This window comes from Polyodon spathula, chromosome 12 (assembly GCF_017654505.1).
Source record: "Polyodon spathula isolate WHYD16114869_AA chromosome 12, ASM1765450v1, whole genome shotgun sequence".
Taxonomy (NCBI): domain Eukaryota; kingdom Metazoa; phylum Chordata; class Actinopteri; order Acipenseriformes; family Polyodontidae; genus Polyodon; species Polyodon spathula.
The window spans coordinates 20,775,479-20,919,657 of NC_054545.1; the positions used below are offsets into that span (position 1 = coordinate 20,775,479).

A 144,179-nucleotide genomic window follows, 5' to 3' on the forward strand; every position below is an offset into this window, starting at 1 on the left:
AACCCAAAATAACGTATTATAATCAGTTCTAACACAAAAACTATTACAAAATTCCTTACACTACCTCCTCTGACCCTGATTCATGTGTCAGTTCACCCTGACTGGCAGATCTCATCCATAGCATTGACCCTGTGTAGGGGAATAATTGCATAGAACCATTCCTGTACCTGTTTGTTGCTGCCCTGTACTACATTTATTCACAGAGTTATATGTTTTAAAATATTTTGAGTTTGTGATCTATTAAGTTTATAAAAATGTATAAGTAAATGTATTAAACTGCAGCTGGGAACCAAACTGTGGGTGGTAGGACAAAAGGAACATGACATTCCGCCTAAACTTTTATTGCATTACCCCTTTTCCTGTTGACTTCTCACTACCTTGTAAAAAGCTGTTCCCCCTTTTTCTGTAAAGGTATAAAAACTGTATGCTAACTGTGTTTTAGAACACTGCTTTGGTTTCCTAGCACTGATGTGCTGAGCTGTTCTCGTTTGCGCAAACTAATAAAGCTTTATATCTCTGAACACCTGGTACAGTTGGCTCTTTTAGTTGCGGACCTGAAAAGTTCCACGACACCTGACTAGCAGATCTCATGTAGGTTCTGAAAATCAAACAGCTAACAATGTGTATGAGGCTCTTTCAGTCTGTAAATGTTAATAAAATTAGTACTAATATTAGTAGTAGTCATAGTAGTTAGAGTATCATTTGTTATGTCATTATTATTGTTTTTGTATCCTTATACCATAGTTTACCAGAGTGTAATACATTATAGTGAAAGCAAGGTAAAGCACAGATATGCGATAAAGCAAATAAAAAAAAATTAACTTTGGCAAGTCATATTCTAACCACAGGGAAAACTGCAGAATTACTGAGCAAATATACTGCAGTAAAATTAAGTGTACTATTATTAATATTAACAGTAATAATCTTGGATACATGCATTTCAAATCACAAATCACCAATATAATGTTTTTCTTTTGTTTCTTACATTGAATTGAATCTTGCTCTGTCTGACATGACCAGGTTGGAAATGTGCATCCATTTGGAACAGTCCAGTGTGATTTATTAACCAATAGCACATCAGATAATTGTTTTGAATAACCAAAAACAGCTGGCACGCTGTTTGTTCAAACGTTAGTTTCAGAATCGATGCATTAGGAAGATGTGTACAAAAGAGACTCATCACAACAGGTTCAGGAAGCAAGATTGTGTGTCTGCGAGAAGCCTGAAGGTACAGTATGCTGTTTTAAAGAAATGAAAACACGTTTGTACTTCATAGCAAGTCAAAGTGTAGACAGCTTTTCCTGGCAAAGATATAGCTGTGCTTGAAACAACATTTCTACAATATTGTTGTCAATATTCTGTGATATATTTCTAAAAATAAATAAGCATGATTTGTAGTTAGAAATTGCATCTATAAAAGCATCACTGATCTTTTACAGAAGATGGGAACTATATGGTTGTTAAGGGATTTTCCAAGGGACGTTTAGCAGCATAAAATTAAAAACATATTGGTACTGTATTTATAGAACAAACCAGAGGGGTTTCACTGATTCACTGTGTAAGGCAGCTGTGATCAATTTCATTTTTGTTCATCGTTTAATAGAGGCTTAAAAAGTAAGCCCTGTCATTAACACCTGCTGTTTTTACTGAACTAGTTTTCTTTATCTTAGTATTTTAACATCATTTCAATGGAAAAGCTATTCTTTTACTGAATTGTAATTGTAATGTGTAAGGAAAACTAAAGACTCCTTACAAGACCCTAAGTAAATGTCTGTTTGGTTGCAATTTCCCTTTCTGAAAAAAATGTCAATTTGTAGTAAAGAGCTTTGAGAGTCTAGCACATCACATTAAAGTGATGAAGGACAGACTCTGTGTTGTATTGTGTAATTTACAATCAGCAGGTGTGTTTGCTAGCTATATAGGGATTTAGCTCACATTACTGGCATGCTGATCAAGGTTTACAGCATGCTGTCACTGATTTAATAAAAGTTTAAGATTAGCCCATTGTCTTTGATCTTTGATTACGTGTTGTGGGAGGACCTCAGAATCCCAACATTACACATGTAAAGCAACATCTTTTTAATGTGCATAAATGTGTGTGTGTGTGTCATATATATATATATATATATATATATATATATATATATATATATATATATATATATATATATATATATATATATATATATAGTATATTTCATATAAAGTGTGACAGTCCATGTCAGGTATACTATGACAAACATGTACTTGAATATGGACTGCCCAGAAAGAGTTGTTTCAGTGCACTGATGTGGGGCAGGTCTAATGATATTAAAGAGGTGTTTCAGTGTCCCTCATTATGTGTTACCTTACACAAAATATTATTGTGATTTTCTTTAAATAAATTAAATAAGTGTAATGGTGGTGACTTTGCGAAAAATATATTTAATACTGAAGTCCTGGCTGTCCGTTATTAAGCAGAGAAAACTGGTTTTGGAAATCAGTGAAATGCATTTAGATTAGAATCCATGATTTGTTTGTTTTATTATGTCATCATCACCAGGAACTACTGTCATTTTATAAGAAACATTTTTATTAAAATTAATGAAACAAAAATTAGGGTTTCCATAGATAATATAGTTTGACAGGCCCACCACTTTGCACTGCATTCAGCACGGCTAGTAAATGGATTGTGGTCATCTGTTTCCTGGGGGTTTTAAATGTTTCCTTGGTTAAGAGTTTAGTTAACCTCACAGAGACTGTTTCATGCTGAGCTCTGTGGTGTTACCCCAGGTGTGCCTGAGTGCTTGTTTCACTTCTGTTTTTCTCCCATATCAGAATTACACACATTAACGGAAACCAGCTAAGCGTCTGAGCTCTCGCCAAACTTTATTCAAAGTGCAAAATATTATTTTTACAATGTTTTTAATTTGTAGACAAAGGTCTGTCTGTATATATTGGCTGATCTTCTGCATTGCTATGGTCTTCCACTTGAACTCATTTTCAATCTGTCACCATTGTTATAATAGAAAATGCATTCAGAATGAGCTAGGACATGTCATTCAATTGGAGAGCACATGAGTTTGCAGCTCCTATTTGAAAGTGTTGCTTGTGTTTTTAAAAGACTGTTCATCATAAACAAAGCAATGGCAATTCTAAAAGCCTGTCAGTAACATACATCCCTGCCATGGCTGTGAATTCAAAATAATCAGCATGAAGAAAAAGCAGATGATCTTAACCTAGACCAACAGTATGTACAGACTAGTCTACAAGTCTGGCCCTATACCATGAACTCATTGTGCTTCACAAAGTCCAATGAAACCTGCTGAATAATGTTATGGTAATATATTGAATTACACACCGCTTTATAGTAGAGGTCCCTTTTATCTGTTTAACTTTCTAAACTGTGAAAGATTTACATTTAAATTATAACATGATGATAATACTGAAGGCCACTTCCGGTGACTTTTACAATACGTCGTTATAGCAAAACATCAGACTAATGACTAAATTATCTAAGATTATGGATTTAATATATAAAAAATATAATATATATATAAATATATATCTATCTATATATATATTAATCTATTATATTATATAATATATATTTTGGGATGATATAATCACGGTTCGTGCACCTTCACTCACTCACGGTTCGTTGCCCCTTTAAAATCGGACCCAGCACACCGAAATGGAATTTCAAAGTGCTGACGCGCTATTTTAATACACAAAATAAACACCTAGCTCTTTTTGAGCACTAACTAAACACAGAGTGGATTCTAACTACTTAACCGGACAGGTAAGCTGCTTACCGGTTTGCAAAACAGGTTCAAACACACAAACAAAAAGGCTTAACACACTACCTTTTTAATACGACTGAACCACACTGTCAGGTTTCTTCCCACAGCAGATCCCCGAGTAGACCCCCTGTCCCCTGCCATTCAGTCTGAGACCCTTCACACAAACTGCTGTACGCTGGAGGCTTTGTGATGTGAACACGAGCCCCGGGTTTGAACCCAGGTCTCCAGAGATGTAAATGGCTTGTTTCTTAGCTGATCATTTCTCAGGATGTCTTATTGAATGTATCTAGGAAGCCCTCTAATGATGTTCTTCTGTACTTTCTAGATGGATCGCATCGACTGTAGCCCGCTGGACCCAGATTTAGGTCTCTGTACACAGATCATGAATTTTGTAGAGCTTCCTTCGAGTAAGTGGACATTTTAAAAGAGCAATAACCAAACTTATTAAACCCATTCTCTTGTTTTTCTGATTATCTTACTTTACAACCCAGCAGTTTAAAAGCTGAGGTGACTTCACCATTCTAACATGTATGTCCATCAGGGCTGTGAATGAAAATGAGATTTATCAGTATGATGAGAATTACATGACTTAGAGCAACAGTATGTACATAATAATAGAGAATAACACATGGGCATTGGGTAAGAGGTATTTAAGACCTAGATGTCACTAGGTGTTGTACTACGCTAAGGTATAGTAAAATGAGTGATTTACAGTACGTAATTGTTCTTACGATACAGTTCAATGTTTAAGTGTGACATACTGGCAGGTGGGTGTACAGAAAGAGAGACACCTCCGTATACACAATTGCTAATTCATTATGCTCAGTAATGTTAATACCAAGCTCCATCACAATTTAAAAAGCCGAATATAAGATGTATGTAAAAATGTAAGTGTGGCACAAAGATGGACAGACAGACAGACACCCCATATAGCCCCAGAATGTAATACTATCAACAATATATTGCAGCCGAGTAATGTTTGTCAAACTTCATCACAATTGCACAAACATTTTATGTTGATATCAGAAAATGAGGTGTGAGATAAATACTACACTATCCCTGATAAGATATGAAAAAAGGGAAGCAGGTGCAATCATGGAAATCGTGTGATTGAATGTGGGGCACAAGGGAATGGACGAGCAGTGGAGCACAAGGGCATGGACGAGCAGTGGGGCACAAGGGAATGGACGAGCAGTGGAGCACAAGGGCATGGACGAGCAGTGGGGCACAAGGGAATGGACGAGCAGTGGAGCACAAGGGCATGGACGAGCAGTGGGGCACAAGGGAATGGACGAGCAGTGGGGCACAAAGGCTTGTGCTGTTAGCTTAGAGAATGCTTAAAGAGGCATGAGCAGCTCACTGAGGCCCAAATTTATAAAGGGGAAAAACCAACTGTAAAAAGCCACGTAATGTGCGTGTTCAATACTGTGGAGCATTACACATCTCTCACAATAAATAGCGGGTTTGAGTCAACCCCGCATGTGTAGGCTACACATTCCAAAAGAAAATTAATGGCACACAAAGACCTCAGCCTGGTACTAGCCATAGTGATGAGGATGCTCAGAAACGAAAACTGAAATTTACCAATATGGAAGTGGAGATTTTGATACATGCAGTATTTGTAACACATGAAGATGTGTTACAAGCGTGAAATACATCACCAGGACAAATTAATAAAATATAGAATGTGCGGTGGCATCTTAATAAACAAACGTACCACTTCAGAGTTTGTAGTAGGTTGCTTATACATTACGAAGTTATCGTCCAGTTACTGTGCTTCGCTTCTTATTTCATACAGAATAATTCCAGGCATATAGACTTCTCAAACTTCAGAAACAATACATTTTATTTAATTACTTCCATGGCAGTCAAGAGGGTGGATAATCCTTCCATTGTTGTACAGCAATATGTTCAGCACCAATAACTCCATACATCTTCATACGAACAGTCTTCAGTTTAACTAGGACTTATATCTTATATAATAAGTCTTATGCAGTTACAACTCTCCTATTTCCTATGTTTGTCTGTATTTCTTACTCTATGTATGACTTTAAAGCATATCTGTATCGTATATATGGTCAAAAAACGGTAATTGCTCTAAATACAGACTAACTGCGTCATCTGTCCCACTGTCTTTTTTTTTATCACTTTCTTTCCAACTTGAATTTAACAATACTGCCTGAACCAGTATTGTTAAATACCAGAATGCCATATTACAAAAATACATTCTGTAGGCATTACTAAAATAACAACATTACTGGGGAGTTAATTCCAGAACCTCACGATTCTCTGTGTAAAAAAATGCCTCCTATTTTCTGTTCTGAATGCCCCTTTGTCTAATCTCCATTTGTGACCCCTGGTCCTTGTTTCTTTTTTCAGGCTGAAAAAGTCCCTTGGGTCGACACTGTCAATACTTTTTAGAGTGACCAGAACTGAACACAGTATTCAAGATGAGGTCTTACTAATGCATTGTACAGTTTTAACATTACTTCCCTTGATTTAAATTCAACACTTTTCACAATGTAGCCGAGCATCTTGTTGGCCTTTTTTATAGCTTCTCCACATTGTCTAGATGAAGGCATTTCTGAGTCAACAAAAACTCCTAGGTCTTTTTCATAGATTCCTTCTCCAATTTCAGTATCTCCCATATGATATTTATAATGTACATTTTTATTTCCTGTGTGCAGTACCTTACACTTTTCTTCATTAAATGTCATTTGCCATGTGTCTGCCCAGTTCTGAATCTTGTCTAGATCATTTTGAATGACCTTTGCTGCTGCAACAGTGTTTGCCACTCCTCCTACTTTTGTGTCGTCTGCAAATTTAACAAGTTTGCTTACTATACCAGAATCTAAATCATTAATGTAGATTAGGAATAGCAGAGGACCTAATACTGATCCCTGTGGTACTCCACTGGTTACCACAGTTCTCAGGTTTCTCCTTTTAATCAGTACTTTCTGTTTTCTACATGTTAACCACTCCCTAATCCATGTACATGTGTTTCCTTTAATCCCGACTGCATTCAGTTTGAAAATTAATCTTTTGTGCGCGACTTTGTCAAAAGCTTTCTGGAAATCTAAATAAACCATGTCATATGCTTTGCAATTATCCATTATTGATGTTGCATCCTCAAAAAAATCAAGCAAGTTAGTTAGACACAATCTCCCTTTCCTAAAACCATGTTGACTGTCTCCCAGGAGGACCCTGTTACCATATAGGTAATTTTCCATTTTGGATCTTATTATAGTTTCCATAAGTTTGCATATAATAGAAGTCAGGCTTACTGGTCTGTAGTTACCTGGTTGAGTTTTGTTTCCCTTTTTGTGGATCGGTATTACGTTTGCAATTTTCCAGTCTGTCGGTACCCCCCCTGTGTCAAGAGACTGCTGCATGATCTTGGTTAGCGGTTTGTAAATAACTTCTTTCATTTCTTTGAGTACTATTGGGAGGATCTCATCTGGCCCAGGGGATTTGTTTATTTTAAGAGCTCCTAGTCCCTTTAACACGTCTGCCTCAGTTATGCTAAAGTTATTTAAAACTGGATAGGAACTGGATGACGTGGGGCATGTTGTCCGTATCTTCCTTTGTAAAAACTTGTGAAAAGTAATCATTTAATATATTTGCCTTTTTTTTTTCTTCCTCTACGATTTTGCCATTTGTATCTCTTAAACATTTAACCTCCTCTTTGAATGTTCTCTTGCTGTTGTAATATTGGAAAAACATTTTGGAATTGGTTTTATCCCCCTTAGCAATGTTCATTTCTATTTCTCTCTTGGCCTTTCTAACTTCCTTTTTGACTTGCGTTTGCAGTTCGGTGTACTCTTTCTGTGTACTTTCTTTTTGGTCTCTTTTTAATGCTCTGTAAAGTGCCTTTTTCGCTGAATTTTTTTTTTAAACTGATATACTGAGGTACAAGAATAAAAGCATAGTTGTAGATCACCATGTGGTTCTTGAATGAAGAATAGGTGTGTTTTATTGTTAATAAATGCCTTCTGTAACAAAATAGCATCAGGAATGAGACTCAAAGGCTTGGAAACTACAGTTTAAGCATTGGCTGCACATGTTTAATAAACAAAAATAAACAAACAAGTACAAACAAACAGACACAGTGGCCAAAATAAAATGTTTAAACAAAACACTACTGTACACCGATGTCAGGCTGGACATTTGCCTTCCCTTCACTGCACTACACATCACAGCTCAGCTCAGCTCAGCTCAGTACAGCTCAGGTCAGCACAGCTCAGCACAGCTCAGCCCAGCTCAGATAAAATTTTTATATATTAGTTGTGTATTGTAAATGTTTTTAATTCTTCATTTGCTTTTATGTCTGCTTTATATGTCTATCTGCCAATTCTCTCTCTCCATATCCATATTTCTTTTTCTATTTTATTTTTCCTTCTTATACGATTAGCTGATGATCGGTCATATTCTCTTCTGTAATCATATTCTCTTCTGTTCCATTTTCTGTAGTTGTGTTTGTGCAGGGACTGCCAATGAAAATTTAGCTCATAGCTAAATCTGGGTGTAATGCATCTTGTGACATGTCATAAATGTTAAAATTTGTACGTTGTCCCTGCCAAATAAATACATAAAGAATTCAATATTCATGCATTCAGCACAGAGGGCTGCTTTAATCTACTATTGCTTGAAATGTCAGTTGTCTCACTATAGTAAATATCATTGTTTGCTGTTTTTTTTACACACATAATAATGGGTATGAAATATAATATCTAAAGTATAACAATGGAGGTGCCATACATGTTGGTTTAATCTAGGCCCTAGTGTCCAATGCCTGACAAAAGAAGCTATGGAAATAAAGATTGCGTCTTATCCATGTCACGCTCGGAATCCATTTGAAATCCTTGCATGTTTTGAAAATTCCACACACTCTATGATACTTGTATTGTCATTTTCTTCTAGCACAGGAACCGAAAATCACAATTATTGAGCAGCCAAGGCAGGTACGTAGATCCAGTTCTGTACTACTTCTTTATCTATTCAAGTTCATGTCACGCAGCTATAGAGGTTGTACCTTGCATGAATCACCTACATTGTTGTGTTTAATCTTTGTTTCTGAACCCTGTTGAGCTCATTTGGGCTCAGTGGTGCAATCCACCAGTGTCTGCCTCTGCCTCAGGTCCTGGCAACAAGAATGCAGCCAGTACCACTGTTCACACCTTTCATTCACACTAAAGCTAACAAGAACCAAATAAACAATTTATAACTAGAAACATCCAGGAATGTTAATATTACTGAACAATTAATATACTGCTGACACTGGTGACTCCAAAAAGTAATTTGCTAAGAACTACTGATTTACTTTCTATTAGAAGTAATACAGATTACGTTTATATTTATTATTATTCTAAAACACACCACAGTGTACTTATTGCTAGGGCTCTATTTCTTTCACAGCTTTACACACTCTAAAAATAGGTATTCAAGATATTTATTACGCTGCGTGTTCCTAAATGTTTAACTGATCACCTGAAAAACAGGAAATGCTACATTGTATTTTTAAACATTCTATTTTCATCATCAGTGAAATATCAAACAAAATAAAAACACAAATACAGGTAAAAATAACAACACATGAAGTCCTCTTCTTGTACTGGAGATAGCAACATTTAGAAGAAATATTTCCTATATTTGATGCAGGTGATGTGTTTTTTGTTTAAGACATTTTAAAGAAATGGTGCAGCTCTATGCAATGTGTGTTCAATCATTTACCAGAAACAAACTAAACTGGCTGCCAGGTTCCTCAATGTAGTGTAACAAGGAGTGCATCTTTTGGTCCTGAAAAGTAATGAGATTACTTGTCAATATTACATTTTAAAAGTAGTACTGCAATAAGTAACTCAAAGTAATGTGATTCCAAGTACCGCTGTATAATTCCATGTGGAGTGCGACGTTCTTCCTATCTTCTAGAGGGGTTTCCGTTTCCGGTACAGCTGTGAAGGCCCAACTCACGGAGGAATACAAGGAGAGTGCAGCGAGAGGAACAGAAAGACGCACCCTACCATCAAGGTATTCAGCACCAGCAAGGGTTTCACTGACAAAATAAAAACACACACCCTGCCATCAAGGTAATCAACACCAGGAAGTGTCTCACTAACAAATGCAGTGATATCCATACTGCAAGACCAAGGCACTCCTATGTAGAGAGGGCTTGAGGTTGTAATGCAGTGACACTGCAAGTCCAAGGCATTCCCTGCATGTAGATAGGGCTTGAGGCTGTAATGTAGTGAGATCCACATTGCAAGACCAAGGCATTCCCTGTATGTAGAGAGGACTTGAGCATGTCCAGCAGCTCCAGTACTTGTTACATCTTGGAGTTCCCTCCTAGTGGTGCCCTGGTTCAAATATGCATTTTTAAACTGGAACCATGTGACTGATCTACAACTGATCTTAACAAAGCTCTTTTATATGATTAATAATATTTTCATATCTGTGCCTCATCAATAACCAAATATACCATTTTTTCTACCACTGAGTTAAAGTAAATGTACTCTCTTTAACCAAAAATGGCTTCTGTATATTTAAAGTCTGCTCCTATTTGAATTCTTTTTCAAATGAACCAGTTGTTTTAACATATTTCTTCATAAATGCTATTGCTTCTGTTTCAAATCTTTCTTGTTCATGAATGCCAATGCTTCTGTTTCAACATTTTTCTTCTTCATGAATATTATAGCTTCTTATTCACATTTCTTCTTCATGAATACCATTGCTTCCATTTAACATCTTTCTTCTTCTTGGATACGATTGTTTCTGTTAACATCTTTCTTCTTAATGAATATCATTGCTTTTGTTTCATTATCTTCCTACCATTGCTTCTGTCTCATATCTTTTCTCTTCATGAATACCATTGCTTCTGTTTTAACATCTTTCTTCTGAATGAGTACCATTGCTTTTGTTTTAACAAATTTCTTCTTCATGAATACAATTGCTTCTTTTTCACATATTTCTTCTTCATGAATACCACTACTTCTGTTTCGCATCTTTCTTCTTCATGAATACCATTGCTTCTGTTTCACATATTTCATCTTCATGAATACCACTGCTTCTGTTTCGCATCTTTCTTCTTCATGAATACCATTGCTTCTGTTTCACATATTTCATCTTCATGAATACCACTGCTTCTGTTTCGCATCTTTCTTCTTCATGAATACCACTGCTTCTGTTTCACATATTTCATCTTCATGAATACCACTGCTTCTGTTTCGCATCTTTCTTCTTCATGAATACCATTGCTTCTGTTTCAACATCTTCCTTCTTTCTGAATACCAGTGCTTCTTAACATTGCTTCTGTTTCACGCAATTCTTATTCAGGAATACCACTGCTTCTGTCTTAACATCTTTCTTTGTCATGCATACCATTGCTTATGATTCACATCTCTCTCTTCATCGATACTATTGCTTGTGTTTCACATCTCTCTCTTCATCGATACTATTGCTTCTGTTTCACATCTTTGTCTTCATGAATACCATTGCTTCTGTTTCACATCTTTGTCTTCATGAATACCATTGCTTCTGTTTCACATCTTTGTCTTCATGAATACCATTGCTTCTCAACATCTTTCTTCTTAATGAATACCATTGCTTCTGTTACAATTTTTACCTTTCTTTTTTAATGCAATTACTTCTGTTTCACATCTTCACGAATACAATTGCTTCTTTTTTAACATCTTTACCTTCATGATTACCATTGTTTCTGTTCCACATCTTCTTAATGAATACCATTGCTTCTCTTTTAACATCTTTCTTCTTCATGAATAACAATGCTTCTTTTTAAAGATACTATTCATGCATACCATTGCTTCTGATTCAGATCTTTCTTCTTCATGAATACAATTACTTCTGTTTTAAAATCTTTCCTCATGACTAACAATGCTTCCATTTTAACATCTTTACCGTTCTTTATGAATACCATTGCTTCTGTTTCACATTTTTCTTCTTCCTGAATACCATTGCTTCTGTTTCACGTCTTTCTTCATCATGAATACCACTGCTTCTGTTTCACATGTTCTTCATGATTACCATTGCTTCTGTTTCAATATCTTCTTCATGAATACCATTAGTTCTGATCTCATCTTTTGTCTTCCTGAATTCCATTGTTTCTGTTTCACATCTTTCTTCTTTATGAATTCCATTGCTTTTGTTTTCACATCCTCTTAATGGATACCATTGATTCTTTCTTAACATCTTCTTCGTGAATATAACTGCTTTTGTTTCAACATCTTTCTTCTTCATGAATACCATTGCTTTTGTTTCACACCTTTCTTCAGGAATACCATTGCTTTTGTTTTAACATCTATCTTCATGAGTACCATTAGTTATTTTCTCATCTTTCATCTTCATGAATAACATTGCTTCTGTGTCACATCCTTATTCATGGATAACATTGCTTTTGTTTTATATCTTCTTCATGAATAATGTCCTTCTGTTTTAACATCTTTCTTCTTTATGAATACCATTGCTTCTATTTCACAGCTTTATTCTTTATGAATACCATGGATTCCGTTTCACATCTTCCTCCTTCATGAATATCATTGCTTCTGTTTCACATTTTTCTTCTTCATGAATACCACTGCTTCTGTTTCACATTTCTTCTTCATGGATACCAGTGCTTTTGTTTTACCATCTTTAACGTTCTTCATGGATAACGTTGCTTCTGTTGCAATGTCTTTCTTCATCAATACCACTGCTTCTTTTTCATGATGATTAAGCCCAGTTTGTAAGGTTTTGAGTGTCGCCGGAATGGATTTTTTTCATTATGCCATTTTTTGGTAAGAATCGTAATTAATTCTAAATACACTCCTAAAATGTTAATTGTAGCCTACTATGATTTTTTCAATAAATGAACAGCAACACAGTCATTCAGCAAACTGGACAGCTGCATAAGAATGGCCAAAATTACAGTTAACAGAACTGTTTGTCCTGCCTCAGCTAACTTATGATTGGACTGCTGCAGAGAAAATACAGGTCTTTGATTGGTTGATCGCATCACCTGTCTGATTTTAGGAAAATGTTAACTGCAGCTGCCCACCCCTCACCTGTAATGCACAAATGTGCGTACTGAGGCTGGTAAAGGATCCTTTTCTTATTATGCCCCATGGTCCTGGAATGAGTTCCAATCTAAACTAAAGCTGCAGACCCAGATATCTTTATTGCAATTTAAGAGTAAACTACATGATTTCATGACTGTTGTAATTGTTTTAAATAGTTGTCTACTTTTGTGTTTTTTGATTATTGTTTTAAATGTGTATTTGTTCTTGTTGTCCGATTGACTTGTTGCTACCTGCTTGGCTAGGTCTCACTCATAAAAGAGGTTTTAATCTCAATGTGACTACAAGGATGATAAATAAATTAGGTATTGACTGTTGATCTACAAAAAATCTTAAAAAAATAAAATAAAAAGATATTGCATAGTCAGCAACCAGTTTAATATATTAAACTGTACTAATATATTTGTGCACAGTTTTTGCAAAGGCTTTGTTGGGCACACAAGCTGTCATCTTATATATCATAGATTATAAAACGATGACTCGTGTGTCTAGAAAAAAAAGGTTTTCTGAATAAGGTGTCTAGAAGGGACAGATTAATTTGGAATACCCTGCTTACAAGGCATGGAATAGCTATTAAAATTTCCCACTATTCCGAATACAACTGGAATCCTGATAGAACAGAACAACTGGAACAGGTACCCGGATAGCAATATGGGTGCAAAAAACCTTGCATTATCTCCTCACTGTTTGCGCTGGTACTGGGGAATTTAATATGTTTCTCAGCACGTCGCAGCAACGTGGTTATCCCAGTAGCCAGGATACACATACAGCCAGACACTACCAATTGCTCAGATATGGCATGACTGTGTAGGTTTGTTCCAGGTCATCATGCAGCATGTGCCATAGATGAGTCGAAACCATACCTGGACACGATTTGCTCAATTTGCTGGGTGTGCCTTGTATCGTTCACATCCACATGTTGTCGGACACGCTGCATGCTACCCACGTTTCCCATTGTTGCCTGTTTGTAGTCGGTGCTGGAATGGTAGTGTACGCAGTCCTTTTACAGAATTTGCACATCACAAACCTGGTTTTGTTCTTGGCACATACCTTCGAATATACCAGGATCACGCATATTATCGGCCACTCCCCCTTATTGCGCGATGCATACATTTTATTTCTGCACAGTGCAGAATGGATTGTGATGCGCAAAAGAACGTTTTGAATATGGCAAATTGGCACAATTTCGGCACAACAACCATTTGCAACCCTCTGCGTGGTGTGCAAACAGTTTGAAGGTCGGGCCCCACCCAAATGGGCTTTTCTTGAATGCCACAACTTGGGCCTTAAGATACTTTTTTCACTTGTTTTTAATTATCTAGAATCCGCAAGTGTTTCCAAACTATCTTAGAAATATTAGGCAAAAGTTTAGAGTAAGTCAGTAGTAATGGGACTCTTGACCTATTTTTATCTCTATTTTTATAATCTAGCATCTAGTGCTTTTTTGACAAGCTTCTAAAGTTTCTTTACGAAGGACATTTGGGTAAAAGGATTTTACATCCATGCAAAAAAAAATGATATTCCGTGGAAGATTATGCTATATATACTGTATATATAATTTTAAAAAGTAAAACTGCTGTGTACCACAAGGTGTAAAATCAAAAAGAAAAAAGGTAATGTAGGCACACAAATGTGAATAATTGTTTTAAAAAATAGTTGAAGGACTTGAATTGATCTTTTTTGGTGGTTGAGTTTTAACATTTGTGTTTTGTTTCTGTAGGTGTTTAATTATACTGGACCTGCTAAAATTGTCGTCCAGTGTGTCACTACAGATGAGCCTCCATTGCTTCATGTGCACAGTGTCGTAGGCAAGCAGTGTACAAATGGGATATGTGAAGTCTACATCAACTCTAATGATATGATTGCGAGGTAAAAAAAAAAGTTAAATGTACTGTTCAAAAAGGGCAAAAAGCAATTTGTGGAAATATAATAAGAAACCAAGAGCTGTCAAGATTTTCAATGAAAACCCTGTCTGTAAAGCGATTGTAGCTAACTAAAGAATTCCAGACTTTTCCAACCATTCAACTGTAGTCAAGCGCAAAGTAGGGGTCTTACGCTGATGTGAGTATCATTAACTCATCAACCACGTGGAGGAGATTCATACAAAATCTTCCTGTTCATAAATTCTCTTATCATCTTGTATGCTGTATATTGGCAGCCACAAAAAAAAACCTTGTTATGAAATGATCTTTCCTTTTAAATCTTACTTCTTGGTTTGTTTTGAAGCTTTCCCAACTTGGGAATTTTGCACGTTCCAAGACGAAGTGTTGCTGAAATTTTAGAAGAGCGGATGGTTCAAGGATGGAGGAAAGAAAACTCTGAGGGATTCCAACTGAAAGAACTGACAGGCAAGCTGGCACAAGGTCCACTGACTGAAAGAATTATATGAGATTCTCAAGATTCTCTCTTGAACATAAAAGTTAGACAGATGCAAAAAAATCCAATATAACTACATAGATATAGTAATTTTTTAAGCATAACATGCACATTTCCACACATTTTATAAGAATTGCTGCATGTGAGGTATCAAAGCTGGATGTCAAGCATGTGTAATGCATGCTATTTTTTATTATTAACTTTCTTGTCTGTTGTGAAGCTTTTCAGCATAATCAACTAAATAAATTCCTATGTATTTTTAAACTAGATGAAGAAAGAGAACACATTCACAAAGCCGCAGAGCAGCGTGCCAAAGTCATTGACCTGGCAGTGGTGCGCCTGATGTTCACAGCTTACCTACCTGATAACAACGGCACCTTCACACTCAGACTGCCGCCTGCACTGTCGGGACCCATCTATGACAGTAGTAAGTACAGCCATAAGAGAGCAGTGCTGGGGACAAGTTATCCGTTACAGTTTACTTGCCGTTACAGGTACAAATACCTGTAGTTGCTTCTCAGGCAGTTTTTTGGTTTTCTTTTGGTCAGACTGCAGCTCGAAACATTTTTTGAAGATCAAGCTATTGAACCTGCTGGTTCTCTCCTCTGAAGTCATTTTCTAGTAAGATGATTTGAAAAGTGCGTTCAGATGATGTGCAGTTATTTTAGCCTTTTCACTTTCCTCTGTGAATATGGCATCTAACTGTTGCATAATGGCAGTGGAAATACATTCAACATTTCCATGTTTCAACTCGGTGAACCCAAAAAAACGCTCAACAACACGTCCAGTTTTGGGAACAATGTACTTAAAAAACTAGTACAGTTTGGGAATTATTTTAATGTCACTGGTTTCATCCACTTGAACAGCAACATAATCAGTCTGTTTCAGTTCTTTCAATATATTTTCCCTGCAAACCTCTAACATGCAGCCTAGAAGTTCATTTTGAACAGTCTTTGAGTTGCCTTTAAAGACTGTGGCGATCTTCAAGTGTGTTTCTATGGCCTGGTCAGTCTTTGAAACAAAATCTACCAGTCCAAGAAACACACCAGGATTAGATGATGATGATAAAGATGATGATGACGATGTTTCATCATGACCTCGTAGGGCCAATTCAAAAGCTCCACAGAATATGCACTCAATGATGCGTGTTAGTATGTGTCGGTTTTTAGACACTTCATTGTGCTTCTTTATGGTGTTTTGGTAAGCACTGATTAGTGTCTTAGCAAAAAGGAGACAAGGAAAGCAAAACAGTGCAGTGTGGCTTGCACTTGCACAACCCCATGGCCTTGGCTTATACCAGGGCTTGTTAAATTTTCAGGTGTATGCTCATCCTGTGTCACTGTTCACCTGCACTCATTTGGGTCTGCTGGGTCCCAACCTTTTGAGAGTTTCTGCACTTCCTCCAGTGTAGCAATGTTATTTGCCAACAGAAATTCTATTGTATTTATGTCTGCTTAGAATATTAAAACCTTAAATGGAAGTCCTAATTAAGGCCAATGAATGAAAAAAAAAATGTAATCAACAAGTAGATTTAAAAAATGTATTTTCAGGAAATGGTAGATAATTAAGAAGAAGAAATAAGCCTGACTGGGATTGACAGGATTTGATATTTATTTATTAACCGATTTTCTTAAATAGCCAGTAGTGGCAGAAAAGACTGATCTAATATATAAATACGTCTAGAAAAAAATTTAAATAAAGAAAAAAGACCTGACTCGGATCGACAGGATTTTGTATTTATTAACTGATTTACTCAAACAGGCAGAAGTGGCAGAGAAGACTGATCTAATATATAAAAAAGTCTAGAAAAATAAAGAAAAAAGACGTGACACAGAGCAACAGGATTAAAAAATACATAAAATATTATAAAAATAAAATATATACTGTACGCTATATTTAATAACTGATTATCCTAAACAGGTAGTGGTCGGTACTCGAAAAATTAACAACAAAACTGCCAAACGTGGCAAGAAGCGCTGCTTAAGAGAAGCAGCCTCAGGAGAAAACGGGATACATGGCGCGAAATAAAGTCAAATTAAAACTATGAAAACAACAATATATGTGGAATGTGAAATTAAATGTGAAAATAAAGATAGATGAAGATAGACAAGAATAATTCAACTTTAGATACTTTTAGAATAATTAGAATAGTAATATGGAAACTACGTGTTCTATCGTTTTGCAAAGCAACACTCTGCAAGACTGAGAGATAAAGTTTTGAGCAGTTCGTATTTAGCCTCGGTTATCTTGTGTTATCTTATCTGTGCTCCATCCAGACCTTTTTAAACCAATCATAACCAGTCCTGGCTGACGGCTGGTTGCTACAACGCATGTACACAGTGGGTTTAGCTGTTCGCATTTCTGAGCGAACACAGCCCATCTTCAGTCTATTAAACAGATGGGATGAGCTGCATTGTTGATGTACCAGTGTCATGTGAGTGGGGGAAATGAAATTCACGTCACCCAGATGATGGGAAGCGCAATTCATTTACTAAAATGCTGGCGGTTCAGTGAACATGCGAACACTGTTAACCAACCGCCACTGCTGCAAAGACTGATTTTATAAGAAAGAAAGAGCTTGACAACAAGCATTTTGCTTGATATGTAGAAACAGGCAACTACGAGAGGGTGTCAAACAAGCTGTGAATGGGCTGGGAGGCTGAAAATCAGATTGTTCTCAATTTTATTGCAACTGAGGTACCGTTCAGTCGAGCGAAAATTGTAAAGGTGTACTCGAGCTGAAACCTCCAGATAGAAGGGGTACAGTTTCAAAAAAAGGTTGAAAACCTCTGACCTACGTATAAACTATCAGGAATAGATAAGGAAAATGTCGACTAATACAATACAATAAGATTTATTTGAAGTTGTTGAAGGTCACTGGTCTCTTAATCCCAGAAGGTCTGATAAACCCCTACGCATGACTATATATTGATAGAAATTACATAAGCAAATGAGAAGTCGGGGGTTTTGGGGGGTTTTTTTTGGAATACCATGTACCTTCTCAAAAGTGTTTTAATATTATCCTTTAATAAAGGAAAACGACTTTAATTTGCATGTGTCTATTTCACTGCAATACAGTTTCTTCTTTGGAATAAGATACTTTTTAACATTTACATTTTATTTCTGTTTCTTCATAAAAAAATAATGTTTTCTGTGGAGAGTAAAAATACATTAACTATGATTCATGTACTAAGGGTTACTCTTAAATTAATTCACGATCCAGTTTATGGTAAATTGTGCATGCATGACAAAAACTAGGCTGAATTCGAAAATGCAAAGCGGCCCAGAATTTGGGATGTTATTAGAGTGGCCGGAAATTTAGGACATTATATGAAAATTTGAGACATAAATGAAAACAGGGTCGGTCTATATATAAAACTATCATTACATTTAATGTATCCTGTAACAAAACTGCAATATATATATACACACACACACACACACACACACACACACACACACACACACACACACACACACAGTGGCTTGCAAAAGTATTCAGACCCCTGACCAATTCTCTCATGTTACTGAATTACAAATGGTACATTGAAATTTAGTTCTGTTCGATATTTTATTTTAAAATGCTTAAACTCAGAATCAATTATCGTAAGGTGACTTTGGTTTTATGTTGGGAAGTATTTTTAAGAGAAATAAAAAACTGAAATATCTTGCTTGCATACGTATTCAACCCCTGTGCTGTGGAAGCTCCCAGTTTGCACTGATGAAAGAAATTGTCCTAACGAGGACACAATTACCTTACCATTGGCCTCCACCTGTGAACCATTAAAGTTGCTGTCACATTTTCTGGATAAAAACCCCACTGTTGAAGGATCATTGGTAAGGCTGTGAATCTGAAGGAAAATGAAGACCAAAGAGCATTCTACAGAAGTTAGATGTCAAGTAATACAAATGCATAGATTAGGGAAAAGGGTACAAAATAATATCCAAGTGTTTGGATATCCCAGTGAGCACAGTTGATCAATAATCAGGAAGTGGAAGCTGCATCACACTACCCAGGTACTGCCAAGAAAAGACCGTCCCTCAAAACTCACGCTCAAACAAGGAGACTTATGAGAGAAGCCACAGGGAGGCCAACAATCACTTTGAAGGACCTACAGAGTTCAGTGGCTGGGAGTGGAGTAATGGTGCACCAGTCAACCATATCAAGAGCTCTGCATAACACTGGCCTGTATGGGAGAGTGGCAAGAAAGAAGCCGTTACTCAAAAAGTACCATCTGAAAGCACGTCTGGAGTTTGCCAGAAAGCATGAGAGTGACCCAGCTGCGATGTGGGAAAAGGTTTTGTGGTCAGATGAGACCAAGATAGAGCTTTTTGGTCAAAACTCAAAGCGGTATGTGTGGCGCAAACCTAAAACTGCCCATGCCTCAAGACACACCATTCCTACAGTGAAGTATGGTGGTGGCAGCATCATGCTGTAGGGATGCTTCTCATCATCAGGGACTGGGCATCTTGTTACAGTTGAAGGAAGAATGGATGGAGCAAAATACAGAAAAATACTGCAAGAGAATCTGCTTCAGTCCGCTAAAAAACTGAAGCTTGGGAGGAAATTTACCTTTCAGCAGGACAATGATCCCAAGCACAAGGACAAAGCAACATTGGAGTGGCTCAAGAAAAAAAAGGTGAATGTCCTACAGTGGTCAAAATCACTCCGACACTGTGTGCAAAGCTGGTACATACTTACCCCAAAAGACTTAAAGCTGTTATTGCAGTGAAAGGTGGCTCTAGCAAATATTAATGTGTGGGGGTTGAATACTTATGCAAGCAAGATATTTCAGTTTTTTATTTTTCTTAAAAATATTTCCCAACATAAACACAATGTCACCTTACAATAATTGAATTTGAGTTTAAGTGTTTTAAAATAAAATATCGAACAGAACGAAATTTCAATGTACCATTTGTAATTCTGTAATATGAGAGAATTGGTCAAGGGTCTGAATACTTTTGCATACGTGTGTGTGTGTGTGTGTGTGTGTGTGTGTGTGTGTGTATATATATATTTATTTATTTATTTGAAAGAAAAAAGTACACCACTACAGAAAGCCAATTCGTATATTCGTGCATAACATGATAATTCATATAAAGTTATAACCCATAGTTTGTTATATTAGTACAGCAAAATATCACATTATATTTTAATGGAAAGGTTGTGGAAAGCAGATCTCTCTCTCTCTCTCTGATCACAATGTTAAAAATGCCTGCAAGCTTTCTCACTTGTGTGACGACAGACATGAACCAATCAAAATGCTAGACTGTTATGCGGTTCCTTTCCAAAAATCGCTAGTGTCATACCTCGAGATCTGGCAACCCTGGTCAGCTGAGCAAGCCAGCTGTGGATCAGGGAAGCGGAACGGTGTAATTCATTGGCCCGCTCCTTTACAGAGTACAGTTTTATTTTTCTTAAATATATGTTCAGCCATGGATGTTGGACAAAAGAGTTAAAAAAAAGTGACAAATACAGATGCAGTCACTTTACAGTGTTTTGCATCATGCGTGTGCATGGTAACCATTCATTTTCCAGTTTCAAACATGAGTTTACCTACCATAAACCTGGTTCCCTGAAAGAGAAGATGGCCACCAAAACATCGTTATGGGATATACGCCTGCCTATTGGTAGGTGTCACTGAGCTCTTTCTATAAAAGCTGCCAATAGGCCCCTTCCCCTCGGTGACCCCCTCGGTCCCGCATACTGAGGGTACATAACCGTCACGCAGGGGAGCCTCGCCCTCTTTTTGCAACGAAACCATGATGTCGACCGATGCAACCTAGTGGTTGGTGGCCATCTTCTCTTTCAGGGAAGCAGGTTTACGGTAGGTAAACTAACGTTTCCTTTCAATTTGAAGATGGCCACCAAAACATCATTATGAGAAAACGAGTACCAGACCATCGCGAGGGAGAGAAGAATGGCAGCATATGAGAGACACCAAGCCCTGCCTGACCAAGGTCAATGGTGTAAGCGTGCAACCTCAAGGACCCTAGTGCGCACAGAGGGCAATGAGGGGTCTATCACATTCAGGTGATAGAACCTGGAAAAAGTATTCGGGGTAGCCCAGCTAGCCGCATCACAGATTTCAGCCATGGAGGCACCTCTGAAGAGGCCCATGACGTAGCCACACCTCTCGTGGAATGTGCGGCTACCCGCCCAGGTGGGGGTAAGCCAGCACCATCATACGCAGTCGAGACTGTGTCCGCAATCCAATGCGACAGTCACTGCGAAAGGGGCTGTCCCAGGGTCCATGTCCCGTGGCAGACAAAGAGCTGGTCAGATTGACACAGCGCTCTCGTCCTATCCACATAAGAAGAACAAGAAGATAAGAACATAAGAAAGTTTACAAACGAGAGGAGGCCATTCGGCCCATCTTGCTCGTTTGGTTGTTAGTAGCTTATTGATCCCAAAATCTCATCAAGCAGCTTCTTGAAGGATCCCAGGGTGTCAGCTTCAACAACATTACTGGGGAGTTGATTCCAGACCCTCACAATTCTCTGTGTAAAAAAGTGTCTCCTATTTTCTGTTCTGAATGCCCCTTTTTCTAAACTCCATTTGTGACCCCTGGTCCTTGTTTCTTTTTTCAGGCTGAAAAAGTCCCTTGGGTCGACACTGTCAATACCTTTTAGAATTTTGAATGCTTGAATTAGGTCGCCACGTAGTCTTCTTTGTTCAAGACTGAACAGATTCAATTCTTTTAGCCTGTCTGCATATGACATGCCTTTTAAGCCAGGAATAATTCTGGTTGCTCTTCTTTGCACTCTTTCTAGAGCAGCAATATCTTTTTTATAGCGAGGTGACCAGAACTGCACACAATATTCAAGATGAGGTCTTACTAGTGCATTGTACAGTTTTAACATTACTTCCCTTGATTTAAATTCAACACTTTTCACAATGTATCCGAGCATCTTGTTAGCCTTTTTTATAGCTTCCCCACATTGCCTAGATGAAGACATTTCTGAGTCAACAAAAACTCCTAGGTCTTTTTCATAGGTTCCTTCTCCAATTTCAGTATCTCCCATATGATATTTATAATGTACATTTTTATTTCCTGCGTGCAGTACCTTACACTTTTCTCTATTAAATGTCATTTGCCATGTGTCTGCCCAGTTCTGAATCTTGTCTAGATCATTTTGAATGACCTTTGCTGCTGCAACAGTGTTTGCCACTCCTCCTACTTTTGTGTCGTCTGCAAATTTAACAAGTTTGCTTACTATACCAGAATCTAAATCATTAATGTAGATTAGGAATAGCAGAGGACCTAATACTGATCCCTGTGGTACACCGCTGGTTACCACACTCCATTCTGAGGTTTTTCCTCTAATCAGTACTTTCTGTTTTCTACATGTTAACCACTCCCTAATCCATGTACATGCGTTTCCTTGAATCCCAACTGCGTTCAGTTTGAGAATTAATCTTTTGTGCGGGACTTTGTCAAAAGCTTTCTGGAAATCTAAATAAACCATGTCATATGCTTTGCAATTATCCATTATCGATGTTGCATCCTCAAAAAAATCAAGCAAGTTAGTTAGGCACGATCTCCCTTTCCTAAAACCATGTTGACTGTCTCCCAGGACCCTGTTACCATATAGGTAATTTTCCATTTTGGATCTTATTATAGTTTCCATAAGTTTGCATATAATAGAAGTCAGGCTTACTGGTCTGTAGTTACCTGGTTGAGTTTTTTGTTTCCCTTTTTGTGGATCGGTATTACGTTTGCAATTTTCCAGTCTGTCGGTACCACCCCTGTGTCAAGAGACTGCTGCATGATCTTGGTTAGCGGTTTGTAAATTACTTCTTTCATTTCTTTGAGTACTACTGGGAGGATCTCATCCGGCCCAGGGGATTTGTTTATTTTAAGAGCTCCTAGTCCCTTTAACACTTCTGCCTCAGTTATGCTAAAGTTATTTAAAACTGGATAGGAACTGGATGACATGTGGGGCATGTTGTCAGTATCTTCCTTTGTAAAAACTTGTGAAAAGTAATCATTTAACATATTTGCTATTTTTTTTTCTTCTTCTACGATTTTGCCATTTGTATCTCTTAAACATTTAATCTCCTCTTTGAATGTTCTCTTGCTGTTGTAATATTGGAAAAACATTTTGGAATTGGTTTTAGCTCCCTTAGCAATGTTCATTTCTATTTCTCTCTTGGCCTTTCTAACTTCCTTTTTGACTTGCGTTTGCAGTTCCGTGCACTCTTTCTGCGTACTTTCTTTTTGGTCCTTTTTAATGCTCTGTAAAGTGCCTTTTTTCGCTGAATATTTTTTTTAATTGATCTATTAAACCATTTTGGCAATTTAGTTTTACATTTAGATTTGTCTACTTTAGGGATGTAATTGTTTTGCGCCTCTAGTACTACATTTTTGAAGATCAACCATCCTTCTTCTGTGGGTGTTTTCTCTATTTTACTCCAATCTACTTCTGTTAGTCTCCGTTTCATGCCTTCATAGTTTGCTTTTCTAAAATTGTAAACCTTAACTTTAGTCTTAATATCTTAATGCCCGAGAAAGTTCAACTTCCTATCCTTCTCCGAAGCAAACAGTGGAGGATGAAAGGACTCCAGTTTCACAGACTGATTCATGTGGAAGGCTGAAACCACCTTGGGGACAAAAGCAGAGTTTGCACGCAGAGACACTCTGCTATCATCATCCCAAATACGAATGCAGGAGCTATGTACAGACAGCGCCTGCAGCTCACTAATCCGCTTTCCGGAGGTGATAGCCAAGAGGAAGGCTGGCTTCATGGACAGGTGCTTCAACTCGATGGAGTATATACACTCAAACGGGGCCTGCTTGAGAGCCTCCAGTACAATCTCAAGGTTCCATTCGTGGAGAGTAGCCCATCTAGGAGGGTGAAACCGCCGAGTGCCTGGGAGAAACTGGGTAGCCAGGAAATGCACTCCTGGGGACACAGAGTCAACAGGGGCATGGCAAGCAGAAATAGCTGCTAGGTAAACTTTCAGTGTGGGAGATGATCTACCAACCTCAAACAGATCTTGCAGAAACTGCAAGATGACAGCCATGGGACAGGAGATTGGATCATGACAGTTAGTATGGCACCAATCTTTAAAATATTTCCACTTATAGGCGTACAGTGAGCTAGTGGAATGCACCCTAGCATTCTGCAGAGTACCCACAACTGCATCTGACAGACCTACGGCTGACCAGCAGTCCTTTACAGGGGCCTGGACTTCGGCTCCAGTGCCAAAGTGTGCCTCTCGGCGAAGCGGGATCTCCCGGGGCAGGCTATTCAATAGCTGGCACAGGGTTGAGAACCAGATTCTCCTGGGCCACCTGGGAGCCACTAGGAGAACTGATGCCTTCTCTGACCGGACCTTTTCGAGAAAGGCCGGAAGTAATGGCAGCGGCAGGAACGCGTAAAGGAGCGCTCTGGGCCATACGCAGCAGTGGAGGGAGTACCACAGGGGGCAATGTGTCGTCTCCGCCGAAGCGAGAAGATCGACCTGCGCCTTTCCGAACCATTCCCAAATGCGCTCCACTACCTGAGGGTGGAGCCGCCACTCCGACAGATGCAGACCCTTCCTCGAGAGGAGGTCCGCCACCATTGGGCCCAAATCAAAAGCCTGAAGGCAAGGCGATGTAACCCCAGGGACCGAAGGCCACACTGGTGGTTGACATACGCCACCACTGATGTGTTGTCCGTGCGGATCACCACATATCTGTTCCACACCATGGGTAGGAAGTGCTGGAGGGCAAGAAACACAGCCTTCAGCTCCAGCATATTGATATGCAGGAACGTCCAACGGCCCGACCAGGGTCTGCTGACGCCCCAACCCGAGTCGTCCGTCGTTACCACCCTGCAGTTGTAAACCACTCCCATTCGCACTCCTTGGTGCAGGTGAGAGGGAATCCTCCACCAGCGCAGGGCCACCGTACACGAGAGGCACACTATCAGCCGACGGTGCCTGTCGTGTTTGGGATGTAACCGGAATACATTGAGCCATGTTTGTAACAGGCACATGCACAATAAACACAGCTCGATGGCTGATACCACTGCTGCCATCAGACCCAGTAGTTGCTGGCACAAAACAGGGAGAGGTGGTGCTGTAGAGCTGCTACTTTGTCGTCCGACAGGTATGCGCACATCGTAGTGGAGTCCAGCCGGAGACTCACATATGCTATGCACTGCACCGGCGTCAGTCAACTCTTGGCATCGTTGATGGTGAGGCCCAGCCTCAGTAGATGCTCTGTCACTAGTGCAGTGTGGGCCACCTCTCCCTCCTGCGACTGGGAACAGATCAACCAGTCATCAAGGTAATTCATCACTCTGATTCCTTGCAGCCGCAAGGGGGCAGGGATAGCGTCTACACACTTTTGAAAATGTACGGGGAGCTAGGGAGAGGCCAGACGGCAGCACGGAAAACTCGTATGCGTTCCCCTGAAAGGCGAAGCGGAGGAATTTCCTGTGCTGTGGACGAATGGGAACGTGAAAATATGCGTCCCGTAAGTCCACCGTGGTGAACCAGTTGTCCTGTCAGACAGACGGGAGTTTGTGCGGGACCCTGCTTGGGCAGCTAGTTGTCTTTGTATACTGTGTGTTATTGTAAAATAATATTACCGTCTCCACTGGATTACCTGTTAGCTTAGTCAGCCACGAACATTGCCGGATTTAAAGATTTAATTTGTATTGTTTTCAATGGCATAGCTGTCCTCGGTGGTCGGAATGTGTAATTGCATGTACCCAGTGGTGAAAATGTGTCATTACAATGAAAAAATTGACAAAACTGGCATGTCATCCATATTGATTGTCTCATGGTGGCCATATTGTTTCATAAAGCAACTTTTCCAGAATAAAGTTTTTAGAAGAAAGTATACCCAAAATCAAGTCAATCGGCCAAAGGGTTGTCGTTTAATTGTTTTACGCTAAATCCAATATGGAAGCCACACCATGTGACCTAAAAAAAAATCTTTAATGAGAATTAATCTTGGACATGAGTGGACTATGGAAAAAAAATTTCACAGCTGTACTGTTTATCGTTCATGAAAAGAAGACTTTTGAAAATGGTCCAAAATTGAGTAATTCCAAAATGGCTGCCACACTGTGTGACCAAAAACTAAGGCCCAGCGTCCCATAGTCCTCTACATTCATGCCAAGTTTCATGAGTTTTGGTGAAGCGGTTCAAAAGTTATAGGCATTTGTAACTTTTTGGAGATGGAAGAAAAAATAATAATAATAATAATAATAATAATAATAATAATAATAATAATAATAATTCACATGATTTCAGGATGAATTCAGCAGTTCCTGTAGGTTCCCTCTGCTGGGTAGTGCATTTCAAAGCGAAGACTCAACCATGAGCACCAAGGCGTTTTCAAAAGAACTCCGGGACAAAGTTGTTGAAAGGCACAGATCAGAGGATGGGTATAAAAAAAATATCAAAGGCCTTGAATATCCCTTGGAGCATGGTCAAGACAATTATTAAGAAGTGGAAAGTGTATGGCATCACCTAAGACCCTGCCTAGATTAGGCTGTCCCTCCAAACTAGATCACCAAGCACTGATCAGAGAGGCTACCAAGAGGCCAATGGCAACTTTGCAAAAGCTACAGGCTTTGATGGCCAAGACTGGTCAAAGTGTGCATGTGACAACAATATCCGAAACACTCCTTGAATCCCATTTGAAGTTTGCAAGAAAAACGACTCCGGACATTCTGTAGCCATGTGGCAAAAAATGTTGTGGTCTGTAGAAACTAAAATGGAACTTTTTGGCCTAAACCCAAAGAACCATCCCTACTATGAAGCATGGTAGTGGCAGCATCATGTTATGGGGATGTTTCTCATCGGCAGGGACTGGGGCACTTGTCAGGATAGAAGGGAAAATGAATGGAGCAAAGTACAGAGAAGTCTGTGAGGAAAACCTGCTGCCCTCTGCAAGAAAGCTGAAACTGGGACGGAAGTTCACCTTTCAGCATGACAATGACCCAAAGCACACAGCCAAAGCTATACTGGAGTGGCTAAGGAACAAAAAGGTAAATGTCCTTGAGTGGCCCAGTCTGAGCCCGACCTAAATCCAATCGAAAATGTGTGGCGTGACTTGAAGATTGCTGTCCGTCAACACCCCCCAAGGAAATTGACAGAGCTTGAACAGTTTGGTCACATATTGCTAGGTGTACAAAGTTGGTAGAGATCTATCCCAACAGACTCACAGCTGTAATTGCTGCCAAAGGTGCTTCCACCAAGTATTAACTCAGGGGATGGAGACTTATCTAATTATGATATTTCAGTTTTGTATTTTTAATATATAATTTTTTTCTCAACAAAAACTTTTTTTCCCCTTAACAGTGTGGAGTATGGCGTGTAGATAAGTGGGGGAAAAAAAAAACTATTTTAAATGCATGAAATTCTGAGGCACTGTAGCAGGGGGAGATCTGTGCTGACTCTGCTGGTGTGTTCACGGTGCTGCAGGAAGAGGGCGGCAGTCGTCCAACAACCGCCTATGAGATATGGCAGTGACACGAGGAGGTGGGAAAGTGGGTGTGTGGATTTTCCCCCTCTCTGAATGGCTGAGAGGCGGGTCTTGGGGAGATTGTTAGCCCTATAAGTTAACGCTCTGTTGTTTCTTCAGGTCTGCCCTTTTAAATGCGCCGAGAGTGCGGAAGCGCTGGTCCACGACCGAGAACCAGTTGGAGAGACAGTGAGGGTGGGGAACCCTTGGGCAGACCCCTGAATAGTATAGCTGAGCAGGCTAGTTAGTCAGCAGTGTAGGACGATCATCTGGGTCGCACGTGCAGCGGCGACCGGGATATCGCTACAAAGTGCAGCACCTTTTCTTTGTAGTTTTGTTACTGTTTTATTTTTCCTTTTTCTCTTCGCCTTCTATTCTTGAATTATTGGGCCATGGGCTGGCTGAACCCGGACGTGGTCACCAAAGCCAGGTTGGTGAAGCTGATCATGGTGGAGCGGTTTCTGGAGTGTCTGGCTATGGGTATGGGTCCAGCGACAGGCACCAGATACTCTGGATCGGGTGGTCGAACTAGCCGAGCAGTACCAGGTAGCGGAGCCAACGCCTGTGAAACTGCCAGGGAGGAGTGCAGCTACTGGATTGTCCCCTCAACTGGCCCCAGAGAGGGCAAAGGGACTGGGGGAAGGGGTAGTCCAGGATTTGGTCGGGGGGTGTCGGCGGGAGCTCTCGGCCCGGGAACTGGGGCAGGGTGGGGATAGCCACGGGCTGCTGCAATGTCAGACCGGGGTCTTGCGTGGACGCCTTATCGGCATTTTTTATGTCTCCAGTGTTTCCCCCTCTTTCCAAAACTTTGGGGAGAGAAACCAGCCCACCGAGGTGTTGGACGTGCAGGGAGGCAGGCCACCTCGCCCGGGACTGTCCCGTGATGGAGTGTGACCTCAGCCGACCAGGTAGGCACGTTCAATTACCTCAGTCACTTCAGCACACAGGTTTTGTTATTCCTGTGACAGTGGATGGTAAAAAAAAACCCAGGCTCTCCTGGATTCAGGGTGTGGTCAGTCTCTAGTACAGGAGAGCCTAATTTCACCGGGGCATAAACGTATATTGGGACGGGTGCATATTAAATGGATTCATGGGGATGTCCTCTCCTATCCCAAGATCAATGTGTGCATGACTATTGGCCAGCAGGTGACATAGGTGCAGGTAGGATTATGTCCTCAATTGCCGGTACCAGTAGTTCTGGGACGGGACTGTGAGCAGTTTAAAGATTGGTTGGCTGCCCTGACAGCCTCGTCCTCTTTATTGGCAAAGAAAGAGGAAGTAATTGGAGAGATTTTTCCCTTTCGCAATCCAGAATTGGGGGGGGAGGTCGCGGAGCCAGCGCATTGGTCTGGCTCTGCTGCCTCTGCTCGGGATCGACATGACCCCGAGTTGGAACCCATAGGAGCTGATTTCTTAGCTCGCTCCCGTGACTTCCGACTCAAGCAAGGGCATGACGATGTGTTGGGCAGGCTTTTTGACCAAGCAGCGGTGGTTTTAATTGTCGGGTGGTCGAGCCCAGACGCGCTGTCACGTACCCCCACTTCGAAATTGATTGAGACCTGCTGTACCGTGTTGATGAATTACCCCAGACCGGTGAAGTGCGTCATCAGTTGTTCATTCCTCAGCCCTTTAAGGAGGATTTGTTGCCGCTGGCTCACGCTATTCCCCTGTCTGGTAATTTGGGAAGGGATAAAACTCAAGCAAGGCTTGTGTCACTGTTCTTCTGGCTGGGGCTGGATGGCAATATCGAACGGTTTTGTGAGCGGTGTGGGGAATGTCAAAAGGCCAGCCCTAGAGCCATTCCACCAGCCCCACTGGTGCCTTTGCTCCTAGTGGAAGCTTCGTTTGAGGGTATTGGGATGGACATAGTTGGGCCAAGAGAGGAGCGTGGCAGGATACACCCACCTACTTGTCATTCTGGATTACGCTATGCGTTATCCAGAGGCTATTTCCCTCCGATCTATGTCCACTAAGTCTGTTGCCAACGAGCTTGTAAAGGTTTTTTCCTGGGTTGGGATTCCCAAGGAGATACTAACCGATAAAGGCACCAATTTTATGTCCCGGCTAATCCTCAGAACATGTAAGCTTTTGGGAATTAAGACCATTAGGACCTCGGTGTTTCATCCTCAGACTGACGGTCTGGTGGAACGCTTTAATAAGACCCTTGAGCATGTTGCACAGGTTTATTCGTAGTGATGTGCGTTACTGGGACCAGCTGATTCCTCCCCTTCTCTTTGCAATCAGAGAGGTACCCCAAGCTTCCACAGGGTTTTCACCATTCGAGCTACTGTATGGGCAGAGAACCTGGGGTGTGCTCGATCTGGTCAGAGAGATGTGGGAGGAGCAGCAGGACAATTCAACCAATACCATCCGGTATGTGTTGGACCTGCGCAAGCGTCTTGAGTCTGTTGGGAAATGGGCGCATGACAATTTGCAGCAGGCACAGCACAGACAGGAGACACAATATAACAGAGGAGCCCGGTTGCGCACATTTCAGCCGGGAGGATAAGGTACTTCTATTATTACTCAGTTCTGAGTCGAAACTCTTGGCTAAGTGGCAAGGACCCTTTGAGATTACACGCCAGGTTGGGAAGGTGGACTATGAGATCTGCCAGCTGGAGCGACAGAGAAGGAAACACATTTATCACATCAACCTGTTGAAGCCTTGGTTGCAACCAGAGGCATTGTTAGTGGCGCATGTAGATGACGTCATGGACCTGGGACCTGATCTTTCTCTGTTGGCAAGAAAAGGATCGGTACAGATTGCTGAGAATCTGACACCAATGCAGAAATGTCAGGCTCACGGTCTGGTGGCGGAGTTTCCTGATGTGTTCTCTTCCGTCCCAGGGCAGACTCGAGTAGCCCATCATCACATTGATATTGAGCCGGGGGCGCTAGTTCGCCAGAGGCCGTACCGTATACCTGAGCGTAAAAGACACGTAATAAAAGCAGAAATTGATGAAATGCTGACACTGGGGGTAATAGAAGAGTCCCAAAGTGACTGGAACAGTCCGATCATTTTAGTCGATAAGCCAGAGGGGTCAACTCGATTTTGCATTGATTTTAGACGAATCAATGAGAAATCGAAATTTGATGCTTATCCGATGCCCCGGGTAGATGAGTTGCTGGAGCATCTAGGCACAGCTCGTTTTATGATGACACTGGATTTAACGAAGGGGTACTGGCAGATACCCCTGATTCCGGAATCTAAAGAGAGGATGGCGTTTTCGACTCCCTGCGGGTTGTACCAATTTAGGACCATGCCCTTTGGGTTGCACTGAGCACCCGCCACTTTCCAGCGGATGATGGATCGCATCTTGCGGCCCCATCAGCAGTACGCCGCTGCTTACATAGATGACGTGGTTATCCACAGTGAGGATTGGCTGAGTCATCTGTGTAAGGTGGCGGCGGTGCTGCAATCCTTGCGGGAGGCGGGGCTCACTGCTAACCCAAAGAAGTGTGCCATTGGGAAGAGTGAGTCAGAGTATTTGGGGTATCGAGTAGGGGGCAGCCAGATCAGGTTTCTAAGGTGAAAGCCTTGGCTCACTGGCCGGTTCCTACAACCAAAACCCAGGTGTGCTCTTTCTTGGGACTAGCGGGCTATTATAGAAAGTTCATCCCAAACTTCGCTATGCTTGCTGCTCCCTTGACAGGCCTCACCGGGAAAGCTGCCCCAAATACGGTTCAGTGGATGGAGTCGTGCCAGAGGGCTTTTCTAGCCTTGAAGCTGTGTAGTAAGCCAGTACTATGCAGCCCGGATTTTGGTAAGAGGTTCACACTGCAGACGGATGCATCAGAGACAGGTCTCGGGGCAGTGTTGTCTCGGGAGGTTCGGGGAAGCGAGCAACCAGTCCTGTACATCAGCAGGAAGCTCTTTCCCCGCGAGAAAAATTATAGCACCATCGAGAAGGAGTGTCTCGCAGTAAAATGGGCAGTCGAGTCACTCCAGTACTACCTCCTGGGGCGACACTCCACCCTGGTTACAGATCATGCCCCCTTAGCATGGCTTCACCAGATGAAAGATAGCAACGCCAGAATCACATGGTGGTACTTGTCCTTGCAGCCCTATGCTTTCAGGGTAGTCCACCAAGCAGGGAAGCTGCATCAAAACGCAGACTTTTTCTCTCGGGAAGGCATGGGGGTGTAGGATTTTCGAATGAACCGGTGGTGTCATTCTGAGGGGAAGGATATGTAGCAGGGGGAGATCTGTGCTGACTGCCGGCGTGTTCACGGTGCTGCAGGAAGAGGGCGGCATTCGTCCAACAACCACCTGCGAGTCATGGCAGTGACACGGGGAGGTGGGAAAGTGGGTGTGTGGACTTTCCCCCTCTCTGAATGGCTGAGAGGTGGGTCTTGGGGAGATTGTTAGCCCTATAAGTTAACACTCTGTTGTTTCCTCAGGTCTGCCCTTTTAAACGCGCCAAGAGTGCAGAAGCTCTGGTCCACGACAGAGAACCAGTCGGAGAGAAAGAAACTGAGTTTCAGAGCGAGACAGTGAGGGCGGGGAACTCTTGGGCAGACCCCTGAATAGTATAGCTGAGCAGGCTAGTTAGCCGGCAGCATAGGACGGTGATCCGGGTCGCACGGGCATCGTTGCAAAGTGCAGAACCTTTTCTTTGTAGTTTGTTACTGTTTTATTTTTCCTTTTTCTTTTCGCCTTCTATTCTTGAATTATTGTTTGAAGCACCTGCGAGTGCGCTTGCACCCTGAACTGTTTTACCATTATTTGGTATTCCCATGGTTCTGTTTACTATAGTTGGTAAAGCAGACCACGGACCAACAGCGCCCTCTGCGGGCCACAAGAAATCATTACATAAAAATAAAACTGGGCACCTGTGGGTTTTTTCAAGTTCACCTGTTTGTCTCCTGAGTCAGTGAATTACCCACTACCCTTCCACAAGCACTGACGCAACAAAATGTGAAAAAAGTTCAAGGGGGTGTAGACTTTCTATATGCACTGTGTGTGTGTGTGTGTGTGTGTGTGTGTGTGTGTGTGTGTGTATATATATATATATATATATATATATATATATATATGTTTCTATAAATAAAAGGTCCTCCAGGAAGCTTGTTATGTGTTTTTTTTTTTTTTCTTAATTCTGTATTTAACTAAAGAGGCTCCCAACGCTTCTGATCTGAAAATTCTGAGAATGGACCGGATGTCTGGCTCAGCTGCTGGGGGAGAGGAGATGTATCTGCTCTGTGACAAAGTACAGAAAGGTAAGAGACCAGCCTTCAGGGCTGGTGTGTGTGTGTGTGTGTGTGTGTGGTGTGTGTGTGTGTGTGTGTGTGTGTGTGTGTGTGTGTGTGTGTGTGTGTGTGTGTGTGTGTGTGTGTGTGTGTGTGTGTGTGTGTGTGTGTGTGTGTGTGTGTGTGTGTGTGTGTGTGTGTGTGTGTGTATACAGTAATCTGCGGTGGTTACATTCTTGAAAACCCCCGCGGTTGGCAAAACCGTGGTTGGTAAATACTAGAGCTTATGGGAAATAGAGGGTTAGGTTCTCCACAGCCGCAGTTACACTTATCAAAGCCTATCTAACTTGTATTTTCCTTCACTAAGCACAAATGAAAAACACAGTAACATAAAAACAATGCAAATACTATAACATACTGGGTAATGTAACATGTAAAAAGTTATAAAATTATAACACAATAAAAAGTAATGTTTTATTTACCTTGAAAGCCAGGGTGTTGTTGACTGATGACAATTATGTTAAGTTAACATGGAGCAACGAGACCACATGCGCATGCTTCTATGACTAGTACATGAGACAAAGCGAGAGATGATGCTTCTCTGAAAAAATACATGCATTTGGAGCAATACAAATTACGTATTTCTATTAAGTATTATAATGACATCACAAATGTCTATAGTGTGTCATTAAAGGTGTAATTGCTATATGAAGAATGTATTGTAGCGATCCGTGCATTTGTGTTTATGTACTGTATTCCTTGCTGTCTGTTTGTGTTTGCATACTGTGTGTTATTCCTTCCCCACTGTATTCTGCCATTTCTCCAGTTCTGTTGACAATTCAGCGCTTGTCTTCTTTCTATTCCTTAAGGATATTATCTTTAAATATTGCTCATCGTTGTTAAACACATTTTTGGGTCTTCCAGGCCAGGGTTTGTCAATTACAGATTGTTTCTCTGTACTTGTTGATTATGCTTTGGATGCCACACCTTTTCCTTTTTGCAAGTCAAGGTAGTTGTAATAGTAGTAAACATCATGCATCAGAGTAGAAAAACGCAACATGTCTAACACTTTTGCACAGCAGTGTATATATACAGACCAGCTCTCAGCTTGTGGTGGCAGCCCCAGCTCCCCTTGATATATAGAGATACAGAGCAGTTCTCTAGTTTTATAGCCCCCTTAGTTACAAGCATGTTACTGGCATGCTTGTTTTAAGATGAGCCAAAAGGCACGCGGCAAACTACAAAACTATTAACCACCACCCCCGCCCCTTTCAAATGATTAACCACCGCCCCCGCCACTTTCAAATGAAGTGAGTGAAAACATGCAGCTCTATGCAGCCTGTACTAAGACTCGACTCAATCATTCAATTGGAGTCTCAGTACAACTGCACGTGAATTAATAAAGTGCAATTCCCCGTGCTCACATATTACTTTTTTACTTGCACGTGAAGCGCTGTGCAATCCTCGTGCCTAAATACAAATATACATTTTAAACACTCGTGTTACACACACCCGTTTATATCCTGTGTACCAATGACTATACACCAACATTTAACACACCACATGCAACATTTAACAGAAAATATACACAGGGTGGGCACTTTGTCACATAGGGATATGGTTTTTTAACCATATCCATGCCAAACAATAACAAAAAATATATATTTCCATCAGCTATGCCCCAGAGGACCCCTCGCTGTGCCCCACACTCTCTGTAGTTGTCTTCAGTATCTTATCATGTTACTGCAGTGTAAACCTACCTATTATTCTCTTCCCTTTTCCTTAGATGACATCCAAGTGAGATTCTATGAGGAAGATGAGAATGGCTCACTCTGGGAAGCATTTGGAAAGTTTGGACCTGCAGACGTCCATAGACAGGTAATGAAGCTCAAGGAATTCTTGAGAGGTTACTGGTTATACAGCGGCACCAACTCAGACTCTTATCATCCGTTACAGACTCCATTATTAATGAGGATATCTGGTGTGCTTATTAAAGTGTGTAATATAGTTCCCAGTAAAGTACAAATTGAACGCTTGGGGGCCCCTCAGAGATTTGTACTGGCCAATGAAAATAGGCAGTCAGGAAGTGGAAGCATCTGGTTCTTCTTGCTCTCATAAGAACATAAGAAAGTTTACAAACACGAGGAAGCCATTCGGTCCATCTTGCTCGTTTAGTTGTTAGTAGCTTATTGATCCCAGAATCTCATCAAGCAGCTTCTTGAAGGATCCCAGGGTGTCAGCTTCAACAACATTACTGGGGAGTTGATTCCAGACCCTCACAATTCTCTAATCCTCCATTTGTGACCCCTGGTCCTTGTTTCTTTTTTCAGGTCAAAAAAGTCCCTTGGGTCAACATTGTCAATACCTTTTAGAATTTTAAATGCTTGAATTAGGTCGCCGCATAGTCTTCTTTGTTCAATTCTTTCAGCCTGTTTGCACATGACATGCCTTTTAAGCCCGGAATAATTCTGGTCGCTCTTCTTTACACTCTTTCTAGAGCAGCAATATCTTTTTTATAGCGAGGTGACCAGAACTGAACACAATATTCAAGATAAAAACACACAGTAAATGAAGACAGATCCTATGAAGCTTGGAAAATTTGTGAACGAAGGACTGCAATTGAAATGTGTCACCTACCTAGTTTATTTATTTTTTATTTCTTTATTTCTTTATTTATTTATTTATTTATTTTTGCTTGTTTTTTTTAATTGGCATCTGTAATAACCTATTTTGGCTAAACCTTTCTCAAGCCAAGCTTGTGTATAAAAAAATCTGACAGCTCGCCTGGCCAAGCAGTCTAAAGCACTGTGGTCAAGTCTCAGACACATCTGAATACACAGCTCTGAATTCCAGTGGTGTGTGATGACATCTGTCCTTTCCAGATGTAGAACTTAGCAAAAAGGGACCAGCCATGTAAAGATGTAATAGCTACAAAAGCGGCCGAGTTATATAGAAGAAAGGGCAAGCCCTGTAAAGATGTAAAATGTATTATTCATGTTGCTGCTAGTGCCTAGAGGACCAAGTTTACCCCAGTTGTGTCTTGTTTAACTTTTAAATGCCATCTTTACAGAGCCGACCCTTTCTTGGATATAACTGGGCATCTTTGTAGATATTGCATCTTTATGTGACTGGTGCCTTTATGCTAACTGGCCATTTTTGTACCTGTAAAATATTTAAACCTGGACATTTTTGCTACCTATAAAATATATATATATATATATATATATATATATATATATATATATATATATATATATATATATATATATATATATATATATTATACACACACACACACAGTTCACACATACTATTTATAGGTATGTGTTTGGGTAAAATGAACATTTTTGTTTTATTCTATAAACTACTGACAACATTTCTCCCAAATTCCAAATAAAAATATTGTCATTTAGAGCATTTATTTGCAGAAAATGACAACTGGTCAAAATAACAAAAAAAGATGCAGTGTTGTCAGACCTCAAATAATGCAAAGAAAATAAGTTCAGATTCATTTTTAAACACAATACTAATGTTTTAACTTAGGAAGAGTTCAGAAATCTATATTTGGTGGAATAACCCTGATTTTCAAGCACAGCTTTCATGCGTCTTGGCATGCTCTCCACCAGTCTTTCACACCGATGTTGGGTGACTTTATGCCACTCCTGGAGCAAAAATTCAAGCAGCTCGGCTTTGTTTGATGGCTTGTGATCATCCACCTTCTTCTTGATCACATTCCAGAGGTTTTCAATGGGGTTCAGGTCTGGAGATTGGGCTGGCCATGACAGGGTCTTGATCTGGTGGTCCTCCATCCACACCTTGATTGACCTGGCTGTGTGGCATGGAGCATTGTCCTGCTGGAAAAACCAATCCTCAGAGTTGGGGAACATTGTCTGAGCAGAAGGAAGCAAGTTTTCTTCCAGGACAACCTTGTACTTGGCTTGATTCATGCCAAAGCTGCCCGATTCCAGCCTTGCTGAAGCACCCCCAGATCATCACCGATCCTCCACCACATTTCACAGTGCGTGCAAGACACTGTGGCTTATAGACCTCTCCAGGTCTCCGTCTAACCATTAGATGACCAGGTGTTGGGCAAAGCTGAAAATTGGACTCATCTGGGGATGCTTCAGCAAGGCTGGAATCGGGCAGATTTATCTTTGTGCAGGGCATGTGAATCAATGTTACATATGTATATATGTTACACGAGATGCTCTTTCCATGGTGGCCCATAGGGGTGCTGTTTTCCATCATTCAGATCCAATAGGATTCTATGCGATTTCCAGAACCTTTTTTTAACTGCTGTTCATGTTGGATGGCATGTCTGTTTTTCAAAGAGTGAGAAGCACCTTATTGTATGTTACAGATAAAGGAGATAATTGAGACAGTATACATATTGTATTACTTTACATTTCAATGTCTAAAAGAATGGCTTGCAAACAGAGATTTCAGTTGAAATGCCACAGTCTATAAGCATGGCTTGCAAACAGAGATTTCTGTAACCTAGTGTAGCACCAGATATTGGGGTAGATGTACGGATACAGAAGTGGGTGCAAAGCCCCCATAATGCTGCTGTAAATCGTGTTTAGCAGCCGTAAGTAAAAATCTTCGTATGTAAAGAATGGTGGTCACCCAGCATTCTGCACCCGCTATCAAAATTTGCACTTTGCCATCATTAATCCATTAAAATTATATTGAAATGCATTCAAATGCAGAAAAGGGCATGGAATTGGGCAGGATCTGGATACTAAGCGGGGTCAAACATTATAATGTGATGTAAACTTTACACCTCTTCTTACAAGGTGCAAACCATTGTAGAAGTGAGTAACTAAGCACTGTATAAGCACAACTGCAGAGACTTGTCATTGGCTTCAGGGTGGCTGCTGTGGTACACTTCCTGATGCGGCAACACTTGGCTGTTGTTGAGGAGAGGCAGGAACACGTAGGGAGGAGAAGGGCAAGAAAAAGACCTTGCATATTTAATCCCAGGGTCACTTTATTTGGGATACCGGAGGATGCAGTGCTAAAGCGTTATCGTCTCACTCCACAGGTCATCCTTGTCCTCAGAGCTGAATTGAGGGATGAGCTAAACCCCAGCATCAATCTAGAGACCACTAACCCTGCACATTTGAAAGTGCTGTGTTCTGCACAACTTAGCCTCTGGTTCCTTTCAAACCACAGCTGGAATGTCTGGAGGGATAGCCCAATCCACCTGTTCCAGAGTGCTAGGCACATTTCTGGATGTCATGCTAAAAAAAGCATAGATTTTCACATAACTGATGTTGGCTGAGGCTTTTCCAAACATCATTTCATGCTGAGTGACCTTAGCCGTAAGTACTCTCAGCTCCTCAGAAAATGTTTCTTTACTTTTCTGTGCCCCAAGAGGACTTTGCTGCCCTTCCTGACATTTTTTTTTTGGTTTGTATTCTCGTGCTCCATAAATGTCATACAGCAACTACTGCTCTCTGTACTGCTAACTCTGCAAGTGCGGCCGCTAACTAGACAGATACGCTCATTGAGACCCTCACTGTCATAACTGCAGATCGTTATTTGTGCATACAGCTTACATAGGGCACAGTGCAAAATAATTGCCTGGCCACAATGCAGTTTTTATTTTGCATCTGCAATTATTTGCAATGTGCCAATACTTACCCCCCGTCATGTTTTAAAATGAAAATCACTTTGCTATAGCAAGTGTTTCATTCAAAGCTACACTGATACCTAGATAATGGCGGAGCACATTGGAGCTGTTTTCTAGCTGCAATCACTTTAAAGGACTGTTGTCCAAGGCTTTCAGATCCATTATCATGTTTTAGCAAAAGCAATATAACCACTGCCCCCTTCTGTAGAAGAAACAGATCTTTTTATTCTGGTATCTTACTAAGCCACTCTCACACACAAATGCCGCTACTGAGTCGTCTTGGAGATGTTAAAAATTATTTAAAATACTCATTCACACTGCACAAAAATGCTTAATCTATGCTGGTATATAATACCATCATAACCCTTCTACACAGCCAGAAGAATCCAGCGAGTACAACTTTCAAACGTGTCAGTCAACAGATCGTTTTCATGGCAACGGTGATTCGCCCATAAATTACAGCATCAGGCACCATCCTTTCTATTTGTGAATTCACCTCCTCGTCAGCCCGTAAAGTTAACAATTCCTTAACTTATTCATGACTATAATTACTACCTGGTTCTTGAACAACCATCCTATTTAAAAAAAAATTAAAGCGTGTAACAAAAAATACCCAACACGTCCGGTATACAGTCACGTGGGATACTGACTTTCAATCCACGCCCACTGTTTCGCTTCAGTGCCGGCATAGCCTTTCACACAGGAGTTAAAGACGGTTAAGTGCAGTTTCTGAACTACCTCGCGACATCATTAAAATATTTTGGCTCTGTGACGGTACAGGCAATTCACACTGACCAAAATGCTGCATCAGTGCCGTTTCTGAGCCGTCATAACTCGCCTGTGTGAAAGGGGTTAGATGTTCTATCATTGGAGTGAGCTCAAGCTCACTCCAATGATAGAACTACAAAATCAGACCATAATGACTTTAAACAAAAGTACCAGCACGCAGCAATTAATTTATAGCGCTGTATTTGAAAACAGAAAACATGAGAAGAACCAAGACCTTATCAGACTAGTAGAAGTTGTAATAAAGTTAACAAAGGTAATAAGATAAGGCATTATTTTCAATGACTGGTGAGCATTCTTTAAAAACATGACTAGGACACCACGGATTCGAATGTCAGAGAGACAGTTAACAGTGGGGCAATTTACAAGCAAAAACTGAAAAGCGTGACAACAGATCTCTCGCGCTTTTATGGTCATGACGGCTCTGCTTCCACGTTTACATGAGAGTTTATTTTAGGGAGAGAATTTAGTCGTATAAATACAAACGACCTCATTAATAATAAAATAATGGGAAGGTTTATTTAAATATCAACAAACGCGCTGAAAAGAGATGCTGCGCAATAAAGGATATCGTTCAAATAATGCATAGGGGGGTTACATGAGGTTTTACGCGCTAGGCAGAGATGAATAGAAGATTACCCCTCATCTGTCTAGAATGCAAAGGGATTGCGGTTAAAACGTTTCATGCTGCCAAGAAGAAGAAAATAATAATATAGATTTCCGTGTTTTACAGTTGCAGCATATTTTAGTTTAGAAAAGTAAATGCTGACTGGGGCAATTAATGGGGCTGGTATTTCACAGGACGTCTAGGAGGATGAGGATTCCAGCAAATGGTTCGATGTCACTGCCACTGGCCGGTCACCCATTAACCGGTGCATTTCCTGCCAGAACCGAAACTGGGACCTCGAGCTTTGACCGGATGACTGCAGTCGTTGTCTCTCCTGCATTTACAGACATTTCAGTTTCTTGAATTTGTCTCGTACCTGCAGGAGCGTTCTGTTTATTCAAAGTTCAGCGAGAGCACCGGTAATACTGGTGAAAATGGTGGCATTTCTTTGGCGAAGTCGATCCAGTTCATCTATAACCCCCAGGTCCGCAATAATTTGGAGGAGGGACCGAGTTTCCTTATCCTCCAGAGGACCTGGTGTTGCGTGCTGTCAGAAGGGAAGCCGACCGACCACCCGACCCCGACCCGCCGCCGAGCCCCGAGTTCGAACTTTCCGAGTCCCCGCCGAGGACCCCGCGAGTATCCCCCGAGTACCCGAGTCCCCACCCCCCGACCGCCGAACCGACCCGCGAGTAGTCCCCCCCCGAGTCCGACGAGTCCGACGAGTTCCGGCCGACCCGCCCGAGTCCCCGACCCCGAGTTCAGAGCTTTCCCCCGCCCACCGACCCCCCGCCGAGCCGACGCCCGAGTCCGACGCCCCGAGCCACCACCGCCCACGAGTTCCCCCGCCGGTTCCCCCCGCCCGAAGGCCGAGCCCCCCCGAGTCGCAAGAGACCGACCCTGGACCCGCCGAAAGAGACGAGTCACCGACGAGGGTCCCCGCCCCCCCCCACACGAACCGAGTGCCCACGCCCCCCCCCAACGCGGTAAAAAAAAAAAAAAAAAAAAAAAAAAAAAAAAAAAAAAAAAAAAAAAAACACTACATTTTCGTTTGTTAAAAAACAAAAAAAAAAAAAAAAAAAAAAAAAAAAAAAAAAAAAAAAAAAAAAAAAAAAAAAAAAAAAAAAAGTACATTATTCGTAGTGTTATAATAATAATGCTGGTAATAATGATCTAGTAGTTCTCATGCATCGTTCATAATTAGGTCTAGGAGTTTGTTTTACTGACACGTCACGGTCCATGCGTTCAAAAATTTTCACTGACTCTTTGACCAGAGGGAGAATAAAGCCACGGGAATAAAAAAAAAAAAAAAAATGAAATAACTGTCTTTAATAAAAGCATATTGCAGCGCCTGGTGCGCACAGGTTCAGCAAAGAAGCACGAGACAAGCAAATGGAAATTTAATTGTGTTGCTTTTTTATTTGCTCTGCAACGGTGACTAACTAACAGCAGCATAAACGAAGCGCTGAACTAAGCAGAGAACATCAGCAAAAATCGAGGACAGGAGAAAGTCACGAAATCTGTGACACCCGCAACCAACGTGACTAACGTGAGCACCACCAGGACATGCGGATTGATAATAATGGATAATGATTTGTATTAGTAAGATTGAGATAATCTTGTGCTACAGAGGAGGACAACAGAGTGGAAAGAACTTTCCCTGAGAAGTGTGTTCTTTTATATAGGGGAAGTGGAGGCGGTATCGTGGTATTTCATGAAAGTCTACCGTGAAGTACTTTACACGACTGTCGAGTTTGTTGCTATGGGACTAATTAGGCCAATTAGCATGCACTTTACCGTGCTTTACCAAAGTGTAATGACACTTAAGTAGCACACTTTTTTTGCCGTGCACTTTTGGAACGAGCACAATCATGCGTCATTTGTGCGTGACACGTTATGAATGCACTATAGTAGCGCAATTAAAACTTGCATGTAAAGCCCGCCATTGTTTCCCCTCCACTGTGTTTTCTTTTCCCAGTATGCCATAGTGTTTAAAACACCAAAGTATTACAACAATTCCATCAAGAACCCAGTGTCTGTGCTTGTGCAACTGCGCCGGAGATCAGATGGAGAAACGAGTGACCCCAAACCTTTCATTTACTACCCACCGAAACGAGGTCAGTAAGAGTCAATAATACTGTGACCCTCATGTAGCTACATTTTTGTTTTTATGTTATGACATGAAGCGTTAGTAACTGGATCTTTAGTGACTGCAACTACATTCCATTGCTAAGCATACTGCGCATCATTTAAAACAAACTCCGTTTCCAAAACACTGATAATATTAACAAAATACCAAATATTTTAAGATGGAAGTACATTTTGATCTCAATTTTGACTAAGATGAGGACATTTGAATTAAGGAGTTTGAAAGATCCTTTGGGTGTGAAGAAGGCACTTCTCTACACCCAGCTCACCTGTCGAAGGGAGGAGATCGGTACTGCCTGCTGTGTAATGCCTTGTAAAAAGGTATAGGTCACTGTACAGGGCAGCTGCAGTACAATTATATTTATAGGAAATGTAAACATTTGTAGCATAAACTACATATGTCATACAAACAAGACATATTTCTGTGATGGGCAGCGAGTGTCAGAAATATGGCATTTTTATAATATATCCTCTGTATGTTTGTTATTTGGTGGCTTGATTGTGTACCTTTCTGTGTTTTATCCTGATCACTAACAACCAGTTTAGTAGATTTGCAATGTGTGTGTGTGTGGGGGAGGGGGGGGGGGGGGGGGGGGAGGGGGGGGGGGGGGGGGGGGGGGGGGGGGGGGGGGGGGTGGGGGGGGGGGGGGGGGGGGGGGGGGGGGGGTCAAATTTCAGCAGCTCTATGTAAATATACTGTGCTCCTGGCACAGTCCATTCACAGAGACACTGCTCTCACAATCCATTCACAGAGACACTGCTCTGACAGTCTATTCACATATATACTGCTCTCGCAGTCCATTCACAGACACGCTGCTCTCACAGTCCATTCACATACAGTACTATGCAAAAGTTTTAGACAGGTGTGAAAACATGCTGTAAAGTAAGAATGCTTTCAAAAACAGACGTAATAGATTATATTTATCAATTAACAAAATGCAAAGTGAGTGAACAGAAGAAAAATCTAAATCAAATCCATATTTGGTGTGACCACCCTTTGCCTTCAAAACAGCATCAATTCTTTTAGGTACACTTGCACAAAGTCAGGGATTTTGTAGGCATATAGTCAGGTATATGATTAAACAATTATACCAAACAGGTGCTAATGATCATCAATTCAATATGTAGGTTGAAACAACATCATTAACTGAAACAGAAACAGCTGTGTAGGAGGAATAAAACTGGGTGAGGAACAGCCAAACTCAGTTTACTGTCAAAAGTCATACACCATGGCAAGACTGAGCACAGCAACAAGACACAAGGTAGTTATACTGCATCAGCAAGGTCTCTCCCAGGCAGAAATTTCAAGGCAGACAGGGGTTTCCAGATGTGCTGTCCAAGCTCTTTTGAAGAAGCACAAAGAAACAGGCAACGTTGAGGAATGTAGACGCAGTGGTCAGCCAAGGAAACTTACTGCAGCAGATGAAAGACACATCATGCTTACTTCCCTTCGCAATTGGAAGATGTCCAGCAATGCCATCAGCTCAGAATTGGCAGAAAACAGTGGGACCCTGGTATACCCATCTACTGTCTGGAGAAGTCTGGTCAGAAGTGGCCTTCATGGAAGACTTGCGGCCAAAAAGCCGTACCTCGAACGTGGAAACAAGGCCAAGCGACTCAACTGTGCATGAAAACACAGGAACTGGGGTGCAGAAAAATGGTAGCAGGTGCTTTGGACTGATGAGTCAAAATTTGAAATATTTGGCTGTAGCAGAAGGCAGTTTGTTTGCCGAAGGGCTGGAGAGCGGTACACGAATGAATGTCTGCAGGCAACAGTGAAGCATGGTGGAGGTTCTTTGCAAGTTTGGGGCTGCATTTCTGCAAATCGAGTTGGGGATTTGGTCAGAATTAATGGTCTCCTCAATGCTGAATAGTACAGGTAGATACTTATCCATCATGCAGTACCATCAGGGAGGCATCTGATTGGCCCCAAATTTATTCTGCAGCATGACAATGACCCCAAACATACAGCGAAAGTCATTAAGAACTATCTTCAGCATAAAGAAGAACAAGGAGTCCTGGAAGTGATGGTATGGCCCCCACAGAGCCCTGATCTCAACATCGTCGAGTCTGTCAGGAATTACATGAAGAGAGAGAAGCAACTGAGGCTGCCTAAATCCACAGAACAACTGTGGTTAGTTCTCCGAGATGTTTGGGCCAACCTACCTGCCGAGTTCCTTCAAAAACTGTGTGCAAGTGTACCTAGAAGAATTGATGCTGTTTTGAAGGCAAAGGGTGGTCACACCAAATATTGATTTGATGTAGATTTTTCTTCTGTTCACTCACTTTGCATTTTGTTAATTGATAAATAGAATCTATTAACATGTCTATTTTTGAAAGCATTCTTACTTTACAGCATTTTTTCACACATGCCTAAAACTTTTGCACAGTACTGTATATACTGCTCTCACATTCCATTCACAGAGACACTGCTCTCACAGTCCATTCACAGAGACACTGCTCTGCTCACAGTCCATTCACATATATACTACTCTGTGACAAGGATGTGCAAAGGGGTGCAATAATACAATGTCCAGAGGTTTTGCTCCCAAAACTGTCCGTGTTTTATTAAATTTTCACAAACAAAAATAAATAAACTCTCAAAAATAAACCAGGTCTCCCCTATACTAGCAATATGGGGGAAGGGGAAGGTATACTGGCAATATGGGAGGAGGGGAAGGTATACTAGCAATATGGGAGGAGGGGAAGGTATACTAGCAATATGGGGGAAGGGGAAGGTATACTAGCAATATGGGGGAAGGGGAAGGTATACTAGCAATATGGGAGGAGGGGAAGGCATAGGGGAAGCAAAAACACAGCAGGTTTCAGTCCCAAACAAAAATAAATTAATCAAAATAAAACATTCCACGATTCCTCCATGCACGAAACTGTTCTCTCAGTGCATGTGTTTGTGAGGATCAGGTAGCTCTTGGTGTTGTTCTGTGCGTTGCCATGCAGTGGTGTGGTGCTTCCGTTTGCTTACTGCAAACACTACAAAACAAAACGCAGGATCCAGCTGCTTAGTAAGTCATTCACAGTACATTCACAGAGATACTGCTCTCCTGGCATGGTCCATTCACAGATCAGGGAATATGTTTTGACTGTTTACTGTACAAGCCTAATGAAGTTGCCTATCTAGCTTGATCTGTTAGTTTCTTTCTGTGTTTGGTACTACTGACAATTTTGAGTGTTTTTCGTCTTGGCTGGAGACTGTTTCTGCTCATCGCACTACAGCAGACCCTACTGGCCAGGTGCCTGGTGAGCTCATCGCTCTAAAGCAGATCCTACTAACCAGGTGTCTGGTGAGATCAAGCACTACAGCAGACCCTACTGATGAGATCTGGTGCCTGGTGAGATCAAGCAGACTCATGCAGGGCTGGCCTTTGTCAGCAGCTCTGACATCTGCTCTCAAACTCCTGGGTGTAAAGAGGCAATAGGTTTGGTCAGGGGTCTGAGGTCTCCTGCTGATCTTCAATTCTCCTGAGCAGTTAATCCAACATTCTAGACTGGGGAGACAGTTAGGGGTAAAATAAACAATGGGAAACACAAATATCAAGAGAAAAATGTATGACAAAATGTTTTTCTTTTTTTTTCTTTTTTTTTTAACTGTAGACAAAAGTGTGTGTTTGGTAAGTCAATGGATACTTGTTTATTTTTAAAGATAAAGAGAGAGTCCATCGGAAGAGAAAGAAACCATCGCAAGATGAACCAGCAAAGAACGGAAGAAAAGAAAGTGTGACCAGACGAGGTGCGTGTATCCTGTCATCTATAACTGTGTGAACGGATGAGATGTGTGTATCCTGTCATCTATAACTGTGTGAACGGACGAGGTGTGTGTATCCTGTCATCTATAACTGTGTGAACGGACGAGATGTGTGTATCCTGTCATCTATAACTGTGTGAACATAAGAACATAAGAACATAAGAAAGTTTACAAACGAGAGGAGGCCATTCGGCCCATCTTGCTCGTTTGGTTGTTAGTAGCTTATTGATCCCAAAATCTCATCAAGCAGCTTCTTGAAGGATCCCAGGGTGTCAGCTTCAACAACATTACTGGGGAGTTGATTCCAGACCCTCACAATTCTCTGTGTAAAAAATTGTCTCCTATTTTCTGTTCTGAATGCCCCTTTTTCTAAACTCCATTTGTGACCCCTGGTCCTTGTTTCTTTTTTCAGGCTGAAAAAGTCCCTTGGGTCGACACTGTCAATACCTTTTAGAGTTTTGAATGCTTGAATTAGGTCGCCACGTAGTCTTCTTTGTTCAAGACTGAACAGATTCAATTCTTTTAGCCTGTCTGCATATGACATGCCTTTTAAGCCCGGAATAATTCTGGTCGCTCTTCTTTGCACTCTTTCTAGAGCAGCAATATCTTTTTTATAGCGAGGTGACCAGAACTGAACACAATATTCAAGATGAGGTCTTACTAGTGCGTTGTACAGTTTTAACATTACTTCCCTTGATTTAAATTCAACACTTTTCACAATGTATCCGAGCATCTTGTTAGCCTTTTTTATAGCTTCCCCACATTGTCTAGATGAAGACATGTGTCTGCCCAGTTCTGAATCTTGTCTAGATCATTTTGAATGACCTTTGCTGCTGCAACAGTGTTTGCCACTCCTCCTACTTTTGTGTCGTCTGCAAATTTAACAAGTTTGCTTACTATACCAGAATCTAAATCATTAATGTAGATTAGGAATAGCAGAGGACCTAATACTGATCCCTGTTGTACACCGCTGGTTACCACACTCCATTCTGAGGTTTTTCCTCTAATCAGTACTTTCTGTTTTCTACATGTTAACCACTCCCTAATCCATGTACATGTGTTTCCTTGAATCCCAACTGCGTTCAGTTTGAGAATTAATCTTTTGTGCGGGACTTTGTCAAAAGCTTTCTGGAAATCTAAATAAACCATGTCATATGCTTTGCAATTATCCATTATCGATGTTGCATCCTCAAAAAAATCAAGCAAGTTAGTTAGGCACGATCTCCCTTTCCTAAAACCATGTTGACTGTCTCCCAGGACCCTGTTACCATATAGGTAATTTTCCATTTTGGATCTTATTATAGTTTCCATAAGTTTGCATATAATAGAAGTCAGGCTTACTGGTCTGCAGTTACCTGATTCAGTTTTGTTTCCCTTTTTGTGGATCGGTATTACGTTTGCAATTTTCCAGTCTGTCGGTACCACCCCTGTGTCAAGAGACTGCTGCATGATCTTGGTTAGCGGTTTGTAAATTACTTCTTTCATTTCTTTGAGTACTACTGGGAGGATCTCATCCGGCCCAGGGGATTTGTTTATTTTAAGAGCTCCTAGTCCCTTTAACACTTCTGCCTCAGTTATGCTAAAGTTATTTAAAACTGGATAGGAACTGGATGACATGTGGGGCATGTTGTCAGTATCTTCCTTTGTAAAAACTTGTGAAAAGTAATCATTTAACATATTTGCTATTTTTTTTTCTTCCTCTACGATTTTGCCATTTGTGTCTCTTAAACATTTAATCTCCTCTTTGAATGTTCTCTTGCTGTTGTAATATTGGAAAAACATTTTGGAATTGGTTTTAGCTCCCTTAGCAATGTTTATTTCTATTTCTCTCTTGGCTTTTCTAACTTCCTTTTTGACTTGCGTTTGCAGTTCTGTGTACTCTTTCTGCGTACTTTCTTTTTGGTCCTTTTTTAATGCTCTGTAAAGTGCCTTTTTTTCGCTGAATATTTTTTTTAATTGATCTATTAAACCATTTTGGCAATTTAGTTTTACATTTAGATTTGTCTACTTTAGGGATATAATTGTTTTGCGCCTCTAGTACTACATTTTTGAAGAACAACCATCCTTCTTCTGTGGGTGTTTTCTCTATTTTACTCCAATCTACTTCTGTTAGTCTCTGTTTCATACCTTCATAGTTTGCTTTTCTAAAATTGTAAACCTTAGCTTTAGTCATTACTTTTGGGGTTTTAAAAAACACTTCAAATGAGACCATGTTGTGGTCTGAGTTTGCCAGTGGTTCTCTGACCTCTGTTTTAGTTATTCTATCTTCGTTATTTGAAAAGACTAAATCAAGGCATGCCTCCCCTCTAGTGGGTGCCTTCACAAATTGTGTTAGGAAGCAGTCATTTGTCATTTCCACCATTTCTATTTCATCCTTCGCGCTACCCACCGGGTTTTCCCATTTTATTTGGGGGAAGTTGAAATCCCCCATTAGTATGGCTTCTCCTTTGCTACACACATTTCTAATGTCATTGTATAACAGATTATTTTGCTCACCGTCTGAATCTGGCGGTCTATAGCATGCTCCTATTATTATGCCTTTTGAATTTTTGTCTGTTATTCTGACCCATATTGATTCGGTTTTATTTTCTTTGTCCAGGTTTAACACCTGGGCTTCAAGACTGTTTCTTATGTATAGCACTACCCCTCCTCCTCTTCTGTCCTGCCTGTCTTTCCTATACAGTGTATACCCACAAATATTATATTCGTCCCCATCACTCTCAGACAACCACGTTTCTGTAACACCTATCACATCATAGTTACCTGTTAGTGCAGTAGCTTCAAGTTCTAGAATTTTGTTTCTGATACTTCTAGCATTTAGATAAATACATTTAATGGTTGTCTTACCTGAGTTGTTGTTCTTGTTTTGATGCGGTCTCCCTTCTGTTTTTTTGTTGATTTCTCCCCCCTTCCTTTCTAGTTTAAATGCTTCCGAACCTGCTCGAGGATCTTTTCTCCGAGTAGACTAGTTCCCTTGTTATTTAAATGCAGTCCATCCCGTCTATACAGATAGTCCTCGTTGTAGAATGTGGTCCAATGATCAAGATAGGTGAAGCCTTCCCGTGTGCACCACGTCTTCAGCCATTGGTTTTGATTAATTATTTCCAGCTGTCCATATGGTCCTTTGCAAGGTGCGGGTAGTATACCAGAAAATACCACAGTTTTGTTTTTCTCTTTTAATTTCCTTCCTAGCTCTCTGAATTTGTTTTGCAGGGATTTTGGTCTGTCTCTTCCAATGTTGTTTGTACCGATGTGGACGACTACTACCGGGTCGTCTCCTGTTCATTCCAGGAGCCTGTCCACGTTTTCAGTGATGTGCTTGATCGAGGCTCCCGGACGGCAGCACACTGTTGTAGTAAGGGGGTCCAAACTGCGAATTGAACTTGCTGTGTTTCTCAATATGGAGTCCCCAGCAATCATGACCTCCCTTCTTTTTGCTGTCTGGTCACCACTGTCAATAGGGTCCTGGATGTTGTTCCTTTCATTCTCTTGTTGTTGGTTCTGCTCATCAAAATTCTGAAGTGACTCAAATCTGTTGGTTGTTTTGATTTCTGGTGGTTGTGTTTGATGAAGTTTCTTTTTTTCCCTTCTTGTGCCTACCTGAACCCAGCTGTTCTGACCTTCTATCCTGGATCACGCGGCACTTTACGCACACTTGGTTTAGCTCCGCTGGGTTTTCTCGGATTTCCCACATCAAGCAGGTGTCACAGATTACTGGCTTGAAGACCATGTTGAGGTTTTTTTTTTGAAGTTTAGTTTCTTCTGCAGCCGTCAACCTGCTTTCAAACTGCTTCGAAACTGCTCTGTACTTTTCCACGGCTGTACTTCTCCCACTCGCTGTCGCTGGGAAGACTGCCTCGTTTAACTGCGTTGTTCTGCTGTGCTGTTGGCTCCTCCCCTCGCCCGTGTCTCAAAACGGCGCTGAATTTGAATCAGCTGCTCCGAGTTTCAGCTTGTTTGTTATCATAAAAACACACGTGGCTGTTTGACTTTGAGCTGCTGCTGTGTTTCCCCAATGTCCTCTGTTTTCTGATTAAAGCAATTCAAGATGCAATTTCTCCTTTCTGCTTCGAAACTGCTCTGTACTTTTCCACGCCTGTACTTCTCCCACTCGCTGTCGCTTCCACTCGCTGTTGACGAGGTGTGTGTATCCTGTCATCTATAACTGTGTAAACGGACGAGGTGTGTGTATCCTGTCATCTATAACTGTGTGAACGGATGAGGTGTGTGTATCCTGTCATCTATAACTGTGTGAACGGACGAGGTGCGTGTATCCTGTTATCAATAACTGTGAACGGACGAGGTGCGTATATCCTGTCATCTATAGCTGTGTGAATGGACGAGGTGTGTGTATCCTGTCATCTATAACTGTGTGAACGGACGAGGTGTGTGTATCCTGTCATCTATAACTGTGTGAACGGACGAGGTGCGTGTATCCTGTTATCAATAACTGTGAACGGACGAGGTGCGTATATCCTGTCATCTATAACTGTGTGAACGGACGAGATGTGTGTATCCTGTCATCTATAACTGTGTGAACGGACGAGATGTGTGTATCCTGTCATCTATAACTGTGTGAACGGATGAGGTGTGTGTATCCTGTCATCTATAACTGTGTGAACGGACGAGATGTGTGTATCCTGTTATCTATAACTGTGTGAACGGATGAGATGTGTGTATCCTGTCATCTATAACTGTGTGAACGGATGAGATGTGTGTATCCTGTCATCTATAACTGAACGGACGAGGTGCATAAATCCTGTCATCTATAGCTGTGTGAATGGACAAGGTGTGTGTATCCTGTCATCTATAACTGTGAACGGACGAGGTGTGTAAATCCTGTCATCTATAGCTGTGTGAATGGACGAGGTGTGTGTATCCTGTCATCTATAACTGTGTGAACGGACGAGGTGTGTGTATCCTGTCATCTATAACTGTGTGAACGGACGAGGTGTGTGTATCCTGTCATCTATAACTGTGTGAACGGACGAGGTGTGTGTATCCTGTCATCTATAACTGTGTGAACGGACGAGGTGTGTGTATCCTGTCATCTATAACTGTGTGAACGGATGAGGTGTGTGTATCCTGTCATCTATAACTGTGTGAACGGACGAGGTGTGTGTATCCTGTCATCTATAACTGTGTGAACGGACGAGGTGTGTGTATCCTGTCATCTATAACTGTGTGAACGGACGAGGTGTGTGTATCCTGTCATCTATAACTGTGTGAACGGACGAGGTGTGTGTATCCTGTCATCTATAACTGTGTGAACGGACGAGGTGCGTGTATCCTGTCATCTATAAGTGTGTGAATGGACGAGGTGCGTGTATCCTGTCATCTATAACTGTGTTAATAAGCTACTAACAACCAAATGAGCAAGATGGGCCGAATGGCCTCCTCTCGTTTGTAAACTTTCTTATGTTATAGATGACAGGATACACGCTAGGCATGATTTCCTTTACATGAGAGTACATGTTAAAACTTCATGCTGATTTGAACTCTGTTCTCGACAACATAACCACCAACTAAGACGTAGCTTTACTGTAAGCTAATGTGATCCATCTGCATCTCCATCCATTTGCGTTTCTTTCCATCTGATGATGTACAGTGGCTCTCAAAAGTATTCACCCCCCTTGGACTTTTCCACATTTTATTGTTTTACAACATAGAATCAGAATAGTTTTTGCCACTGATCAACACAAAAAAGTCTGTAATATCAAAGTGAAAAATAAAATCTACAAATTGTTCTAAATTAATTACAAATACGAAAAAGAAAATAATTGATTGCATAAAACCCCTTGAGTCAATATTTGGTAGAGGCACCTTTTGGGAGCAATTACAGCTTTGAGCCTATTTGGATAAGTCTCTACCAGCTTTGTACATCTGGACACTGCAGTTTTTGCCCATTCTTCTTTGCAAAATTGCTCAAGCTCCGTCAAGTTGGATGGGGACCTTTGGTGAACAGCAATTTTCAACTCTTTCCACATAGTCTCAATAGGATTGAGGTCCGGGCTTTGACTGGGCCACTCCAAGACATTGACCTTTTTGTTTTTAAGCCACTTTAATGTGGCTTTGGCTGTATGTTTGGGGTCATTGTCCTGCTGGAAGATGAATCTTCTCCCAAGTCTCAGGTTTTCCTCCAGGATTTCTCTGTACATAGCTGCATCCATTTTGCTCAATATCTTCACAAGCTTTCCAGGCCTTGATGCAGAGAAGCATCCCCATAGCAGGATGCTGCCACCACCATGCTTCATGGTATCTTCTTCCACTTGGTCGCATAGTCTCCCACGTGCCTTCTGGCAAACTATAGCCGAGACTTGAAGCAAGTATTTTTCAACAATGGCTTTCTTTTTGCCACTCTCCCATAAAGGCCAGTTTTGTGAAGCACCCAGGCTATTGTTGCCATATGCCCAGTGTCTCCCAGTTCAGCTGTGGAAGACTAACTCCTTTAGAGTTGCCATAGGCCTCTTGGTGGCCTCTCTGACTAGTGCCCTTCTCACCCTGATACTCAGTTTTTGAGGATGGCATGTTCTAGACAGATTCAAAGTTGTGCCATATTCTCTCAATTTCTTAATAATGGACTTTACTGTGCTCCAGGGGATATTCAATGCCTTAGAAATGATCTTATATCCTGCCGTTGTTTGGTGCTTTTGAAGAACCTTATTCTGGATTTGCTTTGAATGTTTCTTTAACTTCATGGTGTAGTTTTTTTTAGGAAATGTACTAACCAACTGTGGGACCTCCCAGAGACAGGTGTGTTTAACCTGAAATCATGTGAAACACCTTATTTGCTCACAGGTGGACTCCATTCAACTAATTATGTGACTTCTAAAGACAATTTGTTGCACCAGAGCTTATTTAGGTGTGTCATAGCAAAGGGGGTGAATACTTATGCAATCAATTATTTTCTGTTTTATATTTGTAATTAATTTAGAACAATTTGTAGATTTTATTTTTCACTTTAACATTATGGACTTTTTTTGTGTTGATCAGTGGCAAAAACTCCTAATTAAATCCATTTTGATTCCATGTTGTAGCACAATAAAATGTGGAAAAGTCCAAGGGGGTGAATACTTTTGAGAGCCTCTGTACATGGATTAGGGAATGGTTAACATGTAGAAAATAGAAAGTATTGATTAGAGGAGATTCAGAACTGGGCAGACACATGGCAAATGACATTTAATAGAGAAGTGTAAGGTTCTGCATGCAAGAATTAAAAATGTGTATTATAAATATCATATTGGAGATACTGAAATTGAAGAAGGAATCTATGAAAAAGACCTAGGAGTTTTTGTTGACTTGAAATGTCTTCATCTAGACAACGTGGGGAAGTTATAAAAAAGGCCAACAAGATGCTCGGATATATAGTGAAAAGTGTTGAATTTAAATCAAGGAAAGTAATGTTAAAACTTTACAATGCATTAGTAAGACCTCATCTTGAGTATTGTTTTCAGTTCTGGTCACCTCGCTACAAACAGGATATTGCTGCTCTAGAAAGAGTGCAAAGAGCGACCAGAATTATTCTGGGCTTAAAAGGCATGTCATATGCAGACAGGCTAAAATAATTGAATCTGTTCAGTCTTGAACAAAGAAGACTACTCGGCAACCTAATTCAAGCATTCAAAATTCTAAAAGGTATTGAAAATGTTGACCCAAGGGACTTTTTCGACCTGAAAAAAGAAACAAGGACCAGGGGTCACAAATGGAGATTAGACAAAGGGTCAATCAAAACAGAAACTTTTTTTTTTACACAGAGAATTGCGAGGGTCTGGAACCAACTCCCCAGTAATTTGAAGCTGATGTCCTGGAATCCTTCAAGAAGCTGCTTGATGAGATTCTGGGATAAATAAGCTACTAACAACCAAACAAGCAAGATGGGCCGAATGGCCTCCTCTCGTTTGTAAACTTTCTTATGTTCTTATTGAATACAGTGCTGTGTTAAGGCTAGTCACAGTTTATCACAGCTCTACATGTATTACCAGTACAGATACTGCCGTACAGAGTGACCCAGAGCTTCACTCACTCACACAGGGAACGAATACACTGACGTCTCAGGGAAGGGGAGGCACACTCTAAACTCTCAGGGAAGGGGAGGCACACACTGACGTCTCAGGGGAGGGAAGGCACGGTTTTTGTTCCAATTCTAGTTTGTTCTTTGTGTGACAGGCTTCTACTCGACTTTTGTCCCGGACTTCTCCAGCTACGAAGGGAGCTCCCACTTTCCTGTTGATAAAGCTGGCAGCTTTTGTGAGACAGGTGCTACAAGCACACCTTTAATGAGTGAGTTCCTTCAAGTTAATTTCCCTTTGCCTGTTAGTGATTTTGCAAGCATTCAAGTGGGTCCTACTGCAATTACTCAAATAAATATTTATTGTTCAGTGTTTGGGTGCTTTGTTCACAATTCAGGAGCTGCTCTTCAACTCTAGCTGCTTACCATAGCACATAAGAACACAAGACAGCTTACGAACGAGAGAAGGCTATCCATCTCGTCTAAGCTTGTCGGGTTCCCAGTAGTTTATTGACCACATAACTTTGTCAAGGTGGTCTTAAAGGATCCAAGTGATTCAGTCTTAATGACATTCCATCCCCTCACCACTCTGTGCGAAGAAGTGTCTTCCCAGCGACAGCGAGTGGGAGAAGTACAGCGTGGAAAAGTACAGAGCAGTTTCGAAGCAGAAAGGAGAAATTGCATCTTGAATTGCTTTAATCAGAAAACAGAGGACATTGGGGAAACACAGCCGCGTGTGTTTTTCTGATAACAAACAAGCTGAAACTCGGAGCAGCTGATTCAAATTCAGCGCCGTTTTGAGACACGGGCGAGGGGAGGAGCCGACAGCACAGCAGAACAACGCAGTTAAACGAGGCAGTCTTCCCAGCGACAGCGAGTGGGAGAAGTACAGCGTGGAAAAGTACAGAGCAGTTTCGAAGCAGTTTGAAAGCAGGTTGACGGCTGCAGAAGAAACTAAACTTCAAAAAAAAAAAACCCTCAACATGGTCTTCAAGCCAGTAATCTGTGACACCTGCTTGATGTGGGAAATCCGAGAAAACCCAGCGGAGCTAAACCAAGTGTGCGTAAAGTGCCGCGCGATCCAGGATTTGCATAAACTAGTAAGCATGCTAGAAATGGAGCTGGAGGAAGTGAGACAGCAACAGGATCTTGAGGAACTGGCACACCCACAATTCATGGAAGTCTGCATCACCCCTAACAGACTGAAAGCCACCAGGGAGATAGAAGGTCAGAACAGCTGGGTTCAGGTAGGCAGAAGCAGGGAAAAAAAGAAACTTCGTCGAACACCACCAGAAATCAAAACAACCAACAGATTTGAGTCACTTCAGAATGGTGATGAGCAGAACCAACAACAAGAGAATGAAAGGAACAACATCCAGGACCCTATTGACAGTGGTGACAAGACAGTAAAAAGAAGGGAGGTCATGATTGTTGGGGACTCCATATTGAGAAACACAGCAAGTTCAGTTCGCAGTTTGGACCCCCTTACTACAACAGTGTGCTGCCTTCCGGGAGCCTCGGTCAAGCACATCACTGAGAACGTGGACAGGCTCCTAGAACGAACAGGAGACGACCCGGTAGTAGTCGTCCACATCGGTACAAACAACATTGGAAGAGACAGACCAAAATCCCTGCAAAACAAATTCAGAGAGCTAGGAAGGAAATTAAAAGAGAAAACCAAAACTGTGGTATTTTCTGGTATACTACCCGCACCTTGCAAAGGACCATATGGACAGCTGGAAATAATAAATCAAAACGAATGGTTGAAGACGTGGTGCACACGGGAAGGCTTCACCTATCTTGATCATTGGACCACTTTCTACAACGAGGACTATCTGTATAGACGGGATGGACTGCATTTAAATAACAAGGGAACCAGTCTACTTGGAGAAAAGATCCTCGAGCAGGTTCGGAAGCATTTAAACTAGAAAGGAAGGGGGGAGAAATGAACAAAAAAACAGAAGGGAGACCGCATCAAAACAAGAACAACAACTCAGGTAAGACAACCATTAAATGTATTTATCTAAATGCTAGAAGTATCAGAAACAAAATTCTAGAACTTGAAGCTACTGCACTAACAGGTAACTATGATGTGATAGGTGTTACAGAAACATGGTTATCTGAGAGTGATGGGGACGAATATAATATTTGTGGGTATACACTGTATAGGAAAGACAGGCAGGACAGAAGAGGAGGAGGGGTAGCGCTATACATAAGAAACAGTCTTGAAGCCCAGGTGTTAAACCTGGACAAAGAAAATAAAACCGAATCAATATGGGTCAGAATAACAGACAAAAATTCAAAAGGCATAATAATAGGAGCATGCTATAGACCGCCAGATTCAGACGGTGAGCACAATAATCTGTTATACCATGACATTAGAAATGCGTGTAGCAAAGGAGAAGCCATACTAATGGGGGATTTCAACTTCCCCCAAATAAAATGGGAAAATGGGTAGCACCCGAAAACCCGGTGGGTAGCGCGAAGGATGAAATAGAAATGGTGGAAATGACAAATGACTGCTTCCTAACACAATTTGTCAAGGCACCGACTAGAGGGGAGGCATGCCTTGATTTAGTCTTTTCAAATAACAAAGACAGAATAACTAAAACAGAGGTCAGAGAACCACTGGCAAACTCAGACCACAACATGGTCTCATTTGAAGTGTTTTTTAAATCCTCAAAAGTAAAGACTAAAGCTAAGGTTTACAATTTTAGAAAAGCAAACTATGAAGGTATGAAACAGAGACTAACAGAAGTAGATTGGAGTAAAATAGAGAAAACACCCACAGAAGAAGGATGGTTGTTCTTCAAAAACGTAGTACTAGAGGCGCAAAACAATTATATCCCTAAAGTAGACAAATCTAAATGTAAAACTAAATTGCCAAAATGGTTTAATAGATCAATTAAAAAAAATATTCAGCGAAAAAAGGCACTTTACAGAGCATTAAAAAAGGACCAAAAAGAAAGTACACAGAAAGAGTACACAGAACTGCAAATGCAAGTCAAAAAGGAAGTTAGAAAGGCCAAGAGAGAAATAGAAATGAACATTGCTAAGGGAGCTAAAACCAATTCCAAAATGTTTTTCCAATATTACAACAGCAAGAGAACATTCAAAGAGGAGATTAAATGTTTAAGAGATACAAATGGCAAAATCATAGAGGAAGAAAAAAAAATAGCAAATATGTTAAATGATTACTTTTCACAAGTTTTTACAAAGGAAGATACTGACAACATGCCCCACATGTCATCCAGTTCCTATCCAGTTTTAAATAACTTTAGCATAACTGAGGCAGAAGTGTTAAAGGGACTAGGAGCTCTTAAAATAAACAAATCCCCTGGGCCGGATGAGATCCTCCCAGTAGTACTCAAAGAAATGAAAGAAGTAATTTACAAACCGCTAACCAAGATCATGCAGCAGTCTCTTGACACAGGGGTGGTACCGACAGACTGGAAAATTGCAAACGTAATACCGATCCACAAAAAGGGAAACAAAACTGAACCAGGTAACTACAGACCAGTAAGCCTGACTTCTATTATATGCAAACTTATGGAAACTATAATAAGATCCAAAATGGAAAATTACCTATATGGTAACAGGGTACTGGGAGACAGTCAACATGGTTTTAGGAAAGGGAGATCGTGTCTAACTAACTTGCTTGATTTTTTTGAGGATGCAACATCGATAATGGATAATTGCAAAGCATATGACATGGTTTATTTAGATTTCCAGAAAGCTTTTGACAAAGTCCCGCACAAAAGATTAATTCTCAAACTGAACGCAGTTGGGATTCAAGGAAACACATGTACATGGATTAGGGAGTGGTTAACATGTAGAAAACAGAAAGTACTGATTAGAGGAAAAACCTCAGAATGGAGTGTGGTAACCAGCGGTGTACCACAGGGATCAGTGTTAGGTCCTCTGCTATTCCTAATCTACATTAATGATTTAGATTCTGGTATAGTAAGCAAACTTGTTAAATTTGCAGACGACACAAAAGTAGGAGGAGTGGCAAACACTGTTGCAGCAGCAAAGGTCATTCAAAATGATCTAGACAAGATTCAGAACTGGGCAGACACATGGCAAATGACATTTAATAGAGAAAAGTGTAAGGTACTGCACGCAGGAAATAAAAATGTACATTATAAATATCATATGGGAGATATTGAAATTGGAGAAGGAATCTATGAAAAAGACCTAGGAGTTTTTGTTGACTCAGAAATGTCTTCATCTAGGCAATGTGGGGAAGCTATAAAAAAGGCTAACAAGATACTCGGATACATTGTGAAAAGTGTTGAATTTAAATCAAGGGAAGTAATGTTAAAACTGTACAATGCACTAGTAAGACCTCATCTTGAATATTGTGTGCAGTTCTGGTCACCTCGCTATAAAAAAGATATTGCTGCTCTAGAAAGAGTGCAAAGAAGAGCGACCAGAATTATTCCGGGCTTAAAAGGCATGTCATATGCAGACAAGCTAAAAGAATTAAATCTGTTCAGTCTTGAACAAAGAAGACTACGTGGCGACCTAATTCAAGCATTCAAAATTCTAAAAGGTATTGACAGTGTCGACGCAAGGGACTTTTTCAGCCTGAAAAAGGAAACAAGGACCAGGGGTCACAAATGGAGTTTAGAAAAAGGGGCATTCAGAACAGAAAATAGGAGACACTTTTTTACACAGAGAATTGTGAGGGTCTGGAATCAACTCCCCAGTAATGTTGTTGAAGCTGACACCCTGGGATCCTTCAAGAAGCTGCTTGATGAGATTTTGGGATCAATAAGCTACTAACAACCAAACGAGCAAGATGGGCCGAATGGCCTCCTCTCGTTTGTAAACTTTCTTATGTTCTTATGTTCTTATGTCTCCTTCAGCAACCTGACTAGGCAGCCCATTCCACCCCCTCACCACTCTGTGTGAAGTGTCTCTCCACTAATTTCCAACTGTGTCCTCCGGTCTTGGTTTCTGTACTGCTGTAAAGTATTGGTTGAGTTCTCTCAGCATGTCTTCATATCTCATTCTTGTAAGCCCTGAGTTTAGTCTGGTTGCTCTTCGTTGGACTCTCTCCAGGGTCATAATGTCTCTTGTGCTGTGTTGACCAGAATTGGACAAAATACTGTGTGTCTCACTAGTGCATTATACAACCTCATCATAACCTCCTTGGATTTGTGCTCTACACTTTCGATTGCTGTGTGGTTGCTATGAAACAGATCTACCATAATGCCTTCATAGAAGTGGAAGCTAGCACCATGTAGTGAACCAAGTTTCCTTATGTTTTGCTGGCAGTACACAGTGTACTGTATGGTGCTGTGGCTTACTAGTGTAAGGACACTCCAGCTCATCTTGCCTATGTTATGCCAATGGCAGGCAACTAGAACTGAAGAGCAGCTCCTGAACCCTGGTCAAAGTATCATACCACAGACCTCCTCTGTTCCCACAGCATTAAAGAAACTCATTGCAAAAATACTTTAGAACACACTTGTGTGTAATGGGCTTCTCCCATGACAGATTCATTTGCTATGAAAATGGAATCCCTGAGACATATATATACTTATATATATATTATATATATATATATATATAATATTAGTCTTTATTAGTATATATATATATATATATATTTATATATAATATATAATTATAGATCCCACCACACACACAGGTGTGATATACTATATATATATATATATATATATATATATATATATATATATATATATATATATATATATATATATATATAAAATATGGTGAAGAACAGAGACTTCCTACAACTGGATTGGAGGTCTTAAACGCCATTGAATACCCTCTGAATGCTGTCTTTTAAAATCATGTTGTGTAAAGGTGGCTTCCTCTGTGGCATTTCATCTATTTAAATTGAGTTCAGAAATAAAGCAGAACTCTGAATGTTTGGTGCTTCAGGAGCGTTATAGTAACCACAACAGCAACTCCACTTTGGTTGACAGTTGGAATAAATCAAACCACTGGATGAGGACTGATAACTTAGGTCTGTTTTAAAACATGAGATTCGGTGCAGCCCTGGGCTTCTCTCAGGGAATCTCAATTGTGCTGAATTGTGCTGTGCTTTGTTCATGTGTATTTTGTCCAGATTGAAACTGCCAAACTCATTTGTGATTGTAACTCGAAAGGCCCTGTAGCTGTCATCCATTTAAGCTGCAGTATAAATGGTTGTGCAGGATATAAGCCTGCTCTACCATGTGATGCAGAGAAAACACTTTGAAATGCAAAATCTTGCATGAATTGTGGCCTATTTCTGTCTGCATTATTGCCAGAATGCTGTTGATGCCTTAGTGGTAATCCAGAGCAATTTCAAGCAGTGTAGATTATATAGCTGGGTGACTGATAGGGGAATAAACAAGATAATACCATTCCTGTGACCCCCAGTCAGCCAGAGGGCTTCAGGGAATTGAAACCGAGCAACCAAACCCCCTGGTCCCTCTGCATTTATTTTTTGATTTCATCAATTTGAAGAGATGAATGCATGACCACAAGCAGTATTGCAGGAAATATCGCCAATTGTGATAACGAGATCCCAATAGACAATAAATGTGTATTGATCCTATTAGGATTGTGAAACATTTTAAACATGCGTGGGTTTCATATTTATTTTTCATATTTCACAAATGTTTTGAATTCAGAGCTTCTAGCAGCAACAGTAATGTTTAATCCATAAAAACAAAATAAATCCATCAATGAGTAAATGGTCAGTTACTGGAGGTAAAAACAGAAAGCATGATGAAGATTACAGGGGGTGTGATTTCAGAACAGAATCATGTGGGTCCCAAGGTCTCTCCTGGTAAAGGCAGGGTGAGTCCTACAGTCAGAGGAGAACAGATTCACATCCTGGCTCTGCGAAATCGCTTTGGCTCTCGTGATCCCACTAGTAAGGGAGGCAAAGCCACCAGGGACAGTTTCTCCTCACTGCACTACATCGGTTGTGAGAAGAACCTGCTGCCCAGGAGCCTGGTGAGATGAGGTGGACACCTGCAAGGACAGCCATAGTCCCCCAGGGGCCAGTAGCTTGCTGACATCCGTTCTCGAGTTCTTGGGTGTAAAGAGGTGATTGGCGTTGGTGCAGGGTCAGAGGATGCCCTGTGACCTTTAGTTCTCCAGAGATCTTGTGGGGAGTTACTGTGGTGAGGAGTGAGGTAACATAATAGGGGAGCAAACAGGGGGATTGGGCATACTGCACCAGCACTTTTATCATAGAACATGCTTTGAAAAGATATTAGTTTGGAAATTACAGATTAGTTTCAAATTAGTGAATTACAAAAATAGACACATAGACACCCCCATATAAAAGCCCAGATTGGTTGGTAACACATGTTAACAATATGGCAAGCCAGGGTAAACTAAAGTAAATCCATACTATAATCATTGGAAAAGCATGGGAACACTTCAGAATTACTGTGGTAAACTTTTGCAGGCCCATCTAAATATAATATAAAAAAGTACTAGAGCCCCATCCAAAAACTGCAGTATATTAGAGGAACTACAGTGTTTTTGCATGGTACTATAGTATTATATATGCAGTCATTTTTCCACCATTTGAATGAATGTATCTGTTAAATATGTCTATCCTTCATATCTATAGTTTTCATATCACTATGGCAACATATATCAGGCTTGAAGGATTAGAGTAGATTTATTTCTCATTCAATGCATACTATTAATATGTAATCAATACATGAAATGTACACAAAGAAAGAAGCTGTACATGAGGCATTGTCAAATATATTACTAATCCAGGGCGAAGCACGACATCTTATTTCAGTATTGTCAGTGGTTAAGTCAATGTCTGTGGCTTGGGAAAATATATGAATGTAGCCGTTACAAATGTAAAAATAATCTCCAAAAGTAATCGTTTAAACAAAATAATTCCACAGATTGTTACAAGCGTGCACATCTATTCACTATACAGGTTTCAAATGTGTTTGTTACAGTGGCTCTCAAAAGTATTCACCCCCCTTGGACTTTTCCACATTTTATTGTGTTACAACATGGAATCAAAATGGATTTATTAGGAGTTTTTGCCACTGATCCACACAAAACAAAGTCATAATGTCAAAGTGAAAAATAGAATCTACAAATTGTTCTATATTAATTACAAATACAAAACAGAAAATAATTGACTGAATAAGTATTCGCCCCCTCGAGTCAATATGTGATAGAAACACCTATTGGCAGCAATTACAGCCGTGAGTCTATCTGGATAAGTCTCTACCAGCTTTGCACATCTGGACACTGCAATTTTTGCCCATTCTTCTTTGCAAAATTGCTCAAGCTCCATCAAGTTGGATGGGAACAGCAATTTTTAACTCTTTCCACATAGTCTCAGTAGGATTGAGGTCCGGGCTTTGACTGGGCCACTCCAGGACATTGACCTTTTTGTTTTTAAGCCACTCCACTGTGGCTTTGGCTGTATGTTTGAGGTCATTGTCCTGCTGGAAGATGAATCTTCTCCCAAGTCCCAACTCTTGCAGACTTCAGCAGGTTTTCCTCCAGGATTTCTCTGTACTTTGCTGCATCCATTTTGCCCTCTAGCTTCACAAGCTTTCCAGGCCCTGATGCAGAGAAGCATCCCCATAGCATGATGCTGCCACCACCATACTTCACTGTAGGGATGGTGTTCTCAGGACGATGTGCGGTGTTAGGCTTGCGCCAAACATAGCGCTTAGCGTTGAGGCCAAAAAGCTCTATTTTGGTCTCATCAGACCATAGAATCTTCTTCCACTTGGTCTCAGAGTCTACCACATGCCTTCTGGCAAACTCTAGCTGAGATTTGATGTGAGTTTTTTTCAACAATGGCTTTCTTTTTGCCACTCTCCCATAAAGGCCAGTTTTGTGAAGCACCCGGGCTATTGTTGCCATCTGCACAGTGTCTTCCAGCCGTGGAAGACTGTAACTCCTTTAGAGTTGCCAGAAGCCTCTTGGTGGCCTCCCTGACTAGTTCCCTTCTGGCCTGGATACTCAGTTTTTGAGGACGGTCTGTTCTAGACTGATTCAGAGTTGTGCCATATTCTCTCCATTTCTTAATAATGGACTTTACTGTGCTCCGGGGGATATTCAATGCCTTGGAAATATTCTTGTATCCTACCCCTGATTGGTGCTTTTAAAGAACCTTATTCCAGATTTGCTTTGAATGTTCCTTCGTCTTCATGATGTAGTTTTTGTTAGGAAATGTACTAACCAACTGTGGGACCTCCCAGAGACAGGTGCATTTAACCTGAAATCATGTGAAACACCTTAATTGCACACAGGTTGACTCCATTCAACTAATTATGTGACTTCTTCTAAAGACTATTGGTTGAACGAGAGCTTATTTAGGTGTGTCATAGCAAAGGGGGTGAATACTTATGCAATCAGTTATTTTCTGTTTTATATTTGTAATTAATTTAGAACAATTTGTAGATTAATTTTTCACTTTGACGTTATGGACTTTTTTTGTGTTGATCAGTGGTATGTTGTAACACAATAAAATGTGGAAAAAAAGTCCAAGGGGGGGTGAATAGTTTTGAGAGCCACTGTATTTCAAACAGGGCATCTGCTACTGCACTGAGTTACAGAAATCTATGTTGCACTTGTTCAGATTGTCATTGCTCCACCCCTTCAATGACTTTCTCTCCTGTCATTAAACAACCAGCTGCTTCCCGTAATGACTGACATGCTTTTAAGCCAGTAACATGCTTTGACCCTGAAGACACTGCTGGGGTGAAATGACCTGGGAAGTAAAGCAGTAACAGACTTCCTGGAAGACAAGGCAAGCACAATGAGAACTTTCCTTAACCTAGTGTAGTAGCAGGTCCTGTGGCATGTTTGAAATAATGACACGTTTGAGACCTACCGTGTAATGAAAGAAAGAGCACACCTGGTAAGATTTCTGAAATTACTGTGTAGCTACAATCACTTTAACATGATCCAAGCTATATGAGTTGCATTAGGTCAGTGAAACACAATATTCAGAGTATGTGGAATATCTTATTTAACAAATAACCATGTAATGAAGGCAGTGGCGCAACCAGCATTACTTTTTTTGGGGGGGGGGGGTTGGGGGGGGGGGGGGGGGGGGTTGGCAAGTCCACCTGAAAATGTAAACTGAAAAAAGTTAATAAATAAATAAATAACCTTAGTCAGGTTTACAGGCGTGTGTGTTATATGAATAATAATAATAATTTTGGTTTCCTTTTGCCAGTCTTACTTGACTAAATTCCTACTTGGTTTGATTGAATGAGCACAAAAAGCTTTTGAAATACCACTGCTTCAGATTATTACTAATGTTTAATAACAGTAACAACATATTATTTAGAGTTGGTGCTGAACTTAAACCCGATCATGGTCCAGTAGCACAAAAACCTTCCTTATTATAAACAACAACAAAACAAAAAATGACCGTAAACCTGGTTCCCGAAAGAGAAGATGGCCACCAAAACAACGTTATGGGATACACTCCTGCCTACTGGTAGGTGTCAATGAGCTTTCTATCAAAGCTGCCGATAGGCCCTCTCCCCTCGGTGACCCCCTCGGTCCCGCCTCCCGAGGGTACTTAACCGTCACGCAGGGGAGATTCGCTCTCTTTCACGATGAAACCGTGATGTCAACCGATGCGACCTCGTGGTTGGTGGCCATCTTCACTTTCAGGGAACCAGGTTTACGGTAAGTAAACTAACATTCCCTTTCAAATCAAAGATGGCCACCAAAACATTGTTATGGGAAACGTGTGCCAGAGCCGTTGCGAGGGAGAAAAGAACAGCAGCATAAGAACATAAGAACATAAGAAAGTTTACAAACGAGAGGAGGCCATTCGGCCCATCTTGCTCGTTTGGTTGTTAGTAGCTTATTGATCCCAAAATCTCATCAAGCAGCTTCTTGAAGGATCCCAGGGTGTTAGCTTCAACAACATTTCTGGGGAGTTGATTCCAGACCCTCACAATTCTCTGTGTAAAAAAGTGTCTCCTATTTTCTGTTCTGAATGCCCCTTTGTCTAATCTCCATTTGTGACCCCTGGTCCTTGTTTCTTTTTTCAGGCTGAAAAAGTCCCTTGGGTCGACACTGTCAATACCTTTTAGAATTTTGAATGCTTGAATTAGGTCGCCACGTAGTCTTCTTTGTTCAAGACTGAACAGATTCAATTCTTTTAGCCTGTCTGCATATGACATGCCTTTTAAGCCCGGAATAATTCTGGTCGCTCTTCTTTCACTCTTTCTAGAGCAGCAATATCTTTTTTATAGCGAGGTGACCAGAACTGAACACAATATTCAAGATGAGGTCTTACTAGTGCATTGTACAGTTTTAACATTACTTCCCTTGATTTAAATTCAACACTTTTCACAATGTATCCGAGCATCTTGTTAGCCTTTTTTATAGCTTCCCCACATTGTCTAGATGAAGACATTTCTGAGTCAACAAAAACTCCTAGGTCTTTTTCATAGATTCCTTCTCCAATTTCAATATCTCCCATATGATATTTATAATGTACATTTTTATTTCCTGCGTGCAGTACCTTACACTTTTCTCTATTAAATCATTTGCCATGTGTCTGCCCAGTTCTGAATCTTGTCTAGATCATTTTGAATGACCTTTGCTGCTGCAACAGTGTTTGCCACTCCTCCTACTTTTGTGTTGTCTGCAAATTTAACAAGTTTGCTTACTATACCAGAATCTAAATCATTAATGTAGATTAGGAATAGCAGAGGACCTAATACTGATCCCTGTGGTACACCGCTGGTTACCACACTCCATTCTGAGGTTTTTCCTCTAATCAGTACTTTCTGTTTTCTACATGTTAACCACTCCCTAATCCATGTACATGTGTTTCCTTGAATCCCAACTGCGTTCAGTTTGAGAATTAATCTTTTGTGCGGGACTTTGTCAAAAGCTTTCTGGAAATCTAAATAAACCATGTCATATGCTTTGCAATTATCCATTATCGATGTTGCATCCTCAAAAAAATCAAGCAAGTTAGTTAGGCACGATCTCCCTTTCCTAAAACCATGTTGACTGTCTCCCAGTACCCTGTTACCATATAGGTAATTTTCCATTTTGGATCTTATTATAGTTTCCATAAGTTTGCATATAATAGAAGTCAGGCTTACTGGTCTGTAGTTACCTGGTTCAGTTTTGTTTCCCTTTTTGTGGATCGGTATTACGTTTGCAATTTTCCAGTCTGTCGGTACCACCCCTGTGTCAAGAGACTGCTGCATGATCTTGGTTAGCGGTTTGTAAATTACTTCTTTCATTTCTTTGAGTACTACTGGGAGGATCTCATCCGGCCCAGGGGATTTGTTTATTTTAAGAGCTCCTAGTCCCTTTAACACTTCTGCCTCAGTTATGCTAAAGTTATTTAAAACTGGATAGGAACTGGATGACATGTGGGGCATGTTGTCAGTATCTTCCTTTGTAAAAACTTGTGAAAAGTAATCATTTAACATATTTGCTATTTTTTTTTCTTCATCTATGATTTTGCCATTTGTATCTCTTAAACATTTAATCTCCTCTTTGAATGTTCTCTTGCTGTTGTAATATTGGAAAAACATTTTGGAATTGGTTTTAGCTCCCTTAGCAATGTTTATTTCTATTTCTCTCTTGGCCTTTCTAACTTCCTTTTTGACTTGCGTTTGCAGTTCTGTGTACTCTTTCTGCGTACTTTCTTTTTGGTCCTTTTTTAATGCTCTGTAAAGTGCCTTTTTTCGCTGAATATTTTTTTTTATTGATCTATTAAACCATTTTGGCAATTTAGTTTTACATTTAGATTTGTCTACTTTAGGGATATAATTGTTTTGTGCCTCTAGTACTACATTTTTGAAGAACAACCATCCTTCTTCTGTGGGTGTTTTCTCTATTTTACTCCAATCTACTTCTGTTAGTCTCTGTTTCATACCTTCATAGTTTGCTTTTCTAAAATTGTAAACCTTAGCTTTAGTCATTACTTTTGGGGATTTAAAAAACACTTCAAATGAGACCATGTTGTGGTCTGAGTTTGCCAGTGGTTCTCTGACCTCTGTTTTAGTTATTCTATCTTCGTTATTTGAAAAGACTAAATCAAGGCATGCCTCCCCTCTAGTCGGTGCCTTCACAAATTGTGTTAGGAAGCAGTCATTTGTCATTTCCACCATTTCTATTTCATCCTTCGTGCTACCCACCGGGTTTTCCCATTTTATTTGGGGGAAGTTGAAATCCCCCATTAGTATGGCTTCTCCTTTGCTACACACATTTCTAATGTCATTGTATAACAGATTATTTTGCTCACCGTCTGAATCTGGCGGTCTATAGCATGCTCCTATTATTATGCCTTTTGAATTTTTGTCTGTTATTCTGACCCATATTGATTCGGTTTTATTTTCTTTGTCCAGGTTTAACACCTGGGCTTCAAGACTGTTTCTTATGTATAGCGCTACCCCTCCTCCTCTTCTGTCCTGCCTGTCTTTCCTATACAGTGTATACCCACAAATATTATATTCGTCCCCATCACTCTCAGACAACCACGTTTCTGTAACACCTATCACATCATAGTTACCTGTTAGTGCAGTAGCTTCAAGTTCTAGAATTTTGTTTCTGATACTTCTAGCATTTAGATAAATACATTTAATGGTTGTCTTACCTGAGTTGTTGTTCTTGTTTTGATGCGGTCTCCCTTCTGTTTTTTTGTTGATTTCTCCCCCCTTCCTTTCTAGTTTAAATGCTTCCGAACCTGCTCGAGGATCTTTTCTCCGAGTAGACTAGTTCCCTTGTTATTTAAATGCAGTCCATCCCGTCTATACAGATAGTCCTCGTTGTAGAATGTGGTCCAATGATCAAGATAGGTGAAGCCTTCCCGTGTGCACCACGTCTTCAGCCATGCGTTTTGATTAATTATTTCCAGCTGTCCATATGGTCCTTTGCAAGGTGCGGGTAGTATACCAGAAAATACCACAGTTTTGGTTTTCTCTTTTAATTTCCTTCCTAGCTCTCTGAATTTGTTTTGCAGGGATTTTGGTCTGTCTCTTCCAATGTTGTTTGTACCGATGTGGACGACTACTACCGGGTCGTCTCCTGTTCGTTCTAGGAGCCTGTCCACGTTTTCAGTGATGTGCTTGACCGAGGCTCCCGGAAGGCAGCACACTGTTGTAGTAAGGGGGTCCAAACTGCGAATTGAACTTGCTGTGTTTCTCAATATGGAGTCCCCAACAATCATGACCTCCCTTCTTTTTGCTGTCTGGTCACCACTGTCAATAGGGTCCTGGATGTTGTTCCTTTCATTCTCTTGTTGTTGGTTCTGCTCATCAAAATTCTGAAGTGACTCAAATCTGTTGGTTGTTTTGATTTCTGGTGGTTGTGTTTGACGAAGTTTCTTTTTTTCCCTGCTTCTGCCTACCTGAACCCAGCTGTTCTGACCTTCTATCTCCCTGGTGGCTTTCAGTCTGTTAGGGGTGATGCAGACTTCCATGAATTGTGGGTGTGCCAGTTCCTCAAGATCCTGTTGCTGTCTCACTTCTTCCAGCTCCATTTCTAGCATACTTACTAGTTTATGCAAATCCTGGATCGCGCGGCACTTTACGCACACTTGGTTTAGCTCCGCTGGGTTTTCTCGGATTTCCCACATCAAGCAGGTGTCACATATTACTGGCTTGAAGACCATGTTGAGGTTTTTTTTTTTTTTGAAGTTTAGTTTCTTCTGCAGCTGTCAGCCTGCTTTCCAACTGCTTCGAAACTGCTCTGTACTTTTCCACGCCTGTACTTCTCCCACTTGCTGTCGCTTCCACTCGCTGTCGCTGGGAAGACTGCCTCGTTTAACTGCGTTGTTCTGCTGTGCTGTTGGCTCCTCCCCTCGCCTGTGTATCAAAACGGCGCTGAATTTGAATCAGCTGCTCCGAGTTTCAGCTTGTTTGTTATCAGAAAAACACACGCGGCTGTTTGACTTTGAGCTGCTGCTGTGTTTCCCCAATGTCCTCTCTTTTCTGATTAAAGCAATTCAAGATGCAATTTCTCCTTTCTGCTTCGAAACTGCTCTGTACTTTTCCACGCCTGTACTTCTCCCACTTGCTGTCGCTTCCACTCGCTGTCGCTGGGAAGGGCATATGAGGGACGCCTAGCCCTGCCTGACCAAGGTCAGCGGTGTGAGTGTGCAACCTCGAGGACCCTACTGCCCACATTGGGCAAGGAGGAATCTATCACATTCAGACGATAGAACCTGGAAAAAAGTATGCAGGGCAGCCCAGCTAGCCGTATCACAAATCTCAGCCACGGAGGCTCCTCGAAAGAGGGCCCATGACGTAGCCACACCTCTCATGGAATGTGCGGCTACCCACCCAAGTGGGGGTAAGCCAGCACCATCATAAGCAGTCGAGACTGTGTCCGCAATCCAATACGACAGTCGCTGCTTCGAAAGGGGCTGTCCCAGGGTCCATGTTCCATGGCAGACGAAGAGCTGGTCAGATTGATGCAGCGCTCTCGTCCTATCCACATAACATCTCAATGCCCGTACCGAGCAGAGAAGGTTCAACTTCTTATCCTCCTCCATTTCAAATGGTGGAGGATGAAAGGACTCCAGTTCCACAGACTGATTCATGTGGAAGGCTGTAACCACTTTGGGGAGAAAAGAAGGGTTTGCATGCAGTGACACCCTGCTCCCATCATCCTAAATGCGCATGCAGAAGCTATGCACAGACAGCGCCTGCAGCTCAGTAACCTGCTTTGCGGAGGTGATAACCAAGAGGAAGGCTGTCTTCATGGACAGGTGCTTCAACTCGATGGAGTCTATAGGCTCAAACGGGGCCTGCGTGAGAGCCACCAGTACAATCTCAAGGCTCCATTCGGTGAGAGTAGTCCTCCTAGGAGGGTGCAATTGGCGAGCGCCTCTGAGAAACCTGGTCGCCAGAAAATGCGCACCCGGGGACACTGAGTCAACGGGGGCATGGCAAGCAAAAATAGCTGCTAGGTAAACCTTCATTTTGGAAGGTGATCTACCAGCCTCAAGCAGATCTTGCAGAGACAGGAGATTGGATCGTGACCGTGAGTACGGCACCAATCTTGAGAATATTTCCCTTGTAGGCGTACAGCAAGCTAGTGGAATGTGCCCTAGCATTCTGCTGTGTACCCACGACTGTGTCTGACAGCCCTACGGCTGACCAGTGGTCCCTTTCAGGGACCAGACCCAAAACTGGAGCCTGCCCGGCTCTGGGTGCCAAAGTGTGCCTCTCGCCTGGCTGAGGAGATTGCGGTGAAGCGGGATCTCCCAGGTAGGGCCGTTCAATAGCTGGCACAGGGATGAAAACCAGATTCTCTCTGGCCACCTGGGGGCCACTAGGAGAACTGATGCCTTCTCTGACCGGATTGGGAGCAATGGTAGAGGCGGGAGTGCGTAAAGGAGTGCACTGGGCCATACGTGGACTAGGACGTCAACGCAGAGTGTACCGCCACAGTGGTGGAGGGAGCACTCAGGACGTTCCCCTGTAAGGCGGAGCAGAGTTACTTTCTGTGCACTGGACCCATAGGAACGTGGAACAGGTTCTCCCAGTCCAGTGTGATAACCGGGCCAACAGCATGGCGAGCCACCATACGGCTCAGCCATTGTAACGGTTGGCTATCTGGGGTGCCAGGCAAATACGAAATCTACCATATTTAATTGTCACCAATCCGCTACTAGGACATTGTAATTCACTTCTGCATGTGACATCACTACACCCTGTATATATGCCCAGAGAATAATAATAACTATGTAATTGGAAAAAAAAATAAAACAGGACAGAGGAGGGAAAAGACAGCCAGGAAGCACTGAGGAACCATACAGTCCTCAAGCATTTATTACCCTCTACAGATAGCAAGCACACCTCTTGCTTACTGACTCAGTCGCACAAATTAATTAAAATATACTATAGCTAATTACATCAATTGACCAATCACACTGTTAATTGGTTATATTGTGCCCAATAAATTAACATTTCACACTAGTGTTATGTACTGCACCACTGGTTATATTGCACTCAGATAAATTGTAATTCAATATATGGTATATTCATTATATATATATATATATATATATATATATATATATATATATATATATATATATATATATATATATATATCCTTACAGCACAAACAGTGACACATTCACACATACTATTTATAGGTATGTGTTTGGGTAAAATGAACATTTTTGTTTTATTCTATAAACTACTGACAACATTTCTCCCAAATTCCAAATAAAAATATTGTCATTTGCAGAAAATGACAACTGGTCAAAATATCAAAATAATGCAAAGACAATAAGTTCAGATGCATTTTTAAACAACACAATACTAATGTTTTAACTTAGGAAGAGTTCAGAAATCAGTATTTGGTGGAATAACCCTGATTTTCAAGCACAGCTTTCATGCGTCTTGGCATGCTCTCCACTAGTCTTTCACATTGATGTTGGGTGACTTTATGCCACTCCTGGCGCAAAAATTCAAGCAGCTCGGCTTTGTTTGATGGCTTGTGACCATCCATCTTCCTCTGGATCACATTCCAGAGGTTTTCAATGGGGTTCAGGTCTGGAGATTGGGCTGGACATGACAGGGTCTTGATCTGGTGGTCCTCCATCCACACCTTGATTGACCTGGCTGTGTGGCATGGAGCATTGTCCTGCTGGAAAAACCAATCCTCAGAGTTGGGGAACATTGTCTGAGCAGAAGGAAGCAAGTTTTCTTCCAGGACAACCTTGTACTTGGCTTGATTCATGCGTCCTTCACAAAGACAAACCTGCCTGATTCCAGCCTTGCTGAAGCACCCCCAGATAATCACCGATCCTCCACCACATTTCACAGTGGATGCGAGACACTGTGGCTTGTAGGCCTCTCCAGGTCTCCGTCTAACCATTAGACGACCAGGTGTTGGGCAAAGCTGAAAATTGGACTCATCAGAGAAGACGACCTTACTCCAGTCCTCTATGGTCCAATCCTTATGGTCTTTTGCAAACCTCAGCCTGGCTCTTCTTTGCTTCTCATTGATGAATGGCTTTTTTCTAGCTTTGCACGACTTCAGTCCTGCCCCTAGGAGCCTGTTTCGAACCGTCCTCGCCGTGCACTTCACCCCAGCTGCCGTTTGCTATTCTTTTTGTAGGTCACTTGATGTTGTCCTACGGTTGCCAAGTGACATTTGAATGAGTTGGTGGTCATCCCGGTCAGTGGAGAGTCGTTTTCGCCCTCTGCCGGTCTGTAGCTTTGTTGTCCCCAATGTGTGCTGCTTGACCTTGTTCTTATGAACTGACGTCTTTGAAATTTTAAGGATGGAAGCTCACTGTATCCCTCTGCAAGTAAAGCCAGAATTGAATCCTTCTTTTCCTCACTCAAAACTTTCCTTTTCAACTCTTTGGGCATGGTCAATAGTTATTTTTTGATTCCAATTACTTTTGAGGTACTACTAGCACTGTTTTGCCATCTAGCTGGTCCTATTGCAAGAGGATAGTGATGACCACAGGAGTGGTTTTTATACTTTTCCTCGTTAAATAAGATTTGGGCCAGGTGATCCCCTAATCAGTGCCTCATTCAGTAGAATGAGGTGTGCCTGTATTGAATTCAACAGACACTGGAATGGAATGGCTGCCATACATGTAGAGATGCTGATTTAAGAAAAATTTGCAGTGGTCTCTTAATTTTTTTTCCAGAGCTGTATATACACACACATACATACATGCACAATTTAGAAACTCATTACACATATTGCGTATAAGTAGCTAACTGAATATATTACACAACTAGCTAATTGAATATTTTGCACATAATAAGTTTAGCATATAAGCGATTAGTTAACTATCAATTAACAAATAAATAACACAGTAATGTAATAATTTGATTCAAACCACCAATCTAAATTACAAGCAGCATTTCAATTTCAAAATTTCAAGTGATCAATGAATCATGAGAGGAAATCATTTAGGAAAGACCATTCATTATGCTATATTGTTTATAATTTGTCCTTAATTAACACTAATACCACTACTCTTAACTTACAATATTCAATAAAAAACTAGAGTCAAAGGCTCACTTACACTATGCAAATAAAAGAACACTATATAGCATAACTAACCTTTGCAATACGGAAAACGATTTACAATTACATAAACCGTAACTCAACAAAACAATATATCAGTTGATGTTGCACAAAGAGTTCCAGCATGTTTGTCCAAATAAGTGCAACTAGGCTAGTAGCACCCTCTTTCTTTTAGACCAGTCAAGAGAGAGGAGAAAAGTTTATTTTCTCAAACCCAATGTAGCTTCGGCAGTAACACGCATCCCCTGGTTCCACCCAAGCACCGGTCACAGCCCTCACCACAACACAGCTCACTCGAATAGTCTTCCATTTTTCCTTACTCCATTTTAAAACATCTGACAGCTATACTTGCACAACTAAACACGCAACTAAACTCGTTGTCTTCTGTAGCGAACTGCCATATTTTCAAAACCTTTCTTTTCTTTCTTTCTCTGCCTCTCTTGCTCAGCTCTAACACACCTCCCAGCAATACATCTTCCAAGCAACATCTACCCCCGTCATGCAACAGTGCTAGCTTTATTCATACAAACCTGGAAATCGCAATATACGTCATTGTGTCACTGCCCTTATTTTGCGCTGATGTTTTTATTCTTATTTATTTATTTATTTACACCAAGGGTGCAGATGCAACGAGGGCACTGAGTGAGGTAGAATAACCTGGGATAGCGCATAGCATACACCGGGGTGGACACATAGCTTGAGTGACTGCGGTAGGCAATCAGGAGCACAGTACAGGGGAGCACCATGGTGCAGGGCGGTGATAACCTGGTGCTGGACACGTGCAGTCACGCCACATGGCAGTAAAGAAAAACATACATACACACACACACAATAGCAATTGTGAGGGTAAAATAAGTCACCATGGTAGCGCCGAGTAGGCGGGCTTAAACAAGCTGGCGGATTCAACTCAACAGCAGGACACAGCAAAGCTGGGTCCCGGTAGAGGAATTACGCTGTTACTTTTTCTTTTTAAATTGCAAGGTAGTAAAGAAAAACACATATACACAACAACAAATATGAGTGTACAATAACAGTCACCATGGCAGTGCGTGCAACTATTTTGTTTTGTAAACAGCGCGCCGAGTAGGAGGGCTGAAAACAAGCTGGCGGATTCAACTCAACAGTGGGACACAGGCGAGCTGGGTCCCGGTAGATGTGTCATGACGCTACTTTTTCTCTTTAAACTGCAAGGCAGTAAAGAAAAACACGTATACACAACAGCAATTGTAAGTGTAAAATATGTCACCACAGCAGCGCGTGCAACTGTTTTGTTTTGTTTTTATAAACAGTGCACCGAGTAGGCCGGCTGAAAACAAGCTGGCGGATTCAACAGCAGGACATAACAGAACTGGGTTCCCATGGAGGAATCACACTTCTTATTACCTATTTCTAACTGCACGGCAGTACGAAACACATACAGACGGGCTGACCAAGCCAGCGAGTGCAACACAACAATGGGGCACAGCAGAGCTGGATCCTGGTAGAAATCATATGACATTTTCTCTTAAAATTGCAAGGCAGTAAAGAAAACACATGGAGGATCACGCGTCTCTTTCTTTTAAACAGCAATGGCAGAGGAAACATCAAATAGCAAGCGCTGTGAGCTTTAAGTAGGCTGCAATCACAAAGCGATGCAGGCTGTTACACAGAAAAGAGTAAACACAGCATAGTGGCTGGACAGGGGTGTCAACGTGGACTATGTTCAGTCACACGACCGGGGCAGCGCGTCTACAGACAGAGGCAATGAGGTACTGTTGCGCTATTTAAAAACACCGGGGCAGCTATACACAGTGCCTACCCTGACCGCATGGTCACACACCTAAGCAGTGTGTAGCGTACAACAAGGGGACAGGGTGAAGCCGCGGCGGGCGATTGACTTTTACAACAGAGTAATACAAAAACAGTTTTTAAAATACAAAAACAGTTCAATATTACAGTACAGATGGGGGAGAGCACACTGTCTGTTTGATTATAAGACCTACACACGTGGTGAAGGCCAACACAGCCTGTGTACATCTCAGCTCAACAACAAGGGAGCCTCGGTGAGGAGTATACGGCTGGCCCGGCTGAAAGCAAGCACGGGGACTGTCGTGGAACTTTTCAGGTCTGCAACTAAAAGAGCCAACTGCACCAGGTGTTCAGAGATATAAAGCTTTATTAGTTTGCGGAAACAGCTCAACACATCAAAATTCACACACAGTTAAACATACCAAGACAAAAACACAAAACGACATACTTCAACATAAAGGCAGTTCGATACTGGTAACATAACTCGGTACTTTATAGTACTGAGTTTTTTGTTTCATTATTATTTGTTTTCCATTCAAAATATGTTATCTACCTGCTCAGCTCAGGCATGAACTAAACAATCATTAATAAACAAATTCTCAAAATTCCTTTTTTTTTTTTTTTTTTCTTTTTACTATTTTTTCTTTTTCTTTTTCTCGGACGTCCTGTGGTCCCAGACCACAACTAGGTTCCAAATCTTCGGACGTCCTGTGGTCTCAGACCACAACTAGGTTCCAAACCTAGTATGGAGTACTCCGTCTTTTTGGTCCCAGACCAAGGTTAACCTATTGAGTCCTAGACTCAGTATCGTCTGACTCACCTCTCAGTTGCTCTCAGGATCCTTTATCCACCTCGGCGGAGCCCTCAGCCAGACTCAGAGCGGACCCTGCCCGTTCTCAGAACGTGGTGTCCTGATTCCAGTATTTAAGTTGGAACCCCGTCGACGGTTGACTCTTTGTCCCAGGACTATTTCCACCGGACGGAGTTTAGGATCCTGCCGACTACGCCAAAATGTCGTGGAGCTTTTCAGGTCCGCAACTAAAAGAGCCAACTGCACCAGGAGTTCAGAGATATAAAGCTTTATTAGTTTGCGCAAACAAGAACAGCTCAACACATCAGTGTTAGGAAGCCCGAGCAGTGTTCTGCCATACAGAGTTAGCATACAGTAATTATACCTTTACAGAGAGACAGGGTAGTTTCCCTTAGAACATAAGAACATAAGAAAGTTTACAAACGAGAGGAGGCCATTCGGCCCATCTTGCTCGTTTGGTAGTTAGTAGCTTATTGATCCCAGAATCTCATCAAGCAGCTTCTTGAAGGATCCCAAGGTGTTAGCTTCAACAACATTACTGGGGAGTTGATTCCAGACCCTCACAATTCTCTGTGTAAAAAAGTGCCTCCTATTTTCTGTTCTGAATGCCCCTTTGTCTAATCTCCATTTGTGACCCCTGGTCCTTGTTTCTTTTTTCAGGCTGAAAAAGTCCCTTGCGTCGACACTGTCAATACCTTTTAGAATTTTGAATGTTTGAATTAGGTCGCCACGTAGTCTTCTTTGTTCAAGACTGAACAGATTCAATTATTTTAGCCTGTCTGCATATGACATGCCTTTTAAGCCCGGAATAATTCTGGTCGCTCTTCTTTGCACTCTTTCTAGAGCAGCAATATCTTTTTTATAGCGAGGTGACCAGAACTGCACACAATATTCAAGATGAGGTCTTACTAGTGCATTGTACAGTTTTAACATTACTTCCCTTGATTTAAATTCAACACTTTTCACAATGTATCCGAGCATCTTGTTAGCCTTTTTTATAGCTTCCCCACATTGTCTAGATGAAGACATTTCTGAGTCAACAAAAACTCCTAGGTCTTTTTCATAGATTCCTTCTCCAATTTCAGTATCTCCCGTATGATATTTATAATGTACATTTTTATTTCCTGCGTGCAGTACCTTACACTTTTCTCTATTAAATGTCATTTGCCATGTGCATCTTGAATTGCTTTAATCAGAAAACAGAGGACATTGGGGAAACACAGCCATGTGTGTTTTTCTGATAACAAACAAGCTGAAACTCGGAGCAGCTGATTCAAATTCAGCGCCGTTTTGAGACACGGGCGAGGGGAGGAGCCGACAGCACAGCAGAACAACGCAGTTAAACGAGGCAGTCTTCCCAGCGACAGCGAGTGGAAGCGACAGCGAGTGGGAGAAGTACAGGCGTGGAAAAGTACAGAGCAGTTTCGAAGCAGTTTGAAAGCAGGTTGACGGCTGCAGAAGAAACTAAACTTCAAAAAAAAAAAAAAAAAAAATCAACATGGTCTTCAAGCCAGTAATCTGTGACACCTGCTTGATGTGGGAAATCCGAGAAAACCCAGCAGAGCTAAACCAAGTGTGCGTAAAGTGCCGCGCGATCCAGGATTTGCATAAACTAGTAAGTGTGCTAGAAATGGAGCTGGAGGAAGTGAGACAGCAACAGGATCTTGAGGAACTGGCACACCCACAATTCATGGAAGTCTGCATCACCCCTAACAGACTGAAAGCCACCAGGGAGATAGAAGGTCAGAACAGCTGGGTTCAGGTAGGCAGAAGCAGGGAAAAAAAGAAACTTCGTCAAACACAACCACCAGAAATCAAAACAACCAACAGATTTGAGTCACTTCAGAATTTTGATGAGCAGAACCAACAACAAGAGAATGAAAGGAACAACATCCAGGACCCCATTGACAGTGGTGACCAGACAGCAAAAAGAAGGGAGGTCATGATTGTTGGGGACTCCATATTGAGAAACACAGCAAGTTCAATTCGCAGTTTGGACCCCCTTACTACAACAGTGTGCTGCCTTCCGGGAGCCTCGGTCAAGCACATCACTGAGAACGTGGACAGGCTCCTAGAACGAACAGGAGACGACCCGGTAGTAGTCGTCCACATCGGTACAAACAACATTGGAAGAGACAGACCAAAATCCCTGCAAAACAAATTCAGAGAGCTAGGAAGGAAATTAAAAGAGAAAACCAAAACTGTGGTATTTTCTGGTATACTACCGGCACCTTGCAAAGGACCATATGGACAGCTGGAAATAATTAATCAAAACACATGGCTGAAGACGTGATGCACACAGGAAGGCTTCACCTATCTTGATCATTGGACCACATTCTACAACAAGGACTATCTGTATAGACGGGATGGACTGCATTTAAATAACAAGGGAACTAGTCTACTTGGAGAAAAGATCCTTGAACAGGTTCAGAAGCATTTAAACTAGAAAGGAAGGGGGGAGAAATCAACAAAAAAACAGAAGGGAGACCGCATCAAAACAAAAACAACAACTCAGGTAAGACAACCATTAAATGTATTTATCTAAATGCTAGAAGTATCAGAAACAAAATTCTAGAACTTGAAGCTACTGCACTAACAGGTAACTATGATGTGTTGAATTTAAATCAAGGGAAGTAATGTTAAAACTGTACAATGCACTAGTAAGACCTCATCTTGAATATTGTGTGCAGTTCTGGTCACCTCGCTATAAAAAAGATATTGCTGCTCTAGAAAGAGTGCAAAGAAGAGCGACCAGAATTATTCCGGGCTTAAAAGGCATGTCATATGCAGACAGGCTAAAAGAATTGAATCTGTTCAGTCTTGAACAAAGAAGACTACGTGGCGACCTAATTCAAGCATTCAAAATTCTAAAAGGTATTGACAGTGTGGACGCAAGGGACTTTTTCAGCCTGAAAAAAAGAAACAAGGACCAGGGGTCACAAATGGAGTTTAGAAAAAAGGGGCATTCAGAACAGAAAATAGGAGAGCACTTTTTTACACAGAGAATTGCGAGGGTCTGGAATCAACTCCCCAGTAATGTTGTTGAAGCTGACACCCTGGGATCCTTCAAGAAGCTGCTTGATGAGATTCTGGGATCAATAAGCTACTAACAACCAACCGAGCAAGATGGGCCGAATGGCCTCCTCTCGTTTGTAAACTTTCTTATGTTCTTATGTTCTTATGTGATAGGTGTTACTGAAACTTGGTTGTCTGAGAGTGATGGGGACGAATATATTATTTGTGGGTATACACTGTATAGGAAAGACAGGCAGGACAGAAGAGGAGGAGTAGCGCTATACATAAGAAACAGTCTTGAAGCCCAGGTCTTAAACCTGGACAAAGAAAATAAAACCGAATCAATATGGGTCAGAATAACAGACAAAAATTCAAAAGGCATAATAATAGGAGCATGCTATAGACCGCCAGATTCAGACGGTGAGCAAAATAATCTGTTATACAATGACATTAGAAATGCGTGTAGCAAAGGAGAAGCCATACTAAAGGGGGATTTCAACTTCCCCCAAATAAAATGGGAAAACCCGGTGGGTAGCGCGAAGGATGAAATAGAAATGGTGGAAATGACAAATGACTGCTTCCTAACACAATTTGTGAAGGCACCCACTAGAGGGGAGGCATGCCTTGATTTAGTCTTTTCAAATAACGAAGATAGAATAACTAAAACAGAGGTCAGAGAACCACTGGCAAACTCAGACCACAACATGGTCTCATTTGAAGTGTTTTTTAAATCCCCAAAAGTAAAGACTAAAGCTAAGGTTTACAATTTTAGAAAAGCAAACTATGAAGGCATGAAACAGAGACTAACAGAAGTAGATTGGAGTAAAATAGAGAAAACACCCACAGAAGAAGGATGGTTGTTCTTCAAAAATGTAGTACTAGAGGCGCAAAACAATTATATCCCTAAAGTAGACAAATCTAAATGTAAAACTAAATTGCCAAAATGGTTTAATAGATCAATTAAAAAAAAAATATTCAGCGAAAAAAGGCACTTTACAGAGCATTAAAAAAAGGACCAAAAAGAAAGTACACAGAAAGAGTACACAGAACTGCAAATGCAAGTCAAAAAGGAAGTTAGAAAGGCCAAGAGAGAAATAGAAATGAACATTGCTAAGGGGGCTAAAACCAATTCCAAAATGTTTTTCCAATATTACAACAGCAAGAGAACATTCAAAGAGGAGATTAAATGTTTAAGAGATACAAATGGCAAAATCGTAGAGGAAGAAAAAAAAATAGCAAATATGTTAAATGATTACTTTTCACAAGTTTTTACAAAGGAAGATACTGACAACATGCCCCACATGTCATCCAGTTCCTATCCAGTTTTAAATAACTTTAGCATAACTGAGGCAGAAGTGTTAAAGGGACTAGGAGCTCTTAAAATAAACAAATCCCCTGGGCCGGATGAGATCCTCCCAGTAGTACTCAAAGAAATGAAAGAAGTTATTTACAAACCGCTAACCAAGATCATGCAGCAGTCTCTTGACACAGGGGTGGTACCGACAGACTGGAAAATTGCAAACGTAATACCGATCCACAAAAAGGGAAACAAAACTGAACCAGGTAACTACAGACCAGTAAGCCTGACTTCTATTATATGCAAACTTATGGAAACTATAATAAGATCCAAAATGGAAAATTACCTATATGGTAACAGGGTACTGGGAGACAGTCAACATGGTTTTAGGAAAGGGAGATCGTGTCTAACTAACTTGCTTGATTTTTTTGAGGATGCAACATCGATAATGGATAATTGCAAAGCATATGACATGGTTTATTTAGATTTCCAGAAAGCTTTTGACAAAGTCCCGCACAAAAGATTAATTCTCAAACTGAACGCAGTTGGGATTCAAGGAAACACATGTACATGGATTAGGGAGTGGTTAACATGTAGAAAACAGAAAGTACTGATTAGAGGAAAAACCTCAGAATGGAGTGTGGTAACCAGTGGTGTACCACAGGGATCAGTATTAGGTCCTCTGCTATTCCTAATCTACATTAATGATTTAGATTCTGGTATAGTAAGCAAACTTGTTAAATTTGCAGACGACACAAAAGTAGGAGGAGTGGCAAACACTGTTGCAGCAGCAAAGGTCATTCAAAATGATCTAGACAAGATTCAGAACTGGGCAGACACATGGCAAATGACATTTAATAGAGAAAAGTGTAAGGTACTGCACGCAGGAAATAAAAATGTACATTATAAATATCATATGGGAGATATTGAAATTGGAGAAGGAATCTATGAAAAAGACCTAGGAGTTTTTGTTGACTCAGAAATGTCTTCATCTAGACAATGTGGGGAAGCTATAAAAAAGGCTAACAAGATACTCGGATACATTGTGAAAAGTGTTGAATTTAAATCAAGGGAAGTAATGTTAAAACTGTACAATGCACTTGTAAGACCTCATCTTGAATATTGTGTGCAGTTCTGGTCACCTCGCTATAAAAAAGATATTGCTGCTCTAGAAAGAGTGCAAAGAAGAGCGACCAGAATTATTCCGGGCTTAAAAGGCATGTCATATGCAGACAGGCTAAAAGAATTGAATCTGTTCAGTCTTGAACAAAGAAGACTACGTGGCGACCTAATTCAAGCATTCAAAATTCTAAAAGGTATTGACAGTGTCGACGCAAGGGACTTTTTCAGCCTGAAAAAAGAAACAAGGACCAGGGGTCACAAATGGAGTTTAGAAAAAGGGGCATTCAGAACAGAAAATAGGAGACACTTTTTTACACAGAGAATTGTGAGGGTCTGGAATCAACTCCCCAGTAATGTTGTTGAAGCTGACACCCTGGGATCCTTCAAGAAGCTGCTTGATGAGATTTTGGGATCAATAAGCTACTAACAACCAAACGAGCAAGATGGGCCGAATGGCCTCCTCTCGTTTGTAAACTTTCTTATGTTCTTATGTTCTTATGTGTCTGCCCAGTTCTGAATCTTGTCTAGATCATTTTGAATGACCTTTGCTGCTGCAACAGTGTTTGCCACTCCTCCTATTTTGGGTTGTCTGCAAATTTAACAAGTTTGCTTACTATACCAGAATCTAAATCATTAATGTAGATTAGGAATAGCAGAGGATTTTTATAGCTTCCATAAGTTTGCATATAATAGAAGTCAGGCTTACTGGTCTGTAGTTACCTGGTTCAGTTTTGTTTCCCTTTTTGTGGATCGGTACTACGTTTGCAATTTTCCAGTCTTGTCGGTACCACCCCTGTGTCAAGAGACTGCTGCATGATCTTGGTTAGCGGTTTGTAAATTACTTCTTTCATTTCTTTGAGTACTACTGGGAGGATCTCATCCGGCCCAGCGGATTTGTTTATTTTAAGAGCTCCTAGTCCCTTTAACACTTCTGCCTCAGTTATGCTAAAGTTATTTAAAACTGGATAGGAACTGGATGACATGTGGGGCATGTTGTCAGTATCTTCCTTTGTAAAAACTTGTGAAAAGTAATCATTTAATATATTTGCTATTTTTTTCTTCATCTACGATTTTGCCATTTGTATCTCTTAAACATTTAATCTCCTCTTTGAATGTTCACTTGCTGTTGTAATATTGGAAAAACATTTTGGAATTGGTTTTAGCTCCCTTAGCAATGTTCATTTCTATTTCTGTCTTGGCCTTTCTAACTTCCTTTTTGACTTGCGTTTGCAGTTCTGTGTACTGTTTCTTCGTACTTTCTTTTTGGTCCTTTTTTAATGCTCTGTAAAGTGCCTTTTTTCGCTGAATATTTTTTTTAATTGATCTATTAAACCATTTTGGCAATTTAGTTTTACATTTAGATTTGTCTACTTTAGGGATATAATTGTTTTGCGCCTCTAGTACTACATTTTTGAAGAATAACCATCCTTCTTCTGTGGGTGTTTTCTCTATTTTACTCCAATCTACTTCTGTTAGTCTCTGTTTCATACCTTCATAGTTTGCTTTTCTAAAATTGTAAACCTTAGCTTTAGTCTTTACTTTTGGGGATTTAAAAAACACTTCAAATGAGACCATGTTGTGGTCTGAGTTTGCCAGTGGTTCTCTGACCTCTGTTTTAGTTATTCTATCTTCGTTATTTGAAAAGACTAAATCAAGGCATGCCTCCCCTCTAGTCGGTGCCTTGACAGATTGTGTTAGGAAGCAGTCATTTGTCATTTCCACCATTTCTATTTCATCCTTCGCGCTACCCACGGGTTTTCCCATTTTATTTGGGGGAAGTTGAAGTCCCCCATTAGTATGGCTTCTCCTTTGCTACACGCATTTCTAATGTCATTGTATAACAGATTATTGTGCTCACCGTCTGAATCTGGCGGTCCATAGCATGCTCCTATTATTATGCCCTTTGAATTTTTGTCTGTTATTCTGACCCATATTGATTCGGTTTTATTTTCTTTGTCCAGGTTTAACACCTGGGCTTCAAGACTGTTTCTTATGTATAGCGCTACCCCTCCTCCTCTTCTGTCCTGCCTGTCTTTCCTATACAGTGTATACCCACAAATATTATATTCGTCCCCATCACTCTCAGACAATCACGTTTCTGTAACACCTATCACATCATAGTTACCTGTTAGTGCAGTAGCTTCAAGTTCTAGAATTTTGTTTCTGATACTTCTAGCATTTAGATAAATACATTTAATGGTTGTCTTACCTGAGTTGTTGTTCTTGTTTTGATGCAATCTCCCTTCTGTTTTTTTGTTGATTTCTCCCCCCTTCCTTTCAACCAATAAGCTGGAGCCAACTCAGTTGGGGGAACAAAAACAGAGGGGACAGGTATTTACGAGGAAACACAATAAAGATCAACCGATAAGCAGGTCAGGGTCATTAACAGATAAGCTGGAGCCAGCTCAGTTGTCACACCATCCACAGTTTGGTTTTCAGTGACATCTACCTGCAGTTTAATATATTTCATAAAGTTAAATTGTTTTAAAGCATATAGCTCATGAATAATGGTAGTACAGAGTAGCAACAAACAGGTACAGGAATGGTTCTATGCAATTATTCCCCTACAGGACGCGCAGCTACAATCAAAACAAGGCCCGACCTGCAGCTCGCTGTTGGGCTAACTTGACAGCGGGGACAAGGCAAGCCCAGCCCCATAGAGTAACAGTGCTCTCCTAAGTAAGAAAGGGTGAAAAACACACACAATCCTTAACAATAATACCATACTAAGACGTACAGCGAGCTGGTACTGATAGTACAGGTACTGATAGATAGATAAATAAGGCAGTAAACGAGGCAGTAAACGAGGCAGTAAACGAGGCAGTAAACGAGGCAGTCTTCCCAGCGACAGCGAGTGGTAGCGACAGCGAGTGGGAGAAGTACAGGCGTGGAAAAGTACAGAGCAGTTTCGAAGCAGAAAGGAGAAATTGCATCTTGAATTGCTTTAATCAGAAAACAGAGGACATTGGGGAAACACAGCAGCAGCTCAAAGTCAAACAGCCGCGTGTGTTTTTCTGATAACAAACAAGCTGAAACTCGGAGCAGCTGATTCAAATTCAGCGCCGTTTTGATACACGGGCGAGGGGAGGAGCCAACAGCACAGCAGAACAACGCAGTTAAACGAGGCAGTCTTCCCAGCGACAGCGAGTGGTAGCGACAGCGAGTGGGAGAAGTACAGCCGTGGAAAAGTACAGAGCAGTTTCGAAGCAGTTTGAAAGCAGGTTGACGGCTGCAGAAGAAACTAAACTTCAAAAAAAAAAAAAAACCTCAACATGGTCTTCAAGCCAGTAATATGTGACACCTGCTTGATGTGGGAAATCCGAGAAAACCCAGCGGAGCTAAACCAAGTGTGCGTAAAGTGCCGCGCGATCCAGGATTTGCATAAACTAGTAAGTATGCTAGAAATGGAGCTGGAAGAAGTGAGACAGCAACAGGATCTTGAGGAACTGGCACACCCACAATTCATGGAAGTCTGCATCACCCCTAACAGACTGAAAGCCACCAGGGAGATAGAAGGTCAGAACAGCTGGGTTCAGGTAGGCAGAAGCAGGGAAAAAAAGAAACTTCGTCAAACACAACCACCAGAAATCAAAACAACCAACAAATTTGAGTCACTTCAGAATTTTGATGAGCAGAACCAACAACAAGAGAATGAAAGGAACAACATCCAGGACCCTATTGACAGTGGTGACCAGACAGCAAAAAGAAGGGAGGTCATGATTGTTGGGGACTCCATATTGAGAAACACAGCAAGTTCAATTCGCAGTTTGGACCCCCTTACTACAACAGTGTGCTGCCTTCCGGGAGCCTCGGTCAAGCACATCACTGAGAACGTGGACAGGCTCCTAGAACGAACAGGAGACGACCCGGTAGTAGTCGTCCACATCGGTACAAACAACATTGGAAGAGACAGACCAAAATCCCTGCAAAACAAATTCAGAGAGCTAGGAAGGAAATTAAAAGAGAAAACCAAAACTGTGGTATTTTCTGGTATACTACCCGCACCTTGCAAAGGACCATATGGACAGCTGGAAATAATTAATCAAAACGAATGGCTGAAGACGTGGTGCACACGGGAAGGCTTCACCTATCTTGATCATTGGACCACATTCTACAACGAGGACTATCTGTATAGACGGGATGGACTGCATTTAAATAACAAGGGAACTAGTCTACTCGGAGAAAAGATCCTCGAGCAGGTTCGGAAGCATTTAAACTAGAAAGGAAGGGGGGAGAAATCAACAAAAAAACAGAAGGGAGACCGCATCAAAACAAGAACAACAACTCAGGTAAGACAACCATTAAATGTATTTATCTAAATGCTAGAAGTATCAGAAACAAAATTCTAGAACTTGAAGCTACTGCACTAACAGGTAACTATGATGTGATAGGTGTTACAGAAACGTGGTTATCTGAGAGTGATGGGGACGAATATAATATTTGTGGGTATACACTGTATAGGAAAGACAGGCAGGACAGAAGAGGAGGAGGGGTAGCGCTATACATAAGAAACAGTCTTGAAGCCCAGGTGTTAAACCTGGACAAAGAAAATAAAACCGAATCAATATGGGTCAGAATAACAGACAAAAATTCAAAAGGCATAATAATAGGAGCATGCTATAGACCGCCAGATTCAGACGGTGAGCACAATAATCTGTTATACAATGACATTAGAAATGTGTGTAGCAAAAGAGAAGCCATACTAATGGGGGATTTCAACTTCCCCCAAATAAAATGGGAAAACCCGGTGGGTAGCGCGAAGGATGAAATAGAAATGGTGGAAATGACAAATGACTGCTTCCTAACACAATTTGTGAAGGCACCCACTAGAGGGGAGGCATGCCTTGATTTAGTCTTTTCAAATAACGAAGATAGAATAACTAAAACAGAGGTCAGAGAACCACTGGCAAACTCAGACCACAACATGGTCTCATTTGAAGTGTTTTTTAAATCCCCAAAAGTAAAGACTAAAGCTAAGGTTTACAATTTTAGAAAAGCAAACTATGAAGGTATGAAACAGAGACTAACAGAAGTAGATTGGAGTAAAATAGAGAAAACACCCACAGAAGAAGGATGGTTGTTCTTCAAAAATGTAGTACTAGAGGCGCAAAACAATTATATCCCTAAAGTAGACAAATCTAAATGTAAAACTAAATTGCCAAAATGGTTTAATAGATCAATTAAAAAAAATATTCAGCGAAAAAAGGCACTTTACAGAGCATTAAAAAAGGACCAAAAAGAAAGTACGCAGAAAGAGTACACAGAACTGCAAACGCAAGTCAAAAAGGAAGTTAGAAAGGCCAAGAGAGAAATAGAAATAAACATTGCTAAGGGAGCTAAAACCAATTCCAAAATGTTTTTCCAATATTACAACAGCAAGAGAACATTCAAAGAGGAGATTAAATGTTTAAGAGATACAAATGGCAAAATCGTAGAGGAAGAAAAAAAAAAATAGCAAATATGTTAAATGATTACTTTTCACAAGTTTTTACAAAGGAAGATACTGACAACATGCCCCACATGTCATCCAGTTCCTATCCAGTTTTAAATAACTTTAGCATAACTGAGGCAGAAGTGTTAAAGGGACTAGGAGCTCTTAAAATAAACAAATCCCCTGGGCCGGATGAGATCCTCCCAGTAGTACTCAAAGAAATGAAAGAAGTAATTTACAAACCGCTAACCAAGATCATGCAGCAGTCTCTTGACACAGGGGTGGTACCGACAGACTGGAAAATTGCAAACGTAATACCGATCCACAAAAAGGGAAACAAAACTGAACCAGGTAACTACAGACCAGTAAGCCTGACTTCTATTATATGCAAACTTATGGAAACTATAATAAGATCCAAAATGGAAAATTACCTATATGGTAACAGGGTACTGGGAGACAGTCAACATGGTTTTAGGAAAGGGAGATCGTGCCTAACTAACTTGCTTGATTTTTTTGAGGATGCAACATCCATAATGGATAATTGCAAAGCATATGACATGGTTTATTTAGATTTCCAGAAAGCTTTTGACAAAGTCCCGCACAAAAGATTAATTCTCAAACTGAACGCAGTTGGGATTCAAGGAAACACATGTACATGGATTAGGGAGTGGTTAACATGTAGAAAACAGAAAGTACTGATTAGAGGAAAAACCTCAGAATGGAGTGTGGTAACCAGCGGTGTACCACAGGGATCAGTATTAGGTCCTCTGCTATTCCTAATCTACATTAATGATTTAGATTCTGGTATAGTAAGCAAACTTGTTAAATTTGCAGACGACACAAAAGTAGGAGGAGTGGCAAACACTGTTGCAGCAGCAAAGGTCATTCAAAATGATCTAGACAAGATTCAGAACTGGGCAGACACATGGCAAATGACATTTAATAGAGAAAAGTGTAAGGTACTGCACGCAGGAAATAAAAATGTACATTATAAATATCATATGGGAGATATTGAAATTGGAGAAGGAATATATGAAAAAGACCTAGGAGTTTTTGTTGACTCAGAAATGTCTTCATCTAGACAATGTGGGGAAGCTATAAAAAAGGCCAACAAGATGCTCGGATACACTGTGAAAAGTGTTGAATTTAAATCAAGGGAAGTAATGTTAAAACTGTACAATGCACTAGTAAGACCTCATCTTGAATATTGTGTTCAGTTCTGGTCACCTCGCTATAAAAAAGATATTGCTGCTCTAGAAAGAGTGCAAAGAATTATTCCAGGCTTAAAAGGCATGTCATATGCAGACAGGCTAAAAGAATTGAATCTATTCAGTCTTGAACAAAGAAGACTATGTGGCGACCTAATTCAAGCATTCAAAATTCTAAAAGGTATTGACAGTGTCGACGCAAGGGACTTTTTCAGCCTGAAAAAAGAAACAAGGACCAGGGGTCACAAATGGAGTTTAGAAAAAGGGGCATTCAGAACAGAAAATAGGAGACACTTTTTTACACAGAGAATTGTGAGGGTCTGGAATCAACTCCCCAGTAATGTTGTTGAAGCTGACACCCTGGGATCCTTCAAGAACCTGCTTGATGAGATTTTGGGATCAATAAGCTACTAACAACCAAACGAGCATGATGGGCCGAATGGCCTCCTCTCGTTTGTAAACTTTCTTATGTTCTTATGTTCTTAAATAAAATAAAAAGGCTACAAATTTAAAACTCCTGATTCCAGGAAAAGCGGCAAAGGCCAGCTTTCAGCACAAAGTGCAGGAGAACTAGTAGTAGCTTATGCAGCGCTTTTTAGAAGAAAAAGGCTCAGTGCAACACAGAGAGGTCTTACTGTACCAATCGTGAGAAGGAAAGAGAGCGAATCTCCCCTGCATGATGGTTAAGTACCCTCGGGAGGTGGGACAAAGGGGAGGGGGCCTATCGGCAGCTTTGATAGAAAGAGCTCAGTGACACCTACCAATAGGCAGGAGTGTATCCCATAACGATGTTTTGGTGGCCATCTTCGAATTGAAAGGGAACTACCGCAGCGGTCCTTATTACTTTCTATTAAAATGTGTATAAAATTCCTGCAGCGTCGCACGCAACGAAACTGTTCTGTGTAAAATGTAGTCAAAACAGCGTGTTTGTTTTAACATACCAAACATAGTTCTTACCTTTTAATTCCGATTTCATCACATAATTTCTGTGTAAATCAGTAGTTTTTATGATATTGTTTGTTTTCCTTCAGGACATTGTCTGTGACACAGTTTTTGCAGCCTGCTTGTTACACGTGAGGGAATGCTGTTACAACACGAGCACTGACACGAGACTTGGGGGTGGTGTTGGATGGGGACTTATGATTGCAAATGCTGGGTTAAAAACAGAGTGGTTTTAGCAGCTCAGAGACAACTTTTGAAGTGCAGCGGGAGCTTACGACAATGTGAAGCAATAGAAAATAGTGCCCGAGATTTGTTTGTTTGACTGTTTCATACAAGTTTTCTCTTTACCTTTTTATTTTGTGCCTGAGTACGATTCTGTTAGCTATTCAATGGTAATTTCTGTCTCCAGTCTTGCAATAGCTGGTTTGGTACACTATTATTCAGTAACTTTTTTTTTTTTTTTTCAATATAATCACACCTAAGACTTGCTGTATAGTCCTGGGTTATATTGGTCTATTCATTTTAACTTGAAAATAAGTAATTTCTAAATAGAAATAAGTATTTTTACAACTGTTGGTTGATGAATCATGTCTGAAAATATCTCCTGTAGCTATTCAAAACAAGCGCAAACTCAAGTTCATCAGCGCTAAGCTAAACTCACTGTTCCCTTTCAATCTGAATGACAACCATTACCGAATGGGAAGAGCCTCTCTGACCATCAAGCAGTGAGCAAGTATACAAAAGCTTCCCTATCAGGACGCTTTTCTCTGCACCATTTCCGGCACCGATTGATTCGGCACCGGTGAACCTCTTTGAGGCCATCTACAGCCTGGCTTCGACCGCGCTACATGTCAGCATCGACCTCGGCGCCATTTGACTTGGCATCGATCTCCCAGCGCCGACCGTGCTCTTTTCGACGCCGTTCCCGGTACCGATTGATTCGGCACCGAGGAATAGCTTCAAGGCCGTCTACAGCCCGGCACCGACCATGCTACACCTTCGGCATCGGCATCGGCGGCGATCGACTCAGCACCGACCTCGCAGTACCGACCATGTGCATCTCGACGTCAACTTCGGCACCGACTGATTCAGCACCGGTGATTGAACATCGATCCAGCGCCAGGTGCCTAGGGCCGGAACACGCGGCCAAGCCACTGGCCGGTGAGCTGGACTGCTCTCCATGTCGGAAGTTCTCGAGGAGAACTAAGCGACAGGGAGCAGCCCTATCCCCAGCAGAGTCTCTCTCCTCCAACCAGGGGAGAATGAGATCAGTGGTCCAAGAGCCTCCATAAAGGTCACCCAGGACCCCCCCCCCCCCCCCGCTACAGTGACCAGGGAGCTCTCACGCTCACCTGGGTCACCCTCCCCTATCCCACCACTGGTACAGAGGCGCAGACACCTCCTCAAGGGAGGCGAGATGGTCACCGGCAAGGCAGTACCACTCGAGGGGACACTCACCAGGGGAAAGGCGGTCGCTCACCTTCCCCAAGGGACAGGTGGTCACCACTCAGGCACCGCTCCCCTTCTCCACGTAGGCACAGCCTTTAACCGTTGCAGTCACCTCGAAGGCGCCCAAGCTCGGCTGAGCGGCGCTTCGTGGAGCTGGCAGAGACTGCAAGGGCTCAGCAGACCATGCTGTAGACCCTATTTAAATCTCAGGGCAGGCTGCCCCCTACGACCGGACATCCCCAGCCCCCACAGTCTCGTTCCCCATCCCCTCTGTCTAGACTCCCTCGCCCAGGCAAGCTGTCCTTGTCCGCGTCCAGATTGGACATCTTTGACACAGCCATCTCCATCGGGCAGGCCATGGTGGAAGGCTCCTTAATGCCCTTGCCACACGTGTCGCAGAGGGAAGAGTTCCAAGCCCTAATGCAGTGTGCAGCTGCAGCCACGGATGTTCCCTGGCCAACAGAACAGGAGAGAAAGGGGCACTGCTTCCTCCAGCAGAAAAGGCACCCACAGCATGCCCTCCTACTATGCCAGGACTTCCTGGAATTGGTGCACTCCTGGAGCAACCCAGCGTCTGTACCCTTAGCCTCCAGAACAGCAGAGTCTTTGCTTCTTACTGCAGGAGCCCAAGAAGTGAGCCTAGGCATATTCCCCATTATCGGGGACACGGTCGCAGTTTTGGTGCAAGGTTCCACCTTCACCAAGGGGGATAAGGACCCAACCTGACCGTCTAAGCCTTCCAGAACGACAGATGCGATGCTCAAAAAAGCTTACGCATCGGCAGTGCTGTCGGCCCGAGCAGCAAATGCCATGGCCATACTGGTGCTCTACCAGAATCAATTGGCGGACAGGCTGCAGGATAGCGCTACTCAAGCAGACACAGGGGCAATGACCAACATAGGAGTTAGGTCAGGCATCAGGGAGGTCGCTGGCTGCACTGGTGACCACCCACCGGCATTTTTGGCTGACACAAGCCAAGGTCGTGGAGACTGAGAAGGTGGCACTACTGGACACCCCCATTACACCAGGGTAGACTTTTGGGGCGATCACTGATGTGAGCCTTGGGAGGTCCCAGAAGGCTACGGAGGTTGCCTCCAAGTTTTTGCGCCTTCCGGCTTACCCTCAGCGCCCAAGGTGGCATGGGCAGTCTGCCGGGCTGAAAGGGTTTGAACATCGCCCTCCACCCCAGAATAGACAAGCAGGCAGAGGCAGAGCCAGCGGCAGGGAACCTCCGCAGGCCAAACGTAACTGGTTCTCCAGCTGGAGACTGAGGCCAGGGCCTAAAAAAGACCCGCCCTCTGCCAAGCCCAAGGGAGACCGCCCTTGAGGGGCCCTGGCTGCCATCAAACCCCCCCCCCCACCCTACAACCGGACTGACCAACGGCAACGACGCATGGCAAGGCTGCACCCAGGACTCCTGGGTGCTATCGACAATGAGAGATGGATACGCTTTACAATTCCACATACGCTCAAGGTGCACCCGGTCTGAGATCGGAGTGTCCAGACAATGCTGGAAAACACTGGAGTGGTGGCTCCGTCCCGGCAATCTACGCCTCTGGTCTCCCTTTGGATCCCCTCACAGATAGGAAGTGATCATTACAGACGCCTCCAGCCTGGGCTGGGGAGCGGTCTGGAACAGGAGAGGAATAAGAGGTCAATGGAACGGACATTGGCAGCAAGCGCACATAAATGCGCAAGAGCTTCAAGCAGTGAACATGGTGTTCTCATTTTCGCCAGCAGTTAGTGCACAAACATGTGCTGGTCTGGACGGACAATACCACAGTGGTGGTCAACCACCAAGGCGGCCTGTGCTCGCCAGGCCTTCACCACGCAGGGCATAGACTATTTTCCTGGACGCACAGAAACTTGCGTTCCATCAGGGCAGTTCAGCTCCCCGGTGTGGACAACAAGGCAGCAGTCCTCCTGTCCAGAGAAGCTCCAGACAGCTCAGAGTGGAGGCTGCATCCTCAAGTGGTGAAGCATTTTTGGGAGAGGTTTCGACCGGCACAAGTCGACCTCTTTGCCACAGCCGAGTCCACTCAATGCCCCCTATGGTCCCCCTGGGAGTAGATGGGCTAGCTCACCACTGGCCACAGGGGCTATTGTATACGTTTCCTCCACTACCGCTATTACCTCTGATACTAGAGAGGATCAGGGTAGAGAGAACACAGGTTTTGCTGGTTGCACCCAGATGGGTGAGACGCCCCTGGTTTGCTCTCCTCTCCGACATGTTGTCAGATCAACCGTGGCAGCTCCGGCTGCGCAAGACCTCCTGAGCCAAGCGGAGGGGCTATTATGGCACCCGAACCCAGCCCACCTCCAACTCTGGGTCTGGCTGTTGAACAGAGCAGTCTATTCAAACGAGGTTTGCCAGATGCAGTAGTAAAAACACTACAGTCTGCTAGGGCGCCGAGCACTAGAGCCCAGTACTCATATAAATGGAGTTTTGTAAGTTTTCCAAGATTGGTGCATTGCCTAAGGTCATGATCCAGTGACGATATTAACCTTCTTACAACACCCGTTAGAAGCAGGAAAATCAGCGTCCACTTTGAAGGTATACCTGGCAACAATATCAGTGTGCCATAACAAAATTGACTCGGTGTCCCCTGGGGCACATTTCCTGGTAGTGCAATTTCTTAAAGGGGCTTCTTAAATGGTCCCCAAGTGAGATCTAGAACTGGTACTGCGGGCCCTTATGGGTCCCCCATTTGAGCCCATGACGTCAGGAGAACTGCGCCTTGTTTCATTAAAAGTGACGTTTTTAATAGCCATTACGTCTGCCAGACGAGTAAGTGAGCTTCATGTGCTGTCCATCGGTGACACATGTATGGCTTTCACTGGAAGTGACTCGCGGGTAACAAATCCATCTTTTTTGCTAAAGGTGGTATCCTCATTCCATATTAACCAATCAGTGGTTTTGGAAACTTTCAGACCTCTTCCACATGAGTCAGAGGAGGACTGTAGACAACACACGCTATGCCCAGTTCGGGCTCTGCGCTGTTATTTGGATAGGACGACATCCTGGAGACAGTCCAACCAGCTGTTTGTCTGCTACGGCTCCTGCTCTAGAGGTCAGGCCCTATCGAAGCAACGTGTAGCGCACTGGGTGACAGATGCGATACGCTTGGCATATGAACAGACAGACTCCCCGTTACTGGGGGACATTACGGCCCATTCTGCCAGGGGCCAGGCAACTTCGTGGGCTTTCCTTCATGGCGCCTCCTTAGATGAGTTATGCAATGCTGCTACATGGACATGTAGTCAGACATTTGTGTGTTTTTATCGTGTTGAATTGACTAAACAAACGAGACCCTCACTGGGCTCTAGAGTTTTGTAGGCAGCATGCCCTTAGGCATTATATGGGCTCTGAGGCTATCGCTGTGGGGCTGTATTGTCGGTAATCTGGAACCACGACAGCTTTGGTACAGCTTTCCCATTCGGTAATGGTTGTCACTCAAATTGAAAGGGAACCTTAGGTTATTACCATAACCCTGGTTCCCTGAAAAGAGAATGACAACCATTACCTTGAGGTCGTGTCCCCAGCTGACCTCTGTTTTCAAAAGAAAATGGCGATGTGCTACTGTTAGGATGTCTCTCTTCAACAGGAAGTGGGCTGGACTTCCCCCTCACTGCAGGACCCTGATAGGGCAGCTTTTGTATATTTGCTCACAGACTGACGGTCAGAGAGGCTATTCCAATTCGGTAATAGGTTGTTATTCTCTTTTCAGGGAACCAGGGTTATGGTAATAACCTAATGTGTTTACTAGTTAAAATGACAGCTGCGGTAGTTCTAGGTATAACGTATTACATCTCCAGAAGTTTCTGCAACCCTGGGTCTACTGATGGTTTGAGATGTGTTTATATATATATATATATATATATATATATATATATATATATATATAATATATATATAAATGCAATTAAACGTAAACGTTAAGCGCCAAAAAAAACGCTCATAGTTTTTTTAGTGTTAATCATAATAAAAATAATTTAATACATAATAAAAACAAACTAAACTAAAAACTACCTAGCCTGTCTTATTTAATACATTTGTTTTGTAGTCTCCAAAACAAAACGTCCCAGCATCTTGTTGCAGACACCCTGCTGCTAACGTCAGGTGTAAACAGTGCAGTGCAGACTTGGGTCAAACCAATATGCGTGTAGGGTGAGTTTGTTGTGTTTTTGTTTTTAATCAGTGTCAGAGTTCTGGCTTCTTCTGAATGACTTTCAGTTTTTATGTTATTACATTTTAAGCTTTTTTAAAGGAAAGACCATAACAAAATAATAGTGTCTACTGAGCGAAAAAGTAAAGGGGCAAAATGTATACCGGTATTGCCTCCCCTGTGCTCTATGGGTTAGGCGCGTACAGTCTCAATCAAGTTAAAGTCACAAAAATCAAGTGCCTGCAAAAACATTTTTACAGTTGTCCATGACAAAATATATATACCCCCTTCGCTTTTCTTGCAATGTTTAAACAATGACTTATATGCCTTTGTTGCCAAGGTTGTTACAACCACAGAAAATACATATAAAATCTGCGGAAACAGCCAAGGTAACAGCCACATATAGTGCATCCCCTGTGCTTTGGCCTGCAAATCCTAACACATTAACGGAACATAAACAACCAATCATAGAACAGGCAGTCTGGTAGCCATGCCATCCTGCTCGTGCCACAGTTTTGATTGAGAGAGCTCTCAGCTATCGGTCTGGTGCACAGCAAAACAACAACAAATAACCTGCTGAAAGAAACGTTATAGCAAGTCTGAGCTCTTTTTTGGTTCGCTTAGAGTTCAGGCAGACAGATCCAAAGATATAGCCTTTAATAGCTCAGACAATAATGTGTGACTCCTGTAAAACTGTTTTGTTTTTTAGATATGTGGTGCAGAGTTGTAATCCTCAGTGATGCCCATTGCTGTCTTTCTTCTCAGGACCTCTTGAACACAGATCTGAAGCAAAGACCATTTTTGAATGAAGAAGAGGACACAGGCTCCTGCTGCGCATGGCACTGAACAGGCTGTGGAGGACACTCGTCTTGCACATTGATTGCCATGCTTGTGGTTATGAACATAGATGTTTGTGTTTTTTATTGGTAAAGCTGTACATTGTTCCATTTGGAATGTAATTTATAGATGCTATTCATAAAACATTTGCAACTACCACATACCCAAATTCTCTACCTTCAGGAACATTTGTGATACATAAAATAAACAGCTTACTTATATGCCTGAATCTCAACACTTCTCTGTGTTTTGAAAAATGTGTAGAAGGGTTGGGAGTCTCTTCTTGAAACACACATCCACTCAGTCTCTCCCTGAGCGTTTTGTTAAAGTGTTCAGGTTTTTGTTAAACACCCTTTAGTGTTTACAACAAACACACTACTAACCATTGTGGTCTCTGGTGCTATACTTATTGCTGAAATATCTTTTTCAAAATGATATGGATTGTTTTGAATTATGCACATATCAATGGAATAGAATGAATAAACCAAAGCTGCCTGACACTGCACAAGTCCAAAATAAAAATAAAAATACAGTACAACCTCCTCAAAGCTTCTGGGTGACGTATCCTACTGTAGCGTGGACATGCTTTTTACCCAAGTCTGGGGACTTCCTTGACACTTTCCAATAGATCCAGTTCAGTTGTTCATTACTGGAAGAACCTGGCATTTTAAAGTGTTCAGATATGTAATATGTGCTACTCAGAGTAAAAAGAGTAACATGTATCAATTGTGTGTGGAAAGGATGCGCTGGATGACATCAGACCAGGAAATGCAGGACACAGTACTGGGGTTGAATGTGCTGCTGCACGTTTTAATAACACTATGTAACACAATTTTTATTCCTGGGTAGTAAGTGTTATTTCCTAATTGCTTATGCCTCAAAAGTATAGAAAATGGCTATTATTCCCCACAAACTTTGCTTTTGTGACCAGGACAGTGATATTTCAAAATATCACTATTTCCAATGGGAAAACAGGCAGATGTGTGTCTTTTCGTTCACATAAAGTCAGAACAAAACAACACATGAATCCAAATTAACATGTATTTATACTAAAGTAATACAAAAATGACTACAAAAGATTTAGAAGTGAGTAGTTTTTCGAGATTTACGATTATACTGTACGATTATACCCGCCGCTCAGCATTGCCTGGGGTTGCTGGAAAACTGCTTCGCCTGGGGTTGCCAGCCGCTCCGCATTGCCTGGGGCTGCCTGTTGCTCTGCATCACAGCAGGAAGTACTGTGGCCGGAACCCCACCAAGGGGAGCTACTGGCCACAAAGAAGGGGGAGGAGGTCTGGAGACCACCAACCCCAGCAGCAGTTTCGCTGCCGGAGATCGTGGGGGAGGTCAGGAGACCTGCTCCCACTGCAGCACTTTCGCTGCTGGAAGTACTGTGGTCGGAGCCCCACCAAGGGGAGCTGCCAGCTACGAACAAGGGGGGAGGTCAGGAGGACACCCCCCAAGCAGCCTTTCCGCTGCCAGTAGTACAGCGGAAGGAGAGATTCGCCCCACTGTCAGCACGTCTGCTGACAGCATGGCCAGTAGCAGCCTGGCTACTGGCAACATTGCCGCCCATCAACCCCTTAAAGTCCCTGTTCTTGGCCCAGGACTTTGAGCGAGACTTTGGGGATTTTGGGGGGAGGTGGCCATTGAGGCAATGTGTGCTTTGTACAGGGTGGGGGGGATATGTGACGAAGTGCCCGCCCCTGTGTGTATTTTCTGTTATATGTTGCGTGTGGTGTGTTAAATGTTGGTGTATAGTCATTGGTATACGGGATATACATGGGTCTGTGTAACACGAGCGTTTAAAATGTATATTTGTATTTAGGCATGAGGATTGCACAGCACTTCACATGCAAGTAAAAAGTAATAATATGTGAGCACGGGGAATTGCACTTTATTAATTCACGTGCAGTTGTACCGAGACTCAAGTCTTAGCAATTAGCAATTAGCGATTAGCAATCGAGCCTTGGTACAGCTGCATAAAAGCTGCATGTTTTCACCCACTCTGGGTTGGGTGTTCGGTGAGTGGAGAACGGGATAGGAGACGGAGGTAATAATTGTGATCACAATAATAGAAGTACAATATTTGCTTACCGTGTTTTGTTTAGTGTTAGTCCATTTTGTTTGTCTCTTTGTTTTGGCTGCCAGTGCCGTGTCCTCTTTTTGTCCTGTTTTATTTTGTAATAATAAACTGTGCAGCAGCGCATCCATTTATCATTTAATCTCTCTGTACTGTGTTTCTTCTGGTCTGACGTCCCCACTACAGCCGTCTTTGTGACAATCATATATTAAATGGATGTATAGCATGTATTTTCAGAATATTTAATCTGTACCTGTTTAATATCCTGTGGTGTGTGTTCTGTATGATTCTATGTTGCTGTTTCTCCTTAGCTCATTATTTACCAGGCTTACTAATGCTATTTCTGAACCACAGGGCCAGGGCTGTAGAGGCAAAAAAACCTATCCTAAAATCAGCAAGACTACATTTAAACCAATTACCCTTTGCACATATACTAGCTAATGTTTACTAGCACTTGAAGTAGGCTATAAAAATATACATTGCACAGTTGAATAAGCTGAATTATAATTAGGGTGACCAGATTTTCAAATTTCAAAACTGGGACGCATTGTTAAATAACAGATACAACTAATTAAACAATTTAAATATAGACTTCTTTAATGGTTATTTAAATGGCCATCCTCTCACTCTTAGTACTATCTTGTTTCTCACCCCTCTGCCACTGTGACCTCTGGTAAACGGTACAAAATCACAGTGGGGATTCCAGCTGTACACCCTACACACCCTAATATTCAATTCAGAAGCAGACCAAAGGTTAGAAAAGGCATTTAGTCTTAAAGTGTTAGCAACCATGGTTACTGCCCTGAGAGCGATGATGCTGTTTGCTGTCATTCTGAATTGTTCTTATTGCAATTACTCCAGCACTGCTTTCTTGTTTATTTAATCTACATTCACAAGGCAATACTTGCCTGCCATAGTGGTTGGCCATCTAGTAATCTACTAGTATAAAAACACTAATCTAGCCATTGCAATATACATTTTTGCAATCAGCTTTACGCTGATGATGCCCAGATCTTCCTCTCCTCTCCACCTCAAACTCAGCCTCTCTAAATCTGACCTTCTCTACTTTCCTTCTGCTTCCTCTGCCTCCTCTGACGTCTCCATCTCAGTATCCCTTGACTCTCACTCTCTCTCTCCATCTCATTCTGCTACAAAACCTAGGTTTATTCTTGACCCCTCTGCCTTCTGCCACTTCCTCAATACCCACCTGTTTAGACTGCAATTGTGGTACACACGGAAGCGCACGTTGAAAATCTGGTACTTTGTGTTGTTTTCGGTCTGTCTCATATGTTTTAATTTATAATATTTCTTCACCATTAAGAAAATATTATGCAAATATTTATAATATGCAATACACTGGGCCATATATATATATATATATATATATATATATACACACACACACACTTCTACAACTTTGCGCTGGACTTATTTAGTCTTGTTCGTAGCGAATTGTTTTTTTAGAGAGAAATTGAAGTTTAAGTTTGTAACAAAAAAAAACGTATAATGAACTTATATTTTGTGAGCTTCGTAAGGAGAAGGACGCTAAATCAGAAGATGTGAGCTAATCTCGGGACAGAAAACGTAGCAGTGTGCAAGAAAATGTAACAGTAATTTAACACCCGCAGAGAATTGCATTTATCAACTTTTTCCAACCGTTTTTGTAAAGCATAGTATAAAACATTTTATTAACTAAATTTATCAGGTACATTTTTCTTGCTACTGATAATAATGAAATGTATAACTGTTATTTTATTTTGAGAAACTAATCGAGAGTAGTGTCCATTATTGCTTATAAAGGCCATGAGAATAAATGTATGTTATGTCTTTGCAGTCACTCGTAATTTGCCGAAACACCAGTATTTTTCAACTGAACTGTAACGTCCACAATCACAAAGCGCTTTACAAGATACGAGGCTAGGGTATGTGAACTATGTATCAGTTGCAGTCACTTTTCACCCGAAAGACAGAGCACAAGCGACTTGCTCAGGGTCACTGGATCACAAAGCCTCCTAAAACCTGACGTTTGAGTGAATAGGTCTGCCATTGTTTTACTATTGATTTTTTTTTTTTTTTAACTCAAATCCCCATTTCCTGAGATCCCAGTGGAATCACCACATCCTCTCCCTTTTTAACACAGTTTTTGCTGCTAGATCTACATTTCATTGCCCAGTATGCCAGAATGCCCAAGAATCCATATTAACCTAGCTTATTATACAATACTTGTATCTTTGAATTATCTCAAAAAGGATATCCTTCATATTAACAAAATCTCCTTTTAAAGCATTAAGCACACTTAGTGAGTCTGTAAATATGACTGCTTTCTTAGGATTTAATTCCAGCATTTTAATTATTGCAAATATAATAGCTACCATTTTGTTGTAGACATTAAATAAATAACTCATATTATTAGGATTGTTTTATTATTATTATTATTATTATTATTATTATTATTATTATTATTATAATAATATAATAATATATAACTAAATCAAAGCATCCCTTAGGTCATAATGTAAGGAGAGTGACATCTTTGATTGAATGGGTGTGGTCTGTATCACTGAGGTGCAAGAACACAGCGGTATAATAAATATTTCAATAACTCAAAGTGCACCTTCTTTATATAGAAGAAACGTAACCAGTCACATAACCTCAAAACTGCAGTCAGGTTTGGTTGGAGTAAAGGTCCTCGGCACATTCAGCATTAGGGGTGTAATGCTACTCTAATGTCACAATACAATCCGTAACACAATATGATATGTGTCACAATACATGTGATAGTCCTGATGGGCTACCTGTATGGTGCATAATAAGATCAAAAGATTATTTAATGATAGACGTTTTGTTAAAAGACAAAAATGAAATGAGTTAGTAGCGCATGTATTCTTACCAGCTATGAAACCCATTATTCTGTGTTCAACAAAACATGGTGAGCTACAATGAGCTGTGCTGTGCTTGTGGTCTTGCATCATGATACACACAATACACGCCTCTATTGCAATATGAAATATAATGTGAAGAAAGTATCCCGATTCATTGATTCACAGTGAATTGAAACACCATGCAAATATGAAGTCACTCCCTCAAATAACTCTTCTGACTGCAACAGGGGCAGCTTTGTAATATAACTGCACAAAAGAGTTCATTGTTCTTGTATGACATGCATTATCAAACTTAACCTGGAGTATAGAAGAATAAAGATGTGTACCAAATATACAGCCATCAGTTTTGTTTTTATAATCTGGTCACAAATAGGGGAACCATGTGGCTCCGTGTCCATCAGGCCAGTTCATGCTTTTTAACTCACATCGCAATGCATTCTGTTAAGTGTAGTCCTGTTTCTTCTAAAGAGAAGAGACAGGTGAAAGGTGCCTTTGTAAAGGTGAAGGTGCATTGTGATGGAAGTTAAATAACCTGAAGTGGCCAGTGAACATGATCACCCTGGTCACATGTCAAAGTGAAGGGTACAGCTACAATTTGTCTGAAAAGATGAAGTTGGCAACTCAAACACTTCGATAGAAGAGCTGTTGACGAAGTGGAGGTGGTGGTTGATTTATAAACATAGAGAGGTCCCTGTTGCAGCGATGCTTGTCGATTGAATACAGAGAGGCTATAAACCATCAGCGAATACTTATCAGTAACGTGTTATATAAATCTACTATCCCATAATGACTGGTTAATTTGTTTAATATAGTTCTGTAAATGGAATCCCAGACATGTATCCAATAGACTGCGTCTCTGTGTTACAAGTCAATTTCAGTCACAATGTGCAAGGCAGTAGATCTTACAGATGCTTGGTTGGTAGGTGCTTCTGTATCCAGGCCTACAATTAGAACATATTTGGATTTAGAATGAGGGTTATGGATAACCCTACTTGTGGATAGCCTACTTCAAGCAAGTATTAATAACACACTGGTAATACTATCATCCTAGGCTTAACTGCCACCAATGACTATTTGCTCATTAAGCATATATTTTTTAATATTCAGACAAGCAAACAACTTGGCCATTATTATTATTATTGTAAGAGGGTTAGACGTCTAACTGATATACTCAAATTCCCTCCTCCAATGGTAAGTAGTTAGAGGTTAGACATGAAAAATCCCAACCTTGGTTATAAGGTGACACGTATTATCATATCCCTGCAGATCTGTATTTTAATATTCAGAAGCAACACTTGCCACTCCGTGCTTTCTTGTAATAAATAGTCTAACAGTAATCTCATTCCTCCTGCATTTGCGAGATAATCTTAATCACACACGGTTTGCTATTGTTATTACACCGTATCCCTCCGCTCCCTTTATACTCCCTCTTTAGGGTCATATTTTGGACGTTTGGAAAGCCAGTTTGACGCCAGCTTTGTAAACGTCCATTTGTTATTATTTTATAAATGGTGACCGATGTGCCCTTGGCCTATATATGTGTAGGCGCTCCAGTGGTACCGTGCATGTTTGTATCAGGGTCGCCAGAGTTAAGAATCACAAGTTTACGAAAATACAGTCCACGTGTGCCATGTTGGCTCCGCCTAATGTAGCGAATGCTGACTCTCCTACAGAGCCAGAATGGCGACAGTTTCTTAATTCGCACTGGAGCGCAGACATACGGACGCGTTGGCAAGTGTGTTAAGCGGCGAGTGTGCGGAGCTGCTCCGGAGGGAAGAGTTTACTGTGTGTTTCTGACTCTCTTTAAACAATAACTAATTCCCAGTCCGCCTCTCAGATAATACCAGTTCCTCTCATTTTTTTTTTTAAATTGGCATATTGTTTACAGCAAGGGGGATAACCTGCAGTGGGGAAAATAACCGCCATTTTACCAAATAAAAACACGTTTTCAGCGACAGCAGCTGCATAACATGGCTCTGAAAAGAATTCATAAGGTAAGGAAGACAGCTCCAACAGACATTAATATATCAAGGGTTTAAACGCCAAGGATGCATTGCATTAACAAGGTAAGGAAGATAGCTCGAACATACATTAATATATCAAGGTTTTAAATGTCAGGGATGCATTGGGAGATATTTTTTAGATTTAAAAAAAAAAATAGCGATAATTTTCCGAGATTAAAAAAAAGAAAGTATATTTTACTATCGTCCGTATGTTATGGCCCTGATAAAGTAAGAAGAATGTATTTTTATTATGGCGAATATATCATCGTTTTCTTATATCTTTATAAACGGGTGTATTTTATTTCTGACGATGGTGAAGATAGTTCGGTGCAGTGAGTTGGACAGTGTTTAACAGTTTATTGGGGATTACGTGTTATATATTATCTACATTCATCAGTACATTGTGAATAAAGCCGGGATGTTGTCGATCATGTCAGTACTTGAAAATGTGTTTGTTGCTCCGGCTAAATAACACAGAAAGGAAGAGGGGCCTGTGCCGTTACCCTAGACCAGGGTTTATCGATGTTGGTTTAAAGAACCAAAATAATAATTTAACAAAATAAAACCCAGTCGGGTTTACGAAATGCATCCACGTTGTCATTTTTCTAATAAATCGATAGGACAGGTGATACCAGTTGGTTTGTTGTAACCAGAAACGGGTATTGATGTTCCGGCTGCAGATCTTTTTTTTGTTTGTTTTCACGTAGTTACATATTATCTCCGGACCGAAGACGTATTTGTGCCATTGAGACGCTGGAAATATGTAAAGTCCTCACCTTATCGGTTCAGATAGTTTAGTTAAACACTGACGTGAAGATCTGAAATAACATTAAGGTGGTGTGGTTGGAGGGCCGTGAGGCCTTGCAGTTGCCCTGCGATCTTGTATGTTTAAGTAATGCTACAGTACCATACGCGATAGCGTGTTGATGTGTGTAGGGCATTTTGCAAACTGACTTGTCATACATAGATACCTTATTCCAAATTTGAGAGCTAACACAACCGAACTTAGCTTTGTTCTATGTGTGTGATAAAACTGGTGTCTTAAAGATTTAGCGCCTGGCAAGCGGGTGGAAAACATACCATACCATTAGTATCTGTTTCTTCAATGTCTTCCTCTTTATGACCACCTGTATATAGAAATGTAAGCTGAATTTAACATTGAGTCCCTTTCAATGTAGGAAACGGCCTGAATATTTCAGAATTGGGACATCTGAAAGAGCTGAACAGAGCAAAAAAAAAAAAAAAAAAAAACAGGTCCACGAGAAGGGATGCTAAATCCATAATGTGACTTGATAATTCCATAACGGGCTCAGAAGTGATACAGCCTAATCCCTGGACATGGCTAAAAAGGGGAGGAAGCCTGAGCTGGTCCTGAGAGAGCTGAAGGTACCAGAAGGTTACACATGATGTAAAATAGAGGCAGAGCCAACGCATGCTCTTAAAATGTACATTAAATGTCAGAAAATCCATAGTTTTGTATGGCACCAGTTTAGTAACTAACATGGGGGTGATCAGAGAACTGGAAGCGAGACCAAGATCAGAATCGGATCAGCTTGATCGAACGTTTTTAAAATGGACTATGCATCATCAAAATACAGAACTGAAACCTTTTTAAAATTGCTAAAATATGTAAATAAGCACAATACTGAATTTGGATAATTAACAGTAACTTAACTTTAAAACCTGCTTACAGGGATTTTCAAAAGTAGTCATGCTGGCGTTATGTTAGATTACAATTAAATCATTGATTTAATTTGATTTAACATTGTAGTTTTGGTTTTTTTTTTTGATGCATAGGGTGGTCATTTTTTTCCCCAGTTCCTTTTTTCTCAATAACTTAAGCTTATCTTTTCACAGCTTCGATCTCCCCCCGTCCCCGACATTTTCTAGTTGCAGCTGTCTGTCAGCACTTGATTACATTTGTTCAAAATGTGTTGATAGTTTGCCCTGACCAATACTACAGCTAGGTGTTTGTGTGTGTGGTGGCTGTACAACTGTAAAATAATATTTGTGTGTCCTTCGGAAAATGCACACGACCGTGATTCCGGTTACATTAAAACATTTTTGTTAGTTAAAAAACAAAACCAGATACCGGTATTAACATACTCAATTTTTATAGAATCGTTGGTGTTTTAAATGATAATGATTTAATTATTGTGTACAGTAACTGCTTCTGATTGATGTCATTTAAATTAAATGCACTTCACTTTCTGACATCAGAATCTTCAATCTCGTGCATATTCGCTTCTCATTGGTCAGTTTCCCTAGTTATGGCTGCGCAGCTCCAGGATTGGATGAAGGTTTCACGTCGGATCCAGCGAGTCTGGATCCAATCCTGTTTTCCTGATCTCGTTAGTACAACCGGCCCCAGGAGTGCGTTTACTGGTCACTTATATCTCACACAGCACTGTGGACTAGATTTTCCATAATATAGGACAAATTCTAGAAAAATCTACTTGCCCCCTCACCAGCCCACAAAACACAGACACAAATAGAATATAACTTTCAAGGTTTTGCTTTTATTAAATAATGAACACAGTCAATTGGTGATTTAATATTACATTTTTCTTTAGGAAATCAAATAGTGTAATTCAGTCCAAATAAAACTGAGCCCGTCTAATTTTTGTGCATGACAAATAAACAAAAAAGATTCAAACTGTCAGACTATGTAGGAGTTCACTGAATTACACTTCTGAAGAAAAATGAATTTAAGTACATTTTAAAACATTTTTACTTTCAAACTAGGTAATGGTAAGGTATATTTCATCAAAGTGAAAACTTTTTTTCTAAATCTTCAGGTTCTCAACTGTTTAGAAAGGTATAATACTGTATAGTTTCAGTGGATATCCTGATACACAAGCTGAAAGTCACGTTATGTTAATCAGACCTCAAACAGGTAGAATGTTCTCCGGAGTCATTTCAAAGTTGTATTAAAAATAATTAAGTCAATCTATAGCTTTACAAACCCACTGCTAAGTACCTGATTTTATGTAGCTTTAAAACAACAACAACAACAACAAAAATACATTGCTAAATCGTTGTAGTAATAGTAAATCGTAATAGTGTAAAGGTTTCTGTAATTGTTAAATGTTCTTCCTAGAGCTGGTGGTCAAAACTTTACTGTCGACAAAGGCAATGTAATTGTATTGTTGCATTAATTTAAATATGTTTGTTACTGTGTGACTGAGGGGTTGTGAATTAAAAGGATATGTGTATTTGTGTACTCTATGTATTTCATTTGAAGTTTAGTTACGTTTTATATATTTTATTTAAATGTTCATTTGTATGACGTACTTGTCTTGCAGGCAAAGTATGATGGTAAAACGTGTTGTCCCGGGTGTCAGGCGATATGAATTGCACATCCCTGCACTGTTCGGGTATTTGTGTGTCATCAGCATAAAAATGAAATCATGCATATCAGTACCGCTACTCTACATCACCAAAATGAAGTATGTAGACTAGGTGCTAAATAAAGTTGGACCTAAAATAGTCCCATGAGGTACCTGTATGTAATGATACTGCAGAGTAGTCACCAGTAAAACCGTAATGACCAAGCCAAAAGAGTCACAGGATTGACTGGTCGGTGGTTTAAATGCTGCACTTGGATTAAGTAAACTAGGAACGACAATTTATTTGAATCTGAACCATGAAACCAAAACTAGGCGTCCTTTCTTTCTGTGGGTTCTGCTGAAGCACACAGTCCAGTCTGGGATACACGTCAAGTGTCGCCTGCAGTGTCTTGCGTTTTACATTTATACATTTATTCACCACATGAGAGATTTTCCTGATTTAGTATGGATAATTGTCAGCCCTCCCTTCTGCTTTAATGTTTTTTAATTAGTTTCTTCCATCTGAATGATAGGGTTGAAGCCAGTTATCTCGGTTTGTAGTTCAGGTTTGTACCATTTTAAATCGCGTTGAGCAGCTGCCAGTGGAATATGTCAGTGTGCTCCCTTGGTGACTAACAGAGGGATTCCACTGTGTCCCAAAACCAGTTCTTTCTGAACATAAGAACATAAAGTTTACAAACGAGAGGAGGCCATTCGGTCCATCTTGCTCATTTGGTTGTTAGTAGCTTATTGATCCCAGAATCTCATCAGAATCTCTGGGGTAATCATGACTGACAAACAAAACAAAACAAGGTCCTCTCCAAGTCGCTTTGGATAAAAGCGTCTACTAAAAGACAAATGAACAATAATAATATTGGCCATCTAGGGATGGAAATAATACTCTAATTGCATAGCAGTTTCATGGGATTTATTTAGACTGAAGCTTGTTACCTACATATATATATACCAGTTTCACTTTGAGTCTTTCTTTCATTGTTTTCATTGTATACAAGATTATTAAATAATGAATCTGGATCTGAGCTTGGTAATCCTGCTTTAGAACTCTATGCACACATGTTATCAGCCAGTAAACTCTAGTAAGGGTATTATTTCAACTTCACAGAAGGCTCTTGAATAAGCCAACCCAAATGGCCATTCTCTTTGACCGTAAGAATAGTTGGTCAGTCTACTGGCTACATCCTGTGATGGATATCATGTGATCTACAAAGTGGTACACTAGTCTCCGCTTGTAGGAACACCTAAGCACTTCACCTAAGAGAACACCCTTGTGGTGAAATAGTTTTAACATTGTAAATGCACTGTCTGAGGAAACAGGAATTTCACTTAAAGAGCACCTTTTTGGCACTGCTAGCATTTTCGTTCGCAACTGATACAATGCTGTTTTGTAACCTGATGACTCATCATCAAATTAAAATTAAAATGGTTTGTTTAATCTTTTTAAATATGACTTGTCATCATGAGAGTGTCAACATATTTTAATTATTCAATAATCATAGAAAACGATAGTTACATTCTCCCTAAACGTGGCTGGAAGCAGAATAGATGCTTTTCTGCCCATATATGGGTAAGATCATTTGTGCGTACTAGGGCTGCTACGATTACATCAAAAATCTATTTTTAGATCAGTTCCATTCCTCATTATATACATGGATATAAATACGGGATAATTGATTCAATAATTACATTTTGTAACACGCATAGCTAACAACATTATTTAAGTTTGTCAACGAAACTGCGCTGAACTACAAAAGATTTAGAAGTTAGTACAGTATAATCATAAATCTTGAAACTACTCACTTCTAAATCTTTTGTAATCATTTTTGTATTACTTTAGTATAAATACATTTTAATTTGGATTCATATGTTGTTTTTTTCTGACTTTATGTGAACGAAAAGACACACATTTGCCCGTTTTCCCATTGGAAATAGTGATATTTTGAAATATCACTGTCCTGGTCACAAAAACAAAATTTGTGGGGAATAATAGCCATTTTTCTATACTTCTGAGGCATAAGCAATTAGGAAATAACACTTGCTACCCAGGAACAAAACAAAAAAAAATTGTTACATGGTGTTATATTTTGTGTGCACAATTAATCGATTGCTTTTTTGAGGCTTAACTGACAGCCCTAGTGTGTACTTTCACTATAAAAAAAAATATATAGCGAGGAAATAAGAACATAAGAAAGTTTACAAACGAGAGGAGGCCATTCGGCCCATCTTGCTCGTTTGGTTGTTAGTAGCTTATTGATCCCAAAATCTCATCAAGCAGCTTCTTGAAGGATCCCAGGGTGTCGGCTTCAACAACATTACTGGGGAGTTGATTCCAGACCCTCACAATTCTCTATGTAAAAAAATTGTCTCCTATTTTCTGTTCTGAATGCCCCTTTTTCTAAACTCCATATGTGACCCCTGGTCCTTGTTTCTTTTTTCAGGCTGAAAAAGTCCCTTGGGTCGACACTGTCAATACCTTTTAGAATTTTGAATGCTTGAATTAGGTCGCCACGTAGTCTTCTTTGTTCAAGACTGAACAGATTCAATTCTTTTAGCCTGTCTGCATATGACATGCCTTTTAAGCCCGGAATAATTCTGGTCGCTCATCTTTGCACTCTTTCTAGAGCAGCAATATCTTTTTTATAGCGAGGTGACCAGAACTGAACACAGTATTCAAGATGAGGTCTTACTAGTGCATTGTACAGTTTTAACATTACTTCCCTTGATTTAAATTCAACACTTTTCACAATGTATCCGTGCATCTTGTTAGCCTTTTTTATAGCTTCCCCACATTGTCTAGATGAAGACATTTCTGAGTCAGCAAAAACTCCTAGGTCTTTTTCATAGATTCCTTCTTCAATTTCAGTATCTCCAATATGATATTTATAATGCACATTTTTATTTCCTGCGTGCAGTACCTTACACTTTTCTCTATTAAATGTCATTTGCCATGTGTCTGCCCAGTTCTGAATCTTGTCTAGATCATTTTGAATGACCTTTGCTGCTGCAACAGTGTTTGCCACTCCTCCTACTTTTGTGTCGTCTGCAAATTTAACAAGTTTGCTTACTATACCAGAATCTAAATCATTAATGTAGATTAGGAATAGCAGAGGACCTAATACTGATCCCTGTGGTACACCGCTGGTTACCACACTCCATTCTGAGGTTTTTCCTCTAATCAGTACTTTCTGTTTTCTACATGTTAACCACTCCCTAATCCATGTACATGTGTTTCCTTGAATCCCAACTGCGTTCAGTTTGAGAATTAATCTTTTGTGCGGGACTTTGTCAAAAGCTTTCTGGAAATCTAAATAAACCATGTCATATGCTTTGCAATTATCCATTATCGATGTTGCATCCTCAAAAAAATCAAGCAAGTTAGTTAGACAAGATCTCCCTTTCCTAAAACCATGTTGACTGTCTCCCAGTACCCTGTTACCATATAGGTAATTTTCCATTTTGGATCTTATTATAGTTTCCATAAGTTTGCATATAATAGAAGTCAGGCTTACTGGTCTGTAGTTACCTGGTTCAGTTTTGTTTCCCTTTTTGTGGATCGGTATTACGTTTGCAATTTTCCAGTCTGTCGGTACCACCCCTGTGTCAAGAGACTGCTGCATGATCTTGGTTAGCGGTTTGTAAATTACTTCTTTCATTTCTTTGAGTACTACTGGGAGGATCTCATCCGGCCCAGGGGATTTGTTTATTTTAAGAGCTCCTAGTCCCTTTAACACTTCTGCCTCAGTTATGCTAAAGTTATTTAAAACTGGATAGGAACTGGATGACATGTGGGGCATGTTGTCAGTATCTTCCTTTGTAAAAACTTGTGAAAAGTAATCATTTAACATATTTGCTATTTTTTTTCTTCCTCTACGATTTTGCCATTTGTATCTCTTAAACATTTAATCTCCTCTTTGAATGTTCTCTTGCTGTTGTAATATTGGAAAAACATTTTGGAATTGGTTTTAGCTCCCTTAGCAATGTTCATTTCTATTTCTCTCTTGGCCTTTTTGACTTGCGTTTGCAGTTCTGTGTACTCTTTCTGCGTACTTTCTTTTTGGTCCTTTTTTAATGCTCTGTAAAGTGCCTTTTTTCGCTGAATATTTTTTTTAATTGATCTATTAAACCATTTTGGCAATTTAGTTTTACATTTAGATTTGTCTACTTTAGGGATATAATTGTTTTGCGCCTCTAGTACTACATTTTTGAAGAACAACCATCCTTCTTCTGTGGGTGTTTTCTCTATTTTACTCCAATCTACTTCTGTTAGTCTCTGTTTCATACCTTCATAGTTTGCTTTTCTAAAATTGTAAACCTTAGCTTTAGTCATTACTTTTGGGGTTTTAAAAAAACACTTCAAATGAGACCATGTTGTGGTCTGAGTTTGCCAGTGGTTCTCTGACCTCTGTTTTAGTTATTCTATCTTCGTTATTTGAAAAGACTAAATCAAGGCATGCCTCCCCTCTAGTGGGTGCCTTCACAAATTGTGTTAGGAAGCAGTCATTTGTCATTTCCACCATTTCTATTTCATCCTTCGCGCTACCCACCGGGTTTTCCCATTTTATTTGGGGGAAGTTGAAATCCCCCATTAGTATGGCTTCTCCTTTGCTACACACATTTCTAATGTCATTGTATAACAGATTATTGTGCTCACCGTCTGAATCTGGCGGTCTATAGCATGCTCCTATTATTATGCCTTTTGAATTTTTGTCAGTTATTCTGACCCATATTGATTCGACTTTATTTTCTTTGTCCAGGTTTAACACCTGGGCTTCAAGACTGTTTCTTATGTATAGCGCTACCCCTCTTCCTCTTCTGTCCTGTCTGTCTTTCCTATACAGTGTATACCCACAAATATTATATTCGTCCCCATCACTCTCAGACAACCAAGTTTCTGTAACACCTATCACATCATAGTTACCTGTTAGTGCAGTAGCTTCAAGTTCTAGAATTTTGTTTCTGATACTTCTAGCATTTAGATAAATACATTTAATGGTTGTCTTACCTGAGTTGTTGTTCTTGTTTTGATGCGGTCTCCCTTCTGTTTTTTTGTTGATTTCTCCCCCCTTCCTTTCTAGTTTAAATGCTTCCGAACCTGCTCGAGGATCTTTTCTCCAAGTAGACTAGTTCCCTTGTTATTTAAATGCAGTCCATCCCGTCTATACAGATAGTCCTCGTTGTAGAATGTGGTCCAATGATCAAGATAGGTGAAGCCTTCCCGTGTGCACCACGTCTTCAGCCATTCGTTTTGATTAATTATTTCCAGCTGTCCATATGGTCCTTTGCAAGGTGCGGGTAGTATACCAGAAAATACCACAGTTTTGGTTTTCTCTTTTAATTTCCTTCCTAGCTCTCTGAATTTGTTTTGCAGGGATTTTGGTCTGTCTCTTCCAATGTTGTTTGTACCGATGTGGACGACTACTACCGGGTCGTCTCCTGTTCGTTCTAGGAGCCTGTCCACGTTTTCAGTGATGTGCTTGACCGAGGCTCCCGGAAGGCAGCACACTGTTGTAGTAAGGGGGTCCAAACTGCGAATTGAACTTGCTGTGTTTCTCAATATGGAGTCCCCAACAATCATGACCTTCCTTCTTTTTGCTGTCTGGTCACCACTGTCAATAGGGTCCTGGATGTTGTTCCTTTCATTCTCTTGTTGTTGGTTCTGCTCATCAAAATTCTGAAGTGACTCAAATCTGTTGGTTGTTTTGATTTCTCGTGGTTGTGTTTGACGAAGTTTCTTTTTTTCCCTGCTTCTGCCTACCTGAACCCAGCTGTTCTGACCTTCTATCTCCCTGGTGGCTTTCAGTCTGTTAGGGGTGATGCAGACTTCCATGAATTGTGGGTGTGCCAGTTCCTCAAGATCCTGTTGCTGTCTCACTTCTTCCAGCTCCATTTCTAGCATACTTACTAGTTTATGCAAATCCTGGATCGCGCGGCACTTTACGCACACTTGGTTTAGCTCCGCTGGGTTTTCTCGGATTTCCCACATCAAGCAGGTGTCACAGATTACTGGCTTGAAGACCATGTTGAGGTTTTTTTTTTTTTTTTGAAGTTTAGTTTCTTCTGCAGCCGTCAACGTGCTTTTAAACTGCTTCGAAACTGCTCTGTACTTTTCCACGCCTGTACTTCTCCCACTCGCTGTCGCTGGGAAGACTTCCTCGTTTAACTGCTTTGTTCTGCTGTGCTGTTGGCTCCTCCCCTCACCCGTGTGCAGTACCATAGGATGTACATCCAATCCACAGAATGTGGTAAAAGCACAACAACGAAAGCAGGAACATGCCCTTCCGTATTTAGCAGCAGTCAACAAGTAAGGTCACTTTAATACGTACGAGTCAGCACGGGTGGTAGCGGTGAGCCGAGCATAAATAAATAATAATTGGCCATTTCAAATTGGGAGAAAATAAAAAAAAATAAAAAATTGGTAATGACTAAATTAAATTTTTTTTTTTTTTTTTAAATGTACACACTATAGGCTATTATGCAACCAGAAAAACAGTCTACCTCGGGTAAAGTTGATAATGGTATTGAAATGTGTTTTCTTAAATTATAAATGAAATAATGACAAAAAAGGAATAAAAAAGGAACGTGCATAAAGAACATCATGCCCATACTGCTCTATTCCATACTTACAGGTTGTATAGTACAAAATCATTTATTTATTTTGCAGACTATTTGAAAAATAATTGAGAATAGTTAGCAGTATGTGTGTAAGGCAAGTACTTTAAATGTATTGAAAGAAATACAGATACTTCATATTTTGTAATTATGTACTGTTTCTAAGTACATTTAAATGTGTAAATAAAGCAGGAGGAAAAAAGCTTGCAGTCCCATTTTGACAGACATTTTTTGCAACTATTAATGAAGGTAATATAAGAACAATTTCATTAAGATTATTTTCTTCCACCTGTGTGGATGTAAGTTTTTTCATTCTTGCTAGAATCGTGCTCTTTTTTAAAAGTCTGTAGCTTCCTTGTGATGCAGATCATATCCCCCAGAGAAAAAAAGGCACAACTTGTTATTTTTTTCTTTTTGTTCAGTTAAAAAAGTAATTGAAAAATAACCGCTACAGTCGTGATAATCTGTGTATCGTGAAAGAGTGGACTCTCAACTATTCCTATCGTGGAAATTTACTGTCGCTAGTCTGGAAGTCTGGAAAAATGCCCAACTGATTTCCAGGGCTTGAAAAAACATGTCTCAGTTATGAGTCTTGGAAAAAGTCTGGAGTTTTACTAGTATCACGGGAGAGTTAAGATTTATTTTGTATTAATAGTAATACAGTAATTTATCTCGAAAGCAGATCAACAGCTCTAGCGGTTACTGTCTAGGCAATTTATTAGAAGCAACTGTATTGTATGCAACCAAATCCTGCAATACCACAGAAGGTACAATTCAAGTGTGGACACAATCACAGGTGTTCAAAACAGTAATCCAAAGGAAAAAGGAAATAGTATAAATTAAAGGTGCTGCACTTCAGCAGCATTACCCCAGCCATTGCTACGTGCACAGCCCAGGTGTCCGTCCTACCCTGACCGTTCCTCAGGCTTCTATAAAAATACACAGGGGGTCTGCCCACGGTTTCCCTGCTATTACTACACTACTTTTTCTTATTTATCTTTTGGGTTTCGGTCCCGGGCTCTCTCTGTCTCTGCTCGTGACCCGAGCTTCCGTCGTTCCCGGTATGTCCTAAAAGGGAGGGGGGAGGGGGGTTCTTCAATGAATAGGATATAGCCAGAATACTGGATGCAGCATGCCACAAATAGGTACTGTACTTGTAATTCTACTTTTATACACAATCTCATTGCTATTACTGTAATAAAGAAAATCAAAGAATAAAAATTAGTACTAACATTAATAATTTAGCGAATGCCTTTATCCAAGGTGACTTCCTTAACATACTCCAGCAGCTTATATTGTATGTTTTGGATCATCCTTTTAATATAGCGAACAAAAGGCTTTGGGTCCAAACACGGTTGTTATAGCGAGGATGTACTGTATCTAGTAATTTACTTGCATGTTTAATATACGACACTTGCACATTTTAATATATAGTGCGTGCACATTTGTTTCAATTGTTATTTTTCACCTCCCATAGTGTTCAACATTTAAGAGGGCATAAAGAGGTTTGGATCAGAATCTAATATCATCCCTTACAAAAAAGTAATATACTGCAAGTATATGTGTGACAAAATTGTCTGTTTTACTATACTATTGGTACCATTATACTCTCCTATTTTGCACAAGTATACTTGCAGTATACAGCTTTTTTATATTCTCTTTGTAAATAATACAATGTAGTTCTCAAATATTGGACATTTTCTTAGATTGTATCTTTTTCTTCTCTTTTGCATACCTGCATTGCCTCTTGCTAGATATGCACGTCCAGATTCTGACAAATACTTTTAGAAACCCAGGAGTAACTTCTGCTCTGGATCAAAAAGCTTTAATGCATTGTAGCTGCCCGTCTATGTGGATAACTATCGAAAAACTAGTAGAAACTAACTAAAACACAAGTCTGGGAAAAACAAATGGGAGTCTGGAAAAAGAATGGAATTTTGATGTTGAAATAGTGTATGAACCCTGTGTCATGTCATTGCCTCGTTTTGTATTCTGATTTCCTTGTGTGCATCTCATCGCTACAAAATGACATGTACCTGTTCAGACAGCATCTGCAAACCTCACAACCCTCGATTATATGACACCCAATTGTTCCAGTGCTTGCGTCAGCTTGACCTTGCACTGAACTGTGCCATACTTTGCCGTATTCTACTGCTGCTCTTAATTATAACTACCTCCTGGTACTTGATTTTACACTTATAGGTATCCATATTCACGTTTTTTTGTAATTGCTCTCATTTTAAGTCATTCTCATCCATTCATCTTTACTCGTATAAGCAAATATTTTTACTGTGTTAACTGCTCTCAGTCAAACTCGCTGTTAAAGGTAGTTATTTACTGTATTCTTTATTTTTCTCGTTTGAATTTGATCTTATTTTACTGTACTTTATAACTGCCCTTTCTGTAATGTGATATTTTTTAAGGTGATACTTTGTACTGTGATATTTTGTAACAATTGTAAGTCGTCCTGGATAAGGGCGTATGCTAAGAAATATAATAATAATAATGCAAACGGCAAAACTCGTGTCTGAAAAAAACCTGAATCGGACACACTGAGCAATTTGGTGTTTCGTGTCGTGGTGAGTTGCTTCACCATTATGTTAAGTGTTGTGCATTTCTTGAATATTGCTTCTGTACAGGTATTCATAATTAATCTAGAGCTGCTGCTGCATTAACGTGTATAGACGTGCCTTGTTAATTTAGTTTGACAGTTTATTCATGTTAGTTTGTCTTACTTTGTTTTATTATCATATGCTTGCCTATTGCCTTTTCTTATGTTCATTTCATATTTTGATGCACAAGTAATACATATTTATTGATTTCATATTGTGTCTGATGGAGACCTCCGTCTTAAAATAACATTTCTAAGAGGCTAAGAGGAAACTTGCTTCCCCTAGGGTTGTTCTCTTAGCTGGAGACTACTGTATAGCCCATTGGCACCTTGGCAAAATGAAGACAAGCTGTAATGTCACAATCATAATAATAATTTTAAAAAATGCAAGCCATAGACACTGCAGAATCTATAATGGGCTGCTTTGGGGCGTTTCAAACACTTTTGAAATATGCCTGGGAGAAAGCATGTTGCAATTGGTTGACATTGTAAAACACCAATCGTAATGAAGGGGTTAAGGCTTGCACTGCAATGCATTTCAGGCTTGGTGATGTCACTGCTCTGTGAGTGCATGTCAATTCATTCTTACAGTGTGTTGTGTGATGTTGTTTTTCACAGGAGTTGAATGATTTGGCCCGTGATCCACCGGCGCAGTGTTCGGCTGGACCTGTTGGGGATGACAGTGAGTATATAATCTTATTTAGGGCTTCAGGTTTTTACTTTCTCTTCTTGGGCAGAACTTTGAATTTTTTGAAAAGGGTTTCAGTGGTTTGTTCAATCTTTTATCCAAAGAAGCCATGTTACACCAACCAATGGATCTTTTATGTTAATTAACGTTTTAAGGGGCTTGAAAATATTTTTTTTTTTTTGGGGGTGGGGTGGGGGGGGGGGGGTTAATCATAAGAACCCTGTTCATATTACACAGGGGAAGCTCTTAGCTGTTTTGATGTCAAATCGGATTTCACTAAAAGTGAAATGTTTAAAACCTAACTGCATGTTTGCAAATAAGGGAATGGGACATGCCATTATTACATGCCATTTCTTTACTGTGACGAATAAGCTCAATACAGTGTTTGTGCATCACTCGTACACATGTATTATACAATTAGACTCGGAAGTAGAAAGAATACAAAACTGATTAGTAGACAATACACGTTAATGTATTATTTCCCCCAGTTGTAGCCATGGCGGTTGTAAGTGGCAAATTAAGTCTAAGGTAGAACTGCAGCTTGTGAGAAAATTATATATATATATATATATAAAAAATCACACAGGTTTCTCACCAGGAATTTTTCACAGAGGGTTGGGGTGCCGAAAGAAACTGAGATCCTCGCAAGTGCTTTGTGGCAGTAGTTGTCAGGATAATATTCTATATCTGTGGTTCTCAGTAGGTAGATGCAGAGTCTGCGTCATAGGATGACGTATCCCTAGCAATGCATGGATATTTGCCATAGTGTTATCGTTTCTGTCCGACTGACAAACCTGTTTTTACCTTTCAGAACATTAAGAATGGCCTATGATTATGTGGATATAATTAGTGCTTTTTTATTCTTTCAAAAATAGCATAAATATTAGGTTTTCTAAACTTTTTTCAGTCGTAGCCACTGCATAGTAGTAGTTTCTGCATGAGAGTTATGTTGTATTATTTGTAGTTAAAAAAATATAGGCTACTTAATGATTACTAAAAAAAAAAAAGCTATACTAATAATGTGCATCATCTCACATTTTAAATATTCCTAAACTTTACTATGATCATGTTTTTGTGGAGTTGTTTTTGCTGTGGTTCCGATATATATGGTGGAAAACCTGTTTGTCACTGTTGTTCCATAGTTAAGGAATATACAACATAAACATTTTTTTCACTTATGAAGTAAAACTGGACATGTACTGTGTCCCACATTTTATATTTTAAAACCTATATACTATATGAAAATCTGTCTATGGGGAAACTGAAATCATACAAAAGGTTTTTTGTAAAATTGTAAAAACTTCAGAAATGTTTTCTAAAGACCTTTTGAAATAAGAGATTGAATATCTCAAAACTGTTTGGAATACACGTTACCGTTCTTCGTCTGAACGACTTATTTGTTTAACCCAGCTTTTTATGCTACGTTCCCGCTAGCTGCTCGCCACAGCGAAAAATGTACTTGTGTACAGACTGTTTAGTTTGATTTCACTTTGCCCAATGAAAGCTCTGATCACGTAACATATGCATGCCACAAATGTTGTGTTTGGTGGGAGGACAGAGGCTGTAATTAGATAATTAATGAATACAAATTTAATAAAAAAATTAATAAATTAACCACATGGCATCCAAATGGGAAAAAAAATGTAATGAAACAAATTGTACAGACCAATTACCAGAATCAGAAAAATGCAGCCCAAGGAATACCAGTCAGTGGATTCGAAAGAGGAATAATTTAATAAAATAAAATAATAAACAAGTTTATTATTTTAAAAAGATAGATTCATCTCACTATGATTTATTGCGTTTGTTGTTTACACTAGTACAATCATGTGCCTAGAGCTGCAGTTGGTCAGGGAGGCATTAATATTAGCATACACTAAACACTGTCTACTGGCACAGTTTTGCTTTACCATTCTCTAGTGGAAAGACCACATCAGTCAGAATAGCGTAAAGGATTATGCAGAACATGAATATCAGTGCAAACCTATTCAACATTTAGGAAATCTGTAATGACGTTTTTTCATGAGGGACTAAGTTTTTGTCATTTATTAAATGGGAAGCAGAGTTATAGTGCAATTTAAATATAATATTTATGTATATTGTAAATGATAGGGTCTCATTATATGGCAAATATCTACATGTTTTCAGATAAAAATGTCTCTTTGCCTTGCTGAAACAGTATGTTTATAACCTGTTTATAGTATTGTTAAGTGGCTAAAGTTTTCCAGTGTGGCTAAAAAATGTTAAGTTACTTTAGCCACAATGGTTGACTAAACGAAGGTCTAGATAGAATGTAGTAATGGTATAATAATAAAGATTTGCAACGATGCAAAAAAAGTCTATATATATATATATACACACACACATATAAGAGACCACTGCAAAATTATCAGTTTCTCTGGTTTTACTATTTATAGGTATGTGTTTGGGTAAAATGAACATTTTTGTTTTATTCTATAAACTACTGACAACATTTCTCCCAAATTCCAAATAAAAATATTGTCATTTAGAGCATTTATTTGCAGAAAATGACAACTGGTCAAAATAACAAAGATGCAGTGTTGTCAGACCTCGAATAATGCAAAGAAAATAAGTTCAGATGCATTTTTAAACAACACAATACTAATGTTTTAACTTGGGAAGAGTTCAGAAATCAGTATTTGATGGAATAACCCTGATTTACAAGCACAGCTTTCATGCGTCTTGGCATGCTCTCCATCAGTCTTTCACATTGATGTTGGGTGACTTTATGCCACTCCTGGCGCAAAAATTCAAGCAGCTCGGCTTTGTTTGATGGCTTGTGACCATCCATCTTCCTCTTGATCACATTCCAGAGGTTTTCAATGTGGTTCAGGTCTGGAGATTGGGCTGGCCATGACAGGGTCTTGATCTGGTGGTCCTCCATCCACGCCTTGATTGACCTGGCTGTTGGCATGGAGCATTGTCCTGCTGGAAAAACCAATCCTCAGAGTTGGGGAACATTGTCTGAGCAGAAGGAAGCAAGTTTTCTTCCAGGACAACCTTGTACTTGGCTTGATTCATGCGCCCTTCACAAAGACAAATCTGCCCGATTCCAGCCTTGCTGAAGCACCTCCGGATGAGTCCAATTTTCAGCTTTGCCCAACACCTGGTCATCTAATGGTTAGACGGAGACCCGGGGAGGCCTACAAGCCACAGTGTCTCGCACCCACTGTGAAATGTGGTGGAGGATCGGTGATGATCTAGGGGTGCTTCAGCAAGGCTGGAATCGGACAGCTTTGGCATGAATCAAGTATTATGTTTAAAAATGAATATGAACTTATTTTCTTTGCATTATTTGAGGTCTGACAACACTGCATCTTTTTTGTTATTTTGACCAGTTGTCATTTTCTGCAAATAAATGCTCTAAATGACAATATTTTTATTTGGAATTTGGGAAAAATGTTGTCAGTAGTTTATAGAATAAAACAAAAATGTTTATTTTACCCAAACACATACCTATAAATAGTAAAACCAGAGAAACTGATAATTTTGCAGTGGTCTCAATTTTTTCCAGGGGGGGTGGGTGGGTGTGTGCGTGTGTGTATATATTTTTGTTATGTGGAATGCAATAAACGAGAACCACAACGGTGAGTTTTTTTTTTTCCCCTTCACTTTACAACGCCATTTCCAAGTTTGTTTTATTTGAAGTGTTTAAAGCTAAATTTCAGGTTTCATTTGCTTGCTCAGCTACAAAAAGGCACAAGTAAACTTAGTGTTATCACTTTATGAAAACGTGTTGATGGCCACTGTTTACTGTGAAGAAACGGCAAAGGCAAGGAATGAAAAAATAAATAAAATGCATTTCAACTTATGTACTATTTTATTTCTGGAATAAACTTAAATAACATTTAACTTGAACTGCTATTTGGCATTGTCTGTTTTTTAGTTACACAACTTATTCTTTAATCCTGGGATATTGTTCTATTTTAATGTGTTATATATTGTAAGGTCTTGCTGTAAAATAAAGGCCCACATACGGGCCACGCCCCCCTGCTGCTATGCTGTCTATGACTGCGAGCAATATAATGGCTTTTATTACTTTTTTGAAAAGCGAACGAATATTTTATTTGAGTGAATATCCGAACATGAAAATCCTGTGTTCAACCCAGCGCTGTATAATAATATAATATAGGCTCAGCACACACAACAACAGAATCAACACCATCCTGTCTGTTGTGTGCATATTCCATACTGTCTGGGATCGTGCTGTGTAGCTTGGGAGCCTCCCTAATTCTCTTTATACTTGTGGTTCTTTAGATGGATTTTTGACATGAAATGCCCCTTGCAGCTGTCTTTTCGGGTCCAGTGAGTTGAATGTTGACAGCATTTGCAGATCATCATACCACCTGATTAGTAGACGGCATTAGGGAACTGACTGACTTGCAACTTTGTTCCAGTTGTAAAGGGCCTTTTGACTTTGTGAAATGCTGTTACTGGCAAGGTAACTTCGCCTGCAATGTAGTTTAAAAGACCTGCTCTTCACTGTGCATCTCAGCAATGACCAGCAGCGTAGTTAATGCCCGCCCCGCTGCACGGTAGCTACTACTGCCTGCCCTGTACTGTACACACTGCGTGCACATTTCAAAAGATTCATTTCCCTTCAAGTCTAATGCTGTACTGCCAAATGCAATTTATTTTCATGCAGCAATGGATTCCTCATTATTCTTTTGATTCTGTCTGTGTTCTCGTTTAACACTGATTTCATAGGGCCCTGTATGACTCTGTGTAAGGCCCTTAAACTTAAATTCAATCAATATGCCGATAGACTGCAGCAACAAAGTCATTTGCCAAGCTAAACAAATTGCAATACATGCATTTTCTTTTAGTACTGACTGTTTGTCAGTTTAGCATCATTATTTAATTTATTTGGTCTACACAGGCATTTCAGAGACGCGATGCTCAACGTTTTTTTTTGTTTGTTTTTTTTCTTTAACCCAGACTTCCAGTTTCAGCATTTCTCTTTATCAGATGCATTGTTTTTAACACAAGGTTTAAATGTGGGTATGCAGGCTGAGTGTGTGTGTGTGCATGCCTGCAGTGCCTGCACCGCCAGCACCTTCCATCAACAAACCATACTTAGGGCTGTCGGGGGTCAGTCTGCTAGGTCGTCATGTGATTTATGTTTTTATATTGGAATCATTGGATAGTAATATGAACAGTCTACATGCAGCAGAGTCTGCGGTGAGCTCCTGAAAATGCTGCCGACTTGGTGTGTAAATACATTCTCAACTTGACTAGAAGACACAAAAGGTGCATCTGACGAAAACAAATCCAACCCTATACAAGACACCTAAGAGTGGGATCATTAGAGTTTTTATTTAAATGAGAGTGATATCACATGCGATTTGTAAAGTATGCTGCAAAGTAAGTAACTATAGTGGCAATGCAACCAATCCTTCCACCCATTTGAGAAAATGCCAAGACATTAATGCAGATTGCAACCTGCCACTCGAACAGAAACACCAGTGTGCCAACAGCTTGCTGCTACACAGCTGCTATAGCAGGGCTCCAGACTGCCATAAAATGTGCCATCGGAGAGAGTTCACTACACAGCTGCTATAGCAGGGCTCCAGACTGCCACTAAAATGTGCCATCAGAGAGAGTTCACTACACAGCTGTTATAGCTAAATTGGTCGCAAGTGCAAACTTTTTGTTTGGGTTAGGAAAACGTCCCCAAGTACTGTTATGTTTCTGTAGCTTAAAATGGCATTTAGAACAATGACAAATTTAAAATGAAGAAAATGCAGTGAAAACACAAATAAAGGGCTGGAATGCAGCAAAAATCTCAATAATGAATGAAAAAAGTATGTGAAAAGGAAGTGAAGTGTTCTTTGTGAACACCAATTAACCAATGTTCTCTTTTGCCAGTCAATTCGAAGCGTGCCTAAAAATTTTTAGTCAACATGAGCATATTTTTTGTCTGCATCGTCTTTAGCAGCTGCAGCTGTCCCAGATTTAGATTAAGTTGCATTGTTTACCATCAAGAGTTTAAGGATGATTTAATTGAGCTGCAGCTTCCCCAGTTAGATGATGAGCTGGTAATATATCTTTAGCCAAGGAATCTGGCACGACAGATGTTACCATAATTAAAAATAGTATGTAACATGAGTTTGTACTAAAGCAGGGTCCGCTGTTGCAGGGAAAACTAACTATTGAGTGACCATTAAGAAAGATGAAAGCAGAACGCATATAAATACTTGGAACTGTAATTAGGAAGTGTGCTGCTGAGAAAAAATTGGGAATTGAAATTTAACTGTAAGTGCTTATTTGATTGCAGTTTAAAAAAAAAATGCCATTCACAAAATGTAGCTCTCAGATTGTGCTACTGAAAGAATCTAAACTATATGACCGCGTGCTTGCTGTGGTGCATTTAATATTGTAACTATAGCAGAACAAACTCGCTGCAATTTGAAACTTGTTTTTAATTAAATAAATGGTAACATGTAATCATAAGAGCTGTCTCTTTATATGCTGTCAGGTCAGGACTTCACTAACGCCGAGCATGGGAGCTGCAACATGCTATTCCCATATCACAGCTGCACACAATTAAAGGTGTGGTCACCAACTCCATACACATACTTGCAAAATATTTCAAATATGAACATGTTGAGTTCATTGCAGTCATCAGAAGAATGAGGCAACAAGCAAGTGAGTTCAGACATTAAGTTACTGTTTCAGTTTCACTTTAATGTCTTAGGAAGTTGCTGTATTTTATGCAGTTGAATATGATGGCAACCAACTTGCTCAAAAAGTTGCACCCAGTAATTGCATTTAACAGCCAATTTTGTTTGGCCTAGAAGCCATTGCCTTCTAAGGAAAAGTTTGTCTGATGCTCTGTATAGTAAGTATATACTATAGTACTATAATGTACCATAGTAGTAGTAAGTACAGTAAGGAGTGCTCTGACGGCCAAGCATGTTCTCAAGTTATTGTTTTTGAAGAAACCCTGAAGTGAACAATGCGTGTCTTCTCATTTTAAAGGGGCTTTGTGACGCCCCTGCAGCTCACTGAACGGTGTAAACAAACCGGACTGTCAACATAACTTTCATAAACACAGAAGCTCATTTACAAACTATAATTTAGAAAACCCTGTAAAATGATTGTGGTTGTTTAGTACATGCTTTATATTTTGGCAAATATTAATAAATGTACTGTGTTATGTAGTGGTGCAATCGGCACCCGTATTTTGTATTTGATTATAGTATAGGCATTTATCAATGATAATTTATGCATTGACATTTTTAATTTTCATAAATAAAGAACTTTTTTTTTTTTCAACAGAAGACCAATAAGTAAAAACACTGTTGTGCATAATAGTTAAACAAAATTCACTACTTGTATTCAAATTAGAACACGTATTAAAAAAGAAATACAAAGGACTTAAGTTTAACACAGGGGTGGTACCGACAGACTGGAAAATTGCAAATGTAATACCGATCCACAAAAAGGGAAACAAAACTGAACCAGGTAACTACAGACCAGTAAGCCTGACTTCTACTATATGCAAACTTATGGAAACTATAATAAGATCCAAAATGGAAAATTACCTATATGGTAACAGGGTCCTGGGAGACAGTCAACATGGTTTTAGGAAAGGGAGATTGTGTCTAACTAACTTGCTTGATTTTTTTGAGGATGCAACATCCATAATGGATAATTGCAAAGCATATGACATGGTTTATTTAGATTTCCAGAAAGCTTTTGACAAAGTCGCGCACAAAAGATTAATTCTCAAACTGAACGCAGTTGGGATTCAAGGAAACACATGTACATGGATTAGGGAGTGGTTAACATGTAGAAAACAGAAAGTACTGATTAGAGGAAAAACCTCAGAATGGAGTGTGGTAACCAGTGGTGTACCACAGGGATCAGTATTAGGTCCTCTGCTATTCCTAATCTACATTAATGATTTAGATTCTGGTATAGTGAGCAAACTTGTTAAATTTGCAGACGACACAAAAGTAGGAGGAGTGGCAAACACTGTTGCAGCAGCAAAGGTCATTCAAAATGATCTAGACAAGATTCAGAACTGGGCAGACACATGGCAAATGACATTTAATAGAGAAAAGTGTAAGGTACTGCACGCAGGAAATAAAAATGTACATTATAAATATCATATGGGAGATACTGAAATTGGAGAAGGAATCTATGAAAAAGACCTAGGAGTTTTTGTTGACTCAGAAATGTCTTCATCTAGACAATGTGGGGAAGCTGTAAAAAAGGCTAACAAGATGCTCGGATACATTGTGAAAAGTGTTGAATTTAAATCGGGGGAAGTAATGTTAAAACTGTACAATGCACTAGTAAGACCTCATCTTGAATATTGTGTGCAGTTCTGGTCACCTCGCTATAAAAAAGATATTGCTGCTCTAGAAAGAGTGCAAAGAAGAGCGACCAGAATTATTATGGGCTTAAAAGGCATGTCATATGCAGACAGGCTAAAAGAATTGAATCTGTTCAGTCTTGAACAAAGAAGATTACGCGGCGACCTAATTCAAGCATTCAAAATTCTAAAAGGTATTGACAATGTCGACCCAAGGGACTTTTTTGACCTGAAAAAAGAAACAAGGACCAGGGGTCACAAATGGAGATTAGACAAAGGGGCATTCAGAACAGAAAATAGGAGGCTCTTTTTTACACACAGAATTGTGAGGGTCTGGAATCAACTCCCCAGTAATGTTGTTGAAGCTGACACCCTGGGATCTTTCAAGATGCTGCTTGATGAGATTCTGGGATCAATAAGCTACTAACAACCAAACGAGCAAGATGGGCTGAATGGCTTCCTCTCGTTTGTAAACTTTCTTATGTTCTAAATGTCCCTTGAAAACTAGAACCACCACAGTTGTACTCATACCTAAAACCACCGCAGACAGTCATTATGATGTTTACGTCAATATTAAAATGAAAGACAACTATCAGGTGCAAGCACGTCATATCAAACCTCTGCACAGCCAAAATGTCGTATTTAGTTGAACAATTAATTTTTATTTTTATTTTCTAACTTCCCTCTATAAAGCATTACTTAAAAAAAAAAAAAAAAAAAAAAAAAAAGAAAAACTATAATAAACATTTCAAAAGAAACTAGTTTGTAAACGTATACATACAAAACGTAAAAATAAATGTATTTTGTAGCTTAAAACAAAAGTAACATTTTTTTTTTTTCAGTGTGTGTTACTCAAGCACAGAATCCTTTTGTTTTCTGATCAAAATGTTTCTGCCGAAGCTCTGTGGCTAGCTTCAAGATGAATTTTACAATACCCTACATGTTTTTTTATTTAGGGTATAACCTGCAATATTTTATATATATATATAAATATATATGTGTGTATATATATATATATTATACACACACACAAGAAATGTTGTTAATTGCAATATTAAATTAATTGTGGTCCAACTTGCTGTCTGTTTTTCTACCAAGTTCCCCAAACTAACTAACTTGATTATTCAAATAGTTGTTTATGCTTGGGAAGCGGTCATCAAAAAAGCATGAAATGGATTTCAGAGAAACATAGAACCATACACAGCAGGTCACGTGAAAGGAGCTCAACTCACTATAGTGTTCAGTCCTTTAGTCTGCTCCGATTTTCAAGATGTTCCTGTGTCCTTGTTTTCCAGTTCTCCAGAGCAGGAACTGCAGCACAGAGTATGAGTTTGCAAATATTCTGAAGCTTGCGTGTATTACTCGCATGATTTAAAAAAAACAAAAAATAAAAAACAATTACAACAATCTGCAGTTTAGCTGTCCGCCTCGGACTAACCGGTGCATGCTGCAGGGATGCAGGCAACTGCAACCCTGAGAGTCCTGACAAGCCCTGCGCGTATTTCAGTTTATTACATTTTATTTATTTTTTGTACTTCTGCATTACTATTAAAGTAAACATAAGGGTTTAGTTTGTAAATTCACAATAAGACAAAAACATTTCATGTTTGACTATGTGATACATATCATATCGCAGCCCATGTACCACAGATGCACAGCCCTTACACTCAAACCCCTTCGCTGTGTCCCCTTTGCTGATGAGTTGTGAGGTAATATGCTGGTCAGTGTGAACAGGTCCACTTTAGTAGTTTTTCATTTCTCCTTTTTTTTTTTTTTAGGTCCAGTATTTTTAGGGCTGTAAGAGTGTACATTTTGACCTTCGAAGGTTCGGAACACATTACCGAAGAAAGGTTCCAACCTTCGATGGTACTCATTTGCATAATTTACTGGTGACGTCACCATAGCTACTTGTTTATTTGCCAATTAAGAGCTTCAGCTGACTGAGGCAAAGCAAAGATTTATTTAAGTCACCATCAAAGCAGGTTCAGTCACATTGTACTACTACTAAAAATAATATGAACTTATGCTTGTCAAGTGACCCTGGGGATTGGTTGTGCCAGTTGGTTTTGAGTGTTTTTTTTTTTTTTTTTTTTTTTGTTGAATGCCCAGACAACCTAAAAAACAAACAGCAGAGGGTTTTCGAAACATTTCTTTCAATACAGCTTACACTACACAACGCTTTGCTGTCGAAGATTGCAAATAAAGAAATTAGTTATTCTGGATAACACGAGCTCGAGGGGGGGGCGGATGGTGCTCTTTTTTTTTTTTTTTTTTTTTTTTTTAAAATTATTCGTGTTAGTGTATATTTTTTGTATGTTTCAAACATATTCTACCATAACACTTCTCTTACACTGTCATGTACACTAGGTATTCAGTACATATTTTACTGAAATAATACAACCGCTATAAATACCCCCCCCCCCCCCCCCAGTGCTTTCGATACTATACCCTGCTCCACACATGGCAGCAACTCCATATAGGGGGTTGGTACGTATAATGATTTGGTAGTGGATTTTATACAAGTAATAGGACAACTTTTGTTTTAAGTAATTTACATTATACAGATCAAAAGATACAACTGCGCATGTGTATGACATTTAATGTGTGATTTTATAGTATTCACATATTGTCAAACAGTTTCTGTTGACAGAAAGAAAAAAAAAGAAACCATACAGTGCGTGATGCCTCCTGATGAACCTTCAAAGGGTTAGAACTCTCAAATTCCTGGCTAGCAAAGGAACCTTTGATCACAGCCCTAAGTAATTTGAAATCTTTTTACCCCCTCCCCCTCATGTACCATTTAGTCTATCCCAATTGCTCTGTTTTTATAAACCGTATTCATTTTCCTTCATTAAATAGCTAGCTCGTGAAACCCTTTTCTCTGTCCATCAGTTAATTTTGAATTTGAGCTGTCTGGACTCGTGTGGCAACCCTGAAAGGGGAGTTCTGTCTGTTGTCTTTCCAAACGATTTGCTTTAGCTTCTGGTGCCACACTTTCTACACCTCGTGTCACGCAATGACATACGCCTCCTTCTTTTAACTGCAATATAAACCCCATGGGCATTTGTCTTTGTACTTGGAGATGCTGACCACGTTGGGGAGGGTATTTCACACCTGCTCACACTTAACAAATGTGTTTTTCAGTAGTCTTTTATTGAAAACCGGTTTAACTGAAATATAGAAGTGCATGGGAATTAAGAACATAAGAACATAAGAAAGTTTACAAACGAGAGGAGGCCATTCGGCCCATCTTGCTCGTTTGGTTGTTAGTAGCTTATTGATCCCAAAATCTCATCAAGCAGCTTCTTGAAGGATCCCAGGGTGTCAGCTTCAACAACATTACTGGGGAGTTGATTCCAGACCCTCACAATTCTCTGTGTAAAAAAGTGTCTCCTATTTTCTGTTCTGAATGCCCCTTTTTCTAAACTCCATTTGTGACCCCTGGTCCTTGTTTCTTTTTTCAATTCATCAATTTAAAAATAAATAAATAAATAAAATCGATGAACGTCAGTGAAAACCATGCTTTTTTGGTTCAGTGTTGGAGGTAAAACTGATTAGTCAGAAAATCATCTGGCTTGCTTCTGTTCTATTCTTTGTGAATCCCAGCCATGTAAGACTGGTGCAGTTAACCTGTAGCGGTACCTCAGTGCAGTTAAACTGATGGCCCCTTGGAATGTAAAATCGTGGATTTTCTTGGTGTAATTCAGTATTTTTGCATGCTTAAGTTGGACTGAACTTTGGGTAATTGTTTAGAATCTGAGAATTATTTTGGTTACACTAAGAAAATACTTCTCTTCGTGTAGTGTGTGTGTTTTATAGTAAACATTCAGTGTAAAACAAGTAACCAGTCAGGTGGCAGGAATTCTAGATTGGGAATGTTTTCACTTGCTTTTCTTTTCCTGTTCTGTTGTAGTGTTCCACTGGCAAGCCACAATAATGGGACCAGTAAGTATGTTTCTTCATTTGTTTCATCCATTTCAGAATTTAAAAAAAAACTAATTTACTTATTGATGTGTTTTTTTATATTTTACTTTGCCAGAATGACAGTCCTTACCAGGGTGGAGTATTTTTCTTGACAATTCACTTTCCCACAGATTATCCCTTCAAACCACCAAAGGTGAGCTCCTTTTGATTTTCTGGTGTATAATGTACTTCACCTTTTAAATAAAACTTGAGCACTTTAACCTGTAAATGCATAAGTTTTTATTTTGTCTCCCAATTTAGGTTGCATTTACAACAAGAATCTATCACCCAAATATCAACAGCAATGGCAGCATCTGTCTTGATATTCTGCGCTCACAGTGGTCTCCAGCACTCACTATTTCAAAAGGTATGCATGTTGCCCGTTGAGATCCACCAAAACGGATCGCAGTGTTTGGTGTATTGGCCACCACTGTTTACCTGCTTATGTTAAATATTAGAACTTTAATGTAACCTCTTGTTATTATAATAATTGCATCATAACATTATGATAATTATTACACAGAAACCTAAATTGTATTGTACCTTAACAGGGCTTGAAATGATCTAATTTCTAAGCATGTCAATCCCCCCCATCCCCCCTTGGCTGTTCACTCGTCACTTCGACAGATAATCTCTTCTTGTTTTTCATGTTGAAAATACAACATACTAAACCTGTGTGCTGCCCCATCCTAAACAATATTTTTTTTAAATTTATAGTAAATTACAAAATAGTGCTTTATATTATTTGTCAACACTAGAAAACACATTTTATTCTATTTTGCACTTCACATTAACAGTTATCTTAACAGACTGAACTGTTGCATACATCCCATTGCAGAATACTATTACAATAATTATTAAAACTTGGCACGCATTTCAAATATTTACAACAACTGTAATCAACAGTAATGGAATCTTAAAACTGTGTCCTCACCGCATGGAAATAAAACATGAATCAGTCTTGAACTGTACCTAAACATTACCAATAGGAACTGAAGTATTAACCCTCTGCAGTCCTATGTCGGACCAGGTCCAACATTACAGTGTTTCCTTTCTGGTCCGATGTCGGACCCCATCATCAAAGATGTCAGGTACAGGTCTATAGTCATTTTTTCTCTGGAAAAAACAGAAAAAACCTTTCAGTGGCTTCAGTATTGATAGTGAGACTGTTAGGAGCTGAGAGAAGCCGGAAAAAAGGGGCGGATCTGAGCAGTACAGAAAGCCCCTGCACCACAGAGATAACACGAACATAAGAAAGAAGATAGCTGCTTCCACATCAAGCGCTCAAAGAGTGTCACAGACATTTGCAGAGCTTTTTGAGATATTATAGTAACAAAATAATGACTTGGAACGCATTATTGAGGAGTTTGGTGATTTAAAACGAGTGATCGGGAGAAGATTTATCAGTATGCACGACTATGAAGAGGTATGTGATAAATACCACAAACAAGGGGTGGGACATGGATAGAGATGAAGTATTGATTGTCCTGTTGATATGCAGTGCCTTTTAAACCTGTTTTATTGTGAATAAATGGACTGCTAAGGGTTAAAGCACATCAATAAAACCATTTCAAGTGTTCTGTTTAAGTGATAAAATTGTACTTTTGCTGTGCCACTACCTTTCACACCAGTGATGACAGGCGCGTATGATATACAGTTATTAAAAATGTAAAATACTTAATGGCTTTTCAGAATACTTTTCAGTAAAGGTAAACTAGTCCTACACACCAGCTATATCCAGTTTCCTTGAAGTGGATGGCCAGAGGTCCCTCCTTATGTCCTTTGCTGTACAGCTTTGGATATTTTGATACTGCAGAATGAGCTTTTTTTCCCGAAGGTAGTGTGAACAGCACATATCATACATGTTTTTAGTATTTTTTGTCATGCTGCTGTGTGTCGTGCTACACATTCTCTTGTCGCATCGTGTCTGCTGTGTAGAGGCCTTAACAGTTGCAAAAAGGCACTGAATAAATAGCAGGCTACATGGTTAGTGCTTAAGTGAAGAGGAACTTGGCAATGTTAAAATATGGCTTCAATATTGATAAATATATTGACTTGCGTTCAGTTCAGATATTCTCTACTCGTTTTAAATGTGTTGCTAGATGCTACAGAGAATATTTTTGTAAAGCAGCACAAAACTTATGCTGAAACCATCTGCTAGGAGTAAGAGTGCTGCCTCTTGTCTTGTCACAAGTGGTATAGCTCACCCTAGCGACCTAGAGACAGAAAGCTGAAGTTTTACACGCAAAGCGCACTTTTCATTGACAAAAACAAACGGGCACAAAATAAACACAGTACAAGGGCCAAAATTAAAAGGTTCACACAAACAAAACAATATAGGCTATAAGGTTTGCGCTCCAAAAACACATTTCCACACAGGAACACTCATCTAACTCCCTCTTCCCCACACAAAGGATTTCTTCTTCCGTATATACAGGTGGCCACTCCTCAGTTACCTCATTGGGGAATGGCCACACTTATGGCCAATTTAACCCCATCCCTGCCAACCTTACACTTATTTGCATAAGCAGGGCTTTTGCCCTGTCATAGTATACCAATGGAACATTCAGTATCTAACATTTCCTTATAAATGTGGGTGTATACAAAAATAGGACTTGAAGTGTTGTAGGTGCGTGTGACAAGACCAAACATTATTTCTTGCCTCGTCTGAGCTCCACACATTGTGAGCTCCTGGTCTTCCATGTTGCTTGGTCAGGAGGAAACAAACTGATCTCTTACTGATCTCTTACCCAGAGATTGTTGATAATCTTATAATAAGAATTTGTAATTTTTTACATATATTTTTTCATAGTGGACCACCATCACAAAGCATTTTACAAGATATGAGACTAGGGTGTGTGAATTATGCATCAGTTGCAGAGTAACTTACAACAACGTCTCACCCGAAAGACGGAGTGCAAGGAGGTTAAGTGACTTGCTCAGGGTCACACAATGAGTCAGTGGCTGAGCTGGGATTTGAATCGGGGACCTCCTGGTTACAAGCCCGTTTCTTTAACCACTGGACCACACAGCCTCCTATGATGTAGTCCTTTTTGGTGCATAAGCCCATATTCCTCCAGAAAAGCCTAGATTTCTCCTGCATTTGCTTGTTCTTTCTTTTTCATTTTTATTGTTTTGTTGTATCAGGGATCCGTGTTTTAAGTGTGTTAGAATATCAAGATCGCCAACACAGAAGACAAGGCCTTCGTTGTTCCAGTTACTCCTCCTTAAAACACAAGATGCTGGGATCAGAACTGCACAAGACGAGATGACAACATTTTCTTTTGCTATTCCAATGCTCTGACAAAGGCGTTGTCATCACTCCCTTTTGGTGTGGTTTAGTATGCTTCCCTGCACAGCAGGAGAAGAAAAAAAGAATGTCCAGCTACACTGATCAACCTCTTCCAGTGGGTTATGGTATGAAGGTTTTTTCTGTTCACAGGTGTGGTAGCCTGTAACTTGGCGACGGTGGCACCAAGACAAACACAGTAACAGGCAATCGGCGGTACTGTACCTGCAGTGGCTGGTCCAGGTGACATCACTGACTCCTCCCCTGACGAGGCCATGCTGGAATACACAGTTGTGTATGTACCAATTGTGACCCTGCGAGAGGGTTTCACCCTCTCCCCAACGTCAGATACAGAGTCCTGATGGGCCAATTCCTGTAGCAACTGCTGATGCAGAGGATAAGAAAACCTTCTGTGAGGTGGTCTGGAAACCCAAAAGGCTGTATGGAGGAATCGCCTACATACATGTATGCTGATGCTGGGATGAGAAGGTTTCACCTCTCGCAACTTAAAGACCCAGACTTAACCAGGTACCAGACCCAAATAGGTGAGTGTAGTTCCTGCACCAGTAAATAAATACACATTAAAGAAGGCAATCTGGAGACCTAATGGGCTATGTATTTGACCTGTACTCCTGTAAGTCACCTTGTATAAGACATCTGCCAGATGAAGTAATAATAAAATATTGGTGAGTCGTTGTGTATAGATATGCTGATGCTGTTTTTTAGAGGGATTTCATCCTCAACTTCAGTAACCAGATTTAAACATGGATATTTTCCTTAACATCTTAAGGGGTAAGTTCTACTTGTTCAGCCAAAACTGAAGTTCTTTCTGGCTCCACCACCTGAGGGTGGATTGACACCTAGCTTGAAAAGGATTGCACCATCTCCACATGCAGCAGACTTGTTACACTGAACAAAAATATAAACGCAACTTGCAACAATTTCAAAGATTTTACTGAGTTACAGTTCATATAAGGAAATTGAAATAAATTCATTAAGCCCTTATCTGTGGATTTCACATGACCTGGGAATACAGATGTGCATCAGTTGGTCACAGATACCTAAAAAAAAAAAAAAAAAAAAAAAAAAAAGGTAGGGGTGTGGATCAGAAAACCAGTGGGTATCTGTTGTGACCACCATTTGCCTCGTGCAGCACGACACATCTCCTTCGCATAGAGTTGATAAGGCTGTTGTGGCCTGTGGAATGTTGTCCCACTCCTCTTCAATGGCTGTGTGAAGTTGCTGGATATTGGCGGGAACTGGAACACGCTGTCGTACACGTCAATCCATAAGCATCCCAAACATGCTCAATGGGTGACATGTCTGAGTATGCAGGCCATGGAAGAACTGGGACATTTTCAGCTTCCAGGAATTGTGTACAGATCCTTGCGACATGGGGCCGTGCATTATCATGCTGAAACATGAGGTGATGGCGACGGATGAATGGCATGACAATGGGCATCCAGGATCTCGTCACGGTATCTCTGCATTCAAATTGCAATCAATAGAATGCAATTGTGTTCGTTGTCCGTAGCTTATGCCTGCCCATACCATAACCCCACAGCCACCATGGGGCACTCTGACAACGTTGACATCAGCAAACCACTCGCCCACACGACGCCATACACACTGTCTGCCATCTGCCAGTACAGTTGAAACTGGGATTCATCTGTGAAGAGCACGCTTCTCCAGCATGCCAGTGGCTATCGAAGGTGTGCATTTTCCCACTGAAGTCGGTCAGTGCCTAACTGAAGTCAGGTCAAGACCCTGGTAAGGACGACTGCACCCAGTTGAGCTTCCGTGAGACGGTTTCTGACAGTTTGTGCAGAAATTCTTTGGTTGTGCAAACCCACAGTTTCATCAGCTGTCCGGGTGGCTGGTCTCAGACGATCCCGCAGGTGAAGAAGCCAGATGTGGAGGTCCTGGGCTGGCGTGGTTACACGTGGTCTGCGGTTGTGAGGCCGGTTGGACGTACTGCCAAATTCTCTAAAACGACGTTGGAGGCGGCTTATGGTAGAGAAATGAACATTCAATTCTCTGGCAACAGCTCTGGTGGACATTCCTGCAGTCAGCATGCAAATTGCAAGCTCCCTCAAAACTTGAGACATCGCATTGTGTCGCATTGTGTTGTGTGGCAAAACTGCACTTTTTAGAGTGGCCTTTTATTGTCCCCAGCACAAGGTGCACCTGTGTAATGATCATGCTATTTAATCAGCTTCTTGATATGCCACACTTGTCACGTGGATGGATTATCTTGGCAAAGGAGAAATGCTCACTAACAGAGATATAAACAAATTTGTGCACAAAATTTGAGAGAAGCTTTTTGTGCATATGGAAAATTTCTGGGTTCTTTTATTTCAGCTCATGAAACATGGGACCAACACTTTACATTTTTGTTCAGTGTAGTAACTATAAGCTAGGTCACCTAATATCAACACAAGCTGGAGTTCAGGGTGTCTGTGGTTGGGCAGACATCTACACCAACTAGTATATACTAGCAATACACTGGAGTGTAAGTATTGAAGCTAGAGGCTGGTGTACATTTGACACTAACGTCACAGCTTTGCAAATGTCATCACTGCAGGATGTGTTATCTAGGTGGATCTATCCTGCTCAACGGCTGTGAGCTGTGCATTCCCCAGTGGGGGATTCTTAACAAGCAGTTGCCTTTCAGGCATTGGTGAGTCTAGTACCCTTTGGAAAGGGAAGCCACTTCCAGCTCGGCCAGGGGTGCTAATCTTTCTATTGCCATAATAGGGAAATAGGCAAGTTTACTTCCTGATATTTCTAGCTCCTACCCCACTTTCTGGCAAGCAGGCAAAATATACATTCGCTCCCTACGGGCCTGGAACTTAAATTAACCTGCTGCCCTACAGGATAAATAGCCAACAACAGTGAGAACAGTAACACCAGCGACGGACATATCTGCACACTGAGAACTGGTTGTGCTACAGAGGGTTTACAAAGGATTCAATCCCTGGTCTCATCCTTTCAAAAGGGGTCCATTCCAGGTATTGGTAGTAGTAAAAGAAATTCGGGTCTGAACACTACATTTGGGGAAAGTTCAGGATGGCACCTCCACCACCGTCATCGGGGCAGCCTTCGCAGGAGACTGATAGTTTCCAATAGATCTGTAGGAGAGCCACTTCCATCTCCACATACATAAGCAATACCTGTTCTCCATCGGAACCTGCCAGTGCCAGGGTTTTTTTTTTTTTGTCTTGGATCTCTATCTGAAATATTCATGAAGTGTAGATGAAATAACATCACAAGGCAAGACATACATCATTAGACGACTTTTGAGGGCAAGTTCTCTCTCACGAAAATGCCAAGTAAACTCTGGAGCACAGTAAGAAGACTCGTCCCCTTTTTTTTTTTTTTTCCCCAGGAGAGCGGCTTATTGGTCTACAGTGAAATATCGTCTCTCTCCACAACGTACTCGCAGCATTCTGGAAACCCAACTCCATGCCCTTGCAGGAAGAGTTTATCTTCAAGTGTATTTCGTATAGGAGAGGATGGTCACATACCATCATGTGACCATCTGAAAAGCCTCTTCTATATAGGGACCAGGCCAACAGCACAGTCATTTCAACAGTTTCTGGGCACTAGCAGCAAGAATCTCCTTGTTAAGAGAAGCAAAACTACAGGTAATATGCATAGGGATGTCTCCTTTTTTTCATTTTTAACTAAATCTTCCCAGTATCCCTCAGCATCAATCCTTCCTTGGGAGCTACAACAGGAACCACGAGATGGCTACTTTCAGGGAGCAGATTCTATCGGAGTAGTAGTTACCACAACTAACACCTTAGCTAAAATCATCCCAACTTTCAGCAATCTGCTGAAAACTCTTTGCCCAGTTAAGACAAGGGCATGCTTCAATGGATAAGACAAAGGGCATCACAATCCAGACAACCTACTTGCTGGACTTGCTCAGGGTCACACAAGGAGTCTGTGGCTGAGCCGGGATTTGAACCGGGGTCCTCTTGGTCCTCCAAAGGCTCCAACAACCAATCGGCGATGGTTTTATGTACAGAGTAACCTGTTTTGCATCACCTCATTTAATATCATACCAGGATTATTATCACTTTTTGAAAAACCATCGCCATGCACCATAGGTTCTTTGAGAACTATTTTTTTTTGTCTGAAGATTAGGCAAAATCTTACCGGAAATCATCCTAAATCATCAAATGTTTATAAACCCAAAAATAAATTAACAAAATATTAACTATAGTAAAATATTCATAGGATAAACATCATGGATGACTCGCCAATCAAAATGCATTTCACTAAAGCCCCAGGCCAATAGAAATACCTCTTATTGTGAGATGCAGCGTTTCAGTATCTTAGGTTTCGGTTTTGAGTACTGTATATACCATAATTTTAAAGCGCAGCATTACCGGAGAGCAGACTGCATTGCTTTACAGAACCAAGCATGCTTACTGATCTGAACATTTTTTTTTTTTTACATATGTTGATGAATTGACAGATCTGTTTAATGGTGAACTACTTCACATTACGCACCCGTCAAACAATATGGTATAAAATGAAAACCAGATATGGAATTTAGAATATTCTTTCTGATCCTAAGTTTTACATAGGAGATCACTAAATGACATGTTTCTAAGACATTTCTAAAGAAAAATTTGTTACATTCAATCTAGGTAATTGTAGGGTATACTTCATCAAATTTAAATCATTATTCTATAATGTTCAGATTCCCAGCTGTTTAGAAAGGTACAGTGCCTATAGAAAGTCTACACCCCCTTGAACTTTTTTTTCACATTTTGTTGTGTCAGTGCCTCAGTGTTTCATGTATTTAAATTGGAATTTTTTTCCACTTATCTACGCACCATAGTCCACACTTAAGGGGAAATAAGTTTTTATTGAGAAAAAAATCATGTTAAAAATACAAAACTAAAAGATCATAATTCCAGAGGGAACCTACAGGAACTGCTGAATTTATCCTGAATCAAGTGAATCACTAATTTAACACAGGTGGAGGCCACTTAACTTGGTGTGTGATTTTGAAGGTGATTGGTTCCAACGGAGATAATTTTGAAAGGAGGTGTAGACTGTATAATACAGTTTACTTTCGGTGAATATTTGTCCTGACACACAAGCTGACACACATGTCACTTTATGCCAGTCAGACCCCAAACAGGTAGTTCAGCGGAATGGAAGGGTCAATTGCTCTAGTTTCTAGCAGGGAGCAGCCATGGCACACAATCCAGTCAGTTTCTTTGTCAACTGGCATATGTAGGCATCAGAGCAAGCCGATTTGTATATTGTGGCTTGCTCCTTACAGCACTGAAGAACTGAGCACGGTTTTATTTTTCTTGATACGTTCGGCCATGGAGTTTGCACAAATTATTAAAAAAAACATGACAAACACAGATGCAGTCATTTTATAGTATTTTCCATCATGACTGTTAATGGTAACCATTCTTTTTCTAGTTTCAAAACAAAATTGGTCACTTTTATGTTTCCAGACTTGAATTGTTTAATTGTTTTTATATTCAGTGTGATTAGCATTGTTTGTGTGTGTGTGTGTGTGTGTGTGTGTATATATATATAATAATAAATATATATATATATATATATATATATATATATATATATATATTATATATATATATATATATATATATATATATATATAAATATAAATGAGAAATTTACTCTTCAAAAATGTGCACAGTTTTTAAAGATTTAAATATACAGAGGATGAATGTGATTACACAGATACTTTCTGCATTTTGCACCGTTAATGTTTGTCTTATTGTCATTGCATGAAGGGCAAAAGTTGCTGCAGGCAGACCGTGCCCTCTGTAGGAGACCAGACATTCATCCACTGTAACATTTGGTCCTGGGTTGTAAAGGAAAGGCAGCATTTCTACCCATTAACCCCACACTTACCTGATAGCAGCTCATTTGCCTTTTGCCTATTGGCTCTGGTACCACAATTATCAAAGGAAATCATTCTAGCAGTGATGTGAATTGTTTCCAGCGATATAGTGGCTAGAGATATAGCCCTACCAGTCTCTGTATTCCACAGACTAGCAGTTGCTGCTTCTTTGGATCTGTACACTCCAGCTAACAAAAGAAACCCAATGTATGCATGCATATCAAAATGATCAAATTATTTCCGCTTTGCACCAAGTACATGCCTGCCTTCAATGCTGCTCATTTCCAGTATTATATTTGATTGCTGGTGCTATATCGTGAATGTGAGTAACAGTATATGCAGTAGATCCAGGAACCATTGTGATGACACTGGAATTTGACAGCCTACATGGATTCATACGTGGAGATGTTTGGTTAAAACCAAGTGAAAGCAATTGATTTACTTCATGCATACAAAACTACAGTACATGGGTAAATACCTCGGGTCATATTGACCCACGGCATTGTTTGTATACAAGATCAGTTCTAAATCAAATAAACATCCTTAAAGTTATTATTTTGTTAACTTTGTGACCCCCAACCTAAGAAAAGTTGTACAATATTATAGAGAAAGACAAAAGTAGAATTTAGGTCAATGGAAACCAGTGTTGGTTTAAATAGACCCGAAACATAAGAGGATTAACAAGCTCTGATTTTAAACTTTAAATATCTAAAGCAAATTATAAACCCAAAAAATGGCACTCCTGCAAGCACACACTATTTACACATTTCCATGTGCAGGGCCCTGCCCAGCCACACTACAGTTAATGCAAGGTCGACTCCACCCCTTCCCCTTCAGTTGTTCCACTCTAATAAGTGAGTGGCTGACATGATTGGACTGCCTTACCTAGTACTAATCAGGATCTGTGAGATGAGCAATATAGATACTGTAATGCATTGACTTCAGTAGCCAACATCCTAATAGTCATGTCTCTGTGGCTGTAGCAGATACATACAGAACTGGTCTGGTTCCACTTTATCCAGTTTTTAAGTTACTTCACTTTATTTTGCAGTCCTCTTGTCCATCTGTTCACTGTTATGTGATCCGAATCCAGATGATCCTTTAGTCCCCGAGATTGCGCGCATCTACAAAACCGACAGAGAGAAGTGAGTGAAAATCCCTGTTTGTACTACAATGCAAGATTGGTTTAATGTGGAACACTGCAGCTGATGTGTTCATTAAGACATCACTTTGGATGGAATCTGTGTAACAAAGTAGGCCTATCAACTACTGTACACTTAGTGCTGCACTTTGTATGTTGCCGTTATTATTGATGTATGTATAATAAATATTGTCTTTTTTAGTTTGTCCTGTTAAGTACTACTTCATAAACTCTTAATGTCTAAACTTTCCTATTGGCTCAGCTGATACAGTAGGTTTGTGTTATTAAAAAGATGTAAAAACAAGCATAGCAATATTAAAACACAAGAAATATTTTAACTAAAATGTGTAGATGCAAATTATGCAACAGAACCTCAACCACTAGTAACTGCTAATATACACTGCATACAGTAGTTTACTCTCCAATGTAGACCCAGTGAGTAAAATGCAACATTTAATAGTACTTTCAAAAAGTACTGTGCATACTTTAATGCGAACTTATGGGGAATGCAGTAACTACAGCTTTGCGTTTTAACTGTAATGTTACTTTGAATTACAAAGGGGAACAAGCTGTAGGAGCGTTATAATCAAGAGCCTTATAACGTAAGCACATACTTTTAAGGCCTACAGTGGCTCTCAAAAGTATTCACCCTCTTGGACTTTTCCACATTTTACTGTGTTACAACATGGAATCAAAATGGATTTAATTAGGAGTTTTTGCCACTGATCACAAAAAGTCCGTAATGTCAGTGTGAAAAACAAAATCTACAGATGGTTCGATTACATAAGTGTTCACCCCCTTTGCTATGTCACACCTAAATAAGCTCTGGTGCAACCAATTGTCTTTAGAAGTCACATAATTAGTTGAATGGAATCCACCTGTGTGCAATTAAGATGTTTCACATGATTTCAGGTTAAATACACCTGTCTCTGGGAGGTCCCACAGTTGGTTAGTACATTTCCTAACACAAACTATATCATGAAGACAAAGGAACATTAAAAGCAAATCCAGAATAAGGTTCTTCAAAAGCACCAATCAGGGGTAGGACATAAGAACATTTCCAAGGCATTGAATATCCCCTGGAGCATAGTAAAGTCCATTATTAAGAAATGGAGAGAATATGGCACAACTGTGAATCTGTCTAGAACAGGCCGTCCTCAAAAACGAAGTATCCTGGTGAGAAGGGCACTAGTCAGGGAGGCCACCAAAAGACCTATGGCAATTCTAAAGGAGTTAGTCTTCCACGGCTGAGCTTGGAGACACTGTGCATATGGCAACAATAGCCCTGGTGTTTCACAAAACTGGCCTTTTTATGGGAGAGTGGCAAAAAGAAAGCCATTGTTGAAAAATACTCACTTCAAGTCTCGGCTATCGTTTTCCAGAAGGCATGTGGGAGACTCTGCGACCAAGTGGAATAAGATTCTGTGGTCTGATGAGACCAAAATAGAGCGTTTTGACCTCAACGCTAAGATCTGTGTTTGGCGCAAGCCTAACACTGCACATCATCCTGAGAACACCATCCCCACCGTGAAGCATGGTGGTGGCAGCATCATGCTATGGGGATGCTTCTCTGCGTCAGGGCCTGGAAAGCTTGTGAAGCTAGAGGGCAAAATGGATGCAGCAAAGTCCAGAGAAATCCTGGAGGAAAACCTGCAAGAGACCTGGGACTTGGGAGAAGACTCATCTTCCAGCAGGACAATGACCCCCAAACATACAGCCAAAGCCACACTGGAGTGGCTTAAAAACAAAAAGGTCAATGTCCTGGAGTGGCCCAATCAAAGCCCGGGACCTCAGTCCTATTGAGACTATGTGGAAAGAGTTGAAAATTGCTGTTCACCAACGGTCCCCATCCAACTTGATGGTGCTTGAGCAATTTTGCAAAGAAGAATGGGCAAAAATTGCAGTCCAGATGTGCAAAGCTGGTAGAGACTCATCCAAATAGACTCATGGCTGTAATTACTGCCAAAGGTGCCTTTACCAAAAATTGACTCAAGGGGGTGAATACTTATGCAATCAATTATTTTCTGTATTGTATTTGTAATTAATTTAGAACCATTTGTAAATTTTATTTTTCACTTTGACATTATGGACTTTTTTTGTGTTGATCAGTGGCAAAAACTCATAATTAAATCAATGTGGAAAAGTCCAAGGGGGTGAATACTTTTGAGAGCCTCTGTACCTCTAATATTTCAAAGCTGTACCGATACGGCACAATATTGCTGTATTCCTTACTTTTTGTTATTCGAAACCTGGACGTTTTGGTCACATGTTTGTCAATTTCCAGGCCGGCTTTAGTTAGCTGTCCCGGCATTCTCTAGACCGCAAGCAGTATATATTCACAATTGAGGTGACGGGAACCAACAAAGAACAAGAAGCTTGATAGCATGCAAGCTCAAACTGTGTAGTAAAATTGCTCTGCATATTCTTTGCACTGCCTATACTGTAGGATTTTGAAACTAAACAAATGTTCCTATTTGTTCACTGATTTATTGTTTTTTGTTTCTTTTGTAGGTACAACAGAATAGCTCGGGAATGGACACAAAAGTATGCAATGTAGTATTGGAGAACTGTGGCTACACCTCTACAACGATGGCTAGGGGACTTTGAAAGAAAACAAGTTGTTTTGGTATCCATTTGACTGCTCTCTATGAACCCACGCCTCCTCTTGCCCTGTGCACATGCTTACTTGACCCAGCAGGGCTGTGCTGTGTTGTACATATTTGGAACAGCAAACTTGCAAATAATGTGCTCCCTATATCTTGCTAGTTTGGCATTGAACACAGAAGTGTGTTAGGGCCAGTTAATCGGTTGTAACAAAGAGTTGTGAATCTAAAAGCATTCCTTACCATTTTAAGTTGGGGTATGTTGAAATGTGTTTTTTCTTTTCCTGTGCTTCCAGGCAATATTTTTCACTACTAATCAGTGGGAGGGAGATGTATTTTTGTATAAATTATCAGCAATTCTTTTAAACTCATAGCAGGTTATGAATAGAAAGGTGGTCTTCTGTTTGTTTGTGTATTGCAGGTATATTCTGAAGGAATTATTTCTCCCTTTATTTTTGCATAAATGTCATGACCAGGAATGTACCCACATCCAGTGAAAGTGCAGATTTTGGTCAATAGTTAATAACCAAGCTGTTAGTTAAACAATAGTTTTTCCTCTACCTTCCTGGGTTGCATTTTGCTTTCAGTTTTTATTAGTATTATTGGCTCTTCCCCTTTAAGTGCTCTGTTCTATCTGGATGTGAGGGAATGGATTCCTATGAAAGAAAGTGTATATATTTCATGACCTGAAAGCTCGTTGAGCTTGTGTGTTTCAATGATTAAACTGTGTAATAAACTGATTACTAAAGTCGTGATGTTTCAATAGAGTTGTCCTGACAATATATATATAATGGCTGAAAAATATGAAGTGAACAAGATGATTTCCTCTTCAGCTGTCCCGTGTAAAATGAAAGATACAAAATGTGTACATATCTAGAATATATTCAAAAGTAATAATTAAACTGATTTTATAACAGAATAAACATTAAAGGATTGTATTTTTGAAGCAAAGCAAGTGAAACGCAATTGCAGTAGTGTGGAAGAGGATGAAGGAGGGATCAGTTTAGTGAGTGTTTGTCATTCTAATTTGCCTTTGCACCTGCTTCAGAATCAACTGCTGCATTAAAAACATAATGTTTTCTCTTTATAGTGTAGCAATTAACTGGAACATAAACCCATTTGGGGTGGAAGAAATAGACAAATATCCACACTATTGGAATCCACAATATTTTAAGTTACCTGAAAGTCAGACATTTAAACTGAGTTCAGTCATTTCTCCTTAGAATATTTTAATTTAAGTGCATGGCTTTATAATTTTGATGTCTGTGGCTTCAGTCAAAACATGCGCTAGAGGGAGTTCATCTTTAAGTTAATCCCTGGTGACAAATGTTTTGAAAATATTTAGGAACGTAGTTTGAGTATCTTCTTGAGAAATATTAAATCTGAATCCCTTTTATTAAAGGTTGAATTGGAAGCATATTTCAGTGGTTCTCTGACTCTGTGTCCATGCCCTAATTGTGTGTACATTTCATTTGTGTAATTCCTCTAGGAAGGTAGGGGGAGCCCATCGAAAGTGTTCAGTGCAGCAAAGCTAAGGCTTAATCCCTGCAAGGAAGTGGAAATCAGTTATAGAAAACAAAACTATCTGTTGCTAGAGGGCTCGGTGTATTTCAAGCCTTGGATATTGCCCATTTTAAGATTCGTTACATTGGTGTCTCTGAACACATTGTTAGTTCTAGGTTATGCAATTCAAAAAAATTTACACCCGCATGTTTGCTGTTGATACGTTCTTAAATACTGTATTCAGTTTGTATTAGCAGGTGCTGATGGTTGAGGTTCTGTTGATGTAATTGTCTGTGTGTAAAAATAAATATATATATATATATATATATATATATACACACACACACACACACTGATGCACAATGAAAAGGCAGCAGTCTAAGTTTAGCATCAATAACTCATTAGGCACATACATAATGTTATTTGCTTTTTAAATAGTGAGCAGATAGGTTTGTTGATTGTTTCAGTAGTATTGGTCCTTGGGATAACAAAGTCATGTGATTTAATAAAAGCGGCAGGTGCTCATGGTATTTGAGTTAAAATTAACAAAATAAATTAAGAATCTGTATAAAGAGCCATTTGAAAATACAATTAATTTATATAATTAATGCAAGAACAACGAGAGATAGTCACAAAAAGTACCGTGGTACTTTTGTGGTAAATTGGACAGTACCATGGTAAATTTATACCATGGTACTAGCATAGTACATTATACGATGGTACTACCAGAAGACCACCATGATTTGAAATCCTATAGGCATTATATGATGGTACTATCATATGTTTATAGTGTACAATATAAATAATTATGCACACAAAAAAGTGTGTATGTATGTATGTGTGTGTGTGTGTGTGTATATATATATATATATATATATATATATATATATATATATATATATATTTTTTTTTTTTTTTTTTTTATTATTTGATGATACTAGAGAAAATAACAAACTCTCAAATTTAGGGGCAGGTAGGTAATAACATTTTTAAAAAGTACTGTGACTCCTCCCCCCAAAAAAGAAAATTCTTAAACAATTTTCCTACAACGATGCATTGCTTAATTTCTGCCGTATTTCTTCACTTCTGCTTCTGTGCAGTTCAGTGTCTTTGTGGCATACACTAAAAAATAACAATATTAATAATTATATTAAAATAGGCACACAGATTTAGTTAAATGTTTTAAAGCTTCATTTTTTTTAAAATGTTGTCATTTTTATGCAGTATAATTTAACAAAACAGATCGTTACTGTGATCATATGGAATCTCCATTGATATCCTTCCTCCCTATGATTTTATTCAGTATATTTGGGTGGAAAAAATCATAATATAACTAACAAATAAAGGTGATAATGACATTAAAGCCCAAATGATATGTTTTCGACAGTATTGCAGTTTTAGGAGATTCCTGTGACCAGCTCATTACAAATGCCAGCTAACCATCCTGTCATTCATTTTAAACTTGTAAACTCACAGAACTTGTGGTCTGTTATTATTTAAAATATTTTTTAGACATTTTTAATATAAACCCTCTTGTAAATTGCACAATTTTGTATAATTAAAGTTATACAATAAATCACTTAATATAATAGTAAATAAAACTGAGCTACTGTATACAAAATAAAAAATAAAAAGATTGATTTGTACTCAGTTGTATTTAATTATTCTAAGCACCTTGACATTTGCAAAACTTTGCACCTGTAGTTTAACAAATTGTTGAGGTCATACTACTTTTTTCACAATAACAAATACTAATTTGTTAAGTATTGTTCTTTGTTTGCATGTTTAATACCATATAATAAATGCACAGAAAAGATCAAACTCAAACAATAGCGTCAATGACCTCTTCGTCTAGTTTTTCTTTTCTCAGTTTTCCTTCTTTAGCTGCAGAACTGCTTGTTCCCATCAAAGAACACTGGGCCAAAATCTCTCTGGGAACCAGAACCGTCAGCAAGTCTGACACAAGCTTAGTAGCGGTCTTGTGGCTACATCTTTGCAACTTGCTTTTTATTATTTTAATCCAAGATGAAAGCTAAATAATTTCCTGAAAAAAAAAAAAAAATGGTAGAAATATTTGCACTATGCCTCAGAATTTCTATGAATTGTTATAGAGAATATTGTACCACTACCACTGTCCAGATTCACAAATTATTTTTGTTTAACTGTTGGAAAACTAAAAATAGTCCAGATCCATAAACAAAAGTAATGTGTTCTAATGTGTATTACATACAGTACAGCAGGGTGTCAAACCAATTTCTAAGAGGACAAAGTGTGTTCTGGCTTTCA

General features: G+C 40.3%; 2 protein-coding genes across 4 annotated transcripts; both read left to right on the plus strand.

Moving 5' to 3' along the window:
* Positions 1-1,155: 1,155 nt before the first annotated feature.
* On the plus strand, positions 1,156-95,456 carry LOC121324357 (nuclear factor NF-kappa-B p105 subunit-like). The gene is made up of 13 exons (XM_041266099.1): positions 1,156-1,228; positions 4,108-4,189; positions 8,703-8,743; positions 9,711-9,809; positions 14,568-14,716; positions 15,074-15,195; positions 15,492-15,650; positions 32,809-32,913; positions 34,670-34,761; positions 41,890-42,028; positions 45,721-45,807; positions 53,989-54,102; positions 94,851-95,456. Exons 1-13 carry the CDS (start codon positions 1,160-1,162, stop codon positions 94,892-94,894), a joined length of 1,302 nt encoding a protein of 433 aa, XP_041122033.1. The 5' UTR covers positions 1,156-1,159; the 3' UTR covers positions 94,895-95,456.
* Positions 95,457-101,568: 6,112 nt separating this feature from the next.
* Positions 101,569-141,141, plus strand: LOC121324205 (ubiquitin-conjugating enzyme E2 D2). Of its 3 annotated transcripts, none has more exons than XM_041265821.1 (7): positions 101,569-101,881; positions 115,076-115,139; positions 127,403-127,434; positions 127,529-127,606; positions 127,714-127,819; positions 137,698-137,791; positions 140,299-141,141. In XM_041265821.1, the coding sequence occupies exons 1-7, from the start codon at positions 101,858-101,860 to the stop codon at positions 140,342-140,344; spliced, it is 444 nt and encodes a 147-aa protein (XP_041121755.1). In that variant the 5' UTR covers positions 101,569-101,857; the 3' UTR covers positions 140,345-141,141. The 3 variants fall into 3 exon arrangements, with proteins under 3 accessions (XP_041121755.1, XP_041121757.1, XP_041121754.1); XM_041265823.1 differs by having other exon boundaries at positions 101,866-101,953; XM_041265820.1 differs by lacking the exon at positions 101,569-101,881 and adding an exon at positions 103,201-103,276.
* The last annotated feature ends 3,038 nt before the right edge of the window (positions 141,142-144,179 follow it).

Coding starts and splice junctions, on each gene's coding strand:
- LOC121324357 (XM_041266099.1), top strand. CDS start 1,160: ATGTGTACAAAAGAGACTCATCACAACAGGTTCAGGAAGCAAGATTGT. Junction 1,229..4,107: donor TGTCTGCGAGAAGCCTGAAG/GTACAGTATGCT, acceptor TGTACTTTCTAG/ATGGATCGCATCGACTGTAG. Junction 34,762..41,889: donor CTGCAGACGTCCATAGACAG/GTAATGAAGCTC, acceptor TTCTTTTCCCAG/TATGCCATAGTGTTTAAAAC.
- LOC121324205 (XM_041265820.1), top strand. CDS start 103,229: ATGGCTAAAAAGGGGAGGAAGCCTGAGCTGGTCCTGAGAGAGCTGAAG. Junction 115,140..127,402: donor TGGACCTGTTGGGGATGACA/GTGAGTATATAA, acceptor GTTCTGTTGTAG/TGTTCCACTGGCAAGCCACA. Junction 127,820..137,697: donor AGCACTCACTATTTCAAAAG/GTATGCATGTTG, acceptor TTTATTTTGCAG/TCCTCTTGTCCATCTGTTCA.